General features: G+C 40.0%; 2 protein-coding genes across 9 annotated transcripts in view; both read right to left on the bottom strand.

Moving 5' to 3' along the window:
- The window catches only part of KIDINS220 (kinase D interacting substrate 220), a 59,153-nt gene extending 9,691 nt beyond the window's left edge, over positions 1 to 49,462 (bottom strand). For 2 of the 6 annotated variants that reach the window (XM_052672058.1, XM_052672075.1), the window contains exons 1-26: positions 49,283 to 49,402; positions 45,082 to 45,229; positions 44,022 to 44,120; positions 43,067 to 43,165; positions 41,497 to 41,595; positions 40,450 to 40,551; positions 39,874 to 39,972; positions 37,801 to 37,998; positions 35,509 to 35,607; positions 33,540 to 33,638; positions 32,733 to 32,831; positions 31,673 to 31,850; positions 31,123 to 31,287; positions 30,499 to 30,678; positions 30,000 to 30,165; positions 28,911 to 29,062; positions 26,678 to 26,967; positions 26,172 to 26,312; positions 25,301 to 25,544; positions 25,018 to 25,106; positions 24,363 to 24,507; positions 22,793 to 22,955; positions 8,569 to 8,747; positions 7,267 to 7,493; positions 2,790 to 2,897; positions 1,865 to 1,921 (exon numbers count right to left, since the gene is read on the bottom strand). In XM_052672058.1, coding sequence (XP_052528018.1) covers positions 1,865 to 1,921; positions 2,790 to 2,897; positions 7,267 to 7,493; positions 8,569 to 8,747; positions 22,793 to 22,955; positions 24,363 to 24,507; positions 25,018 to 25,106; positions 25,301 to 25,544; positions 26,172 to 26,312; positions 26,678 to 26,967; positions 28,911 to 29,062; positions 30,000 to 30,165; positions 30,499 to 30,678; positions 31,123 to 31,287; positions 31,673 to 31,850; positions 32,733 to 32,831; positions 33,540 to 33,638; positions 35,509 to 35,607; positions 37,801 to 37,998; positions 39,874 to 39,972; positions 40,450 to 40,551; positions 41,497 to 41,595; positions 43,067 to 43,165; positions 44,022 to 44,120; positions 45,082 to 45,189 — 3,585 coding nt within the window. In that variant the 5' untranslated portion in view covers positions 45,190 to 45,229; positions 49,283 to 49,402. Of the gene's footprint in view, positions 1 to 1,864; positions 1,922 to 2,789; positions 2,898 to 6,268; positions 6,337 to 7,013; positions 7,015 to 7,266; positions 7,494 to 8,568; positions 8,748 to 22,792; positions 22,956 to 24,362; positions 24,508 to 25,017; positions 25,107 to 25,300; positions 25,545 to 26,171; positions 26,313 to 26,677; positions 26,968 to 28,910; positions 29,063 to 29,999; positions 30,166 to 30,498; positions 30,679 to 31,122; positions 31,288 to 31,672; positions 31,851 to 32,732; positions 32,832 to 33,539; positions 33,639 to 35,508; positions 35,608 to 37,800; positions 37,999 to 39,873; positions 39,973 to 40,449; positions 40,552 to 41,496; positions 41,596 to 43,066; positions 43,166 to 44,021; positions 44,121 to 45,081; positions 45,232 to 49,282 lie in introns of all 6 variants that reach the window. The other 4 variants (XM_052672105.1, XM_052672066.1, XM_052672085.1 and 1 more) reach the window with 4 other exon arrangements.
- An 8,719-nt stretch (positions 49,463 to 58,181) lies between these two features.
- Positions 58,182 to 143,971, bottom strand: MBOAT2 (membrane bound O-acyltransferase domain containing 2). 3 transcript variants are annotated; one of them, XM_052674350.1, is made up of 13 exons: positions 143,768 to 143,971; positions 129,493 to 129,638; positions 126,916 to 126,993; positions 87,766 to 87,861; positions 84,610 to 84,665; positions 76,293 to 76,347; positions 75,315 to 75,498; positions 69,761 to 69,953; positions 66,700 to 66,803; positions 66,307 to 66,371; positions 61,426 to 61,558; positions 60,557 to 60,708; positions 58,182 to 60,317 (listed from the first exon to the last, which is right to left on the bottom strand). In XM_052674350.1, exons 1-13 carry the CDS (start codon positions 143,837 to 143,839, stop codon positions 60,095 to 60,097), a joined length of 1,557 nt encoding a protein of 518 aa, XP_052530310.1. In that variant the 5' UTR covers positions 143,840 to 143,971; the 3' UTR covers positions 58,182 to 60,094. The 3 variants fall into 3 exon arrangements, with proteins under 3 accessions (XP_052530310.1, XP_052530325.1, XP_052530320.1); XM_052674365.1 differs by lacking the exons at positions 126,916 to 126,993; positions 129,493 to 129,638; positions 143,768 to 143,971 and adding an exon at positions 122,638 to 122,657; XM_052674360.1 differs by lacking the exons at positions 126,916 to 126,993; positions 129,493 to 129,638; positions 143,768 to 143,971 and adding an exon at positions 97,360 to 97,381.
- Positions 143,972 to 144,179: the final 208 nt, after the last annotated feature.

Genomic DNA, 144,179 nt, shown 5'->3' with positions numbered 1-144,179 from the left:
TTAAAAATAATGATTAACTCTATTTCATACAACAGTAAAATTGCAATGTTTCTGGCTTCTTCACAGATGCCCCTCTTGTTTTTAGTCCTCAAATCAATTACAAGCCTTACTGCTCATTAACCACTCAATGCAGATTGTTTTGCCCTTTTTTTTTTTTTAAAGTATACTTCATTAATTTACACGCACCAGTATGCATATTAAGATATAAGTTAAAACTTTCATTTATATGGTGGTAGTGATCCATCAATTGAGAGCAGCCTAGTAGCTGGATGGAGTTATTGTAACTATAACCTATGGACAATTGCAATGTCTTCAACAACCACAATACTTTCACTGTTCACCTTCACTGAAATTTAATCGAAGACAGCAAAGTAAGTGTTTTTAGAATAGAGTAAACCCTGGTGAGGCAGCCTGCCAGGCACACAGAATGCTACGTATGAAGAACATTGCAAACTACCCAAGAGACGTTCAAAAATTCAAAATTTTACACTGACTATGCAGGGTAAATCTCAGAAAAAGCATATAATCTCATACTCTGTACTACTGAGCTTCACAGAAAGGTAAACTCTGAAAAATGGATATAATGAAATCCTTCATTATCGTTACATCAAAGTTTCTTTTTTATGTTGTAACTCTTATATTTTCTAACCTGCAGACCAGCTGCCCTTGCAATCAGATCCTGTAAATTTTACAAGTATTTTCAATTGTTTGAACCTGCAGCCTATGTGCTTGTGATACACGGTGAGGGTAACAAGCAGAGAACAACCAGCTCCAGGTCTGCTCCTGAACTGCTTCACCCTGAGATGAGTTTCCACTCTTCGCTCCCATGTCCCCTTCTCACACTCACAAATACACACACACTTCTACTGCTTTCTCTTCTCACAATGACAAGCTGCAAAGGACTGGGAGGACAAGATACTGAGATAAGAAATGAAATACAGAGAAGACATCAGCATCTCTGAAATTATACTACAAGAAAAATTTACCTCAAAGTCATCCCTTCACTCAGGGTAGAAGATGACCTGGGAAACAGAACTTGAGGGTAAATTCTCCATTGCATTCCCATAATTGATAAGTTTATGTACAGTTAAATACAGTAGTTCTGGAATCTGTGTGTTTGTAGGCTGTTTCTTTCTTTTTTCCATTGCACAATATCACAGATTTTTTATTTTTGTAATATTTACTGGATAAACAAAAAATAACTGCAGCTTTAATTTTTAAGTGTTGCCAACAGCAACAATAGTAGCAATATTTAAGAAAATGATTATAGCTGTATAAGCTCTTTGGTGGTAGTATATCATGACTTCTCACTGATTCCCAGTTAGAATTAAAACAGATACCCAGAAAGAAGACTGTGCAAATACTGAGACTAAAACAAAGAACAAGTCACAGAAAATATCAGTGCTAGCATTCTGATTCGAGAATTTACCTATGGCCTGTTATTTTATTCCCACAGAACACTGCTTCATACTGCAGTAACTGCAGTGGCTCTATGCCACCAACTACAGAAGTAGAGATCAGGTGAGAGCTGACTAAAGCAGGAAACACAAAAATTACTTTGCTCTAAAATCTAAGTCACAGATGACCACCATTCTTCACTCTGCTTAGCTACAACAATATGCACAACAGCTACTGAGAAAGGCAAGGGAAAAACTACAGGGAAAAAAAAAAGATCTATATCTTATAAGTGAAATATTAGCTCTTAAATTCATTCACAAACTACATTAGTTTTCAGCTACTCTATTTGCCCACCAAAGCCACCGATGCAGTGTTAGTGAACTGCAGTTACGATTAATGCAGACTCATTACTGCTGGAAAAGCAATGAGATGCTAAAATTTCCACACCACATGACTACTCATTTACCATTGAGGGGTCTGTGGGTGAAGAAAGCCCCTCATCAGCATCCTCCTTGATAACATCCTAGCAACAACAAAATATTATGGTTTGGGTAAAATGATCAAGGGCTAAACAAAAAATATGAAGTAAATAATGAATGAGAATGATCTCATAATATACATAACTTGACATAAACGTATTTGCTTTCTGTTAGTGATTAAAGAAAAGATTCAATGTATCAATATCCTAGAATTAAACCACTGACAAGTAAGGCTTTTACTGCCTGTTTTGTGGGGTTTTTTTAAGCTTTCTTTAGTTCTTAACTCCATTTGAACAGCCATCTGTCAGTAAAATAAATATTCTTAATAGAAATCGTATTATTCTATAGGAAGCCAGAAAAGTCTGTTTGTTCTTCCTTTCCAAAGGGTAAATAAAGTTGAACTACGTATACAAAACCAAGCTGTAACTAATGCACGCTTCAGACAAAATGTATTTTGTTTTACTTGAATATTTAGAACATTGCTTTTAAGTTATTTATTTGGCCTTTACAACAGGAAGAGACGTAATTTTATTTTCTCCAGATGTCATAGGATTTGTATTATTATAAAATTCCAATATAAATTTATCACTGGCATTTTCTTTTAACATTGTACTGTATCAATTTACTGCAGTACAGTTGGCACATTCACTGAAATGCTTTCCTGCCAATATTACAGGTTAAACTTCTCCAATCTTGATACCTGCATGTCAGAATGTTTTCAACTCTGAGTAGCTTCTAAAGTTAAAACAAAATACATTTTACATTACATATCAATAACACCTTTGCTTAAACTATTTGTAAAATACAGCTTTTACTTGTCTAATACTGCATCATCATTAACAATTTTCATTTACATTATTCACTATACTTATTGTCTAGGTTAGTATGTGAATTAACCTTCAAAATACTTACTAGGCCATTGCTCTGATCTCTGGACAAACTCGTTTTTAGTGGACGTGAGATGAGATGAGAACTGCCAGGGTAATACCTTGGCATGTAAATACATGGGGCAAAGAATGGCTATGGGAAAAAAAATAAACGTAACAAAAAGAAGGGACAAACAATTACACAAATCAAAATGTAATAACAAAAGAAAACTTATTTCAACAAAACATATTCCGTAGTTCAGTTTAATAAAGTGAAAAGAGCAATTATTAACAGTGTTCTTTACTTCTTGCATTTAGCAGAATTCAATCAAAAGCTCTGGAGCGAGTCCTTCAAAACCCCTCAGCAACTGACCCTCCCTCCCCCCACTGCTCACCCCAAAGCCAGCAGGTGCCTCAACACGGCTTGCAAGAGGATCAGAGTGAGGTGCTCACAGTAGTTACACACTAACAGCTGTTTGGAAAATGTGGTAACGTGTCACATTTCCAATATTTTTCATTCATCTCAGAGCTGCTGAACTCATAAACAGATTTTCAGTAAAATGCAAAATGCTTCACAGCACCCAGAACAGTTGTTCAAAAATAAAAGTGATATTAATAAGTGACTGTTAATATAAGTCATTTCTAAGAGATACAGCGATCTCAAAATCACAAATTACTTCATTTTGAACAAAGTACTCCATATGTTCCAGTTCTTCAAGTGCTAAAATCAGCTGCACAAACACATTTCCTGAAATCCACATGGTACCACTGGCACGCGACTGAAATGTGTGCACGTGTGTACGTTTGAGAAACACAAACCTTACGACTACTAAGGTATTTAAGAAGGGCTTTTCCAATACTGTTAAATCTTGGTTTTGATCTAACTATGAACTTCAATTAGGTTTTGAAGTAAAGACCTTCGTTCCCTTGCAAATTCCCTTTTAAGGCAATGTAATGGAAAACCAACAGTCTTCAGACTTCACAAAAAAGAGAAGTGCAGAACTCTTTACATTCTTAATACTGAGTTCTCTGAAAGCAAAGAAAAAGAGGAAAACCAACCAAAAAGCAAACAATCCAAAACCACACTGGTGTTTTTATACATAACATTTAAAAATTATACTACCCTGCTATGTATCAAACAAAACTTACTACTTGGTTGATGTTTCTGCACATGACAAGACTTTAAGTAGTCCACTGCACCAAATTTAGTGTAGACTAGATGATGGTATAACTCGATGGCCAATGTATGAGGGGAATAAAACTTGTGGAAGTATTCCACTTTGGATTTAGCAATAAGGACAAAAAGAAATCAAAACAAACCAAGAAAGCGTTCTGCATTTGGAAACAGCAGTAAATGGATGGAGAGATGGAAACTTGATTCACGTGTACATCAAACACGATGGCGTATGCAGCAACTCCGAGTACGAAGAAATACATCTGATTCTCTGTCCTTAGCTGCAACAGGCAGCCTTTGCACACACTTTCAGGCTATCACCATATGGTTCACATGCTCTTTCAACGTATGAAGATGCACGGCATGCACTGTTATCAGTACTCAAATTGTGGGAGTCGTTTGTTCTGCGATTTTCAACTTGAGTTGGCCAAATAGGCAGGAGGACCAAAGCCTAGGCTTTGTCTCGTACCTACTGGTTAGTACAGGACAATTCAGAACATTCACTGCCTTGAAGCACAAGCTCTGTGGTATCTCGTGGAAATAAAACTCCTCTCAAAAAGAGTTTATGTTATTTCTCGAATCATTAAATGCTTCCGTTTTCCACTAGCAACTTAAACCACATGGAAAACCCACAAGCATGAGATGCTTAATTATGATACCACGTTCACATGCCTAGCTCTCGCTGCAGACTACCTTCTGAAACAAAGTGAGCACCTGTTTTTCAGTTGCGAGTCATCAAACTACAAAGCAATGAGAAAATTTGTCCAATAAGGCAATTATACCACAATTTGTTCACAATTTCTAATTACGCCTCATGCCCGCTTCAGCTACTCCACTGCTTTCCACCTGTGGAATTAATTCTCCAATATCAAGTTTAAACTCCGCAGTTTCAACTCTCGAAGTATAAAAAGACAGGTATAGTGAAAACGTGAGATCAATATAAATACATACTGGGCATTAACCAGCACAGAGCTGTTCTCCAAGTTCACAGATAGCCTTTAAGTCATAAGCACAGCTCAGGAATCAAAGAATGTGCTGCTACACCGGTGTAAATAAAATCAAATCCTTACATGCCATAATTTCTAGCTCCCACTCAGTTAACTTAGACATGCCTCCTGCTCTGATCTCCTCCATTAGAAACATGAGCTTAACAATGGTTTGTGACAGCAGCGACTTAGGGAAGCTGAACTTGACACCAAGTTGTCACCAGGGAAGCAGACAGGGGAAAACTGTTAGCCTTCTATCACTGTCCAAAATTGAGAGCGAAAGTGCCAAGTTAAAGAGCTGCTGAATTGGACCATAGCACAGCAATGCACAGGGAGAACGGGGCCTTAAACCAAAAATGAAGAGATTACGTGACTGGAAGCTCAAGAGCATAACACAGGAACATCTGAAGAACAAAGCAGAAACACAGAGAACATAAGCGTAGTATTTTCTGAAGACAAGCAACGTGAGCTTTCCACAAGAGCTCAAAGGTTTGTTTTGCTTTGTCTTTTTTTTCCTTAAGAACAAATGATCACCTATAAACAACAGGACAGATCAGAAAAAGGCAGCGTATCCATCCAAGGAACTTAAGAACACTGTGCCATAACATTCAGACATCTCCAGAGCAGCATTTGACCCCGCTGTGCTGTGTCATCCAAAGACCTCCCTCGGATAATTTGTTGTTCAGGAGAGCCTAATCATCCGTCAGTGTTCTTTTATTAAATACTGTTCTTCCAGAAGTGAAAAGTGATTGAAAATGCTTTCAGAAAACCTCTCTACTATCGTAGGGTTCTTGGTATTTATCTCAGTATGCAGTGCTTTATACCTTAGGAAAGCAGTATAAAAGTCCTTAGAGGAAGGCCAAAACAAAAGCACTTGAGTTTTAAAAAGGAAAAAAATCATGTCTGGAAGTCCAGGTATGCACTTAAAAATGAGCAAATGAAATACTTGTAAAGACAGCTCATGATTCACCAATAATTGCTTTTTTTATTGATTATTAGAACCACAAAAAACATCTACGTTTCAAAACTGCAAGTTTACCACATACTTAAAACCTTATCATGTGCAGGAACAGACAAAAAACAGGGCTTCCAATTAAACACTCACTTGAATTAAGTGAGTCAGTATCAGCAGGAAGATTAATAAGATAAGCATTTATCAGTGTTGGGCAAAGAGCACATCATTTCAAGTTATTTTAAACAGAACAGTATATATGCTCAATATAGTGTCAATATAAGAATAATTTTAGAACAGATAAAAGGCTCTGTGCTAAATATACTCTCTTCTGCCTTGGTTAACGAATATTAAGGAATAACTCAATTTTTTTCCCCCAGCTTATTAGATTGAACCTTAACCTACTATCATACCTCACTACTTAAAACTGCATACAGGAGCAATCTATGACTTATATCCGCCTTCCGAATATTTTTTCTCCCTGATAACATTGCAGGAAAAAAAGGAAAAAAGGTTTAAAAAATACTGAATATATCTCTACAAAAATACAAAGTTAGAATTTACTTGTGGAGGGCACTCCAATTTTAAATAACTACAAACTAAATCCCTCTCAGTAGATCAATACTGTGAATGTCGTTATAAAATGCATCTAAAAAGGCACTCTTTAAATGGCTGTCTCACCTAATAAGCCTATTTATACCTTCATAACTTGGAACAATGTTAAAAAAAAACAGTTTATCTTGCATTGTTTAGATTCAATCCCATTATACAGTAAAGCTCTGCAAATTACATGTGAGCCATGTCTAAGACTATGTTTTCTGATGCCCACACATAACTCAAAATTATATGGTTGATGCAATTTATGTTAATTCTTTAAACCAGTGCAGCACTGGTTAAGGATAAAGACCCCAGAATAACTTTAGAAAGAGATAAAAGAGAAGACATGTCTGGATACGTTCTTGTTGGGCAGTTCCTCCAAAGTTGCTGCATTTTTTTTTTTTATTTTATATTTTTAAGTTTCTGTAGTTTACCCCATTTACCAAGGGAAAAAACAAAACAGGACCTTCTCTAATGACTGTAAGCAAGTATGTGAAGTGTGCAGAATTTACCATTTGAAAAGCAGTATGTGTATTTACATGTAAAGTGTGCCTGCAATACCCTACAACTATGCAGCACATCTGTGCATTTGACCTTGTTTGACCTTTCTTCCCTTTTGTAATACTCTAATGCAGTTTACCTCATTTCCCTACAAGACTATATGAGCAAACATTACTGTGAAATGTACTGACTTTTGGACAAAGCTCCATTTGTAAATATTATCCGCATGGGTCTTTTAAACATTTCACAGACGTCACACGCAGTACTACCCAGGTTAAATGAGAAGAATGTGAATTGGTTCTTGATTATTTACCCGATTGTAGAACGGATGCTGGGGTCCTGTCATACCACTATAGTAACTGCTGTGAGGTTGGGGTGATAGAACTCCACTGTTGAAAGGTCCATTGAAAGAGGTTGTAGAAGAGCAGGCTGATGAAGGCTGACTGAACAGAGACGCTGCTCTGGCAGGTGCCTCATGTAAAGGCAATGTGGGATAAGGAAGTCCTCCTATATTCATTTGATCTCTTGCAGCACGAACATCTGAAGAACAAAGGTAAAAGGAGAATGAGATTGAGCCTGAGATACTTGAACAAGTTTTGATTTGTTTGCCCACTGTGTCCAGTTCTGGGCCCGTCAATGCCAAAGATACAGACATACTGGAAAGAGCCCACCAGAGGGCTCAGACAGAAGACCCTCCTGTGAGGAGAGGCTGAGGGAGTTGGGGCTGCTGAGGCTGGAGAACAAGCGGCTCAGAAGCATGTTCAGAAATACCTGGATGGAGGGTGCAGAGAGGATGGAACCAGGCTCTTTTCAGTGGTGCTCAGCAACAGGACAAGAGGCAATGGGCACTTACTAAAACACAAGGGATTCACAACCCACTAAGGATACTATCAGATCAGAAACTCATAAGGATCCCATTTTAAATCTAAAGATCAGGTTTTCTTCAAAGTTTTAGCATCTTTACACAAGGACAAATATTAGGATGCCTTGGCCTTACTCCAGATCAAACAGCAACCTCTGTCATATTAGAGGTCACATCAGTCCACTTCAGCAGTTGTCAGAATTTTTACTGTCAAGCACATACCTGAATCTGAGTTCACTTTTTGAGACTACAAGCTAGTAATAACAACGAACAACAGCTACCCTATTAGGGATTTAAATATCATCCTAACACAGACTAAAAAAAAATGACTGGCATGTACCAACAGCACAGGTGTCTAGCAGGGGATGCATCAGATTGGAGACATTACATTCTGTTTCACTGGCTTCACTTCTAAAGGACCTGATGCCACCTGAAATTGTTAAAAACTACTTGAAGTAAATTTGCATTTCTACAAATAAAATATCACTGTGATACATGTACTGTTTTCTCACAACTGCTAAAGCTATCTTTGAATCAACCATTAACAATATTTTGTCCATTCTGAAGAACTGCTTTAAGACTAGTATGATTTGTCCTGTATAGAAAGCTACAAAGTAGAACTGAACAACTTGCTACTGCAGTCAGGTCAGACGACGTGAAAGTTTGAACTGATGAACAACTCAGGATCCTGTGCAATATGCAAAGCAGCTCTACCTCAATTATCATTTTTTATTCATTTGAAAACATGCTTACCTGCAATGATTTCCCGTAGTTTGGGATCTAAGTTGACAGTACATGGCAAAAATGTTCTTACATCACGTGCTACAAGAACAGGTGTTCGAGAAGATAAAAATACTTCAAAGTTCCGTATATCTCCATCAATTTCAAGCAGTGGTTCAACATCTTTAGTTGTAGGAATATTCTTTGAAATTCTGGAGAGAGAAAAATGGATAAACAAACCATAATAATTAGAGTATGGTTATTCACTGAAATCAGATCAGGAATTTATAGTTCTAACTTCAAATCCAAAGTAACGGCAAGTTAACATGTCAACATTAACCTGAAGTATTCACTCAAATTCTAATACAGAAATTAGAAATTACAGAGTTAAAGTTCCAACTTTCAAACTAATATTTCTTCCAACAGGAACAGTCAGGTTTCTTAATCACTGATCAGAACCCAACCATGTGAGATTTCATGGTAAACAAGCATCTGCTCCCAACTAACTCACCTTCTAAAACAAGATGCCACAAGTACACCAACAGAGAAAAACAAACAAAAAAAAGATCAACAAAACAGTGAGACAAGGTCAACGCCGATGCACTGTGACTACTGGAAGCAATGGTGTCTTTTTGGTTTTTTTCTCTGTATGTGTTTTGTGGTAGGTTTTTCTGTATGCTCTCACATAAAGGAGTTTCATGGAGGAATGAGGAGTACTAAATGTTTGCCTTAATGTAAAAAAAAGAAAACACTTCAAACAAAATCTGGTTGGATCTGAAATATATTTTTAATAGCTAACGAACTACATCTACAATTAGCTGAACTATCTTATTTCACAACTTGTTAGCTTTTAAAAACAATGACTTTCTTTGATCTTTATTTTAGCTCCCCTACTACTTCAGGTACAATGGATTGTTCCAGAAATAACAATGGCAAATTTACACAGAATATTTAGGATTTAGTATTAACAGACATAAAGGAACTGAGGATCAGTGCTAGATACCTGATGTAAGTGCAACTCTTTTACATCAAAAAAGCATTTCAACTGTGTGCAAATCTCTCACTTCGATCTGTTAGTGCTGTCTTGTGCTATACTAAAATTAAGACATTCCTGTTAATTTTACCAAATATTAGAGAAAATAGCTAAATGGATCATGTACCTAACAAATGGCTGCTTCTATACTATGCTTTTATAAGCAGTGTCTTCACATCAAGAGTGAATGGTCAAAAGCTAGAAAAATTTAAGACTAAAGGCACTATCAAAAAACCTGTCCAGTCAGCAAAATCTGCTTATGTCAACTTTGCAAGTCTGGCTATTATGTTAGTTTTATATGAGGCAAGGTGGAAGACCCTATGTGTAAATGTACATGTTTTTAAATGAAATACCATAAATTTAATTAACATACATTTCAGTTATGCATATTTATTTTCAGTATTCCAGACAAGAGTTTAAAACAAGCAAAACAAAGATTAAGTCAGTACCGAAGTCAGGGACCAAGGAGTTAAAGAGTGGCCTATTTCAACACTTGAGTCTACAAAATAAAATGCTGAAAGAGAATGTGACATAGATTTAAATCAAATACACAGCTGATGAATCACATGAAACAAATTAGCTGAATTTTAATGCCAGCTCTACTTAAGTATGAATGTGAACTGTGTTCTGAATATGACCAACAAAGCTTCTGTTCAGAAGCCAGTAGCCCACTGCTGGTGTACAGATTGAAGTCTCTATTCTGACCTCCTGAGCTCAATGCCTTAAACTACGCCTTTGAAAGAAATTTTATACAAATGATAATCTGCTGGCTAAGAGCCACAGGAATGGCATGTGTCTGTACTTCTTAGATTAAAAAAAATATATAAGGTTATATGTAAAGCACTTCAGGAGTTACTTTTTCCAGAATATAAGTACACAGATCTAACAATTAAGCCCTGTGAACACTCTATTCTCATTGTCAGGCTAGATACTACTGAGGGAGAAAAATTGCCCTATCAACCACAAACATCAAAAAAACTGTCAGCATTGCTGAATGTCTGTTTCTGTGAAAAACTACCAATATATATATATAAAAAAAGGGCCTAAAACAGAATATTACATTGACAAAAGCTTAAAAATTCATTCTACTATGCCTCCGATGGCCTTACCACCAGCAGCCATAATTAAGAGCTGCCTTGGATTAAGTTGTATTTCAGTGATGTCCAATAATGATTTCCTCAAGAAAATAGTTAAAATACATACTGATAAATCATTTGAACGTTCCACTCAAAAGACCCCGATTTTGCTACAGATCTTTTCATTTTTGTTCATTTTTACATTTCCACAACTGATTGGGAAATAACCACCGTGGTCCAGCAGCAATGAGTGTTGCCAGCGCAGGCTAAAGGCAGATGCTAAGCCATCAGGCCCTGTGTGGCACAGCATGCTTGCCACCACCTTCTGCAGGAGAGGTCACCACCAGAGGACACGCTCCTTCACCACCAAGGCAGGTGGTGGTCAAAAGGAAGAGGCTTTGCCCATCTCCACCCACGCAGCAGGCTGTGTTGTCCCACACTCCCTGTTCAGTCGGGTCAGGGCCCGGAGGACACCAGCAGGCCCTACATCCATCACCTCTGAGCTGCAGGCCAGCCCTCGCACAGTGCAGCAGAGCAACCTGGGATTAGACCGCCACGAGAAGCATCACTGGTTGCTACTATTGCTTGACTTGAGAACTGCATTCAAGTGCAGGCCTTTGCCTTTGCTTCTTGCCAAAGCTCCATCTATGCACATTGCTGGCCTTGGTCTCAATCCACTGATTTCTTCCTGCCACAATCTGTGGCTACAGAAACTCACGGGGATCAGAGGAATGTTTTCTGGCATGGCCAAAGGCAACGCTCCTCCCATTTGAGTACCACAAGACTGCAGCCCCCGCCTGTGAGGACAAGGCCCTGCCCTGCAGGCACTCACTCCACCCAGCTGCTCCCCAGCAGGCAGACAGCCTTCTCTGCACAGCTCGGAGCTGGAAGGTCATCCCCACTGCCCTTTCCAGGCCTCTTCCCCTGACAGCAAAAGCAAAGACTTTCAACAAGCTCATCTTCAAACACGTTAAACAATCTTCCTCAGCTGCAGCAAGTAACTAGGCAAGTAGGAGTCAATTAACTTACTCCATAAAAAGCAACTGACCTAATTAATTAGAATTATTAAGAAATAATTAGAGCAACAGAAGGCATAAGCAAGAAGGCATGTCATATTTTACTTATAATGTGCCTTTTAAGTTTTTCCTTTCATATAGTTTAAGTCAAAACTTAAAATAGTAACTTAAAATGATGAAATAATTTTCTCTTTCAAAATGATGCAAAACCATTCTTCCTGTAGGTCTTATGCTAAGGAAAAGAAAAACCTTGAAAACGTGGATCATTCTGAAATGCGAGACAAAAAATTCATGCTTAGTAAGCCGGTCATTAAATATCTATTCTCTAATATCTAATAAACTAATACCACCGATTTAATATTTTGAAGTTGTGTATCCTGTTCTTCTTGCACCTGGTCAAAATAGCAATAGTGTCTGCAGGCATAAGGGTGTATTTCTTCCACATTAGATGTTCAAATACAAAACAGTCCACAAAATTTATAGTACTATCAATCTATCAACAACAGCACTTGAAATACTCTTCAAGCTGCAACAGGTAGCTTGGACATTAAAAAGAACATTTGCTCATATACAAACTCGTATAAAGACAGAAATAAAAAGTCATCACGCACAATGATAAAACAGAGGAAATCAATGTTTACTTTAATAAAGACAAAAAAGGAAAGCTATGGTTTGACATCGCTACCTAGAAAGAAACTTATAACCCCCTCGCTGCATATTAAGCAGTACAGAGACTTCACTGAACAGATGCAATAGCTATTTAAAAACTGCTATTACCATAGGTATTCAGGAAAGCTTTCTTTGCAAAACTAACGATTCTAGCCGAGTAATGCCAGATAAAGCACTTCTGAGTCTTCTGGTTTTGACCACTTCAGAAAGAAAAAGCATTTTCTTAGAAGATGGACAGTTACTAAACTTCTAATCTCCCATGCCCAGTATCATGGTCTACCACTGAGTCATATTACAAAGGTCAGATTTTAATTTAACTTTTCAGAATACATCCCATGTCAACATCCTTTTTAATTAAAAAGTGTTAATAGAGTTTAAGATGCCTGGATTCATTTACAACTTTACAGTGCTATTTGAATTAGAGAAGGCAAAAAATAATTTTTTTTGAAGATATTACACAGATAGAAAAGCAGCGAAATGGAGTAGTAAAGAATTTAAGACTGCTCAAAAACTGCTGCTGCAAACAAAAAAAGTAATTGTGTCTTACTAATGAGACGTCCAACAGGATCACTCACACAAGTAAAATAGAAGAATACTGTATTAATCTGTTTTCAGTATTTTAGACCACCAAATGTTATTTACAAAGCTTCTTTAAGGCTTTGTGCAGGGATTCTTTCATTCAATACCTTTACCTGCAGGATTTTAGATTTCCAGCAAACATTTGCAGTTTCTGTAGGATTTGAAATCACAAGGATATGAGCCACTGGTATTGTGTAGCCAAAATAGGCATTTCCAGACCACCACCTTACACCACAGTGGTTTTTCTATTTTTGAATAAATATCCCACCTTTGACAAAAGCATTCATTCAAGTACAAAAAGACATTACCTCCAATTTTATTTCCTAACTTTACTGACTCCCCCCAAAATACAAAGGCCTCAGGAATTGACTCGTGAGTAAAAATATTTCATTTTCAGAAATTTGTGTTTACTGTGTTGCTGAAATTAAGACTTCTGTGTCCTATCCAAAGTTAATATCAACTAGAGGAGTTTTGAGTGACTTGAAATACACAAGTGTTTTGTTTTGTTTTGTTTTTTTTATTGAGATATCAGTAATGCACATTAACTATAACTTCTTATATGCTTATCTAGAACGTAATCCAGAAATGTGACTTACTAGTCTACATTAGCAAGGTAACTAAAAAGAAAGACAAAAAAAAAATACTCAGAACTTCCTTTCTGTAGTGTTCTGATCAGCTTTTGCAGTCCTTTGAGATTCTCTGGATCCAACTCCCCTGCTATAAGCAGGGACACCTTCCACTACACCAGGTTGCTCAAAGCCCCATCCAACCTGGCCTTCAACACCTTCGAGAGGCATCCACATCCTCTCCCGTCAAAGAATTTCTTCCTGTTATCTATTTTAATCTACCCTCATCCAGTTTAAAGCCATTTCCTCTCATCCTGTTTCTATATGCCCTTACAAGAAGTCTCTACCAGCCTTCCTGCAGGCCCCTTTCATATACTGGAAGACCCCTATAAGGCCTCACCAGAACCTTCTCTTCTCGAGGCTGAGAGCCCCAATGTTCTCATCCTGTCCTCGCAGGGCAGGTGCTCCAGCCCTCTGATCATCTTTCTGGCCCTCCTCTGGACCCTCTCTGTAGTTCAACATCAACTGGCATTCTAGCCATTAATACTGGGACATAATTAGTGTAAGAAACCCAACTTTGTGTCCTTCATTGTAAATAAGAGACAATAAAAGGAAATTGAAAAAAAAAAAAAAAAGTACACATTAAGTATTAAGAAGCAACGTCTCACTGTGAGGCCTACAAGAATATTGAATTGCCTTCTTAAAATAAGTGATTGAATTGAATGTGGCCTGGGCAAAAGATTTTTGCAGAGAGCATTCTGACCAGAAGAGATGAATGTGGCACTTTTAATTTCTGTAATCACTAAAAAGCTACACTGCTTAAATTAATACATCAATAGATTTCATACAAGTTGCAAATCCCTCAAAAGTTAATTTCACTCTTCTTATTGAAAGGTATTTAAACAGTGTCAAAACTGGAATTAACATAATAACCTTCCAGAAAAGTTACATTTCAAACAATCTTGCTCATTTTAAATTGCTAGAAATTTGCAGAAAAGTATATAACATGCTTTTTAACAAAATAATTTAATAGGTACTTGTCTAAAACACTGTAATGGAAAAGTAGACAGATAATGCTTATCTTCAGTCTTTATTTTACTCCTTTTCTTCTTACTTATGTATATTAACAAAAAAACCCTCAAATGATTTAGACAAAAGCTTTTAGCTCAACACATAATTGCAACAAAATTACAATAATTGTACCAATTAAAATAATCCTGAATGAACAGTTTGTCATCTTAATGTTCCAATGGTTTACAGAAGGATCTACTTAATTAGCTGAAATTGCTTTCCAATGTTAGTATCAAATGTCATTTGTTAAAAGTTGAACGATTTCGAAAATAATTTAACAAAGCAATTTTACAAAACACCAAGAACCAACATTTTCTTTTCAGCTGAATAAAGCAAGCAGATGTGTCATCAAATTGCTATAAAAATAAATGAGCCTTTATATGGGGAAAAAATAAATTTTACTACTAGTGCTACGGAATACTTTTTTCTGATTTTTTTTTTTAATGAAATCAATTTTTTTAATAAAATAATTTCATATCGTTTGTATCTTAGTGGTATTTTTAGTATGCTGTAAATACTGCTTCTAAATTGAAGCAGTAAACAATGAAGTACAAATATTCAACTGCAGGCATTTTTGTGACTGCCTAGTTTGGTTCACATGGGCTTATCACACAAAAGATTTGAACACCACTTAACTCCAAATCCACAACAATCAAATGTTGTTCCACTTATTACTACATTAATCTTTACCAGCTGAACCTAAAGAAAAAAGGAAAACCAGAGGATGAGTTGTCTGATATTTATATACTTCCGAATACTGAAATATTCCTCCAGTTAGTTAAAGAGAAAAATTTCTATGGTTACTTCCCATAAGTAGTAACTTCTGGGACTTGAAGAAAAAAAAAAAAAACAAAACAAACAAGCAAAATCATACACCCATCCTGAAACTGGAAAGACAGTATCTAGAACTGAACAAGTCAAGAAATACCAATACTTTCCATGATTTATGAATTAGTCAGAGCAGGTGTCTTCTACAAATTACTCCTTAGAACAGTGTAACAGTTACAAATGCATTAACAAAACCTCATAAAAGAACTATAGCTAGTTTATATCCTTCAGTTCTACCCACAAAAAGAATCTGGAATAAAAGCAAGCTACTATGTTATTCTTCAAAGCTTGATTATGTTCTGCTTTGACACGTGGATTTGCCATCAAACACAGCTAGGTACACATAGATACGTGGATGTTAAATTCAGCCAAAGTGAATATTATGTTGTTGTGTTTAAAACAATGGCTACTTACAACTCTGAGGAAAACACAACCATTTTCTCATCCTGGAAGATCTCTTTTTTCTTTTTTTTTTTTTTTTTTTAATCAAAGACTTAAGATTCTTGATTTTCATAGTTTCCTTTAGTTTCTAAGCAGCATGTTTTCAAGGAAATTAAGTAAAGGGTGGAGCTCCTAAGCTGAACAGATGGCTTGTGAGTGTTCCTTCCATCTTGAGCCAAGCTATCATGTTCTAATATTTTGAATGAATGTGTAAGAATAGGCATGTCACAGAAATCCAGGGACCAGCAACAACTTGCCAGTATCCTCACAAAGCTTTCTCAGTACCTCAGTTTGAGCAAAGCTTGGGGAAAAAAAAGTGACAGTTAAGACTGTCCCTCGTGACATCACACATGACAAGCAGAGCAACACCAAAGTAGCCAGGAGGAAATGCTTGAATAGAAGGCTGTGTGACTACCTAAATTCTATGTCATTAAACAAAATGGAAAGTCAATTCTGGGGACAAGGACTCTCTTCTCTCAAGCATTAACAGAGTGAGTCATGGTCTCCTTCAGGACAATCTCCTTAGATACACCAGCTGTATTTCTCATTACGTGTTTCACCACGTAATGGCTAGAATTATATTCAGTTAGATAAGTAACCTAGATCCTAACTGCACAAGAGAGCAGAAAACACCATGTATCTATCAAATTATAGTTACAGGGTAAATACTCTATGCACAGTTGCATCCAGTCATGACCATGAACAAGTTCTTACAGAGCAGTTAACTCCACACACAGAATATCATATAAAACAGTCATCGCCACCTCTCTCTTCCACGTGTTTTTTTTTAATTGAAGTAACCTTAGCTGCTGTGATTTGTGCTGAATCTGATCTTTTCCTCCTTTTGTAAACACATTCAAACCACATTTATTTGTGCACTTTTTTCTTTTTTTTTTTTTAAAGAGCTTCAATTACTGACTCTCAATGATCCTGAATAAACTTCAGGTGCAAGGAAAAACACCACAAGACTCAGTTTAGGCCTCTGCCTACAGGAACTTCGGGGGTAAAAATTTAGACACCCGAAGTTCTTCTAGTGTTTACAAGGTTGCTTAGTCATTTTTCTGAATCCTTCTCTTGAACTCAAGAGGCTAACAAATGCCTGAAGTTCCACTTTCATCTCTGTAAATCTTAACACACAGAACAGACTTCAACCCGTAAAGGCAGTCCAGCTACGAGAGCCATAACAAGCGACAGACTGGTAAAGCCACCATACCTAGAAGAGAACTGGTTAGCTCACAGCTGCAGCGTCTCTCATTGACACCTACAGAGCTCACAGGGACAAAGGCCTACTAGCAAGATTGATTCAAAATCGCTCCAGTGACTTCTAAGAGCAGCTTCCAATAGACAAAGCATTACAGATGCAGCTCCTTCTATGGTATGGATACAAACAAGAAAACACGTTCAGCAGGTTGATCTCATTTAGTGAATAAACTTAATGAAGAAAAGGAATGAGAACATATTGCCCTTGTACAACTGGCTTTAACATCAGTATTTTTAATTGAGAAGGTGTTAATATCTAATCACTGTTTTACTGCCTTAAACATTAGAAAGTATAAGAAAAAAAACCGAAGCAAGATGGTTAAGACTCAGATCCTCAAACTGAAATGCTTAACCAATATCTTTGGGGGAAATACGATTCAAATGTCTCAGTCTTGAGGAAAACCTGAGAATCTGAAACAAAGGAGAAAGCATTCTTTCCAAAGGAAACCAAAATTCTTCACAGCATGAGAAAAAGGAAAAAAAAGATCTGTGCTGATATTCATAGAAAAATTTTGAAGTGAAACTAGGGCTCTTCTCATCCTCTAAGATCTTGTCGACGTTGGTACATCCAATGTGAAATACACTGACTAGAATCTCACAGTGTTCAGAATGTAGATGGCACCACAGATATGTTTAATACAATAATTTCTTTCATCTCTTTGATATAAATCCTAAAGACACAATTTCCTTTTCTGACTGCTGTTGAGCACTGAATGTATTTTTTCATCTGTCAGCAATGAATTTGTGAATGTTCTTTGTAGGTGCAGATCCACAGACCACAACTACATTAGTAGCCTCACAGATGAGATCATTCTCCCCAGTAGGTTAAGACAGACATATCCACAATGACTTGCATCTGCAATTTGCTCGCTGTTACTTCTGCAACCCTCTGTGAAACGGTAGTCCCAATTAAATCTCCATATTGCATCTTTTCCCTCAGTCAGAGAGGGAGTTTCTCATGGGACTCTTACTCCTCCTTTTTGCTTCCCTCTTCTGCTTTCCTCAAGCAATCTTGCCTGCAATTACCCTAAGTTTTAATACATGTGAATGTTCTCAGGATCTTGCTTAAAACTTCTGATACTTCAAGACATTACATCACATTCTTCACATGTTCATTGACTCTGTTGAAAAACTCATACTCTTGAAAAATATCTTCTCTCTTCAAAAGCCACTCTGCTTTTCCCAATATATCCTTTATTTAGATCTGGCACTGATATTCATTCTAGTGTCACGGATATTTTATGTAGTCTTCACAACAGCACATTCCCATTGCTGGCTAGTTTACAAGTGTGAAAAGTATCAGTTGCAAATGTTCAGTTAAAACTTGCTTTAATCTGGCAACTTAATACTGTGGCAACTTCATTTACAGAACGCTCAAGGATTTTGCTCCCCTTCAGGGTTACAAACGTTTGCTTTCTGAAATTTCTACAAGCTATTTTGGCATTACACAGAACTGACATTAGGAAGATTCTACAGTAACACAGAAGAGAACTCAGCACAACATAAATAGAGACAAATACTAAGTGTATGCTACAATAATGAATGCAAAAAGAACATGATAAAATGAATGAAACCAGAGCTGGACAAAAGACACAGTTAATGATCACAGATCAACGTGAACACCAAGGGGAAAGGAGGACACAATAGATGAGAAATCAGAATAGGGAGCTTAACCCTGCAAGGAGAAAGGCTGCATGAAAAACCTGTTGGCAAAAGAACACTTGGAAAGGCAACAGCCAAGCTCTAAAGAGTAAATACTGGTGCTACTAAGTATACCAACCAGAAGGCTGAACAAAGAGATCCATACCAGCAAAGAGAAAAGCTGGCAAATAAGAGGACACAAGAGAGATGAAACGGCATGTTAAAGAAAGCACGAAGATTAAAGACATTTTTTCCAGAATCTGGAGACAAAGAGTGAACAATGCAGACTTACTATGTGTTTTCAAAATTTGACATAATTGAAAAGCATGGGCTTATTTCCATCTACTAAAGAAGGAACTATAACACAGAATGTCTACCTGTTACTAGGAGATAAGCAAACAGCATCAGTTCACAAAGTCTGCCCACAGAGACATTGCAAAGTGATGCTCATTTTCTTTTTTTTTTTTTTTTTTTCTTTTTCTTTTTTAAGAAGATCCTAGGAAAACGTTGCTTGTGCAATATCTGATGTTTTACCATCTCTGAGAAGTATGGGACAGTAAGGACACATTACTCCCAACAGCATGATACTAATTAGTAGTCCTTCACATCAGTCTACATAGTACCTACAGAAAACGCACTAGCAAATTTATTCTCTAGCAATCATTCATGAAAAGAATGTATTAGTTTATCTGGAATCAAAGAGCTATAGGTATATTTACTCAAAAATCAATTTGATATCTTCTCCCCCAGGAACACTGCAGCTCCGGGCTCCTGCACTGCTCTGAGTACTCAGCACTCGCAGGTATTAGCCTGCAATGTGCTGCCAGCAGCCAGCAGAGGCACAGCACTACCCAAGTGAAAGGTACAGGAGGTGACCACTTTAGCTTCACTAAGGAACTGATGAATAGTTCTAGAACAGCTTTCAGTTGTCTTAGTTCAGTGTTGTGTAACTGTAACAGACAGCACTGCGATGTGACAGCAGACGGCTCTCCCTTTACTACATTATCTGCAAACTGCATAGGCAGGCTACTTTATTCTTCCATTTCTTGACGCTCAACTACTTGATTCTTTTCATTTCAGCCATACCTTCTGCATTGCTTATTCTTTGAATCGACACTGAAAAACAAAGCACCTGGTGGAAAAGATCCGTGATGCTGTACCTGAGCGCAGAGCTCCATGAGCCAGGCACAGCACCGCGCGAGCGCCCCCTGCCGGCACCAACTGCTGGCGGGGAACAGCTGGGAGCTGCCTGCCTCCAGAAACAGCCGTGCAGCAGCTGTACAGTGGGTTTGTCACCTCTCGTCATACCCTCAGTGCACAGCTGAAGTACCTGTTGCAACTCTGTGAACTTCAGTTGAGGGCACTGTAAGGGAGACCTAATGCTGGACAGGACTGTGCCATCAAAGCCCTCACATGGGGGGAAGCAACCACCAAGTTGAAAACTCCACATATAAAAAGGAATCTCTGAAACTGCCATCTTCAAAGGAGGTGTCCATCTCTCCTCACGCACTTACAGCTCAGAAACGCATCAAAACCAAAGAAAATGTGCACTGCCACAGTAAGAAAGCATTTTGATGCAAACTATCCAATGCTAGGAAAATTATGTTCTGGTTCCTGTTCTAAAGCACCAGAACATTTTCAAACTCCTTCCAGAATAAAAGCCAGGGAAGAAGTAACAAGCACTCAGTACAGGAGTAGAAGTTATATAAGTACAGAAATCTGGTATCTATTCATGGCACTCCAAATGGGAAAGCTGTTCCACCAACTAGAAAACCTAAGAAAACAGAGATTGAAGTTCTAAAAGAGGAGCTAAATTAAATACTCTATTTTGAATTGATACAGGAGTAGATATTCAAGCCAAATTACTTCAAACAGTTGTAGCTGAAGAGCAGTAATACACTGCTATACGCTGACAGGATTACTTTGAATAAAACAGAAGTTTCAGAGCTTCAGGTAATCCAAGAGGAGAGCTCATAGACCTTTTCATGCTCAGCACATGGCAGGTTTTGTTTGATTTAGCCAAGAGATGGCACAGGGTTCTTCACTGTTGCTTCACATTACAGACCCTTTAAACACCATAAACTTAAAAATAAGTTTATTAATGCCTATATTACGAATCTGCAAGCTACTCAAGTGGCAATACTACTTCCAGATGTGCTTCGCATTGCAAGAGGCAAAATTGCATGGTAGGTTTCATGCATCTTCTCCACGCTGAACTAATAACCCCTGACACTGGCAACCATTCAAGTGTCTGTGCTAACAACTAATAATCCAGAACCAGAATAAGCCTTCCGCATTCAGTCGTGCCTGTTCTTTCCTTCTTAAGTTGGTTTATTACAGATTTCACGTTACACTGGAATCACTAGTAAATGTTTTTGAGAACAATTCAGGTCTCTAATATTCCCTTCAGCTCCTCAGAAACATCAAACAGGTTGGTATTTCTTGAAGACAGCACTGGACTTTGCTCACTCCTAAGTGATTTAGTACTGCTGATGCTAATTAATCAAAGGGTACTAATGAGAACCTCAAACTAACTTCAGGTATATGTTTGTAGCTATTAATGCAAAGACTTCATACAGGCTTTCTAGGAAAATAACATACCTCCTAAGAGATTAATAATATCCCAACATCCTAATGGATGCCTCGCTACAAGAGAACTCAATATGAAGATTAAGATCTCTCAAGCAAGAGAGTTAAGTAAGCATGTGCAAGTCATCAACAGGGTGAAGAAATAAACTGGAATTTGAATTAATGAAAAGGATGTGCTAACATATTTATTTCAGAGTAAGAATCTCCCATGTTTACTCTTTACCAGTACAAATGGGATTGCATGAAACAGACTAAATAATGTGCGATTAAAAAAGTTGTTCCAAAGCTGTCAGCAGAAGCCCAATAACAATTACTTGACAATATCCTCTGCTGTTAAGCAATGAATTACAGAATATCTTAAGCTGGAAGAAAGAAGACAAAGGACCACCCAAAATCTAAATGTACATCCAAAATCCTACATACAAGTGTGTTCTAAGAGCTCTGGCAGCTTGGGGCTGTGCCCACTGCCCTGCAGAGCCTGTTCCATGCCCACCATCCTCTGGTGAAGCACCTATTCCTAATGCTCAGCCTGACCTTCCCTTGATGCAGGTGACAAGGAATGAAAAAAAGCTGAAGAATCTGTATCCATAAAAAAAAGTTTTGCTTAGATACAGTGTCAAAATCTTTCAGAAATAGTAGCACAGACTGCATTTCTTTCTCAGGACACAATCATCCAACAGTTTGGCCCTAATATGGCTTAATTTAAATCTGTTTCATAACTTTAAAAAGAAAGACAGCTGAGGTTTTCCCTCAGTAGCATTAAAGAAAAATGTCTGATATGAGACATTATCTGTACTTCTGCAGATTTTTCTCATACCAACTGGTCTGGAATTGAAAATCTGTTAAAAATAAAGAGACTGCAGTATTTGTCATCTTATTCAATCAGAAAATGACAATTCTACCATCCTACTGCCACCAGGTCGCTTCTCACTATCCACATTTCCTTTCACACAAGCAGTGCAGATCCAGACAGGCACGTTCACTGGAAACACCTCTTGCTCTCAGAAGCAATATGGAGCACTTACAGACAGCAACTTGCATCAGTGACCAAGAAAGAGCTCGCATTCCACCTTCACACTCTAACTTCTGTAAAAAGAATACTACATCCTTGAGCACATCATTAACAGAGCACCAAAACTGCAGAGATCTTTTTGAGTAAAGGCAGTCTGTAGAAACCAGAATCTGCGCTGAAGTCTAACTAGATAAACTTAGCTTGACCACTGTAGAGATGAAAGTTAGATCAAGAAACAAACATACAGTTACCTGTAAAAGAATTCCAGTATACTATTCCTTTGGTTTTAACACAAAGAATACATGGTGCATTAAATAGTGATGAAAGTCATTTTACAAGTAGCCAGAAGTTAACAGAGGAGAGTTAGACCGTAGGAATTCTCAATTACAACTGCGTCGCTGTTTGAAAGCCACAATACCCCAATAATCATTCACAATGATTATTTTAATCATTCAAACTACATACCATCCACCTACCTCTCATAGATGGTTTTTAAAGTCAGTTGATCTGGAACACCTTCAGTCTCTTCAAGATGCAGTATGAGCCACGATGTTCTATATGGCCACTGCTCTGTGAGATTGATCCAACTAGCAAGCCTATCCCAATTGAAGGTGATTTGATTTGCTCTCAATAAGCGACCTAATAAAACAGAAAAAAAGAAACACAGGTGTTTTTATGTTGGCTGGTTTTTCTTTTTTTTTTTCCCCCTTTCCAAAGATACCTTCCTCAACCTCTCCCTTCCCTCTAAAGTAACAGTTATGTATGTCCTTATGTCCCTCATCCTGACCTAAGTACTTTCCGGTATTATAACTTTTAGCTTGGAGCTGAAGTTGATGTTCTCATTCTGTTACAGGTAAACTTCAACAAAATTAAATACAGAAGTTCACAAAACTCATGCTAATGTGGTGAAAGATCTTTTGTGCACTGGGATACAAAACACAGTCAGAAGAAATAACCAGAACTGCCATCTTTATCAGTAAAAGAAGTGAATTTCAAAGCTATGAATAAAAAATGGTTTTCAGTTAATAAGACAAGGTATGAATTACAAATAAAGCTCATTTTAGAAGACAGAAAAAGGATGAGTGAACCAAGTTAATAAGTTTTAGCAACTTTTCCTTCCAGAACTGCATTCCTATTGGTGAGATGACATTTAATGTACAGCTTGAAGGCTCTGCTCTTGGAGTGCTTCATGACATCGTTTATAATCACAAATTATTGCACAAAGTTTTCTTCCAGGGTATCTTCTGCTTGTTTTTACAGTATTTTATTACTACAAATATCTAAGTTTGTGATTTTGTTGTACTTCCACATTTGTACTAAAATTTGCCAACAATAACAACAGTGTGAGGAGATGGTGTACTTAGAATTTTAGCTCTGTTTTCACACATAAATCATCTCTAGATGTAAAGACCAACAGGAAAAATAAGAGAGACTCTTCTATTAATTAGATCAGTGCAAGATTTCTTTACTTAAGCATTAAATGTTACCCTAGAAAGACAGGTCACTAAACATAATACTTTATTGTTAGTATTGCTAGTAGGATAGGAGAGTATCAGTCTTCCTAGCACTCAAATTTCATTAGGCATGCTAAGCTTAGAAATCCTATTTTCAAACTTAACTCAGAACTTGTAATACTCTGATTAATACTGGGACTGTTAAAACACAAGAACAGTGCCCTTTTCCTTCAACACACACTACTATTCACTTAGTTATCTATCTGTACAGCACACTACCATTCATCATTTGGTGAGGTCCCTTAACACATTTCCCATAATAACTGTGATGTCAAGTAGTGTTAAAATATTTTTAATATTTAAGACAACACATCTGATAGATCCACGAATCCCTGAAGTTTTCCAGTTAGTCCTATACAGGTAATACTATTTATTCCACTTGTTTCTGCTGAATAAAGGTTATCCTCTACAGTACTTCCTACTCAAACGTTCAGAACACAAAGCCTGGAACAAGTAAAACAACAGAGTCCTTCCAAAAAAAAAAAAGCTGGCATTTGCCTTCATGCCACAGGAAAACAAGTGCAACGCTTACCTGTCACTGAAACTATGTTCAGTAATCTTCTCATGGTCTGAGGACTGATATCACTGAACCAATCCTCTGTAACCAGAAGCTTGGTCAAATCAAAGGACATCTGGCGAGTAATGGTGCGCTGCATCTGGCGCCTTCGGTAAGTATCCTGATGGTGACACACAAGAGCAGGAAGTACTGATAGGTAACAAAGTAATTTAGGTATTTGAAACTGAAATAATAAATTTTACTTCAATATCAAGTTAAAAACCCTGTGAGTAAATACAACTGTGAGGCTGAAATACCATAAAAATATTTAGCTGAATTTAACTGACTTAGGTACATAACATCTGATGTAACACATAAATAGCATGCTGTATCTTTCAGCATTCATAGAAAGCTTAAACATTCCACCAGTTTCTGAATATAAAAAGCTTTGTGGAAAAGAACACTTCAGTGAACAAGCACAGCTTTTCTTCTTTGATTAAAAAAAAAAAAAAATCAGTCTGCTGATTTAGGAATATAGTTCTCCTATACAGATCATACATTCTAACTTCCAAGGAATAGTTTGACAAGTCTTCAAAGTTGATGCCATTAAATACATGAAAGAAAATGAGAAAAGAATAAGAAAGAAAAACCCTATCACCAGTACTGGACCATTTAGTATAACATCTCTCACCCGCCTATTGAGAGCTGTTTTGCTGCCAAGCTTGGTCATCTCCCCAAGGCTGTTCTGAGAAACTCTTCTGTCAATCTCTTCATGCAATCCTACCAGGTAAAAAAAAAAAACAAACCAAAAACAAAACAACAAAAGGCATTTTCTTTTGTTATTCACTCGTATGCATGTGACTGCATTATAAAATAACATCAATAATCTACAAATTATTTAATTAGCTCGTTCCAGGAAACAGATTTTACCACCGTTTTTGTAACCTCAGCATTATTCTCCTGCATAACTTTACCTGCATTATCTGTGTAAGGAACATCCCCATTGGTTGTCGAAGCTACCATCAGTTTTTTTGCATTACTAAGCCCTCGGCTATTCAGAAAAACAGGCAAATGGACTATATTGCGCATGTAATCATGTCCATTTATGTTTGAGTCACGTAGAACACTGTTGAGATTCTGGTTAATAGCTTTTATAATTATGTGTGGGTCACTCGCAAAAATAGCAATAAATGGGCCTTTTGAAAACAAGACTCGCACCTGTAAGAAAGGAGACAGTAAGCCCAGTATTAAGTGTCAGTCATCTGAACATCTGATTCAACATTTTATACTCTCAGTCATCTGAACATCTGATTCAACATTTTATACTCTGTCCTAGATAGAGAACCAGGGACAGACAAAGATGTCAGTTTCTTCGATATGACATATCTATGGACATACCATCCATACACGACACATTAGCAGAAGCACTTAAAACAGAAGTCATTAGCAAGAAAACATTATGCAGCAATGTCACAGTCCCTGAAATACTTAACCTGTAAGTATTTATCGTCTGAAGTACTTCAGAAACAACCCAAACCTCTTCAAACAATGTAAGTTTGTTTCAAAAAGATCTCAGTTTTCTAATAATTAGCACCCGCTGATTTCAAAACATTCACACTTACAAACATGTGCAGTGCCACTAAGATGCAGTTTTCAACTTCTGAAAGCTGCTCCTCTTAGTGTTACAGCTATGCTTCTGCACACAAACGTTTAAAAATAATAACAGCACAACAGAGACTCTGTATACAGGCTTTCATTCTAAAGAAAATGCAATAAGTGGATGAATCTGAATCATCTTTGGAAGAGAGAATCCAGAGCTCATCTCTGTATAATGATCCAACTCACAGTATCAAGCATTTGCAAAACTTTGTCCTGTTCGCAAGCATCCAATCCATCAATAATTACAACAAGTCTGGTCTGATTCTGAGTGAAGCTGTCAATGGTTTTTGCCATTTTGGCCATCAGCTCAACTTCACATTTCAAAACCTAAGGAAAAAAAAAAAAAAAAAGGAAAAGCAGAGAAGGAAAAGACATTATTATAACACTTAAATCTCAAAAAAATGCACCTGATTTCTTTGACAGATTGTTACTTATCCCAAAAATACTTCAGTAAGTTTACAAAAACAAATGCTTATAAAAACTGGAATCCCTCCCAGAAGTGCAAGAGTCCTAGAAATCTCTCTTCCAAAACATTCATTCTTCCAGTCACACTGAAATATACAGCAGCACAGCATGCTCTGCTTTGAAGTAACAAATTACCCTTAGCCTTGGTTGCTCACCTTCAGAATGTTTAGTAAGTTGGGGAGGGTTGGGTTCACATCTTTTAAAGGCTAATTCACACAAACACTTACCTTCATGAATCCCTCACTTTTCAGCTTGTGAAGCTTGGAGGCAGCATGGTGAAGACGTTTCCTTTGAGAATTCAAAACTGAATCCATCACTTGCCACCACGTGCGACAATTCAAGATAAAGGCCAAACCAACAACACACGTGACTGAGATAAGAATAGCATTCACTGTCATGTTGGTTGGCTCTACATTAAAAATCGCCAGCAGGGCAACCGCAGAAACAACACAAGACAATATGAACAGGAAAATCACAAAGGATGGGAGACAGCATGTTTTCTTCCATTTCTTTTTACCTAGAAAACAAGTATTTGCTGTTACAATGAACATACGATGTCATTACAGGTAAATTCGTAATATATTATCCTGCACACCTCTTACAATAATTTGCACCAAAGGTTAGTGCACTTTTACAATTCAGTTACAAAGTAAAAAAAAAAAAAAAAAAAAAAAAAAAAAATCACCTAAATTTGCTAAAAATCTTGGAAATCATAAAGCAGAGAATTTTTAACCTTCATTTTGTTTCAAGAAATCCATACTGGATTGAAACAACCTTCATTAAGCAGCTTTCACACCAGTAGTATCAGCCCTTTTATGACATCCCTCAGTTAAGTGTATTTCTACAAGTTCTAGGCAAATGGTGAAGTAACTACCTGGTTTTGAACAGAAATCCAATCTTTAGGTAACCCAATAACATTTCCATTGGAGAAATGACTCAAAAATGCAAGCCACAATTTGAGATTGAAGCTCTAGGCTCACCCTTTTCTGCATGCTAACACATACAGAGTACATAAAGAGAAGATGATCACAAGAGCTCAGAGAAGGCTGACTTATCCAGGGTTGATAAGGAAGAGACAAGAGAACACGGCAGTTGTTGGATCAGCAGACCTAGCAATTTAAGAAACAGGCTTTTTGTTTGTTTTAACCAAAACAGCACCTTCTGCCTCTGGGAACTGTATGAGCAGGGAAATTCAACACTTGTCCATGTCAAAGAACAGAATACAGTAATAGTCTAACAGAAAACAATGAAAGAAAAATAAAAATCCGTATTTGAACTTCAATGAAAAAAAGCTATTCTGAAAGAATTTCAGACCATATACTACACTCTAGACCCGGGTTTAAGCTGGAAAGGTCTTTCCCATTACTGACATGAGATGACAGGTTTGTGATGCAGTACAAAGCAACAGAAATGCACAATGACAGGACTGAAGGGCAAGAAGCAAAGAATGACGGCTCAGATAAAGATGTGTAGAAGTGAATATAAGTAGGGATGTAAGACTCCTCTAAATAGAAAGAGACAGGAATGGATTACAGGGGGACTTACAAATCAACAAAGAAATGGCAACTGAATGTGTCTGCAAGTGTAGAGACATAACAGACGTTAAAGATAAGGAAAAGAAAACCATATGGAATGTCTGTGAACATCTAGAGACTTGGAGAGGTTTTGTAAGATCAAATACAGATCAAATACAAATAAAGAGCACAAGAAGGCAGCAGAGCCAAAGAACACAAGACTAAGGTAGGACAGGTGAAGGGGAATGGGCAATTACTGCAGCTTATCACAAGAACCAGCACTAAATCAAACCCTGCTTTCAGTGAAATTACAGCACCATAAAAGCTGAAGTTAAGGAGAGCTTCAACGAAGGAGACAAACTAGAGAATGTCTAACACAGAAATAAGGGAGAAAAAAAAATATCCATGCAACAGTTTGATGAAGAACATACAGTGAATTTATGAAAGAATAACAAAGAGCAAGTTGTGTTTGGCGCACAGGATGTGTCTTCCACCCTGAAGAATATAAAAGAAATATTTCATTTAAGGACAACAGATTCCTGTGAGAGGAATCTGTGAGATTCCTCTGTGTGATACATTCAAGCCTAAATGAGGAGAAACTGAACTCTAAGCAGCAATAAGTTTTCTACAAACTGAAAACTCCCCTTTACCTCACAACATCATACGCTGTTCTGCATATTTTTTTCAGCAATCTGCAGATGGGACAGAAAAAGTTTCTTCCACATGGATCAAGTAAGAATACTTCATTTCATCTTACCATATTTGTTAATAAAATCAAGATAAACAAAGAACACAGAGCATTTTTCTCTCCAAGACAACGAAGAGAATTTCTCCTTCCGCATGATTACAGCAGTTTCTAAAAAGAGCTTCTCCTATGAGGAACAGAACCCCTAATAACGGTGCACTGAAATGGTATAATCAGAAATGCCACTCAGGTAATAAAAACCTTGCGTATCTTCTGTCTTGAAAACTCGAAATAGCCTTGTTGCTAAGAAACCAAATTCTCTTTCACATGCATCAGAGAGGGTAGCAATCATCTCAGCCAATGAAGTTTCTCCACCTACACTGGACAGTCTATTGTAGTCCGTGAACAAAAATCTGAAAGAGAAAAAAAACCATACATGTTAAATACTTTGGAAAGCTTGAAATAGTTTTAAATCACCAAGGCAAAAATCTTCCTGCATATCAGTAGCTGAAAGATTTCTTTTATTTGGTTTTTCCATCCAAGTGGGAAAACATTTAAAATACTTCTTTTCTTAAATCTCTAACATAAAATTACGTACTTATTTGTCCCATTATCAACTTCTTTTTTTGGCCCACTTCCTATTCTAAAACTTATTAAAAAAGATAAAAACGAAGACAGCAATAATGGCAGCTCAGACAGCAGTAAAAAACAAAAATATCTTCACAACCCCAGAGAATAATGTCAACAAGTACTTTTGAAGTCACATTATGACATTTATCAAATATTCATGGCAGATTAAAAAACATACAGAAGAACATCACATAAAAGCACCACTGGGCTAAATTAACAGCTTCTAAACGACAGCAGTATACAAAACCACAAAACACAGTTTAACTTTTGTGGCTTACAATAAGCTACAAGCTTTGAGCAGCTTGATGCTCTACTTGCAAGAAAACAAAAAAGATCTTAAAAAGATATCCTAGCAACAATAATCAGTGAAATAAGCATCAAGCATAACTCCCTGGTATAGCCCACTACTAACTTCTTACTTTCTCTGTCACAAATTAAACAAACAAACAAACAAACAACAACACAACCACACATCACCACCAAAAAGCAGTACCTTCCACTGACATTGGCACAGAGTAGAAACAGTAATTTGACAGAGTAGTTTCTTGATCTTTACACCGTCAAGAATTTACTTGCATCAGCCTTCATGGCTGCTCTCCCAACAGGAATCATAACAGCTTTACACAGGACAATATGCACACACATTAATACACACAGTCTGGAAAGCGCCAGAGCGAATCTGAATTTTTCATTCCAGACTAAGCAAGTGAAATAACCAACCTCACAGGCAAAGCTTTAGTGGTTTGCTCTGGTAACTCTGGTGGGTTGACAAACATGAGTTTCAGAAGCAACTCTAAGTATCCAATGTGCCTTGCCAGTCTTGTACTCAGTACCCAGGCCCAGTTCCAGCTCTCACCTTCTCTTCGACCACCGAAATAAATTACAGCTGGAAGAAGGAAAAAAGTCTGTTTTAGTGGAAATTCACAACTGGAAGGAATCATGAAGTTCACATACAGATAGAGAGTGAAGTTCAATGAATTTCAACAATTATGGCCAGAAATGAGAAAGGTAATAGCAACGTAGTGAAGGTAATATGCATGGTTTTTGTCTGTTTTTAAGAACATCTTCTCACAAAGTACTACACAAGAAAAGGGTCAAAGGAGGTCTTACTTCCCACAAAATCAGGTTTTCCTCTAAAAGCTTGTCTACAAAACAGAAACTAATGCTAAAAATAGATATTTAGCAAAAGCCATCAGAAAATACATAAAAATAGACTTACTAAAGAAAATGTAGAGCACTGCTAATAAGCTGAGTGACACTGCTATTCCAAGCTTTGCATCCACTGTGAAAGCAAGCAATAAACCCAAACCTCCACAGAGCAAAAGTGTGAGAAACACAATCAGCCAGGAGAACTGAAACAGAGGTTCGATCTGTTGCCCAGCAAAAGTCTTCATTTCATCTGAAAAACAAAGACCAGTAAACATGTTAAACCATTCTAGACCAAAAGGCACAGAAATCATTACACAGATCCTCATTTATTGAAGATATTTTTTCCTACACTAACTTCTCCCTAATATTGACCAAAACCAATGGAAACTTAACTCATAATGGTTATATAGTTATAACTCCTCTTCAAAGAGGAGTGCAAGAAGTGTTCATCCACACAATAAAAAGATGAACAACAAGCAGGAAAGAAATGCTGAAAAGCGTTCTGAATACAGAGGAGTTAATGAACACCACACTCAAAAACGAAAAATGCACACTGCTTTTTATTTATGGTGTGGTACACAGATCAGATACAGCACTAGATGAACCAATGGCTGCTGCAAAAGCTATCAACACCAATTTGATGATTTCCATAGGTGTATCTGAACCCACAAGAAAAGGCTACATCAAATTTTACCTTCTAGTTTCTTGAGCAGGAAAGATTTTCCACTTCCCCACTGAGCATATAAGCCCACACAAATAGGTGGCTGCATGGTTGGTTCACTCAGAATATCTGCTAAAGCACTGCTATACAGATCATAACCCAGCATGTCACCATCAGATTCCGTTGGAGACAAATGTCCTGTAAAATAAATACTGTGTTACAGAGCTTTGTTTTAAGAAATCCTATCAGTATGACAATTTTGATACATAAATTTATGACAGGTTTACCTATGTTTGTGTGCATAACCGTCTCATATAAATTATTAGTGTTATTAACACAGCAGTATTGGTGTTACACTCTCGTTGGAACGAACGCTGATCACCTATGTATTATACAATTATCAAAACTATTAGAGCTTACTACAAATTCTCCAACAAAATCACAGCAAAAGAAAGAAAATTCCTATGTAACCAAGACTTCAGTAAAAGCGATTAAGAGAAATGGTGTAGTATGCGATGTCACAGTGCAAAGATTAAAAATAGAAGGTGCGTTTGACCACTTTTAGGCCAATACTTTTACTCACTAGCTCCAAATATCTGTGTTAAAATACTCTTCTGGTGGCTGCAGTCAATGTTGTAAGGTGTTTCCCCTGCTTTGTTGGGTCTATAAAGCAATCTACCGTCTTTCGGATTTCGCAAGAGCAATTCAGCGAGTTTACGGCTTCTTCCACGAATAGCAATATGAAGTGGGGTGTCTCCTTTCTGCAAGTCAGGAAAAACAACTGCTAATACCTAACATGAATTCGTAAGATGAAAAGGCAATGTCACAGAATCAGAGAATCATTTAGGTTGGAAAAGATCTTCAGGATTATCACTTTTGACCACCAACCTGACCTACTAAGTCCCATCACACAGAAAACACGCTCCACACCCCTCCAAACGCATTATGTACTTGCAGTACACCTTAAGGAACTCTTTACAGCGTTAAACCTTACAGTCAGCTTTTTTCCCCCCTTGAAGAAGTATTCTAAAGTTAAAAACAAAACAAAACACAAGTGCAAAGGTAAAGGCCTCATAATGCATTAAGGCATTGTCCTCTTTCAACGTTCATGGAAAGCGCAGTCTCTACTCAGAAAACAAGTGTCTGCTAGCAAATTCAGAGACCTGTATGGAATAGGAGAATTATTTCAATGCCTGCACAGATCTCTCAAAAAAAACTTTAAAGTTTCCTTATTACACCAAATCCAAAATACCTCTTCTGTGCCTGAGATATAAGACTAAGTTCTAAGAGGTGCCAACAGTATCAAATAAATACCCCAGTACTTAAGAGGTTTACCAAAGTAGGTAACACGAGAGGTCAGTAACAAATCGTTGTTATCCACCTTCGGCATTGCTTAGTTTAGTGGCTGATAATCAAAATTGAAAAGTGACTGGCAATTAACATAACCAGATCTATACTCTTTTTTGAGCACATTAATGATCAGTATTTCTCTGTGAAATTCTTATTCCTGACACAGAATCTCCATCCACATGACTGCAATAAAACCTATTTCTGTTTTAGCCTCAGCAGTTCACATTAAAATTTGGTTGCAAAACAAAAATGATTAAATATACTGAGTAAATGAACACATACATATTCTTTACCTTGTCTACAGCAGAGACCTTAGCTCCTTTGTCCAGAAGAAGCTCCACTATTTCAATATTTCTCATTTTGGTTGCCTTGATAAGTGGTGTTTCTCCATCCTGAAAGTAAAAGCAAAGCCCAATTTAAAAACGAAACAAACACACACTAAACCTTCCTTGTATACTCAGTAACAAACAAAAAGCAGCAACAGTGCAACAAATCAAATCCTACAATGTGATAATTTTCTAAATAAATGTTATTTTGCAGGTAACAACCCTTCAGCATGCCTGTGCTCAAAAAAGAATCACTACTAGAGATTGACTGAACAGCAGCAAAAAACCACGTGTGCAGAATGCATTTCTGCTAAGCATCACATAGAGAAAGAGTGGACAGAGATACAATGAAAGATATTTGAGAGGAGAGGCAAATCACTTCTGTATGTAACATTTCCCTATTTTTTTTTTTTTAAATAATATTTTTTTCATTCACTGGATGATGAACTTAACCAAGCTTAGTAATACCAGAAGGCTCTTCTCAGACTTCCCAGTACCAGCTTGCTGCTGGTAGTGTCAGCTGTGCTGAGGTAAAGTATGGGCAGATACTCATAGTTCCAGTTAGCAAGTGATCAAGTGGACATTAACATCACTGAAAAGAAATTGTGTATTTCAGAAAGAAGGAAAAAATAAGTTATTTATTTTAAACAGCACCCAAGATATTCATACTTCATAATACCAAAAATCGTAAGTTTCTGTGATCTTAACATCATCTGGGAATTGAGAGAAGATGTTAAACAAAGCAAATCATGCTCTCAAAACTCTCATGCTTACCTTTGTATACGTTTCAGTATCAGGGTTGCACTGCAAGATGTCCCTCACCATTGTAGCATTTCCTTTCTCAACTGCCCAATATAAAGCAGTTTTATTATCCTAAAAAAAAAAAAAAAAAAAAAAAAAAAGCAGCACTTTAATACTATAGGATTAATTTCAAAACCAATATAAAATGCAATCACTATACTGAAAACAGCACACAAATCAGCAAATTTTAGTATAGTTCAGGGCAAATGGAAATGCTACCAACTCTAATTGATACCAGTGGAACGTGGTGGGGAAATCTGGCTAAAGAATACAAAATCTATTTTAAAAACCAGAAGGGAATATCTTGAGAGCTCTAGCAACCTAAGAGAGCCAATTTGCCCTGAAACAGCTTCCAAAACACGTCTCCAAAAACTATACATGGGTTTTCAGTTGTAACTCAAATACATAGATTTTCTAACAAAATAAAACAACTTTTTTTTCTTCATCTGTTATGTAGTATTTATGTTTCTCTGTTTTTTGTTTGCTTAGGGGTTCTCGTTTTAATGGAGCCTCTAAAAAGGAAAAGTCCAGAAAGATCTTCTTTATGGCATAGCCAATAAAACCAGTGTACTGGTGGACTGGTTGGTTGTTACAACAAAAGAACAACATTCACATTGGAAAGCTGTAAACAGACGTGAAGGTCAACACAAAGCATCAGAATGCAGATCAGCCACACAACACATCACTGAAGCAGGAGGGAAGGTTGACAGCTGCAAATCTCCTTACATTATGTTTTCCTTCCTCTCTCCCCAGTAACACATACTAACCCAGGAAACCTCTGACTGCACCTTTTTGTAGCCTGTAGTGGCAACTGCCCTGCAACTAGTTTCTTTTTGAGGCATATGTGCGTAGAGGCATTTTCAAGAAAGGACTCTAAACACAAACTTGCTTCTAAGCAGCCATTACAGCTCCAACCGTACTTTCATTTGCAGCTCTTCCTCTCTCACTTCTGGGCTTCACAGCAAACTGACTTTAAAGCCCTTCTCACCAGTTAAACAAACCTGCTCACTGAGCTTTCTTTCCTCTTTTCCTGAGGAAGAGGTCACCTCTTCCTGAGCCATGAGCTTCCAACAGGACACCAAGGTGGGGAAGCTGATTCCTTGCTAACATCAGCTGCAAAGCCAGACTCTGGTCTATTGGATGCTCACAGCTAAGCCTTTCACCTGAGCTCCTCTTCATTTGCCAAGCACTAGTTCACAAAACCCTAAAGTCACTTTCTATCTGCTCAGGGTCTCCCCTGAGCTCCCAGTATCCGTGGGGATGGAGCACAAAGAACACGTGAGCTAGGAGGCCAGGCAGAACTCAGCAATGCTTCCAGAACACCACAGAAGAAAGCAAGCTGAACATAAAATAAAAGTGCTGAGCTCAGCTAAGAGAGCTTTTGGAAGAGTACTAACAGAACCCTACACAAAGGACAAAAATGGAAAGGAAGGACAAGCAGAAAATACAGAATCCACTGCCAATAACTGCTTGTTGCAGCAAGGAAGTTTGCTAAAGAGGGAACCAATCAAATACAGGGACGTGACTGGCTTAGCATTACTAATACTACGTTGATATGATACCCCTGTTGGCAGTATAAAAAGTACCAAATATTAGAATATTAAGTGTATTAAAATACTTCACACTATTTTAGATCTGTTTAAACCTTTATTTCATCAGCAGTGCTGGTGGAGTAAGTTCTGTTTACATCCTTTGCATTTCAACCATTATGAACAGCAGCTAAAAGTTTCTGCTTAGCACACCATTACAGTTACATACACTCAGTCTTTAAGACTGCACTGCAACACGACATTTTTACCATTCGACGGGAAGCTGAGCTCCCTATAGAGCAGAATTTGAAAAGCTTTTTAAAGCCCTGTTTTTAGACACATAGTGTAATTGTTTGATATCCAGATTCACAACCTATTTAAGGAGGATGTGACATGTACACTGTTGTACTTACCTGACCTCTGATGTCTATATCAGCATACTTATGGAGCAGGGCCCTGACAATTTCAACATGACCTCCTCTAACAGCCCCAATCAGCACCGTGTCTCCGCTCTGGAAAAATTGTGAAAGAATATTGAAGGTGAATTAACTCTGTTCAGCAAAAAAGGAAAGCCAACATGAAAAATAATGACAGCCTCCAAAGAGACATTGTGCCTGTGCACTTTTTAAAAGAAAGATGAAAAAAAAAAAAAAAAAAAAACCAAATTAAAAAACTGAACAGCCAAAACAAAACTTTCAATCTCTGATTGAAAATAACAGATATACAGCTGTACATATATTTTGTTTTTTGCAAAGAGATTAAGTATAACAGACTCATGGGCAAAACAAACATCCAAGGAATGCATACCCATCTTAAACAACTAAAGCCTGAACTACTAATGGGGAGGAAGAAGATCAGCTGTTCTCTATGTTCATAAGACAACTAAAACTCACGGCAATCACCAAATCATAGAATGGTTTGGGTTGGAAGGGACCTTTAAAATAATCCAGTTCCAACCCCTTGCTATAGGTGAGGACACTTCCCACCAGACCAGGGTGCTCAGAGCCCCATCCAGCCTGGCCTCGAATGCTTCTAGGGGAGGGGACATTCACAACCTCACTGGGCAACCTGTTCCAGTGTCTCACCACCCTCACAGTAAAGAATTTATTCCTAATATCTAGTCTAAATCTCCCTTCTTCCAGTTTAAAACCACTTCCCCTTGCCCCATCACTACCTGCCCTTACACAGAGTTGCTCCCCATAAGTAATAACCTCTTTAAAATCAGACTGGAATGTTGGCTGCCTTCTTTGGACATTCAAAAATGACAAAGGATTTTCAAGATTTCTCTGGAGTGACTGAGTGTGTATGCACAGACTTGACTGCTACCCAGTTTACATTCTGTCATAAGAGAGCAAAGAAGCCAAAGGCTGGTTTCAGCTCTAATTAATTGAAAGAAAAGTTATTTTGCTGTGGTAAATTGAGTTACAAAAGTGTAAAACAGTTACAGTTTTGCTTAAGGCTTCTCACTTTAACACACTTAAGAATCCATCATCATTTCAGAAAGTGAAATCCTGAAATGACTTCTTTAATAATTATTTTATCACAGAACAAGAAAAATAAATGAAAGTACAGCTAAATCACAGACGTGGAAATCAGTTATAAACCTGAGCAGTAACAGGTCCTCTATCAACTGCAGTCATTATGCATCTGGCTGGCAAACAAGAGATTTTCCTTTTTCAAAATCTACTCTACAGTTTGAAACTAGAACTACTTGTTGTCTGACGTATTTTGGAATGCATCTGCACTGTAAGTTGTCATTTATTCCTCCCAAAAGCACAGAAAAATACACAGCTGCAGCATCTTGTTAAAGAAAAGGTGGAAAGGGAGATTCTAAATATATTTTCTTAAACGTTTTAAGTTTTGCCTTGGTATGTAGTCTGGATCAAAGTCTTTGTCCAATGCAGCACTGCAGCTCAGCACAAAATCATCTACTATATGCATAAAGCTGAGACATGAAATATGGGAAAATGCATCCAAAACTCCTTTTAAAATTACACAACAAATACAAGGAAGTTTTTCTCATCCCTCTGCAGCCCTCAAGGAATTCACTTTTGGACTGAAACACAATTTAGGATAATAACACCTTAAAACCATGTCACTACCCTGAAATAAAATCATAATCTTGACAGAGGCACCTAAATTTAGGTATCTAAGCCTCTATTATGCCCTTGGCTGCACTGCTGCCTCTGCCACTTCAGAAAACAATGAACTCAAGGCAGCACTGCAAACAGTCCAAAGCATATCTATGTAAGCAACGGAAAAAAGGCCTGAGTGGCCAGTGTAATTCTCACTCTAGCTGCTCAGAGGTACACAGTGCATCTACACATCACATCTATGTGTCTCAGTGGAAGTCTTCCTCTCGTATATGGAATTTCCCTAATAAAATGTTTTTTAAATGTTAAAGATGAGGGGTGGCATTGAAAGAAATATATTATTATTTCCAGTATCCGTTTACTATTTTAATAGCATGATCATGAATATTAATATACAAAAAAACCACCCCAAAGCTGCACACCAGCACAAAGTTTTTGGAGCTGTTTCATTTTAAAAAGTGATTTTACTTCCCCTCTGTTACGGCAGCCACTTCAAATAGCTGCAGCACTGCAATACACGGAAACACCTCTGGGTGGCAGAAACATTACAAAACGTACCCACACATTTGCACTCCATACACTGGTTTTTAAATGGTAAGAAAGTTTACTCACTCTGTCAGGAATATTCACGTAAGTTCCAGCATCGAGAAGATCCTGCACAATCTCCGTATGCCCTTCCTTTGACGCAATCATCAAAGCTGTATTTCCATCTTTATCAGTTAAGTTCACGTTTGGGTTCCTTTTCAGGATTTCTTTCACCGAGTCGGTGTAGCCACCCTTAACTGCCACAATAAGTGCAGTCATCGAATTCTGTGAACAAACAAATAAAGAGGTTTTGTTCTACAGACAATATAGAACCCATCACTGCATCAGCTTAAATAACAGAAAAATACCCGATGATGCATCTTTGTTAGGGATCCAAATATTTCCTTAGCTTTACATCCTGATGTTCATATACCATGCTTATGCTTTGCACTAAAAAATAAAAAGCTAAAATGGAAAGAGGAAGAAGAAAAGAGATACTAACACTACAACAAGAAAACGTTTTAAATGCAAATGGAAAAGTTCCATTTAATTGAACTTCTGAATATCATAGGCACTGTGCAATCACCTTCCTGCCACATGAGAATTTAGTATTATTACAATCACCAAGGTTGACACAGACCTCCAGGATCATGCAGTCCAACTGTCCACCCATCACCAATATTTCCCACTAAGCCATGTCCCCCAGTACAACATCTAAACGTTCCCTGAACATCTGCTGGGACAGTGACTCCACCACCCCCCTGGGCAGCACATTTTTTTAGCCTTGAAAAAAGATGACTGAGAGGGGAACTGATCCAGGTCTATAAATATCTGAGGTGTGGGGGCCATAGTGGTGAGGCCGGACTCTTTTCAGTGGTGAGTGGAGACAGGACAAGGGGAAATGGACATAAGCTGCAGCATAGGAAGTTCTGCACAAATGTGCACAAGAACTTCTTTACAGTGAGGTGACGGAGCACTGGAACAGGCTGCCCAGGGAGGTGGTGGAGTCTCCTTCTCTGGAGATGTTCAAGACCTGCCTGGATGCCGACCTGTGCGACCTGCTGTAGGGAACCTGCTTTGGCAGGGGGGTTGGATTCGATGATCTCTGGAGGTCCCTTCCAACCCCTACAATTCTGTGATTCTGTGATTTCAGTGCCTGACCACTCTCTTCTGGTGAAAAAGTTTTTCCTAGCATCCAACCTGAATCTCCCCTAGTGCAACCTGAGGCCATTCCCTCTCACCCCATTGCTACTTACACAGTAGAAGAGACCAGTCTCTACCTCTTCACAACCTCCCTTCAGGTAGTCGTAGAGAGCTGTAAGGTCACCCCTGAGCATCCTCTCCTCCAGACTGAACAATCCCTCATAAGCCCTGTGCTCCAGACCCCTCATCAGTTTTGTTGCCCTTCTCTGGACACGTTCCAGGGCCTCAATGTCTTTCTTGCAGTGAGGGGCCCAAAACTGAACACAGCACTCGAGGTGCGGCCTCACCAGTGCTGAGTACAGGGGATGATCACCTCCCTGCTCCTGCTGGCCACATTATTTCTAATGCAGGCCAGGATGCCATTGGTCTTCTCGGCCATCTGGGCACACCACTGCCTCATGTTCAGCTGAATGCTGACCAACTGCCCCAGGTCCATTTCTGCCTCAGTATTCCAGGCACTAGTGTTGCCTGGGGTTGTTGTAGCCAAAGTGCAGGACCCATCACTTGGTCCTGGTTGAAATCCATCTTATTTTATCTACTATCAAGGTGTCAACACCATTCAGAAAGAGTTGGGTTTTCTTGTTTTTTTTTGGTTTTTTTTTTTTTGTTTGTTTGTTTGTTTTTAATACGAACTTCAGAAATAATCATACAAATAACAAAAGCTGTCCTACATAATTTTCCATTCAGTTTTATTTAGTTTGAACCAATATTTTCAATTACTTGTTATTTAAATTGCTAAATAATGAAATCTGCTTTAATTAGAAATAAAACAACACACAACTGAAACTTAAAAAAAGAAACCAGCCAACCCTAACTTCAGAAAAGTTGTAACTGTCACTAGCATTTTCAAAAGGCATGCTGAGTTAAATTTATTTGTATTTGCAAATATCTGAACATAGGTTAATAGCACAGATGTACGTGCCTCCACCTTTCACTGGAAAACAAGCAGTTACTTACAGCTCCTTCTTGATCAACATCAGCTCCCATTTGCAGCAAGTATTTCACACAATCCAAATGGCCTTTCCTAGCTGCCCACACCAATGGGGTGGTTCCATACTGCAAAAGTATTGCAAAACATTTTGTCATATTTAGTATCTCCTACATTTTAGTACTCATCCTATGCTTAAGTCATTTGCTATTACAAAGACAAAACTTCATCATAAAAAATTGATACATGTATCTGAAAAGCCACTAACATTTTTTTTCCTAAAGATTCTAGCAATAAAAGCTATTAGTCTATGCAAAGAACAGAAATACCTTCCACTGAAACAAGTGTTCACAGCCATCCTAGGGAAAAACTTCCAGCATTTATAATGACTTACTCAATTACACTAATTCTAAGCTTATGAGCAAAATATAATGTCAAACATTAAACTACTTGACACGTTTATTTATAGACAGATAGATATTTAAACTACTGCAATCATTTTCAGATACTACAGGCAAAGAACACAATTCATTTTTACATGGTACATTGGTACAAGAAATGTACCAATCCTTAATGAAATGAAATCTCACAAAAACATAACTTACTTTGTCAGAACAGTTCACTTTAGCTCCATGCTGCAGTAAGAGATGGACTATATCTGAGTGGCCCCGTCCTGCTGCCCAAATAATTGGATAAACACTGTATTGCTTGGAAGAAAAAGAATACAGGATGAACCACAAGGATGAATACTGCTTTTAATTTTTCAAACACGTTATTGATGTACTGATCACAGTACTCTGGGAGGTGATGAACTCGCAGGAGAAGGAATACACAGAATAAATCCAATAACATATAATGTTTCCTAGCACACTGTGTAGATGATGGCTAAAAAGAGGCTGCTGTTTTGAAACGATTTTCTAACTCCTTAAACAAGGCTTAAAAATTCACATTCACGTTTGTAATGGAAGAGAAAAATCAAATCAGTTATGCTTTACTCCCTAAGTAATCAACACTGCAGATCAATCGTGCCATGCAAGAAGCTCCATACTCAAAGAAGAATCAGAATGGGACGGGAAGTGGCTACTGGTTTTCCCTTTAGCAGTCATTACTGCATCAGCCACCAACTTGCTTATGTTGTCATTCAAATGTCAAGAAACCACCTGTCAAGATGCATGTGTATGTGTATATATATATCTTTAATAACAATGCTTATAAGTTGAAATAAATTTCAAAATCCTAACTACATAATTCTGTCTCACAATTATGGCACATCACTCTACAATCTAGCTCAATTGGTAACTTACGGAACAATTAAAACAAATTGTTTCTAACCTAGCAGATTAGTTACTCCATTAACTTACACAGATGCAGAAAAATGACAATGGTTAGGCAAGCAAGATTACATACACTATTGATTTCCTCTATTATCTCCTCTCCTACTGATCTGAACCTTACTAAGAGGTACTCATTTAATTACTTTAATTAAAAAAATAGTGGCTGCCATACAAAATCAAAACAATTACTTCCATTAATAAAGTACAATGATTAATATTATACTGTCGAAGATGCTAATCAAGGTAATATTAGGATTCCAGATGTTAAACATCTTGCTGGGGAACAGAAAATAGATGGTTCTTAAGGCAAACACTTACCATGCCAGTGATGTTTGGATTTGCTCCCTTCTCGAGCAGCAGCTTTGCTACTTCAGTACGGCCTTTATACGAAGCCCACATCAGAGCAGTCCATCCTCCCTGGCAAGCACAATTCAAACAGACACTATCACTGAAAAATACTCTCTAGAAACCTAATTGTAGACTGTTACTTAACTTGCCATTCTTCAAGTCTAAAATGTAACAAGGACTGACTCCACAACCTTATAATCCTACTTATGTTACAAATGCATGTGTGCAAACACTGATTTCCCGCTGTGTGCAAAGCCTGGCAGAGTACTGCACCTCAAACATTCCTGATTTTCTGTGAACACATCACTCAAACTTCAATTGCATACAAACCAACGACTGGACAAAAAGAACAAATTACTTTAAAACAAAAGGCCAGAATTCAAATCAATCAACCTGAAGGACTTACTTTTGATTTGTCTAACAGACACCTACGTGTCCTACTCCAAGTAACTACATAATGACTCCCTCCTTCCTGACAGATGCCATGTGTCCTTATAAGGGAGCAGTTAAGAGCAGTTAGCTTTAAACCTTACAGATGCGGTCATTTCAGTTTGTAAACACGGAAACAAAGAGGTTTCATCATCTTAGGCATGTGTTAGGTCAGGTAACCAAAGCTAACTTTAAAGCAATGCCTCTGTTAATTACAAGCACAATTTTTATTACTCTCTGGTAGATATTTTCCAAGGTCAAGGTCCCTCTCAGACTGACACAGGCCTAGAAACACAGTGCTTGCCAAGCAGGCGACATGGCAGCATGCCTCACTCTTCAGAGTGAAATCGCAATTAAGGGAAGCACTTGAAGTCTCTTAGTGGTTTCCCAATTCAAGCAGAACAAAACTAGTTATCTGAGGGGTATCCAGCTTTCACTTCTGTCAAGAGAGACATTTGTAGCTCTACAAACTAGCAACCAAGCACTCTAACCTTCTTCATTAAACATGCAAGCTATTTCTCCAATTCTTCAGGTGACTGGACTTCACTTTTCCACATAAAAAATTCAGCAAAATAAATGAAATCAAGTGCCAGCATACTGAGGACAAGGACTGCTGGATGGGCCATCACAGCTGCACTCATCAAAAGCAGATACAAAGAGGCAGCTTCTGAAAAGGAATCACAGAATGGCCTGGGTTGAAAAGGACCACAATGATCATCCAGTTCCAACCCCCTGCTATATGCAGGGTTGCCAGCCACCAGACCAGGCTGCCCAGAGCCTTGAATGCCTGCAGGGATGGGGCATCCACAACCTCCTTGGGCAACCTGTTCCAGTGCATCACCATCCTCTGTGTGAAAAACTTCCTCCTAACATCTAATCCAAAGGAGTAACATTTTACAAAAATATTAACCAAGGAATGGTAAGAGAGACACACAAGAAAACCACTGTGATAACAGCATTTAAATATTTTCCATTATAGCAGCATTGATACAGTACATAGTAGAAGAATAAGAGATCAATGCTTTTAATAAATGAACATTTCTAACATCCTAAATTGTTCCTGTCACTAAAATACAAAAATCTTTCAGTCTCACAACAGGATAACACATACCAAATCCCTATGCTCCAAATTGACACCATAACTGAGAAGTTCTGCTATGATGGCTTCATGTCCTTCTTTAGCTGCTGAAATTAGAGCTGTCCAGTTATCCTAAAAAAGGAAAAATAACAAGCAATATTCAGTATTACAATACTGGCTTAATACTACAAGATTGTAACAACCACTGCATTGTTTTTCAAGTGTAAATTTGCATGACAGAAAACGCACAACTTCTTTGAAGTTATCTTTTAAGATAACACATAAAAACTTGTAAGTACCCTGACAGTTATAAAACTGGAATTACAGACTGCAAATCATCTCCACCCCTCTCCTATCAGCCTCCACTCCTCAGTTCACTACAGATTAATTTCTTAACACTTTTACAGGAGAAGCAAAACCTAAGAAGTGAATAATGCAAAGTCACCTAGAACTGCTGGCCAGGAGCAGACAGTGACTAGCAGCACAGAAAATGGGGTGGCCCGTTTCCATACAATGAATGCCAGCACCCAAGGAGCTAACGTACAGGGGAGTCTCGACCAGCGCCCTGCCTCTTTTGTCTGTGATTTTGCTACAGGGGGGATCCGACTTCCTTCTGCTGCTACTTCAGGTGGCTGCAGGCCCTCTTTTCTACTTGTCTCTGTTCTGGCTTTCATGTGCAATAATCCTTTAACCTAAATTCTCCCTCAGTATTTTCTGAGAAACACAAAAACCAAACAAAAAACAAGCCTAACAGACCACATCACTAATGCCACAAGAAAAATCACTTGGATATCAACTCAAGACGCAAGATCAAGATGCAATATTGCTCTATTTCACCTGTCCTCTCATTTCAATGACAGCCAACACTATCATTGTAATTCCTTTTTACAGTACCATTTCCCTACAAAAAAAAAAAAAATCAGCAGCAGCGTTCAGCATTCTTCTCCCTCTGTGGTTAGGTACTGCAACACACAGTGCTAATACTTACTGCATCCTCCAAGTTGCAATTAGCTCCTTTCTTGAGAAGCTCCTGGACAATTTCTAAATTGCCTTGCTCAGCAGCCAACATGAGTGGAGTCTGGCCATTCTGCAATTAAAACGACACGTAAAAAGCGATGCATTGAGAAGTGACACAAATTATGCATATATACTAAAAAATAAAAGGCCCCAAACTACTGAAGACTATAAAGTTCAGATCCCAGTTACCAGCTGCCAATGAGAAGCAGTGGAAAGGCTTATTTCTCCAGAGCTCACCCTCAGGCAAGTCACTGCCACCAGGGAGGTCCTGGCACTGACAAGCCTTGCCTTGCCAGCAGTCTTTGCAGACATGCCCCCCTGGGGCTGGCAGGCATTCTGTTCTGTTGTTCTGTTCTTACCCAACTCCTGGGAGAGGGAAGAGAAGGTCCTGGCAAGTTCAAAACTAGAAACAGAATTGCGCTCAATGCTGTTGAATTCCAAAGAAGAGCTAACATTTAAACAAAACTCCTGATATTGATGCATATAAACAGTGTGTCGTTTCCCCAGTGCAAACCTTCCTCATGGGTTTGAAACTGATGCAAACCATACCCATGTCCAGCAATTACCTTCTCCAATGCAAAGATATCAGAAGAAACATTTCTAAGCAATGAGTGGTTAAGCATTAGAATGCTGACTTGAGGGGACGCAGGACTTCCATCCTTAGCACTTCCAGATTTCTCTCTAAGTCCCTGAGCACCTTGATCTAACCATGAAATGAGCTCAACCATGAGGTACACATAACTGCCTCTGTGAACTTAGAAACAATTCCCAGCTGCAGATAGCATCTCCATCCACAAACTAAGCACAGATCTGCATTTTCCAGCTCAGAAGAACACTGAGAAAACAATTACAACTAAGGATGCTGAAGAGCTCGCAGACACTGAACTGTATGCTCAGTCTGTGCAAAGGTAAGCAAACAGCTGAAAACAAAGCTGACATTTTTGTATTTACTAGCGTGGTCTCACTGATTCTACTCATTACTTAATAAAAAAAGCTGAAGTATGAAACAACCTTTTCAAAATCCACCTTACCTCGTTTCTCTCATCTACATCCCTGCATTTCTCCAGCAGTGCTTTCAGAGCAGGAACATTTCCTTCTTCTGCATAGGTCAGCAGACTCTGATTCATCAGACTTGCCATCTTCACACAGTATTTAGAATGCTTCTGTGACAAAGCTTATCTGTATTAAAAAAATAATAAGAAAGCATAAGTAAAGGCCATGAGTTAATTCTGACATTATAAAACAGAAATTGTACACGTCAATACATCAGTAGTCGTGTACAAAGCTCCATTAGTCTCCTAAATAAAATACTTTAGAGATCAAACACTGCATTATAATGAAAAGGCAACTGCATAATTTCTCTAGGTTTCAGCAACAAAAGTTTCTTTATTTTTTAGGTTCTGGCCAAATGGGAACTATGAATGCAACACACAGCAGTCTTTCACACACATAAATGTTTCTGCATACATAACACTGTGGGAATATCTGTACGGCTACAGATATATGCAACATATACACTAGTTGTGTACAGTGCAACCCTTATGGAGATAAGCACAACAACGAGACCACTCAACATTATCAAATAGTGATAATAACCTCAATTACAGTCACACAGGACTTTGAAGAGCACCATTTATCAAGCAAGTTTTCAGCAACTTGATCCAGACATGCCTGCACGTTGTCATCTTCCTACTCAAACACAACACGGCTTCTGTCGATTGACATGCAAGATGGGAGAGTGCTCTTGGTTAAGAGACAGCACTAAGGAACAGAAGACTTGCTGTGAAGCTACATAAACTGTAGGTACAGCAGAACAAAGGGAGAAGAGAGGAGAAGCAGGAATGTAAATCACACCCTTAAACCCAGGCTTCAAATCCAGGCTGCAATCTCAAGATCAAATTCCAAAGCAGATTTAGGCACCTGAGCTCTCCATGCTCCAGACTTCCACGGGCCAAGCAAAATACATGAACCAAAAAACGTCACTCAGACACTATTTAAGACCCAAACCTCAAATCTGTTCCAAAGAAGCCCAGACTTGGCACACAACGCCCAGTTTCCATAGGCACTGCACAAACACACGGCCCCTCCCACAAGAAAAGTCAGAAACCAAAAGGCATGGTGTGCTCAGCACGTACCACGGAGCAGAGGGGGGTAAGCAGCAGCACAGCAGTGGGAGCATGCAATTGGTTTGGTTGTTCTGCTGTCTGAGTTGTGGGTTTTTGTTTTTCGTAGGAGGAAAAGCTAATTGAGAGGCTGCAAACTTAACAAAAGAAAAAAAAACAACACCAAAGCACACCAAAAGTGGAAGACTGAAAGGAAGCAGAGTGATTACAGGGATTCAGTACCTGCACTTGAGTACTTACTGTCATTTTAGCTACAGAAATGCCACAGAAGCAGCTTCCCTCCCAACCCATCTGGACTTCCCAGCCCTGTGCCAATGGCGCGGAGCTTATCAGGTAATCAAGATGCCACTCCATGTTCACATTCACATTCCCTCTATCCTTTGTACACATCCTGACAGAAGCCCACACAACCCAACTCACCGCTCGCTCTCACTCCACTACCCCTGAGCAGCACCCCAGCTCCTTCCTGCAGCCTCAGCTCTCACCCTACTTTCCACATACAGTAAACTGAGGATATGTTTAAAATCACATGCTAAACACAATAGCCACGTCTTACAGAGAAATTACACAATGCATTTGCAAGCAAAGTTCAGTCAGTAAATTCTCAGCTGGTGTGAAAAGGAAAAAAAAGAACTCAGCAGTCCTTCTGCTTCAAAGCAGAGCTCTTTGCTTCATGTTCCTCACTGCTCTAATTCAAAAAGGCAAAGGCAGCCCTGCTGCCTTACAGATAAGTTTCTGCTCCAGCAATGCTGCTGGAACTCCCAGTTATCACGGATGCACAGCTGCTGCCTCACCTCTGGCATGAGCCCTCAGGTGTAACCGAAACCTTTGGCTCACAGCACAACACTCTAAAACACGCACCTGGAGCTGCTTCTGCAAACCCTATGTTAATGTTCCTTGTTTGTACATGAGAAAAGCCATTGGGGTGAGCCATCTCTATGGGTGACACTACCAGTCTTCGTTACGCTTCACTGTCACAAAGCAGGCCCTTCTTAGAACAGGTAACGGTCCATTTTATGAATCAAGAACAATGAAATCCAACATAAACACCTGGATTTCATACCCCATGCGTTTATATGGCACTTCTCAGGCAAGGCTTCTGGAGCTCCTAAGGACTAAGGCCACCGCAGGCTCTAGGAAAGGACTGTGGAGAAGAACAGCAACATCCATTCTAAAAACATAACTGATTTTTATTTTTATTTTTTACTTGCTTCAATAAACATGCCTGAAATCAGGCTGAAGTTTGTGTGTGGTATTTTAACTCACAGCAGCAACTCAGCGCAAGTGGAGCCCAATAAGCAAGGCCCACTTTACTATGTAATAAGATTAATTACTGTTATGGAAATTATGCAGACTGTAGGGGTGCTCAGCAGTAAGACGGGGTTTCTTCCAGTGCTTTAGATTTCTTTTAAATTACCATAAATGCTTTGGATCAAGACTGTGGCCATGGCTAGAAAAATAAGGTCATTCTGTGTTGAAGCACAACACTTCTCTAAGAGCAAGGCTCCTGAAGCATGTGGTCATACAGCAAGAAATGCACACTGCCAACACAAACGTCAACAGCACTTCCTTTTCCAAAAGAGAGAATGAGAACTTAATCCCTGCCAACCCTCAAAGCACCCAATACATAGACAGTCATAAACGTGCTTCATTTAAAGCATTTATTTTGCTTTCAGACACAGAGCAAGTATTTTCACAATCCCAAGCTTCTATCATTTAAATCCAAGAACCTATGTGGAAACTGATACACTTTGATTTCCCCCACTAATGCCAGCCAGTTCTCAGCCAACAAACTTCCTTATTCCTAATCCAACCTTCTGAGCTTGGAATGCTCACAATACCCAGCGATGGCACAGCCCAGTGCTTTTGGACACAGAGAACAAACCAAGAGAGGACAAGATGCATTCAGAGCACAGAGGGTCAGCTGAAGGTAACGTTTGCACAAGGGTTAAGCTGTTTGGGTTTGGATTAACCACCTCTCCCCTCCTGCACTGAAACACACGTTATCACTGCTTTGGGAAGACTGCAAAAATTTGCTGATTTATAGAAACATCGTTACTCTCAACTGCATTATCAATCCTTCACGACACCTTATTACTTAACATGCGTATTTAATAAACATCGGAATAGCTGACAAGCCAGACGTAAAATGACATGAAGCGACTGATATCTTTAAGTACTCCTTCTATTGGGACTGCCAAGATTTCACTTAAATAACATTTCTGAAACAGCTGAAACGAGGTTCTAAAATACCAACTTCTGGCAGCCAGAGGAAGAAAGAAACCTGAAGAAAGCTTCTGTAAACAACCTACACCCCCATCACTTCTCCAGCTCTAGAGAGTTGGAAATATGGTGAAGCTGCAAACAAGCAAACCATCCCAACCAACCCAACCAACACTCCAGGTGCCAAATACCGTAGGGATGAGACTCGTTACTGAACACAATACAGACTGGAGGTTAAATCCCAACGCTGGCAACGGGCTTTACACCTCAGCAGAGAAACTGCTCTGCCTCTAAGGCAGAACGAGAACGCGCTCGGTGCACAGTGAGGTGTTCCAGAAAAAAAACAAACACACACACAAAAAAACTTATCCTGTACAATAGAACGCGCTCGGCCCTCCAAACCACCGCTTCAGGGTTGCCATGCCCGACACGCTGGCCCCGGCAGGGCCCGGAAGGGCCCAGCAGGGAGCAGCGCGGCCGCTCAGGGACAGGGAGGCGGCGGCGGCACGGATCGGCCCGCAGCGGGGCTGCCGCCTGTCAGCGGCGGAGGCCGCAGCTCGGAGGCGGCGGGCGCGCCGTGTTTTGACCAGACGCACGTTTCTCAATCACAGAGTTACTTTAAATAGCCGCTATTGCAGAACAAAGAATAAACATCCATTCCGTGCGCAACACGAGCGTTTTCCCAAGCACCCAGAGCTGACGACAAAGCCGTCCTTTCGCGTTCCATCTCCTCGCTCCCGGGAGGAGTCTAACGGCCACCCCCGAGCCCCGCACGCCGCCCGCTCCCGGCCCCGCCGTGCCCCGCGCCTTTGTTCGGCAGCCGGAGCCCTTCCGGCCTCTCCCGCCTCCCCCCAGCTCTGCCCCGCTCCGTCCCCGCCCCGCTCACCCCGAAGCCGGCAGGGCGCGGCCGTGCGGGGGCTCCCCGACCCAGCGGGCCGTCACAGGGCACCAGGGCGCCGAGCTCCGCTCATCTCCCCTCGGCCGCGGCGGCCATCTTGCCTCTCTCTGACCGCCTCCCTCTGCCTGGCGGTCACGTGAGGGGAGACGGCACCGCCCGCCGCCCTCAGACGAGCCGTGCCCTCCTCCGCGCCCCCAGGCAGAGGGGCTGGTCGAGCCGTGCCGCGCCGTGCCGTGCCGCGCCGCGCCGTGCCGCGCCCTGCCCGTGGACGGGGAGGCGCCGCTAGCGGGCGCCGCTCACGCTGAACGGCCCCGCAGGGGCCGCGCGTTACTAAGCGTTAATAAGCGGTTCTAAACGGATCGTCACGAAGCTCGGAAAAGCCTGCCCGGGAGCCCTGGCGGGCCTGAGTCACCCACCGCACGGCGCCCTGCCGCGGGGAGCGGCCCGAGATGAGCACTGCACCTCCGCGCTCAGCGCCGCAGCCTTCCCTTACAGCCGCTGTGCCCAGCCTCGGGGCTGCGGCTTCCCGCGATGCTTGCAGCGGGTCTCATCACCACGCTACTGACGGCGCTTCAGTCCGTGCTTTCTGCGTGCAACCTGTGTGGTGGCTGTCAAAAGCCGTCCCCAGGACTATCCAAATCCACAGACGTGTTTGGTTACAGGATTCGTTTAGTTCCGTACCGCAGTAATAACAGCTCCCTCGACAGGCATGGACGCGAGCTTAAACTTGGGATGGCAAAAAAACAGAATCACAGAGCAGTTGGGTTGGAAGGAACCTCACAGCCCACCTGCCCGGCCCCTGCCATGGGCTGGCTGCCCCCCTCCACCTCGGGCTGCCCAAGGCCCACACGACCCAGCCTTGAGCAGCTCCAGCGATGGGGCACCCACAGCTCCAGTGAGGTCTCCCCAGAGCCCTCTGCATGCTGAATAAATCCAGCTGCCTCTGCCTTTCTTCATAGTACAGGTGCTCCACAGTGTGATCGTTTTTGTGGCCCTCCTCTGAGCCTCTCTAAAAGCTCTGTGTCGTCCTTGTGCTGGGGTCCCAGACCCGGATGCACTCATGATGCACCATTCAGCCTGGAGAAGAGGAGGCTCAGGGGAGACCTCATTGCTCTCTATAACTTCCTGAAGGGAGGTTGTAGTGAGCTGGGGGTCGGCCTCTTCTCTTGTGTCATTAGTGATAGGACCAGGGGGAATGGCTTCAAGCTACGGCAGGGGAGATTCAGGCTGGACATGAGGAAGTATTACTTTTCAGAAAGGGTGGTCAGGCACTGGAATGGATGCCCAGGGAGGTGGTGGAGTCACCGACCCTGGGGGTGTTCAAGGAAAGGCTGGATGTTGTGTTGAGGGACATGGTTTAGTAGGAGCTATTGGGAATAGGTGAATGGTTGGACTGGGTGATCTTTTAGGTCTTTTCCAACCTTGGTGATTCTATGATTCTATGATTCTATGTTTCTGAGGTTGCCGGTTCCCAAGGGTGAAAGTGTCAACTTCAATCTTCACCACACTGAGATCTTCCATTCCTCTGTGGAAACATAATTGCTAGCCTCCTGCAGAAACATGCACAGTGCCTCCCATATGTCCTAAATACCTTTAACCATAAAGTGACTGCAAGTTCCTCCTGTGACCTCTTAAAGAAGTTCAATTATATTAAGAACTTCTTCATACCCAGATAGAATGAGTACCTTACATGCACAGAAATTGTGAATACAAGAAACAATGAGCAAGCTCTGAAGATCAGAAGCTGTATCTGCTTAGGTGTGCACCAAAAGATACGCTTAGCTGAAAAACAGGGAGCAGTGAAAGGCCTAAAGCACATTCTCCTTTATACAGCAGATGTGAAAAGATCCCAAATCCCTGCAGTTACTGCTGAGCTAGAAAGCATTCACTGCACTGCTTAAATTCATGCCCACGGACCACTGCTCAAGGAGTGGTCCCGATGTTTCAAGAAACTGAGCATCATGATATCTATGGACTTTCAAACAAAATACTGTTTTTCAGAGTATATTAATCTCACTTTATATCATCATAATCTAAATCCTTATTCTTTTACCATAGCTTTTCCACACATAAGTTGTGGAAAATAAAAGTGTTCTATATTCTCACCCCATGACTACAAACAGAAACAGCAGCTCCTGCGTGCGAGGGCCCTGTGTGTCCTGGTGATGGGGAGGCAGGGAAGGCACTGCTGTCTGCACTTCACCTTCTCCCCCCTTCACTCAGCTCACCCAACTCCTGACATGCTCGTGTCTGCTGATCTCAGCTGAGGAACTGCAGAACTCTGTCTCATGCTCTTCCACTCACACCCTACCCTTACATGAGCAACATTTTCCCATTGGTGAATTCACACAGACGATGTAATATGGTTCTATTGAGAGGTTCAAGCTGCAACCTAGAAAAATCTTAAAAAGAGTGCTCTGTTTCCCATTTGAATTTTTGTCTTCATGTTCTAAAACTTATCATATCACTAACAGTAAGAGTGGCCTCTGGGGCTTGGGATTTATGCCATTTGAACACCCCATTAAACAAACACCAAAACAAAACCCCAGCAAAACCTATGGAGAGAGAGAGAAACATGAGAACTCACGACAGATGACTTGAAGGATTCGTAATCCCCCCTCTGACAGACTGCTGCATTCTGCAGTAACGTCATTCATACCATCAAAACCTACTTGAAAAAAAAATTAAGTTCCTTTGCACACCTAGAAGGTATTGGTTTAAATATCTGACAGTATCTCAAACCAGTACCTAACATCAGTTCAATTAACAGCCCAGAAACAAATGAGACTTGGTGAAATAATTTGTTATAGATTTTGACTGTGCTTTAATAATTAATAATCCTATTATTGTACTACTAATAATTACTATAATGCTTGAACTGTTTTATTTCCTTCTTCTAACTTCTTCAACTTAAATTGATCAAAAAACATATTTTTGTCTTCTGACAAAGCATTACGATGGGAAAAGGCTGTTATGAGGTGGACTCTGTGGGCAGAGATGCAGAGACTTAAAGCAGAGACTGGGGGCACAGAAATAAGGTTTGCCATGAAGGCCAACATGTTTCAAACAAGGGGAAATCTGCCATGGAATTATTCCCCAATGAATTAAGTTATTAATTATCAAGCAAATAATTTAGGAATCCCATCGGGAACCTTCTGGGAAAACTGCTTTAAGTACAAGTCATAAGAGCCTTTTGTGCACCTCACACTTGATTCATATTTAAAAGTGTTTCTTATGTCAGCAGAATAACAATACAAATGCAGAGATTCCCTTTTCTGCTGGTTACTGAGTTTGGAAAGATAATGAATAACCCACATGGAGACAATTATTTTGCTGCTAGACACAGCCATCCCAGGAAGAACTGCAACCCCCACCGAGGGTACACGTCTCCACTTCTAATTTAAGTTAGGGTAAAGATATCTTCCCCTAAAACTGCATTACACACTAAAACGTCCTGCTTTGTTATCAGGAAGCTACTTGGGCCAGTTTAAGGTTAACTGTTGGCATAGGATAATATCTGTGTCTCCAGTATGCTCTGAATCAGGACATTTTCTTCAGTATCTTAAGGCATGGAGTCACAGTTTTCCTCTGTAAGAATAATTGGGTGTACCAGTAAATCTCAGCAGTTGTATTTTGTCTTCATCAGCTCAAATGTTTCTCACTAAATGCAGACATAAACCTTTAGTTCATGGTGATGATTTTCACACTTGTGACCCACTCCACTGTGAAGCATAGCTGAGAAGGCAATTTCCATGGCAGTACCTCAGTTCTGGTTGGAATGACAAGTCACGGGAGCTTCTCCAGCTGTATCTGTAGTCTTGTGCTGAAGTGGCGAGTGCTTTTTATCTCCCACAATACAGCTTCCTAAAGGGAAGGTCTGAACACAGCGTTTAAATATCATTAATACAGTGGGGTCTTTCCAGAGAGCACCACACGTGCTCTAAGTGCTGCTCTAAGGTGGGACCACCTGCAGAAACAGATCCTTGTAAAGACCCGTTCAGCAAATTACACTGGCATTTAAAAGTCTGTTCTGAAGCATTAATACCTGATGAAGAGAAGAGGGGGAGTGAGTCTGTATTAGACAGGAAGTCATGGGAGCAGCACTTGTAGCATCCAATATACCTTCTTTTCCATAAATCAATGTTAATCTGCATGGTAAAGAGACTTTAGGTTGAGGAATATGTTTTAAAATATCATCACCCGCCAACAGCAACTTCCATAGCGGAGCCCTCTTAGTGAAGTTTCAAACAGCAAAAGAAGCACACACACATAGGACACATTTAATCCTGCTTCTTTGGAGTCAGCAATTCAATCAACAGCTTGTTCAAAGCACTGGTTGTGATTTGGTAGTTATGAAGCTCCCAGCTGGAAAAAACTGCAGTCGCCGCACAGTGCAGCAGGAAGCTTTGAGATGGAGATTTGCATGTTGTGTGAGGACGTTTCCCAATTAACACGCAGCCGAACTTGGGAAACTATTTCATGTATATATTTGTATGTAAGCCCCATGGGATGAAAGCAGTTTTTAAACAGAATACCCCAAGTAACAATGTAAGCGCGTGTAATGTTTGGTAATCTGTAAAGGAGAAGCTGCTTTAAAACACAGCGTGATACCATTCCTGGCACTAATTAAAAACAGACAGACACCAAAGAACTTGGAAAAACAAGTTCACATTTTTTTGTAACTACAGTTTAATCAGATTTAAAGACACAAATTAGAAAAAAAACATTTATAGGCAAGTTAAAAACACCTTTAAAACATAACAGCATGCCGCTTCTGCAGCACGGCTGAGACAAATTAGAAATATGTAATTATTAAAATATCACAATCACAGTGTAACTAACAGTGGTATTTTAATTTTACCATACACCAACACTTAGTTTATGGATCTGTTGAAAAATAACACTTTTTAAAAAATATATATTTTGGAATAATAAAAATGAAATTCACCGACAATGCATTATATTCTGAATCAGGAAAGGCAAATTTAGGGATACTGTAACTATCCACACTTTTAGGGGTGTCTTCTCACCTTAATACACGGGTATCTGGAGTCATAACTACTGCATTGAGGTAAAACTACTCCCTTGAACGTGTGACCAAGGCAGGAGAGAACGCGGTTCTGTATTTTATATTCTTAAACGGAATAACTTATTACCACATCTTTGAACAATGCTATATTCACTAGTCCTGCACCATTTTTCATTCCATACATTTCAAATGCCCTCTTCTAACTGCTCTAGAACACATCTGAGGTCTGGGATGTCAGAATGACCATCCGGCAGTGCTGTGTCCCTTCTGACACCTGTCACGGTATGACACATCAGAAGATGCTGCAGAGAAACAGTCAATACCACCGGGCAAAAAAGGTACACAGGAAAAATGTGAAGGTAAACATAGAAAAAAAGGCAAAATATACGTAAGCAAATCCTCCTTTTACTTATTGTCACAACATTTGGCTGCATCTTTAATGTGCAGTGTTGCACTATTTGGATTGCAGGTCTCCAGGGGCCACATTTCACTGCTTTTTGTCTCAGATCACATCTCTGCAGGAAGGGGGAACTGCTGAGGAAAGAAGGGAGCTGCTGAGTCTGACTGAAGCCCCGACCACAGCTGGCTGCTCCTGCTGTGTTGTGGGGACACTTAAATGTCAGTGCAGCGTGGGCTGTTTGCCTTGGAACAAAAGGGACTGTTTGAGGCCTATTTAGCCAAAAGGTTCATTAGGAGTAAGGTGCTCAGTCACTATCAGTAGAAAAAGGCCCTCCAGAAGTGGCCCTGCAATTTCCAACTCTGATTTCAGTCCTTTATCGGCAGCCCAATGGTATACAGCAGAACAGCCAAAGTGAAAGCAGCCCTTAACTTTCCACTTGAACTGCAAGCAGTGAATTCTGTTCTCACTTCTAGAAGTAGAAGTTCAGCACTGTGGGAGCAGACCAAGCAGGCCCCAGCAGGTGCACCCAAGCCAAGCTCACGTAACTAGCAGTACGGCCTCAGCTACATCTGTTTATGCACACTCCTGGCAACTACAGCTTGCCAGCTCACGAGGTTTATATGGATAGGCACAGGGATCCAGGCAATCTACAAACATCTAAAACCAAAACCAGGCCAAAAGTCATTGGACACACACATAGCTGACTCACAGAACAGGATGAAGTGGCAAAGCTTGCTTTTGAATATTTGTATAGCTGTGAAGGGAGCAAAGTCCTGTTTTAGATATTATCTAATGGGGTCGAAAATTGTTACAGTTGATAGCTAGATTTTATTAAAAGTATACAAAAAGCTATTCTCAAAATGTTTTTAAGAAATTAAAAAAACAATCATCACTTAATTTTAACCACACCAAGCAGCTGTTTCAACACGTGCAGCTACAACATGGCAGGGTGGCTTTGCAGATGCCAGGATCTGGTGGTGGTTGTTAAGCATCTGGGTTAAGACTGCAACACCCATGGCAGCTCAGGCAGACCCAGCACAGAGCAGCCACAGCTGCGGCTGCCATAAGCTCCCCTGCCAGTTCTGCTCCAATGGGACATGCTTAGCACTGCACAGCCCCCTGTGCTGGCACGTGTTCCATCCTGACCGTGAGCAGGATAGGGGCTGGCACTGTAAATGGGCTGCTCGGGGTCCACCCAGCCCAGCCCTGAGAACCTCCAGGAATGGGGCACCCACAGCTCTCTGGGCAGCTGTTCCAGTGAAACCAACACAGTGAAAGAACTAAGGGCAAAGGGAATGAAAGCCTAAAATTATCATAACCCATCCTTTCTCCACCTTTCAAGGCCGACTTAGAAAGCTGAACAAGTGAAAGTTCACACGTAAGCAACTGTAACACATTTGTATGTGAACGTGAGTATCCATCTGACCTTGTATTTAAAGCAATTGACAATAATTTGTTTCCTGAGAAAAATGCAGACTGCTAAAATTACTTTTGATATGAATTTGACAGGAGGCCAAGTTCTCAGAGGGCTGTTTGCAAAACCAGATCTCAGCCACATCAGAAGTTTTACCACTAACTAAATCAGCGCTATTAAAAAGGGGCACAGCTACCAAGTGTGTGCCAGACAAACACAGTGCTTCTGTTTGTACTACTTATTCCTGTAGGGGGAAGGGAGGAAGTTAAAAAAACGGTACCATTTCTTAATATATGACATACTCTACTGGTAAAACTCATATCACAAGTCAATGGAGAGTACGGAATACACTTAAAATCTCTTTGCAAAGTTGTCTTTGTTGCCCTGTTATTAAGAGCACATTAAAATGAGGACCAGTATTTTTACATGATAATATGTTTTTTACATGAAAGCATGTTTTCAAATGTCACTTGTCTACATGTCACCTTAAGGAATAGCCACAGAAAAATAAGTTTCCTGAAGGGCACTGATGTAGATGTGTAGCTAACAAAGCTTCCCTAATGGAACAGTAGTAGGCACCACTGAAACTATTCTTTAAATATATATAATACATCTCTTTCATTAATACAGAAGCATTAAAGAAAAGTTATGCAAGCAAATAGTTACTGTCAGGATGACTGCATTTAGTAAATAATATTAATTCATTAAGTGTCTGGATGAATTGTTCACAATAGGCAGATATCAGCAAAGCACCATAATATCATGAACGATATGTTATCTTTCCAAAGAGTGCTGATCTGGAACACAGAAAAGACTTTTATCTTTTGGATATACATTAAGTGAAAGAATACTTAAAACCATGTTTCTTTCATGTCTGAAGTGTTTCTAAGCAATTTGCTTTCTACTATTTTTCTCAGAAAGAGTCATATGTAGTAAATCACCTCCACCTTTTCAAAATCATTATTATGAAACCGTGTGGGTAAAACCTGAAAATTATCTAAAGCATCTGGGTTGGCTGCTCTTATCTTTACGACTGAATGAATAAAAAGGATCCAGTGCAACATTTCCATTTGCCGTAGCAAGGCAAAAAACTAGCAAAGTGGAGGGAAAATAACCACAAAAACTCGAGTGCTGCCACTTAAAAGAAAAAAAAAAAAGCAACAAAAAAACCCCCATGGCCCATTCTTGTGACAGCCCTCAAGAGAATTCACGTACATGAAGAGCACATTGGTTATGAGTACTTCTATATTTGACAATGATATTTAAAAACTAAACTCTAGGACACTGCACGTCAAGGGAAATTCTAGGCAGAACAAAATTGTCATTTTCTTATGCTGCTATTATTTACGGAGTTCAAATCGTGAAGAAATAAATGAATTGTGTTGCACACAGACCCCTGTCACGTCCAATTCTGAAACCCATCTTCGCTGTGCGCGACCAGCTAACGCATGAGTGTATTCTCTTAGCTGTTTTAACTTACACCTCTGAACAGAACTGTATCTGTGCATTTGCTCATGTCGAAGTACCAGACTTCACAGCCTAATTCAGCTTATTTTCTGGGGGTTGCTTACAACTGTTTTCATCTTTCTTAATCAAGAACTCAGACGCTTTCATTGCACACAGTGGCACTCGTGCCAAAAGAAGGAAACAGGAGCACCAGAATATTAATGGAAAATGGCACATGAGAAGCACTGGCATCCAAGCCCACTTCCTTTGAGGAGATACGTGGCCTGCACCAACTAGAAGGAGAATTTAAACTCAACAGCAGCAAATACTAAAAGAACCAACCCAAAATCTACTCACCTACAAGACTGCAGTTCCATTTGTTATTTAATGTAAATATCCTTCCAAGAACAGAAAGTGGACAACATTTTTCCTGATTCTATCTCCAGTGAGGATAAATAAGCATGAAGAAATTAGTGTGCCCTTATTTACAAACAATGGAAGAAAAAATGCTGTTTCAAAAACACATCTGATGACAGTGGCTGCCCCATGCAAAGGGGAAGCCTGCTTGAATGACCAACATAAGGATTCAGAAATCTGATTTATTTTTTTTTTAAGATAATACAGCTGTCACTGAAACAACGAACATCCCTGCCTATCTAAGACTCATTTCACATTTGGTTCCACCTTTCCAAGTGTTAATTAGTTAATTAGTTACTTAAATAGTTAGTTATTTAGTGCTAACCTACAAGAAGTATGCTAAGTGCTAACAACAAAAAGTATGTTTTCCTCCTGAAGTTTCAAGCAAGGAGCCAAAGGCCCAGACACAGAATTACGACAGTGAGGTCACAGAGACTTGACTGAGGATTTGGTTTTTGGAGAGTAAACGGGACAAATACTGTGATATTTCTGCACAGCAATTGCCCCAGAGCTGAGAACGACCACCACAGTTTCCCTGGAATGCAACATTGACCCTGGAGTGGGAATACTGACCTCACTGGTGCCAGATGTTTGATCAAAAGTATCAGGATCACAACAGTATGACATATTTGTTTTCACTCGTTCATAGGTTACCCAACGGGCCGTGTGATTTTTCCCCAGCAGTACTTTGTTTTATCTTTAAAGCCCATAGGTGTGGGTAAGCAGTTGTGCTTACTAAAAAAGAAAAAAGATAACACAGAATACAAACAATTACAATGTAGCCCTTTAAAACAGTACTCTAGCAGTGACCATCATCTCAACACACGGTCTGGCGCAGACAGAACCAATGCATCGTTCCCTTAACTTTCTGCCATGATTCAGTCAGTTACACATCCTCACACATTTCTTTCTTTCATTATTTTACCTACAAGTGCCATGTGAAACCTGCATCTAACATTCTAATTTAAAGAAAAATCTTTTCCCCCGGTTCATACACTTCTTTGCATAAAGGGAAATCAATGATCAAGCATACAGATCTTGTTCATTGTGGTGATTTCATATTTGATCGTGAACTAGATCTCAAGTTAATTACTGCTAGCATCATCAACTACTGTATGCCTTAAAACTCAAAATTACTTTTTTTTAAGTACCAAAACCTCTTTTTTGATAAAACAATTATATTCTAGGACAAATATTTCTGGTACTTTAAGGGTAAAAACAAATTTCCATTGAAGTTCTGGTGCTTGCACATTGTCCTCAGCATCCTTTGGCTGCCTTTCCTTCCCCAACTGCAAAGCCCACTCAGCGGTGTTTTTTGTTGCTTTTATGTACTCGAAATTAAAGGAAACCTAACCTAGAGCTGTGAAGCCCTGGAAAAGGAGAAGCTTGAGATGACTCTTTTTTTTAATCTGTTCAGAAGGGCTATGCTTCATTAGATTCTGTCACAGAAACCTAACTATGATTTGGCATCAGTAATGTTTACAGTTCCATAATGTACTGTAATTGTTTGAGATACTTTAAGAAAACCCTCCAAATACTGAGATGCTTATTGCAATTCCCTTTTAGAGAAGAGGTTCAAAAACCTTCCAATGACTCTGCATTTCATATTTTATCTTCTTTATAGCATATAGTATTAAATATTTGAAATACTTTCCACAAAATCAGACTTGAAAATACCGCTTAGAAACAATGTTTCAGTAAATAGAGGGTTTAAGGCAAGTCATTCATTTGGAAAAATCAATTTCCATTCGTTAATCCTAGATTGACACGATTTCATTTCACCCCATCAGTGCCTTGGGATACACAACGTACATTCAGCAGAGGGCACACATATGACCCTATGGACATACGTTGCAAGTCCTGAGTGCCCATTGAAAGAATGGTAATATCTTCATATAAGGCGTGACCCACCGGGACATGGCATGGGAGGGGTTAATCTGTTTTGTTTCCAGTCTTGCTATTGTATGTGATTTTCCTAGGTAATGCATTCTTGTCATACTAAACATCTTTGCAAACAAATACAAACCCCTTTAAAAGGTGCTAAAAATGGGTTTCTGAAAACATACAAAATATATTGATCATAATACTCCTCAATCACTGCTTTAGTGCTTCATATCTGCAGGTTATTTCTTCTTTCTGACTGAAACTATTATTTGTTGTGGAATAACTGTTCTTTTGCAAAAGATTTTCTTCTTCTAGTTTTTTGGACCACGCTGGCTGGATGCTTTCATGCTTTTTATTTCCTTTTTGAGTTCTTTTCAATGGAAATACCAACAACACCAGGATGCTGGCGATATGAAGACAGAAATAGCAGGAGCTGAAAAACAAATAAAACCAATCATTGAAGAAAATGATGAGCAGTCTTTCAGGATGCTTAAGAATACATTGTTGAGACCCACTCAAATACAGTACTTTGTGCCTAAGATATTTGTTTAAAATAAAGAAAAAATAGGGGAAAACGGAAATAAAGTCTTCCCCACAGAATCTAGTGCTGTAACAGAAAATAAATTCATTTCCTTTTAGTTAAAGAAATGGAAACAGGGAGAACGTGCTTACCTGTAAAAGGTGAAAGAGGGTTTCACAGACAGCAGTACAAATGGCACAACTGTGTAACTTATTGCTACTTGCGTTGTCATCCATGTTATAATATCATAACATAGTTTAACAGCAGGAGATTCAACAAAATAGTGTCTGATATTGTTTCTGATCTAAAAAAAACACCCATATAATAGTAAGTTAGATCAGTAATAAATGAATTAGTGCTACTTTACTGCATAGAATTTGTTGTACTTCCACAAAAAACACAAGAAGAACAGAAATGTCTGGACAAACATCTTTGAACCATTCAAAGTACCCATTAACTTCTGAAGAAGTCATTGAAATTCCGTGCCTTTTAGGGCAGCATGTTTAATCCAGCACAGGGATTCTAAGTATTTTAGCCACATTTAAGCAAAACAATGCACAGGCACCCATCTCCCCTAAATCCAGTGCATCTTAAGACTACTTGTCTGAGGGTGGCAGGCATTCTCTTCTATGAAGCCATTCTGTAACCACTCAGTTTTGGAACAAATGAAAACCAGAACGCTCCTGCTGAAAAGATCCTACGTAGTAAACCACTTTCATATGTTCACTACAAAGGTGTATTTCAGGACTAGAGGGGTGCAAAAAAACCAACAGAATACTCCAAATATTAGTTCTAATGACACACTTCAGAACTTTTAATAAAACAATATCAAATGGGACTGATATAAAAAGATTCATTAATTCCTATGCTGGATTCATTATTTGTTATGCTGAATTTGCATGCAAAATCCTGCTGAGAAAACACAACAGCTCCCCGTGAGCTGTCCCTGAACTCTGCTCATGTGATCTCACTTTTCTTTGTCAAAACTACTTATGAGTTAAGATGTTTGGTTGATACTTACAGCTCGTGCTGCCAGCGTCATTAGCACTCCTGTTAAAAATGTTAAGTAATATCCTGGGTAAACCCCATGCCAAATGGCAGAAAGGATGAACGTCTGGATCGTTGGACTGAAGGTGGCTCGCTCGTAGCACACTCTAGCAAATGAAAGACAAATCAAGATAAACAACATGAGACAGATTGTTAACAAACCTTCCCAGCTGTCATTTATACCTTCATACTTTCAGCAGGCTCATCTCTAATGTATTCTTTGCAGTACAATTGCAGATTACTGTTATTTAAAAATAATGCCACTACATTAAGACTTACAGAAAATGGCTAAAGCTGCTCACAGCTGCAGATTTAAACCTTCAGTGCTGTCTATGCTCAGTGCCATCCTTTATGGTGCTTATTTATAGCAAAGTTGCACAGCAGCATCCAAAGACAGTATCAATAAGGGATCTTAAGTCATCTAAAAATGTGTTTGAAAAGCTGGATCAGAAGCCAGAAACTATTAAACTCTTGCAATGAGTCTGATATATATTTTTCATAAAACGAAAGCCACTTATGGGCAAAGGGGAAAAGTAACAACTCCTTCAATTCTGAGTAACAGAGATACTGCAGTTGCACACATGTGTGTAGGGCAGTTTTGAGCATGATGATGAATGACTTGAGGAACGTGAGGATATCAAATAAGGAGAATGCTGAACTCTGCTCTTTAAAAACAGAAACGTTGAATTACTGAGCAAGGACCTACGGTGAGGAGTTCTAGAAGGACGAAGGGAAAAAGGAATCCAAGAAAAGCAGTAGTTGCTAAAAGACAGCATTAAATGACACAGTGACAAACCATCATGATGTGGAACAATGATAGGAAGCATGGTAAGGTCCTGATATGGCTTCATCTAGAGTTCTTTAATGATCTGAAAACCAAAAAGCAATAGAAAATAGAAAACCAAAAAGAAATATGGAAACAGATGCATACTAAAGTGAACTAAGAGTAAACAGCACAAAGCAGGTATGAACAGAAATCAAAGACTAGCAAACAAAAATGAGTTTTAATTAAAAAAGGCCATTGATACCAACATGTAGAAAGGTTTTATAAATACGTAGCAAGTGACAGAAAGAAGAGAATGTAGATCTGTTACTGAAAGGGGAAGACAAGGCTATGATACACAGAGTCAAAACATTTACTACTTATGTAATTACTTTACTACTACTTTCATATATATAAAAGATTTTTGAGACCGAATAACACAGTCAGTGTTAAAGAGTGAAAGGAAAAGAGATGGAATCTGGACAGTGAAATATCAAAAGTGTATTTTGCTACTATAGCTTATTTCAGTCAAACAGATGCAGCAAATTTTACCCTATGAGTTCTTTAGTGTGGCGTACCAGGACAGTCTCCTCCTCTTGCCAAAAGCACTTTGCTAACAAGCATTAGGATAAGAACGTGGACCTAAGAAGGGTGCAGGTGCTTGTGTGCATAATAGACCAGACTGAGGACATTTGTCCAAAATAAGGAAGAAAACAACACTGGCCAGATTAAACAGTAACCAGGAACGTTCCAAAAGGCTTTTGAAACAAGGAAGGTGTCAGCCTAAAAAGAAGTACAAAGCAGCATGACATCTCTGGGGGACAGCTGAGGAGACACCTTGGAATCCAAACTTGGTTTCGCACTGCTGTAAGTCATCACCAGCATCACGACTTCTGCCAAGGCCAAGACAGAGCTGGAACGCATCATCAAGGCTGCAGCCAGCCAGGGGACTGTTAGTGCAGTATGCTGTCCATAGGATGCAACATCTTACCCTATCAGCTGCATGCATGTGAAGATGCTGCGTGCTTCTCTAACTGCCACGTGAGTCAGCAGGTTCACACCAAGCTGAGACCCCTCCTTTCCCAAAAACATTGTGTACAGGCAGGGAGCCACACTTGGAAAAGAGGTGTTTTTTGTAACCCACGTGTCCTTCAGAGTGTGGGTGGGCTGCCTGGAAGTGTGGTCATGCACATGTATTTTTTAAGCTCCTTGAGATTAGTCACAGAATAAATTTGTTCATTAAACCATAACACTATGCACTGGCAAAACATTACTTGCTGTAGTAATGATTTGAATCTTGAATGTGTATTTCATTGCCTGCTGGTTAATTAGGTCTTGTTAGTTTATATCAGTAAACGGCTTCAATCTCTTTTGGTTTAGTTAAACTGCTTTAACTAAGTAGATTTTCCCCTGCAAAGAATTCAGGCGCTTAGGAAAAACTAACTACATAAACAAACCAAATTTCAGCCCTACCAGCACAGGTCAGGAAAAATCATCAGGCCTCATTTTAAGAGAGTTAAATGTAAGCTTGAAAATTCCTCCAAGGTTTTGTCAACAATCCCATTGAAACACTTCATTTAACATTTCTAAAAGCAAACCAAGGAAATAGGGGTGCAGGCTGCGAAAATCTGTTCAAATATGGCTTGTTATATTTAGTAATGATTTCCTCTAGTTGTGGGAAGACGTGTCAGCTATTCAGCAAGGCTCTGCCTCGGCCTGGTTCTATGCTTTCATTACTAGCTTGGGTGGCAGGCTAACAAGACTATTTTTCACTCTGTCTTCCCTTCTCTTTTTTTTTTTGAGTGGGAAGGTGAAATGGAGGAGGCGTGCATTGTTTTCTCAGCAGATAAAGGACTAGAATCCAAAGAGATCTTGGCAGATTTGAATGATGTTCTAAAATCACCAACATGAAGTCCAAAGTCTTAGAATATCTAAGAAAAGTGGAAGACAGAAAACAGTAACTGTCCATGTAATATTACTGAATACAGCTGATCATAAATATGAATCAACAGTGACTATCAGCTGAGCATAAGCAAACAGTAGATCAGTGCTGCAAAAGAAAAGATAGAGGTAATACTGATGAACTAGTAGCAGTGCTATCTAAAGAAAAGAAATGTAATTAATCCATTCAAATCATTCATTCTGCCTATAAAAAAGCCAGAGAAAGACCTTGAAGGTTACAGAAGTACTACATTCACTGTTCTTACAGAGAGGAAACCTGGAAAGAAGCTAGAATAGAGAAACAAAAAGCCCAGAGGTTTTGCAAACAGAATTATGTGTTTCCTTTGGAAAAATAAAAATGAAAATGAATAGGCTGAGCAATTTCCCAGGGAGGAAAACTATAATGAGATATATATACATATGTATTATATAACATATATGTATATATGTTGCTACTGTGTAAATATCACAGATTCACAGAATCACAGAATGGCCAGGGTTGGAAGGGACCTCAAGGATCACGAATCTCCACCCTCCCCACCACATGCAGGGCCACCAACCTCCACATTTAATACCAGACAAGGCTGCCCAGGGCCCCATCATCAAAAATCTACTTTAACATGCATCCTTCTAACCATAATACCTTTGAACTGCTTTATTTTGTGATCCACAATGCTTCTGAAGCATCCTTAAGATGTGCAGATCAGTTAACTGCTTAACAGTTCTACAAAGTTCTTACACACAATCAGGATTTGGAATTCCTAGTTATGATGGTTCCTCTTCCAAAGATATAAAAAGAACCAACGCAGAAACAATGTTTATGTCCAACATTTCTGTATCTCTTAGGAGATAAATACCTAAGTTTTTTACCTTCTTTTAAATGGTAAACAAGTGACATATTCAAAGTGTTTATATGTTTAAATACATGAGTTTCAAAGTGTTTAAATATGTGAGTTTAAATATTACGTTTAAATATGTGAGTTTTTCTATTAAAACGGATGTAGCACTACAACTGACAAAGTACAGGTAATTGTAACACATACTCTGCACCACTATTTATGGTCCTTGTACGCAGACATTAAAACAATCTTTTACTGAAAATGAATGCTTAAGAAAATATTCTACTTTCCTCCCTTTTCCCTGTGGAAGGAATCAGTACGTATTCAGATTATCCTCAAAGATTCTTCTCCAACCTTTCTAAATAAATTCATGCATTAATTCTTCTTGGCGGTTGACACATGCTGATGCCAACTGACTCAGCCAGAATAATCCAATGATATCTCTGTTTGTGTTTTTGTTTGTTTTAATTTTTATTATTAGGTCAGGAAAATATTTAGAGAAGAAATTATGGAAGGCAGAGCACATACTACAATGAAGTCTGATGGAAGCGACACGCTGTTGCCAGTCATCCCACAATAGGAGAGAAAGTCCTCTGAGTGGTCCCAAGATGGGGGGATCTAAATTAAATCAGACTTATAGAAACAGAAATAGAAAAAGACTGCCTATACAGCCATCAGGCAAAGCTTAACAAAACCTGTGTGCTACTCTCAAGAATGCTTTTTTGTTTTTGCTTCTGTTTACCACAAAGAAGTGGTGGAAGCACAATGATTTAGATCACTAGACACTCTGTTTCCCAGACAAGAAAAAATGCATCTAGGGGATATTCATTTGTAAATGTTTTTTTGATAGCACACTGTGGGGTTTGATATTTGCCATGCACCCATTACAGTAGGAGTGCAGAAAGTTCTTGCACAGACTGGATGAAAGTTCTGCATCACTGCGTGGCTAAAAAATTCCCAGCCTACACAGGCTGGCAGCCAAAGCTAAATGCTTTGCCCACTGTTTTCAGCAACACAAACAGCTTTGAATGGCAAGAGGAAATAAAGTAAAAAAAACTCCTCCATATTAATACTTTCAGGTTTCCTATGACCAGCGAAGAAGTCAAGTAGTTTCTATTATTAGCAGACATTTTACACTAAGTGATCTGAATTCAGAGGCTTTAACACAGGCATTATAGGAAGAATGTTCTGTGCAATTGCTAAACAACTGTGCTGTTTTGTAAGGTTTAGCTTTACGTGCTAAATTTTCTTCAAAAACATCTTACTTAAAGGAACTTCAGCACAGAAGAGCTTGCCCTAAAGAAATAGATACCTTTTAAGCCAAAGAGCTGTTTGGATATTCCAGTTATCAAGAAACATCTTGAAGCTTGTGGAAGACTGAAAAAGAAAACCAAAACAATTATGTCAGTAATTGTAAAATGTTACAAAACATTCCTGAATTCTAGCACACGAACTGCACAAAAAACCAATTTTGAAATGAGCTGAATAAAGAATTTACTCAGCAGTTTATAACCACACAATATTTTAGAAATCAGCTGACAAGTAAAAGATATTCTAAGATCCTTCCCTAAGAGTACAAATGTGTCATTTCTGATTTAAAACATATACACCATCTTGATAAACAGAATGTACAGAAAAAGTTAATGTAATTACAATTAAATACCTACGTGGCCATATATTTTATTTGGAACAACAATGAACAAACCTCTATCTGCTGGATTCTCAGATTTGATATTAGATCCCAACGCGTAACTCCATTTTTGTCGTAGCCTCTAAAACCAAATCCTGCTGCATTATTAATTGCATCTGCTGCAATGAGACAGGAAGAAACAAACTGTAAACTGCCTGTATTGTGCATTACACAACAGGTAAGTAGTTCAAAATATGTTACATTTTAAGGCCTATGCGTATTATTTTTAAATGTAGACGATCACTGTATCAGATGCTTGAACAACCAAAGAATCCATGCTTACATAGGCACTTTCAATTAAAAACCTTCTAAAAAAGCAAAAGTATGAATAGTTTCATTATCTCACAGTACAGATATCCTTCTCTCTTACACAGCCCCTTGCCTCAGCTTTGTGCGCTCACCATGGAGCACCTGGCAATACAAATGGCCCTGGGGAAAACAAGGCCCATTCCTCTCACAATTTACCCTTAAGGAATTGAACGCATCATAGTCAAAAGGCTCTCCAGTAGCAGTGCAGTGCAGGTCCTCCAGTGGCAGGACATTAACCCTGTGTGTGAACTCAGATCTCATCTGAAGCACTCTATTCAGATTGTCACCTCTTAACCTACAACTGGCGAGGAATTAGGAATTTGCTCAACTTTTATTACTATGTTGAAGGAATCTGTATTACACATTTACTTATGTATCATTATTATGTATTTTCCTTTCTTCTCAACAGCTTTTTGAAGGTACCAATCTAAAGCACTCAGAAAATAAAAGATCAACCCAAACGCTCTGTTCCTTTCCTGAAGCTGATTCTCCAAACGTTCACAAGTCTGGAACAGGGATTTGTGACTCTTGAATTAATAAAGCGTAATTTACACTTTTTCCCTCATCAGTAACAACTTTAATAACTATCTTTTAAAGCAATAAAATTTGTTGCTATACATCTGATATCACAGAAACACAGAATTCTAGGGGTTGGAAGGGACCTCTGGAGATCATCTACTCCAACCCCCTTCTAAAGCAGGTTCCCTACAGTAGGTGGCTCAGGAAAGCATCCAGGCAGGTTTTGAACAGCTCCAAAGAAAGAGACTTTACAGCCTCTCCGGGCAGCCAGTTCCAGTGCTCCGTCACCCTCGTGTTAAAGTTCTTTCTTGTGTTCATATGGAATTTCCTAAGTTACAGTATGTGCACACTGCCCCTTGTTCTGTCAGTGGGCACAACCAAAAAGATCCTGGCTCCATCCATTGACTCCCGCCCTTTAGATATTCACAGGCATTGATAAGCTCCCCCCTAAGCCTTTGCTTCCCCAGGTCTCTCAGCCTGTCCTCACAAGGGAAACGCTCCAGGCCCCTCATCTTCGTGGCCCGCTGCTGGGCCCTCTCCAGCAGTTCCCTTCTTTCTTGAACTGAGGAGCCCAGCACTGGACGCAGTACTCCAGATGAGGCCTCACCAGGGCAGAGTAGAGGGGGAGGATCACCTCCCTCGACCTGCTGGCCACGCTCTTTTTAATGCACCCCAGGATGCCATTGGCCTTTTTGACCACAAAAGCTCACTGCTGGCTCATGGCCAGCCTTCCGTCCACCAGGACGCAAATGTACTTCTCTGCACATCTCCTTTCCAGCAGGTCAGCCCCTAACCTGTACAGATGCACGCAGTCATATCACTGATGTCAACTTCAAGTATTAGACAATGATTTTAAGCTCTCAGAAACAGCTGAACCACAATCCCTTGCTAGCTAGAGCAGAAAGACTACAGTTACCCATTTTATTAACCAGCATTTAGTATTTATTCTAAATAATTCATTTTACGAACAGATTTCTTCTAAGTGCAAAGAATAGCAATACACAGCTCAAAAGCATAACATCCAGCCTTGCACATTCTGCTCACACTATTAGAAGTCTAGATGAGATAAAATTGAAGGAGAAAGTTGAAAAAAATGAGTTAGCAAGCTGGAAGTACAGAATTGATGTCATTTATTTTTTTCACTACTCTATCAAAAACAAACTAACTCTTCACTTCTAGCAAACATAAGTAGAAATCCATGTGAAGAATGATGGGGGGAAGAGTAGAAAATTATTCATTTTTCAGCTGATTCCTGCTTTTGACAGATGCTGATACTGGTGTTTAAGAGCACAATATTCAAAAATATTTCGTTCTGCAACAAGCTCCAAAATTGCTATATCCAGACATGCTGAAAGCACATCATTCAGTGACCAGAAAGCAGTAAATGAGTCATGCCCCTCTGCCACACTAAGGTTTTCTTTATTGCATTGTTTCCCACAGATGCTTTCTCAAAAAAACTGCACAACAAATAATGTAAAACTGAAGGAGGAAATCAATGAAATCTGTTTTGTGAGACACATCCAGCATGCCAACTTACATACATACAGCATTTTGGTTAGTGTGTGTTGGGTTTGCTTTTTCTTTGTTTGTTCTGTTTTTTAAAGAACGTGATGCAAAAAGCAAAACACTGCTCAAACCGTATCATCTATTCAGTATCTTAGATGAAGGACCACGGGTGTTCTGCCACTTGTCAAATAGAGTTTTTAGTGAACAAAGACTAAAAATGAAGCATCATCAACCCAATTCTGGAAATACCACTGTATCTGTTGCTAACAACACAATTATACATCTGAATTTCAATTTATTCATTTTCTCTTCATGCTTGAATAATAACATCAAGCAAATTACTGATAACTAATACAGAAAGTTTTAAAGCCACTTCTCAGATATGTCTAGAACTCCAAGGATTGCAAATCAGACTAGTTTTAGTACACATTTCAAAAAGCAAAAAAGACATTGTTCATTAAAACAATATCACTCTTCAAAAGCCCTCACGTTTCCCATAGATTTGTTCAGTATTCCGTGATCTCATTTGCCACACTGTCACAACACTGTGCTTAGTGCTGTGGTTGATAGGCTTTGTTTCACAAGAAAGAGACATCATTCAGTATCTTTGACAATGCCTCGTAATATTTACATCTAACAATGTTTTCATGAGGCCTCAAGAGGGCACTGTCTCTTTTTAAAACACAGTTGGTGCAGCATCTCAAACGAAACTCAATACAGAGTAGTTTTTTTCCACACTTACCTAAAGTCCATGCAAAATAATACTTGGGTCTGGCAGCCATGAGAGACAAGTATAGGTAGAAAACCCTTACAGGCCACGATGCTGTAGCTCTGAAGTTCTCATCAATGTTGTATTCCACAGGCAATGTTTTTGTAATAGTCATGTGAAAGAGTAAGGACAGCCCACAGATTAAGAGCTTCTGTGCCACAGCTATCTGCAAAGTTTAAGAGAAGAGACTTTGTAAGCTTCAGGTTTTGTTAGACTTCTGAAAACAAAGGTAAGTTTGAGTTAGTCTTTCCTAAACAGGTGTAAATATATGTGTAAGATTTTCAGTAATATTTACTACCAAGTACTTAAAATATTTGGTAGCATTTTAGAGGTGTTCAAGAAATATCCTTATCTCGATTACAGTGTGAGTACCATTGCTTTTGGCAACTCAGCAAATCGAATTCAACCACAATGAGCCCCTGAGAATCCCTTTCAATAACAGGAAGTTCTTTTGCAACCCCAGTTTTTATCTCATTGTCAAATTACCCAAACAAGTAAGTTGCCAAAACATCGTAACGCAGAGCATGTAACTTTGCACTGGACACGTGCAATTACTGCAGAGATTCCAGAAAGAATGACTAAATGTTAGTTCATTTTTGAAACCTTTGGCATAATACAGATGTTTAGTTGCTGCCCAACTCAATACATCAATTATCTGTGTTCAATTATCGCAATACCTAAGTTCTAAAACAGTAAAATGCTGAAATAATTTATGCATTTACAGCCAACACACCTCAGTTCTATAATGCCTTGTTTGCCAACCTAGAATGATCAAGTGATAAGGAGTCAAATAACATGATCACAGACATGTAAAAAGTACATTCTTCAGCTTGAATCTGGACTCAGATTTCCTCTAAATTCAGTGTAGCTATAACCACCACTCTACAGAGGGCGCTACTTTTAGGACACCAGGATTGCTAAGGTTCTGTTGTAAAATGCACAGAGCAGTAATGCCTGACATGCACTGCTTTGAGTCAGGAGTCTCACCCATGTTCCGAGGGTGCTTACCAGTGTGGGCAAGCTCCTAAAGGAACACCCGAACCAAGCACTTCAAAGAGAAGATTGCAAACTGTCTGTAAATGATCCAACTCTCAAGTTTTCATCGTAAACAAACTCAGTATTTAAATGTAAATATTACAATTTTAATATACAGTTCTATGACACTAAACTCGGCAGGAAAATAATCAATATAGCTATTTTTCTTTGAAGCACTGAACAAAAAGATACTCACAATCCTTTTGCTGCCCATCCTGCTTCCAGTACTTCAAGTCCTACTTCAATCAGCATAGCTACAAATACCTAGCTCCAAAACAGCTGTTCTGCTCCATAGTGCAGCAGTAAGTGCCCAAATGAACACAAGGATTTCTGCAAGGTGCACAGTACCAAGGTCTCACAGACATGACGTGACACACAGTAAGCACTGTTCTCCCTTTTGTCCATTGCCACTGCTTGTCCATCTTTACACACTCTGTATCATCAACCCAAAATGCATTGGTACCTCTCTGCAGGTTTTCAACTAAATCATGGAGGTGAAAGCCCTTCTTTGAAGGAACAGCAGCAGGTTCTCAAGGAAATTCATCTTAAGAAAGAACAGTGAACTCACGTAGACATACCTTTGAAAAATGAACTCTGAGGTTGTCAATCTGTAGTTGCAGAACTTGTATGTACCATAGCAGGATGGTGTTTTTATTTACTTAAGTGATGTATTTCTACTATTTTATATCTATTTATAATTTTTTAGCAGCAACATTAAAGTACAGGAAAAAGGATAATAACATCCAGAAGCAGCATGGCATGTTACTTAATGGCTTTTTTTGTTTGTGTTTTTGTTTTTTAACCAGTACTACTTCAAATATATAATTACAAATCCCAGAACCCCCAACCATGCTTGCTGACACCACTCCCAGGCACAGGGAGGCACACTGAAGTCCTCAGCAAACAACACTGGACGTAATCTTCTACAAGGACTGGGAGCTGCAGGTCCAGGCCTGCTTTAAGCAGCCCTTCGGAAGGACAGTCCAAATAGAGGCTGCACTGCAACAAAGCAGTCCTGCCTTTTCTCCTCACCTTGGCTACACATTTTTGCTCTTTTCCTTCTGAGGGGGGGTCAGATTCGGGAAGCAATTGAAGAGAAATACCAGTCGTTGGGGTATTTGCCTTGTTTTGTTTTTATTTACTTATTTTTGACAAACCAGCTTTGGATGGGATCAACCGCTCAAATCAGATCACTGTGCCATGAAACGCTCACCAGCACTCTGTGACAGGTACACAACTCAGAAGCCACTGCCACAAGTTGATACTTGGGTTGGACTCAACAGATCATTGCATTCTAGCCTGAGGCTTGGCTTGCTTAGAGCACTCAAATTTTGAATAATCTTACACGCAAACAGGAATCCACACCTGACACCACAGTTAGTGCAATTGCCATTTGGTTGTTCTTTGCCAAAGCATAAACAGGGCTCCACACCCACAGGAGGATTGGTCAGTCTCTACAGGATGAAGAAACTAATTCTAAGAAGTCTGAAATTTTGTTTCATTCACCCTCCGAAGTTTTCAGTGCATCAAGTCAAAAAGTAAAACTCACTTATTGTGGAATAACTCAGAAACTACAGTCCAAAGTAATTGTTCTGCTAATGAACTGCAAGAACAGAAGCTGCAGGATAGGTCCCTTTTACCTCATGTGAAGTAGAATACACAATTTATTTTTCATCAAGAAGGAAGAAGAGCCTGGCTCGTTTGGCTCTGATGAACAAAAATTAGGCATACCTGTATGAAAAATATGAAATATGGGTAATATTGTGAAGGGAAAAAAACTTATTTAGGCTAGGAGAATGCCAGGGCAAAAACAAATGTGCATTAATTGGTTGGGAATGCAAGTAGGTTGAAAGCTGGATTCCTGACTAGTGAAAGGAGTTCAGGAACAGCTTTCTAATTGAAGCAATAAACGCTGAGTGCACGTAGATGTATCGCTGCATGGAGAAGTACTGTGCATATGAATACAAACAAGAAATATAAAAGGTGCTTTAGGCCTTATCTGAATATTTTTTTCTTCTTGGCTGATAAAAAATAAGGATTTCAGTATAATACTGAACTACGTTAAAGTGCATCATTTTGTGAAGGATAGCACTTCAGTTAAAAGTTACGTGTAATTAACCCAGAACTTTCTTAATTTATAGGAAGAGTCTATAGAATATGTAAGAAAGCAGATATCTGCTGACAGGCATCTCGTATGTTAAGGGTAGCCATAATAAAAAGAAACTTACAAAGACAGATATTAATTTCTGAGAGTTGACACCACTTTGAGCACCAACAATTGATAGCTTGCAAAAAGGCACAACAGGAGGGACATAAGAAATGAGTTTTAATACGCTGATTCGATTCATTTAACATGCAATGAACACAGCAAAAATACTAAACCAAGTTGGTATCATGCAATCGACACACAGGAGAGGGGAGGAGGCCAGCATGAACTACTTCTGTTATATAAATTATATTTAACAAGAAGCTTATTGTAAACTCAACTGAAGGATTTTTTTTCACTTCGTACATTAACATTTGCCAATCCCCATTGCACTTCATTTTTCTGAGTTACCTAACAATTTACACTGACATTAAAGGTAACGTGAGAATCTAGGCACAAATTTAAGACATTAACATGAAGTTAATGGGATTTAAACGTTCTTCTTCTAGAACAAAACAACGAATTGTTTGATTGATGCAGCAAATGCAGTGAACAAATTATATCATCCACATTTCTCCAAAAGCACAGAATACTCTCTGGTGCTATAAAACACAGCCAGATTTCTCTAATGCCAGTTGGGAGATGAAGTATCAACAGCAGAGTCAACTTCTCTTTTATTTTTTATGTCAAAATCTAACGCAGCATAAATTGCAAAAAACATCAAGCAATTTGAGAGCAATACACTTTAGCAAAAACTGCTTACCTGAAAGAAGAATCTGTTATAGTTTTACATTTGTTTGTATTGACTTTATTTGGGTCACTAGAAAGATTATGCGGTAAAAAGCTATGAAGCCCAACTAGGCAAACAGCAGATGCATGTTCAGAAGTCCTGATACCAGCAGATTGGGTTAGGTCTATTTATCTTACTTCGTAATGTTTTTCTTCAGAAATAGGAGCTTAGTACATAAGATAAAAGATTGTTTAAAAACCAAGAGTTTGCAACCTAGCCCATACGACACACAAGTGCAGGCTATGGACAGACTATGAAGTGCCAGTCTATGCAAGCAAGTCTCATTTGTCCTTCTCCCTTCTTGACGACTTCCTCAACAGCACACTTGCATCAGCTTGCCAACATGCAGAGCAGGTTAAAATATTATCATTCTCCAGCCACTTGTTTATATTTCTGTGGTGCAACTTACAACAACCACATAAGATTGGTAGAACAGAATGTGCAAAATGTCCTCACCCACATTCAAAGAATGGAAGTGGCTGGAGATGACAACTGATTGAGAAGCACTTCAGTGTTCTATTCGCTAGGGGACGGAATCTTCCAGCTATCAGGATGCGATGAGCAGCTGTGGGAACGCCTTCATCTGCTCTAGCAACTGCTAGCAAAGACAAGCAGGAAACAAGTAATTGCTCCTGGAGTCAGTGAAAGCCATTAATGCAAAGTGCTCCAGTTGACTCCGTAATAATTCTGTTTTTAATACGTAATACTAATCATCTTAGACACAAATGTAAAAGATAGACACACTCCTATTTAAGAACATATGAAGAGAGTGGTAATATTCAGTACCCTCAACATTAAACTCTTTGGATTAAATAAGAAAAGGAACAAGCTCTGGGAGCTTTTAATTCAGACCATGCAATCTCTTCAGTAAGGTAGGATCAAATGGATTTTCTTCTGCACGTATGTATTCTCTTTTCCAATAGAAGAACAGAGAGAAAAGCAATACACTGTATGGATGGCTAGCCATGCAGCTATCACTAGTATACTAGTATACTACATTTTACTACATCTTCAGATGAAAGCAAAAAATAACATTGAGCTTCAGCACCTCTCTACACAAATAAAAGCAGGAAAAATTGTTTCCATGAGTGTTTTTCAACTTAATGCATGTGAATGTTTGCTGCTTGCTCCATGCAGAGCAGAAAACATTAGAAAACAATAGAATTTGAGAACTTTCATAAAACTTTGCTGAAATTGTTAAGTCCCATCCACTTTCAAAAGACAAGACATACAGTATGTCTTTACTGCACGCAGCGTACACTTTGAAGAAAACATGCATTAACTGCTTCATCTAAAGATGGCTTTTTACCAGATAAGCTTGTTAGGAAGCACCAATTTCATTTGCTTTTGTCCACAAGATCCAGACTGGAAACCATGGGGAAAACCTAGCTTAAAAAGAAAGTATTTAACTTTCTGAACAGAGAACTGTACTGTTGATGAATGAACTCCAGATACAGCTCAGCAGTTATGCCTGTAAACAAACAGTGCAAACCAAGCTTTTCATGCAATGATTACATCAGCATCAGCACTGCAAGAGTCAGAGTCATACATCTTACATTTGGAGAAGGATCCGTTTGTTCATATTTTGTATCTTCCTTCCCATTTGCTTCAGACTGTTGCAGTTGGTATGATCTGCCTTCAATGAAAGTAATATAGTCTTTGTAAGAGCATAACGGGCCTGCCAGGATACCCATGAAATTACAGTTGTAACTTAAATATTCCAGTAGACTTGGCATGCGTCTGTAATTCAAAGACAAGCAGCTTGTGAGATGGAATGTGTAGTTCCACAGAATTTCCACAGCAGGAGAAGTCATACTGCATGTCATTGCTTACTCTAATTGCAGTAAAACCCAAATGCAGAAAAGCAGTTTGTGCATATTTTGTAATCACAACTTAAAATACTCTAAACATAGCATTGCTTTCCAATCCATACTGAGCATTTTCAGAATGATGTCTTTAACTCTTGTGACTTTGTCCTCGACCTGACGCTGAACCTGGGGAAGAAGGTGGAAGGGTGTTTCCCTGAAGTGCTTGTTCAATTGTTTATGTTTTCCTTTTTCCTCAATAACCAAGTCAGTAAACAAAGGTTTGTGTTAGCTGGCAACAACCTAAACTGAGGAAAATTCCTCAAGTCAAGACTGTTTAGGCCAGGACAACATAATATTAGCAAGTCTCCTGAATAGAGAAAGGAAAACAGGTAAGTTAAATGCTGAAAAACAGAAACAAGTATTCCTTTGCCAACTACTTTATATGTGTACTGAATGTTAACTAGTCTCCTGTCTGGATGTAATTTGCATATGATGCATAGAACTTAGCTTTTACACTGTAGAAAAATATTCCATAGTGATATTTTGCAGAATAGATGCCTGTAATTAAGTTACAAACATAAAATGCATGGATCTGTTTTAGCCAAGTTTGTAAACGCTCAATCCTGAATAGGAGCTGTTGCATTTCTGCACAGCATTAATAAAGCACACAAACCATCAGCTTCTTCCTGCCACCAAAACCAGACTCTCAGATCACTGAAACCCTACCTTACAGCCAAACACCTCTGTGATGGTGTCAAATCTTCATTTTTTCGAAACATACCTAGAAAAGAGCACAGAGAAAAGGAAAAATAAAGAAAAGCTTAAACAACACTTATTAATTAGTACTGGCTTTACTCAGTAGAGCAACCCTCATGCTGCAGTATAATCTTTATGTCCTCAAGTAACTTCAGAAGTATTATGTCACATAATATTTTAGTTGGAATTGGATCAATCATTTCTTACTGTTGACAAAATTACAAACTTACATGTCCTCAGCTATATCCAACAGTGTCCAAACCTGAAACCACATGGATTTCATGATTGCATTAAGAAGGCTTGTAATAAGTGGTGAAAAACACAGTTCCCTTACATTTCTTCAGGTTTCAAAGTCTGCAGGTTTCAGAACCCTTTACTCCCTGTCTGGGAAGTTAAAATCCAATCCCCATTAACACAGCAGTAACCCAGGGTCATACACCTCCGATATGTAATATGAACACAGCCTAATACAGATTTATGCTGCTCAAAGCCCAGTGCAGACCTTTAAAAGGTACCTCCGTGCTGTAAGTAAGGACTATAAACAAGGTCCAGTGAATCAGGCACAACAGGCAAGAGTCCCTGCCCAGAACCCGGAGCCCTGCCAGCAGCCAGGGGCAGGCCAAGGCTACATTCAGCAGCAAGGCTGGATTTATGTTCTTGTAGTACCCAGCACTTTGCTGGCCTACTCCTGAAAAGCAATTTGCAGAATTCATATTGCTGTAGAAGTGAGTAGAACCTTCAACACTTGAAATAATTACAAAATATACAAGTCCAAGGGTGGGGGCACAGAAGAAGCTGAGCTCCTTCCTTCAGGCAGGCCTGGTTTAGAGCAGCCAGCAGCGCCTGCCGAAATGGCTGCTTCAGCTCCTCCTGCAGGTCTGCCTCTAGCTCAGACAGCAGCATGTGCATCCATCTCTGCTGTTCACATCGGCAAGTTTCCTTAGTGACTGCAAGCATTCACTTATTTTATAATACATAACTTCCTAAGGGAAATTAAGCTTATGGAATCCCTCTTCAATTACATTCCTTCCTAGCGGTTCCTAAACCCAAAAGCCAGTCTCCATCCCAGTTTAATGAAAGTGTAGAGGTAACACAGATATTACAACACACTGTAAAAATAAGTGATTATACGGACTATATAGAAGGAAAGATCCTCCTTCACTCACAGAAAGATTGCCTTCAAAGCTTGCCCCTTGATGCCATTAAATCCATGGAAAGGAGCCCTTTTGATCTACATTTACATTTACATTGATCTACATTTACATTTGATCTAAGCATAAGGAAAGTTTCAAATGGAGTCTGTTTTCTAGTTAGATATCTAAATCAGTCAAGTTTGAGACACACACAAAGAAAAAAAAAAGGGGAGGGGGAGGGGGAAGATGAGGAAGTGATATCAAACCTCACTCAATTCTATGACTCTTGGAAATGCTTCTTATCTGAAGGGAAGATAGCCTGTTGTCTTCATTTGATTCTAGGAACTATGACATACAGATACTTAGGTCTTAAAAACTGCATTTGTCTTTCAAGCTGAGATGGATACAGCAAATGGGTATCTCCTACAACCTGAAGAATACCTTCTTCATTCCTCATCTTCACAGCCGAAAGTCAACCTCCTTCAGTCAGACCCAAGGAAAGAAACTGAAGGACAAAGCATGGCCCATGACTTCAGGCATTTTCTCTTCCCCTCCATTACACTGTCCTATCTTCTCAGTACTACAGCCCAAGTTTTAGCTACAGTTAAAAGTGTTTTAAAAATAGTGGGAGAAGCTTTTTGAAAAGTACTTTAACCTTTAAGGCCACAACATAACAGGTCTCAGGTACTAAATCCTGATAGATAGCTTTTTCCTTGAGTCAGGAGGAAGCAGTGACCAAGTGTGTCCAAATTAACTTGAACAAGGAGGGACTAAAGACGGGTGATCAGCCTAATAAAAGATTTCACGCCACTGATGTGTTCCAAAATAAGGGAAAAAACTCAAATAGAAGAATCTAATCAGTGAAATATGACCTGTGCTTTTGGAGAGCTAGAGGTTAAGGAGTTGGCATATTTAAAATAGGTTCAAGTATGTCCATATACGTATGTGTGGAGTTGCTTTCCCCCTACATAATGTGGCAGGCAATACGCCTGTCTCAAGCATGCAGTGTACAAGGAAGCCTCCATGATTTTTTCTCTCCAACCACCAGCCTCTCAGAGGTCGGTGCCTTTCCCCTAATGCTTTTTCACATCTTCTCAGTGCCTGTGTCACACTCTTGCAAGCTTTCAGAAAGGCACTGCAGACTTCTTTTAATTGATAGAAAATACACATGGAAAAGGGGAAAAGATGCTTTTAAAACCTCTTCAGGGAGAGGACTTTGAAGAATCATCAAGTCCAACCTTATCTAAACTAAGATAAACGCGTTCAGTGCTTTTGAGGCAGTGTATTTGCCCATGGGGACAGAGGCCCCAGATCACAGCTGTTCCCTACCTGCTACACACTGGAGATAAAGACACCTCATTTCATCAGTATGCCACTGTAGGGAATTTATGAATTTTTCTAACTTTCCTCTAGGGATGATGAGAAATGTTTTCTCCTGTTCTAAAGCAGCATACTTCTGCAATGGTTGCATCTTCTAGTTGCTACCAAATCACACAGTGGGGATTAGAGAAAATGGGTTTTATCGAACATTTGTGAGAGAAGTGAAATTATCTGGCCTTTCAGCAGCTACAACTCAGTTTTCTCATCTGTAAAGAAATAAGCCTGCGTTCCTTCTGTGCACAAGAATTTTGTAAATCGCTGCTAACAAAAATTATCTCCATTGATCTAGATCATGAGGAAGTTGCATCTGTTCATTCCTCTTCAGGAGATCAAACCATAAAGGTAAATCACCATCTTTGGGTATATACCAATATCCTTCCCCACAGTTTTTATTAAAGGCTGTTATGGTACTATCAGGCTTTCTCACTACAACAGCACTGTATTTACCATTATATCTTGGTATTAACCCAGCTTAGTAGTTAATCTGCTTGAGTCTACCCACTTTTACATTTGCATGAAAAACTGGCTATTAAGTGACTCATTTATAATGCTTAAATAAATATGATATTAACTAAGAATACTTAAGCATGAAGATCGTATCACAAGCCCTGTTGAAACCACAGCAAGATTTGAGGTTCAGAAGTGGATCACCTGAGTTTAAATGCACTCTGTTAATGAAATACGTGAAGGCCTGAAGAAGACACAGACTTTCCATAACAGTTTTAGTTGTTACCAGCACGCTGGCAGCAAATAGACACGGGTATCAGCTAAGTAAAATTGCAGAGAAATTACAAAAAAAAAGCAAAAAAAAATCAGAAATTTTGACATAATCAAACATGGGCCCCAAACAATACAAGTCTTAGGAGCTGAGAAATACAATGTAATTCCATAAAACTTTAATGGCATGTAGAGTAATTAAAGTGATTCGGTAGCAGCTACAATAGCTATGCTGTCACTGACACAAGAGGGAGCACTTTAAAAAAGGGTGTACAAAATATAGACCAAGAGGCAACTGACAGAGAGAAGCTCTAAGACTCCTGAAGAAAGCATTGCAATTAAAATTAACCAATCAAAACAACAACAACAAATAAAGAAACACCACACCACCACAGCATTCCTGCTGAATATGGGAAGTGTTTGCCTTTGAGAAAAGGAGAAGGCAAAGCATCAAGTTAACTGAAAATCAAGATGGAATGTTTGCATCAATCTAAGCATGAAGCATTCCTCAATACTTTTGTAGCATTATGTTATCTGAGCACAGCTAATAAAGCCAGCACTGCTATCAGAATAGCAGGTACTGCAATTTGGATGGGATTGCTCATTAGATGTGAATGAACATGAAATTTGCCTTTTTTTCTTTCAAATTACTTTGCTTAATAACCACCCCAAGTGTGTGGTGCACTGCTTTGACGGTAAGAAGGTGATAGCAAAAGATAATTAAGACCACTGCAACTAACATAGTAACATGTAAGTTTCTCCAGTATTACTTTTCTTCTTCCTTATCTCTTTTTCCTGTGTGTTTCATCCACTCATTAAGATATCATCTCCTGAGGGACTACATGGAACAAAGAATATACTTCCACAATTTTGGGAGGAAAATAAACTTTAATAGCCAATTTGCAAATCTATAACACTCTACAGTAGTACAAAAGCAATATGAGGAGAAACAGCATCAAACAATCCTCCTGTTGTCCTCATATGCAGCTGCTGGAGCAAAATAAATGTGGGAGACCCAAAACACTGCTGTAAGACTAGCACATAACTATATCTCTTGATGCATGATTGAAAAAGAAAAGGCAGAGCTTAAAAAAATTCAAATAAAATAAAACAGAAATACCTTATCAGCTGCATATTCAGTGTACTCTATCTCCTTTTAGCTCTCACAGTAAATGCAGTGCTGCTTAACAGATCAGTATCAATGTCTGCTCTATTGCTTTTAAAAATGGAGGGCGCCAGATCCATCAGGACATAATACAGAAAAGCAAGCTGTGTTCCTGAAACAGTGCACTTAAGCATCAGCAACTACAGAGTTGAAAACCAAGGCATGAGTGATAGCAGAAGGGTGTCTAAAGGAACAGCAAAGTTTATTTTCTGGTGGTCAGAAAGCACGTGAGAAATAAGCCTCCAGGAGCCAAGAAGCTGACAGAAGAGCATTATGCTTCTGGTTTCTTACCTGTGTCCAGCCAGTTTTCTGGACAAATGCAACACAGCAATATGGAGGAAATTTGGAAGAATTACATCTGCCTTACTACACAACTGTTACATATAAGAAGTGACTGTTTATGGCTTTTGTTTTTTTAATCTTCAATTTAGTTTGAGTTAGAGAAATGAGGTTGAAGAAGCCATGAACATGTTTGCCCATTTAAATAGCAAATATCCAGCCTAATATTCCCAGATTTTGGTGACCGAATCTCTTGGTGCTTTAAAAATAAGTATGTTATGAGCTCCAGAACTTCCTTGGGTTATGAATGTGAACAATTGAAGAGACTCTTTATTTAAGACTCATTAAGCACTGGCATTAAAAACAAGCTGTCAAAGCATATACAGGTTAGTGAGATTAGATGTTGATACGGGTCCTTCCTTCCTGTAAAGATCTCCCAGCTCCTGCAGAATTGCAGTAAAATGAGTGATACTCATCTGCAGCTATGTGGGTTGTGAGCAAAAGAGGGGGAGCTCCATGTGTGTGATGGCATCCTCCAGCCCAAGCTGGTCTGTCATTGTTAGGCTGGGACTGAGACTGAGTCCTGCTGCACCCTGGCTCCTCTGAGGAGGAGTTCGGAAAGCAAGGGGGTCCACTCAGAACCTCATGACTCAACAAAAAGGGCTTCTGGATGATTTCCTTTGATCCTGTCCTCTATGCAGAGAATAACCAAGTGTACCTTGCCATCAAAGCTTGTTAAACAGCTATCTTACTTATCATTAAACTTTGTTAAACCAACTTCTATCAAAAAAATATATTGTTGCCATCTCAAAATAGAAGAGTTAAGCAGTGACTGTATCTTTCTCCTTTGATCAACTTTTTGCATCCTGTAATTGCAAAAACTTCTCTATTTAACAGCATCTGCTAGCTGGAAATTTCTCATGCCAGTAGAATTCTTCATTTTTAGCTTTCTGAAACTAACTGCAGCCAATCAGCCTATTTCTGGAATAGCTGCAGTGCACCTTTCCTTCTCCAAAACATGCCAGTTTTAAATTCGATGAAGAGGTACTTCATTCAGAAAAGTTCCTTTTTTTATCCCTTTAACTCTGTCAGCAGCCTAACATTACACAAATAAATCTAAATCTTGCCAGAAAGAATGAATATGGACAAAAGCAGTCTCTGAACTCTTCTCTCTGAACAAAAACTTCTCTGCCTTTAAAATATGTGTGATAGTCAGCAAGAAATACAAATATAACATACTATTTAATTTTGTTAGTGTTCATTTAAGTAGCAAGAACATGTAAGAAGACAAGAATTACCAAGGGCTTATCTTTAAAACACAAAAGGCACAGACTAAATTTATGTAGGTGTAAATTTCTGACCCATGCAACCTTCTGAAAAGCTAGCATTACAGATCAAACCCAAATTGTTCCTATGAAACTTGCATACAATTTTCCTCTTGTAAAAGTCCACAATAAATGCACAGAATTGTAACTTCCAGAACTATTTATTTACAGAAGTGCTGGTGTTCAACTTGGGATCAAGGATATTCACTAAGAGCAGACAGAGTCTTTATTATGCAGTGTGAGTGCCCTTACACCCAATTCTTTCCAGGATCTTCAAATGTAATACTGAAACCAGCTGAGCACAGTGAGCAGGCTGCCAGGAAAAGATCAAGTGCAGGAGACTTGCCTTTACCACAAAACCAACCTAACCACAGCTACAGCCCCGACATTTACTAAGATCTTCCAATGCAGCAACGTCTGATTTTTTATTTTCATTACTTTTCCTTAGATATACTGGTAAAAATCAAGGAGAGGGCAAAAAAAAAAACCCAAAAAGTAATTGGTGATGAATTTAGCCAAGCTGTGGCTAAAGGCTCAGATTGCCATTAATTAATCTGTACAGTGATTTTCAACATTACCTCCTCGTTAAGCCGTACGTCTCTTAAAATATTTTCCAGTGGAAGCAAGGATCTTTGTATAGTGAACAAAAGCCCATTGGCAGCAGGCTTCTTTTCATTGTTTTCTCTTGACAGATCCCTTGCAGGCTGTGCATGCTTAAAAATCATTGATTTAATACAACCTCAGTCTCCCTTGTACATGTTTTTTAATCATCTCCTGAGATAAGACTCAAAGATGCTCCTGAATTTACACTGGTCTCATCATGCTGCCACTGTGCTCTTAGCTGTGATCATCCAACTCAAGAACTCTGATAACTGCAAATGCAACCAGAGAGAGAGCTTTCCACTGTATTCCCACAAGCTGACAGAGATTCTAAAGGATCTCTGATGTGGAATCAGTAGGGAAAAAAATTTCATGATAGATACACAGAATTCAACTTATCTCAAACAAATTCAGACTTCAAATAATCTGAACTTTCTAGTAAAATACAGGTGGTATGTGTTAATTTAAGGACACCTCAGAACAGAAAGGACATTGAGGTGCTGAAGCAGGTCCAAAGAAGAGCAACAAGGCTTGGGAAGGGCTTGGAGAATATGGTCTGCAAGGAGAGACTGAAGGAACGGGGGCTGATAAACTGGGGAAAAGGAGGCTGAGGGGAAACCTTATTGATCTCTCCCAGTATCTGAAAGGTGCTTACAGCGAGAGTGGGGCTGGTCTCTTCTCACTGGTGACAGGTGACAGGACAAGGTGTAATGGCCATAAGTTGTGCCAGGGGAAGTTTAGATTGGATATCAGGAAACACTTCTTTACAGAAAGGGTTGTTAAGCACTGGAATAGGCTCCCCAGGGAGGTGGTTGAATCACCATCCCTGGATGTGTTTTAAAACCATTTGGATGTGGTGCTCAGGGACATGATTTAGCAGAGGGTTGTGAGAGGTAGGGTAGTACGGTTAGGTCATGGTTGGACTTGATGATCTTTAAGGTCTTTTCCAACCTGAGCAATTCTATGATTCTATGATTCTAAGTAGGTAAAAAAATCTTGTGCAGTTCATAGTTAAAGAACAAAGCTGACTAAATGAAACATTTGTTTCAAGACCATCAGAAACACTCCCATGCTTGTCCTATAACTCAACTCCACTACTTGTGCAGGTATCTGGAAATCTGGAATAGCTCATTCCTTTAGCAAAATAATAGGAGGAAGCATTTACTTTTGATAATAGAATTATTACTGCTTCAGAATAAGCTGTTTCCTCTAACCTGGGCACTCTGTACTCTGATTATAGCTTGCAAAACTAATACTTGCAAATATGTTTTCTCTGAAGTTTGACATCAGCTTTTCCACCATTTTAGACAACAGCTAGACATATCTAGCATTGCTCATTAATTTTCATTCATTCAAGTATTCATACAAGAAGTGCTTTCCAGGCTTTTCATATCTGTGAACGTTACAGCCTGCAGGCTTCTCTAGGCTTACCAGAATTCAAACAATTAACAACAGCATTAAAGCCTGTACACACATAGAATTTATGTTGTTTAAAGCAACAGGTGCTCAGCAACTGAGATAACAGTGTACTGCTACCACCAATCTCTCAACAACAGTGACCTCTGAGTTTTGAAATTATTTGGCTAATGCTCAGAATCTACAGCCCAGCACAAGAATGTCAGTTGGATTTAGGAAAAAAAAAAAGGAAAAAAAAAAGGAAAATTTAAGACAGCTTAAAGAAGTCTTACCATCATGAATCTCAAATGCCAAACTAGTGATCTTCTGTGTAATTATCATCATTGGACTGTTACAAGAAAGGAAGAAAGAACAGTTTAGAAAAAAAATCAGATTTTCTTTGACATATAAACATCAAGGAAAATGTTACACAAATAGCCAGGTTAATTACTCTCTAGTGGAAGACTTCCTATACAAGGTATGTTTTCCGAGCTCAAAACATGACACCATTTTCAAGCTATGAAAATAATTTACTCCTTAGATACTGTATTTGATAAACCATGCCTTTTATTGCTGCAGAAGGTCCCACAAACACAGCCAGTGCTCCACATTTACTTTCTAATAGCACTGTTTATTTTCTTTTCTCTTAGTGGGAAGAGTAAGGGAAAAAGGGCAGCATGAACAACTATATGCATTATGAATTACAGCAGCAGTAAACAAAGGACAATAAGAATACCAAAGTTGAGCAGCAGCATTACTTATTTAGATACTCAGAGCATTTTTCACTATTTCTACTAACAGCTGGACCTATGCTTAATTTTTCCATCTACAATTATTATGTGCTTCAAGTAAACATAAGTGTTAAAACTAAAACCTAGCACAATTATGCTGACTCCAATGGAATTCAGTTCATATTGAATTTCCTACATTTTATTGGATCATAAACTGTCCAAGAGATTCTTGACTGGGTATGTAACTCAGCTTTAACTGCTCTGGAAAACAGAAAAGTTCACTAAGAAATGGTACCATCTCCACTGTACCTAAGTTTCCAACTGCACTTCTAACCCCTAACAGGGGTAGGGAAGACTACATAAAACGAGCATGACCAGAATTCAACCAGAAACCAGTTCTTAAATATATTTTATTTGCTTAGTAGTACGTGAGCTGGAAACGCAATAACAAAAACAGAGAAAAATGATCACCCTGTAGCCATCAAGTCCTCCTCTACTGACAAGTCTTATCCCAGATGGTTCAGCCTGCCAAATGATATTTTTTACGTTTCAAGTTATTTCAAAGCACAATGTATTTTCAGTTCTCAAATGCAATCAGGGAAAAACTAACCCCCTGTATTGCCAGCGTCCCCAAAAATCCTGTTATCAAGGCTTGAGTGACAGGGGAGGATCAACAAGGGAAAAAATAAATGAGAACAGACATTGTGGAATATTCTCTCTAGTCTCTTTTCAGCATCTGAGCTGAAGAGTCGCCTGGTGCTGTCACAGATCTCCAGCTGATTCTGAACAAAACAGGTTTTCCTTCTGTAAATGGATATGTGAATGGATGGAGCCCAGGAGAAGCTCAGACAGACCTTACAATAATTCTAGCTGACACATGTCATTGTTATCATAGCAGCTATTGATATTTTTTCTTTCTAAAATGGCTCTTCCAGTACCTTCAGAGATGTGACTGAGGAGCAACAGTCTAGAGACTAAAAGAGGAAGAGCCCTTTCTGGAACAGTGTGGCAGAATATCAGTTTTCATTTCCCTTGTAGCTACTGGCAGAAGGGCAAGCAAGCTGTGGAAGGCTTGCAGGAAGCTGGGGTCTGTTAGTACTGAAGCCAGAATCACAATGGCACCTCCAACACGAGGTCAGATTTCATTGGCAGATTGTCTGGGCTTGGACACTTCAGATGGGCAAGATGGGTTACGAGAAATATCTAAATTCATTCAAAGCTCTTTCAAGGCTAACCTCTGTATGAAGCTGTGCCAGCTTCTTTGGTACCAAGAAAGAACTGCTGGTGCTGGGATTCACCAGCTGGTTAGGGCATTTTTGTTAATTTTGAGTTCAACCTCTTTCTCTGCAAATAGGGAAAACTGACGGAAAATAGCCTCTTTCAGTTCAAATTGCAGCATGCAGTTCTCCTGTTTTGGAAACAAGTCCTGTCTCAGGTCTCAAGGGAGCAGATGCAGTTTATGCTGGAGATTTAACACAATATGCATACACCAAGCTTGCAGGCATGAAAGGGTCGTTTGAACAGAGCAGCTCTATCCAGAGCACAGCCTTCGTGAAGCTCTGGACACGTTTAGACCTGGCAGAAATCGGAGCTAACATCAAAGACAGCTGCTATCAGAGCAATACAGTCACATTTGAAGAACGGTGTGCTCAGGCTACTATTAATAGTTTTAGGTCAATAACAGGCAAATACAATTACATTGCTTCCCATGTGAGCCCAGAGCTTTGGTTGATGCAAGGCTGTACCGTTTGGTCCTTAAGTGATCTGTAAAGGACAGCATTTGAATCATGATTCCACTCTTAATGGTGAAATTCAGTTCAGCATCTGTAAATCTAGCTTTGTGCATCTGTATGCATATATCTTTGTTACAATCTCTCATTATAGTCAGCAGAAATCTAGACAAGACAGTCAGGGGCAAGTGATCCAGTTCACATCAAGGTAGACACTCAGTGGAGGGTCAGCTGAAGTTCCCTCCAGGCTCTGCTGTCTGCACTGGTTAGATCTCCTCTGATGAGAACAGGAAGGATGAACTTAACTGTGAAAGCTACAGGCTTCAGCCTACCAGGTAGTTTTGGGGCTCTTACCAATGAAGACTGAGAAGTGACAAGGCAAACACAACTCTGCTACACAGTACAGTAATACTGAACTACAAACACCAATGCCATTCCCACTATTCCTGAGAAGTATTTAATGCTTCTGCTGTTGCTGTTTTTAAACAGACTTGCACACACACCTCTTTTTTTTTTTCCTAAAATGCTCCTTTAGATCAAAGGCCTACCAGGAGCAAACAGTCATAGGAAATGATGTGCTTCGTTTCTGTCTGTAGTACTGACAAGAATCACCAATATTTTTCATTTTTGCCTCACCTTTTTTATTATATTTTGCTCACATATGGCTCCAACCAAATATAGATTAAGCTCCTCATATAAAAAGAGAACATAAACAGGCATAGTTTTCTAGTTCTAAGGGTGCCTCTTTCCTTGGCCTTTCCTTTCTGGAACACAGAATAAAACTCACAAGAGAGAAAAGCTAAAAGCTAAATCCCTTAAAACATTCAGATTTAACTCATAGCATGGCATCAGGTTACAGACATACACAAGTATGTAAGGCACAATTCAGCTTTCATCACATTGCCGTGGGTGGGAAAGGAAAAAATAAACAACAAAGATGCAGCATCACACAGGAAGATAAGATGGAGAGATTTTTTTTTGTCCTTACCCAGAAAAATCAGCAGAATACTGTCCATAATCAAAGATATAGACTCTAGTAATTTGGCACACAGTGAGGTATCCCAAAGCAAAAACAAAGCAATACCTGACAGGGTAAAAAACAAAAAGCATTTTAATTAAAAACGTTTCTCCACTGAGTCAGCAATTTTTAATTAGATTTTAATTCTCAGTAATTTCAAGTGAGTATTTCACAATTTGCACGTGTCAGTACCCCTCCATTCTGACTTCTTCTGTAAGTTTTATTCTACAGAACCATGAAGATTTTTTTCCAAGCATACAGTACTAAATTACAACTGCTATCACCATTATCTTATTTACTGACATGAATGAGACTTGGCATTTGTAATGCAAATGCTGCTGTGAAGAACAGAAGTTCTGTAAAATGAATCTATTATTTTTAGTTCAAAGTGAATTTTTGACTGTACCAGTATGCGAATTTGGCAAATTAAGCAAATTATACATTGATCATCTCCATTGATTGTTCTCCTGTACATTATACCACAGACACTGGAAAAGAATATTAATTTTCAGATATACCCATTAAAACACATCTGATTGAAAAGGGAACCGTATGATTTTACGCCTCCTGTTAAAGCTGATCCTTGCAAGTATAAAAAATACACACAAAGGCAACTTTTGTAAGTATTAAAAATTTGATTTCACATATCATTTTAAGGGCAGGGTCTTTTTCCTCCTATTAGTAAGAGGTATAATGCTGACTATTTCCACACAGATCACGAAGCATTCACAATAATGAAATCAAGCACACCAGTCTGATGTTCAGTCCCTACAGCAGACTATGCTGTACAATCAAAATCCAATTAAACTGAAAATTTTCTTGTATCACATGGAAAATGAGAGCTAGGACTGTATGAAGGTGACACAGTGAGGGGCACTCCAGGAGGAGTCTGGGACACGCTTTTCCTTTCTTTCTCAAACTAATATTTTAGCACAAGTGTTTACATAATGAAATCTGAAGTCTTAGAAACTATTCTTCAAGCTGAAAGTGATACCTGTTTTTGCCATAAAGAGCACTTGCAGGTTCACCTTTAAGAACTGCTTTAGATTTAAACTACACAATATTTTAAGATGTCCAGCTTTCAGGACAGAGAACCATTTCCAATCTCACATGCCGTGCATCAGAAGCGGTGTAAATCCACGTTTGCTTGCTTGTTTAAAGCTTTAGGTTGCCTGCTTTAGCAATAAATAGCATTTTTCTGTTTTCATCCATTTTAATAATCCAGAAAATATCAAATTGAGTGGCTGAATGGCACAAAAATGTGCATAATAGAAAAGAAACAAAATTAAGCAACAATTGATTCTTTATACTATTGAACTATTTCAGCAAGGAAAAAAGTTGACACAGTTAAGAAGTGGACCACAGATATCAGGAGCATTATACACTGCACAACAAGTTAGAAAGTAACTTCTTGAGATATTGTAAGAAAAGCTGCTTCCTCTACATGACAGAAATTGCACAGGTTTCACATGAGTGATGACTGGTCTGCTCAGATGTAACTCCCAGCCATTTCATTAGCTAAAATTCAACATGATTTTCAGTGTTACCAGCCTTTTTTTTTCTTTTTTTTTTTTTTTCTTTTTTTAAGATTTCCTGACTAAATAATCCCCAACAAAAATAACAGAATGTTTTGGGTTGGAACCCACCCAAAGATACTACACAAAATAAATAAATATAAATAAAACAAGAACAATTTAAATATTGTTGTTTTCTCTAAGAAAATCTCATTTTCTCCTCAATGGCAACATGATATATTTACTAACAGCAGTCTATTCACTGTATATTGCCTAAAACAAACAGAATTTCACACATGACACCAACTGCAGCTTTCCTACCTCACAGGGCCCACCACAGCAGCAGGGCTCACCACGTAGGTCAAGGAACCATGCCATACATGGTCCTATGATTCTGTGGGACATCAATGGGTTGGGCACATCCCATCAGACAAACAAAAACAGTCACCAGTATCTACCTCAGAATGTTTTACCTTGTAACACTTCTACACTACGTTCTTAACAAAACATGCAGACTTTCTTTTGCAGAAAAGCTGCAGTTGAAAAATTACTAAATCTTCATAATTCCACATCTCTAACCCCAGGTGTTTCACAAAATATGCCCAGAAGTGGGCTGACAATATCTGTAGCGAAAACAAATGGTTTAAACCAAGTTGCAGTCAGAGAATCATAGAAGGCTTGAGTTGGAGGAGACTCACAGCCCACCCGCCCAACCCCTGCCATGGGCTGGCTGCCCCCCACCACCTCAGGCTGCCCAGGGCCCACCCAACCTGGCTTTGAGCAGCTGCAGGGATGGGGCACCCACAGCTCTCTGGGCAGCTGTGCCAGGGCCTCACCCCCTCTGAGTGAGGGTGCTGAGGCAGACTGAGGCAATGATGCTACTCGTTTATGGAATACTAAAACATACAAGACAGTGTTACGGTTACTTACGGTTGGCTATGGTATTGCTTAAATGCCTTGCAACTTCAATTACTAACTAACCTTCTACAATAAAATGAACTGTCTTGGCAAACAACTGAAGAGCAGTGGGTATTGTATACTTGAATTTCAGTAATGCTTTGGACATTGCCCCCCATTAAGATTCTCACAGAGAAGCTGTTGACGTATGTGCTGGAAGAGCAGACAGTGAGGTGGATGGAAAACTGGCTGAATGGTTGCACCCAGAGTGGTGGTCAGTGATGCAAAGTCTGGCTGGAGGCCAGCAGCGAAGGAAATGGATCCATACTGACCCAAGGGTCTTTATTGGGTCCGGTCCTGTTCAACAACTTCATAACTAACCTGGGTGATGTGGCAGCACCCTCAGCATGTCTGCTGATGGCACAAAACAGGAGAAATAACTGATAGGTCAGGGAGTCGTGCTGCCATCCAGAGAGACCTGGTCAGGCTTCTTAGATTTGTTTCTTTTTTTGTTTCAGCACTGCAAGTTTGCACATGCTCAAGAGTAAAGGTCTTCAGTAATAGCTTAAAGGTCAGTACACACGCAAAGATACAAAATTTGATGCTTCATTAAATGAAACCTACTGTTTCAAAATCGTATTTGCCTTATGAGCAAGTGAGAGATACAATCTGACATTGCCAAGGCAGAGCTGGTTGTTGATGTTCAAGGATTATCACAAGCTGCCATGTGGCAGGCCATTGAGTCCAGGTGAATAACAAAACAACACTTTCCAATACTTTCCAAAGACATAGCAACGGCCAAGTGCCACCTGAAGTGATTTGAAAGAAAACTAGGGTGGTTTCTGGACTGAAATATAGATGTTTTTACTGCTAGCAATGATAATAAAATAAATGACATGAAACATATGGCAAGGCTTGGAAAACAAGTGACCAAAGTAAATATAATCGATTCCCTAAAAGGTTATTACACAGATAAAAATTAAAATCAGCATCAGTTCACTGTAGAGAACCACAGCAGTATGACAGATCAGGCAGTGCTTCCAAAAGCACTAGATAGATATCCCCTAAAAATAGCCAACAAAACAAAAGCAAAGAGAAACACTCTAAAATCCACAGAACTGTTGCTTTTGCTTTACTTATGCATTTTGAAAACACCTCCAGTCTTATAATGTATAATTTGCTGTTATTTTATAATGGGATTTTAGCTAAATATTAACTTCAGAGTATTTCTAAAATATTTTATGTTTATCTTATCACTGAAGAACTAAATATTTGCAGGTACTAAATCTAGAAGATTCTTGCTTCCTAAAAATAACAGAATCTGGTCATTATTATAATAGAACAAATTAAACAGAATTATGAACATTTAATTTTTTTAAAGGAAAAAATAAGGAAAAAAATCCATAATAATAAGTGATTTACCTGGTGTCCCTAAATTGGGAAAGGGGACAGCAATGACACTCCCCTTTCTCCTGCCTCCCAGAAAGAAGGATACAGAAGTTACCATTATATACAGCTTTAAATGGAAATCCAAATTTATGCCCAGGATTTACAAGAAGTCTGTTATGTTACACAAACATAACCACGTTGTTATAACCATTCACAGTTGGTCTGCATAGAAAAACAAAAATCATAAGCTGTGATCAAAGCCCAGGCGTATGTTCTCTAAGCACCCATGAAGGCTTAGAACTATGAAGGACATCTGCCTATAGTGAACCTGGTTAACAAATACAGGTGTAAATCTTCCAGCAGTCCACAAATTCTGCTCACTCCAGAGCCTTGTGGCTACAAGCGCCTGGGCTTCTCCCCTCTTTTTCTCTGGATCTTCATCTGATTCATTTTCAAGTTTTTCTAAATATAACAGGCAAGGTAAGGTTGATAAGATGGATAAAACAAAGTGATACAACTCAAAAGAAAAGCAAATGAGGTATCAGGGATATTTTAGCCCCACTGAATGAAAACACCTGAAATCCAGCCATGTCAGCCAGGGTTGTCAGGCAGCTCAGTCACTATTAATTATAGAAAGAAGCATCAAAGCCATGTGTTGAGGAACAGTATGCACATGTGATCATCTCAGAACAACAAAACCCAAACCTATTGCAGCTTTTATTTTAAGAAGAAACAAGTATTTACAAGTATTTAATCGTTTTGACAACGCATCAGACAACACCCCGCAGTGGATGGGACAGACATCCTTCCTATCATCTCTAAAGGTGAAAATGCCAATCCTTACAAAAACGACAGCGGGAGCACAAATGGCTCCTTGCCTTGAGGAGAATCACAGACATCTATCAGACCCAGCACCTGCTATGCCCACCGATTCCCTAAACAAAACCAAACCTAGCTTTATTTAGCTGCTGACCAAAGTGTCACCCAGCTGACTACCTGAAATAGATGTTAGCCACCACTGCCAACATGGCAGGATTTCTTCAAAAAAAACCTCCCCATAGACCTGAAAAACAAGTAAAGCTTTGCAGAACTCAACCATGTGAAGTTGTACCTGACTACCACAGCATTAATTACAGGCTGTATGTGAATGCAGTGTTACCCAGGGCTGAATTTTCTCCTCTGGTACAAAAGCTGGTGGTTTTCAAAAAGCCGCGTTAATCTTCCACCTATCCCTGCTGTTAGGTGAAAAACGGTCTGACTGCAGAATTACAGAAGTCACTCCCTTTGCTCAAGAGCTGCTACAAGCAAGTTGCAATATGGTTAGTATTACAAGTTACAATATGTTCAGTAAGGCAAACTGACCTGTAATTCATGTTGTATGGTATATAATTAATCAGCACAAAGGCATTCATTTAGAATTTGTTTAGAACTAATTCACAGGATCTTTGTCAAAAAGACCTTTCTTCATCTATCAACAGACGCAAACGAGCCAGGCATGTCTGGAAGATACTGCAATAATGAAGTAGCGGAAAGCAGAACAGATTGTCTGAAACATTTAACTTCAGCTTTAAAGCTAAAAACCCAACAAAAGCAACAACAAAAAAACACCAACAGCCCCCTGTCACACTAGAAAACAGGTTATAAACAAACAAGACTAAACATACCACTAGGAAGCAGGGCTTTTCTTGTATCAAGCTGCCATTTTATGTTTTAATTCACTACTATTTTGAACTCTGAAAGCACAAAAAAAATTAGTAAAATAATCAAAGTTGCTTTGTTGTTTTTAATTTTTTACATAGGTTCTAACATTTCATGTTAAATATAATTTATTCTATATATTATCATGTGTTTTACTACACATAGAAAACAGCAAACAAGCTCTCTGTCCAAGTGGTACTCTGCAGAAGATGCTGACCAAGAGGATTTCTATTCTAATTTTGCTAAAAATTAAATGCAGAGTTCTCTCTTATTAGCAAATACATTGTTCTACAACACTTCCTGTCTTATCTACTGCTGTCGTTGTTAATATTAATCAAAAAAAAATTTTTTAATGTGCATATATGCACATGAGTCTACCTATAGGTGAGTGTGTCTATATATAGATATAAGAAGCCAAAAACCATCCTACATGTCCGTATTTATGCATATATATATGCACATACATACAGGCTTCTTTTACATCAAAAGGAATTTCCTTTGGTTTCCTAACGACTCCATGAAATTCAATGTATACACTTTGCATTGCTAAACTAAATAGGCTTCCAAAGCATCGTTTCTGCCAATGCAGAATACCTCCTAAAGCTCAGCCCTTTACAGTCCCTCCTCTTGATCATCCCCCCAAGCACAGCACAGCCAACAAAATAATACTTCTCACCATCACTGCTTGTCTAGTTCAGTGCAAGGTGATCTAATTTTGTTTTTACAGGCAAACCCTTTTAATCCAGTCTTAAATTCATTCCACATGATAACCTTACTATTCTGCCCACCACATCATCACCAACAAAGAAAGAGCTAAAGGTCTCATCCAAGCAGCAGGGCTGTTAAGCTCTAAGTCTCCATCCAGGTCAATGTTCCTCCCCAGAAGTGGCTGAAGGAAGGTGCTCACACAAGCACACAGAGTCTGCTTCCCAAAGTTCTGAGGCTCAAACCATCAGCACCTTAAAGGCCTGGAATCAAATACTACCGAATACACATATTTAATGTATCTGTATTAATATTTACACATATTTAATAGCCTTCTTTGTTTTTTTCTTCTCAAGACATCCCCCTGTCTTTATCACCCTCACTCTCTTCACCAATTCCACGTTTTCAGCATAACTACATAAAAATTAGCACACAAACAAAAAGAAGTTGCTAAAGCTTCAGCAGCTTTGTGTTGTGCCTCCACAGCAAGATCCCTGTGACCCTCAAAGACTTTGGTTTGCTGGCTAAAAAACAGCAGTAACATCCACAGATTAATTCCAGAGCTCTGTACACGCCGACCAGTCACAGTCCCAGACTAACAACACACATCAGCTGATTGTATTTGCATAACCAGGGGCAGGAGTTGCATTTTTGTTTGATTTTACACTTCTGAGGGACTCATCTTCTAAATAAAATATTTGGTCGAGTACCTAACATACCTATCTCTATTTGCACAAAATCCAGCAAAAATAGGAGCAGTGACCTTGGCAAAGCCACCCTTTGGGAGCTGTCGTAACTCTTTTGTTATTTTAGGCTCTTCCCATGCAGTGGAAGGACAACAGCATAGTACGTTACGTTGCTAGTAGAAAGTTAAGTAAACCAATCAGCACAAAGCACTTTTTCACTATAAAGGTTTAACTTTCAGTCAAGCCCCACTCCTTCCAATACACAAGGAGAAAACATAGACTTGAAACGTGTAGCTGCAGTTTCAAAAGGCAGATATGACCCCAGTGTCATATGCCCACATTCCAGCCTTCTGCTGAAAGCTGCTGCCGAGGTTGGCTCGTTCCATTTGCTTCCACCAATGTGAAAACCACTAAGAAATAAATTCTCACCACTAGGGTCATAAGAGAGTAGTTATTAGATGTAGCTATATTAACTGCATTAACTCCAGCAAATATAATTAGTTTTCATTGCTCACACAGCAAAAGCCCACTTCATGCACTCACAACATAAAACATGTTTGTGAAACTTGAAAGGGAAAAACATCAAGCGAAAAGGTCCAAAGTGACAAAGCTAAACCTCTAATTCTGTAACCATCCACTCCAAGCCAATACAAATACCGATTAGATTTAGCTTTGACTGTGTAACATTGCACAGGGTAAGCTAGCCTGCCCCAACATGCTGTTGTTACATCCACAAAATATTCCTTATTTACACAATTCCTGATCAAACCGTACACCACTGGTGTACATCCGCTTTGAACACTGATCACATAACCAGCCAGAGCCTTCAGAAAGTCACAGTCCTATCCACATACCAAGAAACTACTCTCTAGAATGTAATATCAATCCTTGTGACTCATGCACTAGTCAGCCTTCTCAGTACTTCAAAACGTGCTGGAAAAAAAACCTACAAAAAAATGAACAAAACTGCCTATGAGCCCAAGGCCACAGAAGGAAGAGCTCTTATCACCATGCTTCATTGATGAGCAACCAGGCCAAACCATCCTTCTTCAACTTCACTTGAAGTTTTGGGGTCTGATGGCCACACACGAGCTGACAACTCAATTATTTGAAAGGGTAGATAACTGCAGGACAAGGGGAAATGGTTTTAAGTTGAGGGAGGGAAGATTTAGGTTGAATGTCATGGGAAGTTCTCTACTATGAGAGTAGTGAGGTACTGGAACAGGCTGCCCAGAGAGGTTGTGGATGCCCCATCCCTAGAGATGCTCAAGGCCAGGTTGGATGGGGCCCTGGGCAGCCTGGTCTGGTATTAAATGGGGAGGTTGGTGACCCTACATGTTGCCGGGGGGTTGGAGATTCATGATGCTTGAGGTTCCTTCCAACCCTGGTCATTCTGTGATTCTGTGACACATGGGTGCAGCAACGCTCCTACACAAGGCATGGCATAAGGGCTGGGCAGTCTCCAAAGCCATTTGCTTGGCCTTGCTGCCACAAAGGCGAGTTGGCTGGCTTGGCTGTGCTGCAAGGAGCACAGAGCTGACAGCCCCAGTGCAGGCCGTGCATCAGGCCCTCCTCTGTGGGCTGATCAGTGCCTGTAAGGGATTTGTCCAGACGGAGAGAAAGGTATCCAGGCCCACTGGCTTCCTGAGCAAGGACAGGCACAGAAAGCTATGGAAAACAAGGCTTTGTTAGCTCTGCTGAACCCAGAAGCATTTGGAATTTCTGGGATAGCTAGTTTTGTTTACTGCAGATTTGCTGTAGATGTTCCAGCTTGCCTCAAGTATTTTGATGTTTTGCTAGATAGTGGCAATTTAGTGGCTTGGTAAATCTCAAACCAAGCTAAATTAAACAATCACTCCATTTATAGCTACAGGCCATATTTCAAATGTGCCATTGATGATAAATACAGCCACAGACATCCTTGTCAAAAATGCATACTGAAATTTTGGTATTATTCACACGCTCTCAAATGTTATTTTCTCTGACTTTCTGACCTCTCCTCCTGCTCTCTCCAGATCTGGAATGCTCCAGGCTCTTGCACAAAGGAAAAGCATCACCCACAAGTGAAGTGTGTGGCGAGAGCCTTCACTGCTTCACCGGGATGGAGGAGACACGTTGTTCACTTCACTCTTCTGCACGTCTCCAAGGGAACATGGAACTTGGAAGGATGGGAATAGTAATAAACCTGTTTTATCAGACTCAGAGCTGAGAGATGGAGTCAGACCTATCCAAAATCCCCTATTAAACTGAGATGATCCAGGAGAGGTCATTCAAGTTCTCTCTCATCTGAAAAAACACAGTGTGTACTGTCATGTCATACCAACCCGTATTTCTGCAATTGCTTGAAGTATAACAGTAAACAATGCAGATAAGAGCACCAAGTTTGACCTTTACATTTTATAAAAAGCTGCTAACAGTTTGTTGCAGTTAAAAACAAGCATGAAGCAGAAAGCCTAACAACTAACGTAACACAAGACATGTAAAGGCAAAGCTCCCTGACCTTGGAATCTCCCTTACAAGACACAGGTGAAGGAAGGAGATCCTTCACATATCTTCTCACAAAGATGAGCAGTCATAGCTCACAAATAAAACAGCTGCTCAATTCCAAACACTCCTAATTCTGGTGCTGGGAATTTCCATCTGTTCACCCATTTTTCTACGCAGTATTTGCTTACCTATCTGATATTCCAGTATCACAGCATGCCAGTGATTTAATCCTTCCCCCCTCTCCCATGTGATACATAAGTAACATTCTCAAACATCAGGGATGTATCCAGTGCCTTTATTTCTGCACATCAGCAGAAACCTATGGATGGAAAACAGTCTCCTTTTAGGAAAGGGGCAGTCACATAAGTTCTGCAGAATATTTTTAAAGGAATACAGATGTTTTTCATAACACAGACAAAAATTGGTAAGAATACTATTTTAAAATGCAGTTCTACTATCCATAATGCCTTAACACCTGTAAACCAGAACTGCCAAACCCAAAACATTTTGTAAGGCTACATAATTTTGTTTCAGCAGATCATTAAGTTTGATGCAAGAACTTGGAGCAAATGCAACAGAACAAGTTCTCTGCTGGCAAAACCCACGAGGTCAATCATTAAACCCGTTACCGCTGTAATCTCAGTACTTGGCATGTATCACCTTGGATAAAGATAAGAGCGAGCCGTCGTTTTCATTCACCCACTCACCACTCCCCTCCAGCTTCCCACCCCTTTCAGACCCCATCCACACCCCTAAGTGTCGCAGCTGCCGTCCTTCCTGGCCGCAGAGCAGGGCAGATTCCCAGCTGTCTCATTCCCCCGGGCTGTGCTGCTGCCCCCACCTCCCTGCCTCCGGATACGAGCACCTGAGACAGAGGGCAACACAACACCACTGGGAGCGAGGGGAAGCTTTGCTCAGCCGTGAGGTGATGCCAGCTGGGATCTGTTCTCAGACAGCCAGGAGACATTCTGCACTCACATTAAGGATGGCAGCAGCTGTGAAGCACAGGGGATGCGATTTGCTGAGAAGGTGGTTGTACAGCCAGAAGCAGCGCATGAGGCAGCTTGCAGCTTAATAAACAACCTACATCCTGCAAGGTGGAATTCGCAAAAGGAAAGGCCGCAGAAGTCACATTTTGTTACAGCAACTGAATATTTGAGCAATTCGAGTACCACAGGGAAGCCAGCAGTTCATGACAATAAACCAACGTATCCAGAACACAGCTGAATTTTCTTTCCAACTGTGTATCAAAACAAAATGCCTTTTGTAGAAGTACTCACCAGAGGGGATGGCGGCACTGTTTCTCACCTGAAGTCTCATTTCTTCAGGAAGGAAGGACACAGCCTTTGGTGTCACCCAGCTCCCCTTGTACCTGCAAGACCCACAGCTGATCTGACCCACACCACATCCACAGCTCTCCTCCTCTCTAGCGAGCAGTTTGCACCATCTTGTGATCATGCACACATCTCAAATAATGCAGCATTAGGAATCAGTTGCTCTGAAAAACTCTCATTTACCAAAAATAAGGCCTAATAGAAATACCTGCATTGCTCCGGCGCTTTAACGCACCCTCAGCTCATCCCTTTGGATGATCTGCTTCACTTCAGTCTGCTTTTCTCACACCTCAGACCCCCAGGGCTAAGTTAAATCACCACAATCACACAACGGTTTCATCTTTTACAGCCTTTAATTAATGCATGGCAACATATATAAAGCATTCACATGATGCATCAGCTTTGCCACTGTCACAGTGCTTGTCACGTGCTCCAGCATAATCATATTTAGAGATCAAAATCATCTATCTGTCTCCTACTCCCAGCCTGGAGAAAACCTGTCGCTAACTCCATTTTCTTTGCAAATGGTGCAGCCTAACACAGGTTACTCCTGAGAACAAGACCGGCAATTTCCATTTTCGTGCAGATTTCTTTTCTCCCACATGAAACATTATCAGCCATTTCCAAGACTGCATCCAAGCTATGCACAGAAACAGGAGACGCAATGGAAATGGCATGGCACGAAACCAAGCCTCAGCAGTAGTGAGACTTACATGTAAAGATTACTTGTGACATACAGTAGTCCTACTGTACACTAATAAGGAAATATTTCAGAATCAGTGTCTGTAGACTGTGGCATGCAAGTATAGAAGGAACCCATTATGAAAAAGCCCTGCATTTATTGCATTGATTTTGGAACATTTTTCTCTCTTCCAGCTCCCAACGGGAAACTGAAAACTGAAGATTAATTACTCAGTGATGGTCAAAGTCATGGCACGATCACTCGTGGAATCACCCAGATGTTAACCCCTGACAAACAAAAATTCTTCAAAGCGACATTTATAATCTCCAAGTTAGAAAGTAACTGTATTTTCATAACGTATCTGTTATTATGTATACTGCATATATTTGCTGCTACATAAAATGCATATTTAGTTTCACTTGGTTACTGCCATGACCCTGTCTCCATACCGCTTGAACTTTGCCATATTTTCAGCCTAAACTCACTGCTAAACTGCTGTTCTCTGCTTTGTCATCTCCCAGTTCTTCAGTAAAGATGAGCTTCTAACGTGCTTCCAAATTTCCCCCCCTGCATGTCTGGAGATACCAAATTATCTCACAATTCAGTAAAATAGTAAATAAAAATTAGTTACTGCTTATTCCAGCCAATAGAGTCATATGACCTGTCCCTAGGAACATGCTGAACTAAGTCAAATAGCAGAAGCCAATAGCAGAAAATGTAACAGCAATATATGCTAGTGGAAGAGGCTCCGTTCCCATATAAATACAGTGTTAGTGTGAATGCAAGGAGAATAAGGAACATCAGGTTGTTCACCAATTGTCCTTTGAGATATGAAATCAAAAGCACAAATCCTTCACCCATGTGTCACCTATACTAGTGCCATTCGCCTATTGCTCCTAACGAAGATATTCCATTACATTCCTGAATTATCCTATTTCCTAAAACCTCTTAACAATTTCTTTCCCTCAGCACTCACTAAGTGAGCTAACAATTTCTTTCCTACTCACTAACTAGCTGGGAAAATTCTTCCTACTATGAGTTTGCTCTGTTTTGGACAAGGAATGATACGTCCAAACACAAAGAGCCGTTCTTCAGTAGAGATCAGTTATTTTTCTCAACACAAACATGGCATCCAAGCAAATGAACTTCTCACTCCCAAATCCTTTGCAATGCTGGTTTATCAGTGACAACATCTGCTGCTGCTAGCAAGACCGCCAGCAGGCTGCAGGTACCTACAAGGGAGGTATCTCACTATCTTTTGCCAGCTTCAAGCTTCCTTTTTTGCAGTTGTTAAATTTTCATTTTAAAAATCCCTTCATTTACAGGTAACAAAAGAGCCACAAAACTCTAAAAATAAATTAATGCATTTTTAATCTGAACTGCAGGAACCAGACTGAGAAGAAAGTTTGATTTTTATTTTTCAAGACCGGTGCCAGTCTGAATTATGAAAGGGAAAACGTTGCTGTATTTAGACTATTAAAAGACATATTATTACTTAAAAGTTGCTGAACTTAGAGCCACAGACAAAAAGTAGTATGCATAAAATCATTTATACCTATTTATTCAAGCAGGAAATATACACTGTATCGGCATAGAAGCAATTTAGATAGTTCATAGCTCACTCAGCAGAAAGGCAGAACTAATAAGGGACAGAATGCAACTTGAGCAGCCTGGAAAGCCCATCACAGCCTGATTGTAAGACCGAACAGGTGACTTAAACCAAGATCCACAAATATAAGTGTTCCTATTTGTGAAGTTCTTTTTTGGCATTCAAATTCCCAGTGTATAAATCCACAGAAGCTTGGGATTTGGGAGCTAAATTTACAGAGCTATTTCAGTCCCTCTGACTGCCCCATCCATTAAACATGAATAGAAACACTTACCTAGCTCACAAGAGCATTCTGTGAGCAACAGCGTCAAAGATTACAATTTGCTGACCTGTTTTTGTATCATATGAATGCTCAAACACTAAACTTAGCCACTCTACAAAACTAATTCTATCAGAAAACAGCATCATGGAGCCATGTTCAAATTGCGTTCACTCTAATTGAAATCACTCGTTTTCAAATGGAATGAAATTCAGATCTCTTCCAAGCATGTTAGGCTCCACACTGTAACCCTTCAGCCTAAAAATAGACTGATTGTCAGCCAGAAATTCCGTATGCATCCAGAATCTCCTACACTGTGCTTGCCACGAATGTCAAGACTTTGAAAAATCGCATATGTTGCAACAGTAAAGACAAACTAATCTGCAACACAAGCACACAATGTGCTACCTCTGATTATTCATTGTTGCAAAGCCTCGCAGCGTCACTGCTGTTCAGCTTCCTTCTGTGATTTCATTGGAAACCAAATCTGAGCAAAGGTTTCGGCTAAATGTGCGTGCCATGCTTTACACGCCTTAAAAACCAGCTCAACGCATCTGGGCTTTGTGACATTCATTAGTGACTCAGATTGAGGGAAAGTGGACCACGTCTTGTCAGAGAAGAGAATTTCATACTGGTCTGGCCTCTAAGATCCACAGAAGCCATTGCTTCTTTCTCCCACAAGCTGTTTCAACCAGCCAAACTCTATTCAAGTGAAATGGAAAGCAGTGTTTATGCTTCTATGTTTACCTCAGTTATTCATCAGTTCTAATGTTGTTTTCAAGAGGGAAATAACTTACAGTCTGCACTTTATATCCTCTCATTGCTTCACCTGGCATCCATATCCCTCCACTGAAGGATAAAATTTAATTATTATTCGCCAGGATTTTTATTTATTATACTTATTTCCTAGTACACTTGGAATCCTCCTTCCACAATGGTTTATAACGTTCCTGCTACTAGTAGTCTCTCTTCACTCATCTTTATTTGCTAGAACAGTTGAGAAAGTGCTCTGTAAAGACAGTGCAAGCTGAAAATATATTATACGTAGGTCTTTTTGTCATTTAGAAGAGAAAACTTAAATGGCATTAGCTGGGAAAAATGTCAAGATAGAATGCTTTTCAAACTTCTCCTAGCTGTTAGGGGACAAGTACTGTTTGCTGTGATGCTGTTTCACATACTGAATCATACCGAAGCAAAAATGAACTAGAAAGCAGCAAGAGGAAGAAAAATGTTGGTGGCAGTCTTGCAAGAAGAGCACAGAATTAGCAACAAGCAAACAGACTGCAGCACTCACATTTTGCTTAGGTGAGTTCAGCTGAACACCAGAACTCATACTTGCTCTGGAGATACGAAGACAGACAAGGAGTGAAAAAGGAAAAAACAAAACAAAACCAACTGCCAGACTTTGTCATGAGCAAAAGCACTCTACTTCAAGCTGCCTAAGATATAGCATCAGCTGTAAACTACAAGAAGGAGCTTCTCTTGTCACAATTTATAATGAATTAATTAATAGCAAAAGCATCTGCAGTTGTAAGCTTGTAAGTTGGTTTATAGAAGCATTCCCAGTCTATCCGAAGGCTCTGCCATGCTTGTTGAGTCAGACATCTCTACTCTAAACAAAAGCACGTAAGCTGGCCTCCAGCTAGCAAATTAACACCAGCGACTGGCAAAAACCAGCAGTGATCCCTTCAGTTATTTCTACCTTTCCAGCAAAGGCCCTGTAAGGGTACCATGAACATATTGGCACACCCAAGCTCACTATGGCCATGAGATACAGATGTGCTACACGTCTGTAATGGCTTTTCTGCTGCAAATTACTTCAGTAATGAAGCCCATGAATGTATGGTGCAGAAAAAAGAAAAAAGTGAGAACACATTTGCCTTACGAGATGTGTGACTTGCAAGAAAAGAATAAAGGACAAAGATTTTATTCATGAGGAATAGTTATTCATCATGGCCCAAATTATCCTGGGCTCCTGCAAAGACTGCAAGACCACATTTAGTGAACAAGCTTCAGAGTAGCAGAGCCACTAAGAAGCCCACAGCTTCTCACTTTGTTAGCCTGAGGCACACTTTATGAAATGACAGTGACATGCATTAACTGCAATTAATTTTAATTCAAGGTGGGCAACAATACACTGGGCAGCTTTTGGTTCTCGAGGTCCATCTTCACCTTTCACAGATCTGCTAACTTGCTGATTATCAGCTTGAAGGGGAGCAGCATAAGAGGGAGATGGTTATCCAGCACCAACAGGAACTGGAGCAGCCTGCTCCACACCCCATAGCTGACCCTGCTGCAAGCAGGAAGCTGGATCAGAGACAATCAGCTTCCTTCCACCTGCATTAGGTAAGCATTCAGAGGCTCAAGTTAATTGCTAATTTTCTAAGACAAAACATGGTAAAGAAAACCAGTATTTTTTTTCCTAATCAAGTTTGCCATCTATTAATTAAGCAGCTGAATTCTGAGCATAAAATAGTTGGGCCTCATAGCCTTTTTGTTCCAAAACAAGTTAATTTTCCTCCAATTAAAATTATTCCTAACGCTTTAGGAGAAGAGATCACCAAAGCACACAGGATGAGGCAGGCCTTACAGAAAAAAGTCATGCTGTAGGAATCAGTACAGCAACACAACTGAGATGTTGTCATATTGGATAAATGCACCAACAGTGATCTTTTTGCACATACTTTTGTCTGTCCGGTACCTACACTATCAGCATATAGTAAATTACAAAACATTACTGTATTTATAGAAAAGTATAAAAAGCTCTGAGTTGAATATTTAAATACATGTGTAAGCATAAACACGTAACTTCTATGCAAATTTGTAAATTCTCAAACATAGGTTCAAACAAGAGATTCCATTGCACTGTAAGCATTGCAGTTAAAGCTCGGGTTTCTCTCAATGCTATTTACTCCTGAAGACATACTTGCAAGCTATGGATGCCCATATCAATGAGAGCAGATGCATCATCTCCATTTTCAGTATAGATAGCAGAGATTGTGGAAAATTTCACATCTTTATTAAAAATATTGAAAATCCGTAAGGATGCTCTGAGAGAAATGCCTAGAGAAACTGTACGAGAGCAAATGATATATAAAGAGTCAAAAAGATCAATTCCCTCACTTTACAAACAGATGCTCCACCACTCACCATGATTTGCTGTGGGAAAACATCATTAAAAAAATATCTCCACATGTGCATGCCCCAAACCACTTAGTCTAAGAAGGACAGGAGTTAAACAAAGAACCCAGAGTTGGCCACAGCTTTAAATGATGTGTCTGGATCCCTTCCCCACAGGAAGCTTTCCAGAAGTTTGAAGCTAAACAAAAAACAACCCTTCCCCAAGCACTGCTAGAACAAAAACCAGAACCCGAAGTTTTACAGAGAAAAAAAAAATCTCAGAGCAACTGGGGCAGGCAGAACAAAGAGCTCATCTCTCCCTCTGTTCATTGTGTCCTTGGCAGAGCAGCCCATGCTCCCAGCCAGCTCCACTGCTGTGAATGATGGCAGCCTCTGCTCCCTTACCCCGGTCTGTGGGAAGCTCTCTGCTTCCATCTGAGCCCTGGCTGCCCATTGCTGGCTCCATAGAAGCCCCTCAGCTGCCCCTTGCCCCACTGCAGCAGCATCTCATTGCCCCTATGCCCAAGGAAGCTCTCAAAAGGATAAAAGGATTCCCCCTCCTTACAAAAGATTCACCTGTTGTTGCCATAAAAGGAAGTACTAACCTGCAAAAAATGCGTCATAATGTTTGTTCACTGTAATTTATTTTGCTATTTTAGACAATTTTTGTTTTACATGAGGGATAAACCCAATGGTTCATTTAATTCAGTAATTCTTATCAGCACCAAGTAAACCAGAAGCTGTTTGGAGAACCACAAGGTAGAAAATGGCTGATCACAACACAAATATTGTGATCAAAGTGAAAGAAGATAAGGTCCATTAGGAAACCTTTTAAAAGGCAAAAATGGGCATATTAAGAAATAATGGCAGGAACAAAGCAACAAAATGTTCAGATTAGAATCAGTAAGTGCCATTACAGGAATCAGCCTTTCAGAGAAGACATTTTCTGACTCAACAAACGTGCTGCAAAAGCATCAAGTCTTGATTCTGAAAAACATTCAACTAAAAAAAGTGTTTGGTGTTAATAATTGTGGGAAATATATCTATGCTGTATCTGAAACCAGGTAGCTAGAACTTCCTCTCCCTTATAAAAGTTCAGCCTGTGATCACGAAGATCTTCCAGCTGGAAGCCATTTTAGATTTCGATGCTTAGTGGTCCACTATGTACTAAGATGAAAGTAAACCCTTACACCTTTTAGAAGTGAAATTTTAACAACAATTCAATTTTATATTATTTGTGAAAGAAAAACTGCCAAGCTGACTCTCCTATCCTGCTCATACACATCTCTATATGTAGCTCAAACTAGATATATAATTTATATTAAAGTGCTTACTACTTGAAAGTAACAAAAATAGCTGTTTTTAGAAGCAAGTCCCCCTACTGGACTGGGCAGAACTACTTCCATTTTCCCAGAAGCAATAAGAAGATCAAATCCAACTTCCCATCTCATATCCCCTTCCAGTCTCTCCCCACTGCCCTACAATAGAAAAGCAATTTCTCGATAAACAACTTTAGGCAGCTTCTGATCTTATGCCCCTTTTAATTAACTCTCTTTTCAAGATAAACTCAAATATACTCAGATTCTTATCTGAGTTTTCTGTGCCTTTTGTTTGTTTTGTTTTTGAACTCTGAATACTCAACAGTTCTGCAGTATCTTTGTGAGATAAAGCGTTCAAATCCTGACACAGAGCTGTGTAGGATAGCAGCTCCCCTGTCCGTGTAGGAACAGTGTAACATCTTCTGTTGCTATTCTCTGCTTCATACCTCATGCTTCCTGTAGATTATTTTATGAGGTTTCTCTTAGCTGTCTTCCATGACATACATGTCTCACTTCTAATTCCAAGGTAACTGTTTTATGAAGACTTGAGCAATCAACTACAATGCCTGCCTTTCCCATGTTGAACTAAGCCTGTCATTTTTCTCCATTTCCTGACTTCTAGTAGTTTGAAAGATCAAACTCTTCTTTTGTCTCAACAAAACACTTATCTGCAATTATCTGCTGCATCAGGCAGAGAATACTGCCAGCAGATTGAGAGGAACGATCCCTCTCTGTGTGATTCTCTTCTACTCAGCACCAGCGAGCATTAAGTCCAGGAAAGGGCCACCACGACCATGAAGGGACTGCAGCAGCCGTCCTTGTGGGGAGGCTGAGGGAGCTGGGACTGGTCAGCCTGGAGAAGGAAAGGCTCAGAGGGGATCCATCAACATTTACTAATACCAGAGGGGATGGTGCAGAGAGAACAGAGCCAGGCTCTGCCAGTGGTGCCAGGACAAGAGGCACAGGGCACAAACTGGCACACAAGAAGTTGCCACTGAGCACTAGAAGCACTTCTGTGCTGCGTGGGCAACAGGGCCCTGACACAGGGTACCCAAAATCTGTGGGGTTACTTCCTTGGAGATCTCCAATAGCCCTGATGTGGTACTGGGCACCGCTCGGGGTGTCCCTGCTGGAACAGGGCTGGGTCGAATGGATCCCTGCCAACTTCAACCAGTCTATAATTCTGATTTTCAGTGTGTGATCTTAGATTATTGGTACCTTTAATTATGAATTGTAGAGTTGCTAAACTTTTATGCAGGTTCTTTATTTCTACTAGCTGCCTTTAGTAGAAATACTCAATCCACAGCAGTGCTATGCCTCTAACAGGCAAACACTTGATGCTTTTCACAAGGAATTGTTTTGATCAATTGCTCCTTCTACCCACAAGCAGAAAACCATCAAAAGAATAAAAATCAAATAACCAGTAAGCCACAAAGGCACTGCTGCCAATTGCAGAAAAAGAAATAAAGAATCAAAAATAAGGTTCAAAGACTATGCTGACCACCTCTTTCTGTGACAGCAGCAGGGCCCGAGCGAACGGCATGGAGCTGCCAGGGATGGGCAGCTGGGGGTGAGGGACAGGCTGTGCACCAGAGGGCGGTGGGCATGGAACGTGTGAAGCCTTCCCAACTGGGAAGTTCCATATTTCTAGGGAACTGGAAAAAAGAGGCAGAGGATGCTGATTTGATCTTTAGAAGTAGGGAAGGGACCTCAGAAAATCACAGACCCATAAACTCAGTGTCAAATACTCGTGAGGGATTTTTTTTCCCCATTCTGTATCTCTAAATATCCAGAACGTAATACACATTACACAGTTTAAACCTTGTCCAGAACGCCAAAACAGAACGTCCAGAACATCAAAATAGCCTATTTAATGACTTGGTCAGACAGCTGTGACTAAAAGACATGCTGCACCACTGCGAATACCCAAAGCTGATGACTGCCATGAACAAACCATCCCAAGCAGCCCAGCCAGTGTGAGATGCTACTGTGTACCCATAGGCAGATTGCATAAAAAAATGTTTTGGTGATATGACATCAAGTCAGAAGGATGTATAAGATACGCATTTGAGTCAGGACAGAATCAAAACAACTGGTATCATTTATTAAGCATTTCTTTAACTGTAAGTAAACTGGTTAAACGTGCAGGTACCCAATCAGTAATACAAACTGCAAATACTTTCTTAGTTGGATCAGGAAAAAATTACCTTGAAAGAAAATGAAGGCAGGCTTAAAAGCATCAGATGGAGTGGAATTAAGTTGTGTGCAAAGTGCAATTTTGGCTGTAAATAATCAACCATACAAATCTGTAATGGAAACCAACTATTAAGGAGCATTACAGCAGAAAAGGATCTGTAGAAAGTCACAGCACCACAAAACAGACAGAAAAGCCTTTTATCCTGCTTAGCATTTTAAATGCCTCAACCTGTTTTTGCAAAGCACATCACCAAATGGCACAGAACAAGAAGTCCAAAAGCAACTACACAAGAGTGGAAAGAGGTCTGGAAAACACCATCTCATGAAAGATTTAAATAGTTCAGTCCTTACTGGAATGAAAGGAGACAACATGAACAAGACTGCTGCAGAAAAGCAAAGGAATAAATCCCCCAATGATGATAAAAGAGTTTAAGCTATGGAAAATTTACGTTAGATTTATGCTAATTTCTAGGACAACATAACCAAACTATCAGTGAGCACCTATATGAATTGACTAACAAAACATGTGAAAACTGTTTTTTGTCTCATCCAGAACCAGAAGTCTAAAGACCCTTCCAGCCTCCTCTTCCATGATTCTATTATCAGATTTGGTTTCCCGAAGAAAATAAACATTGGTAGAAATGAGAGTAAAGGAATCTGTCTAAAACAGATCCCGTGTGTACAAGAAAATATGCTTCCGTTTGAAGTGTTTATAATTTCAAGTCTGTTAGGAGCTGAGATGCAATGAAGAAAAAAAACAGCTGGGAAGGCAGTGCAGATGCTTATGATCTGAGAAGACAAACCCAAGAACAGAATGAGACACACCCACGGTAGCTGTTTTTGTGTCGTAACATTTAGTACTACTCAGATCTCTTCTAAACAATTTCTAGCCCTGCCAAACAAGGTTGTGTGTGCTACAGAGTTTTCACATTTTGTACAGCCATGTATTTCTTTCTGAACACACACTCCACACAATAAATGCCTGATTAAGAAGTTCAGCTGCGCTTTTAGGGTGGGCAGTCATACTTCTTATCTACTGATCAACACAAGCCAGTATTCTTGAGGCAGAATGAGGTTTCAGCATCAGAAATTTCAGAAACATTTGGCAAGAGGGAGATAAACCAACACCTTTTTTCCTCTTTTTCCTCTTTCCTCCTCCTTTTTAGAGATTGTTCAAATATTTGGCATACGGTATTTCTTTGCAGCAAGCCAGGCAGTATGAGATGCAAAAATAAAATAAAAACCATATAGAAAAACTAAGCTGAGTTGTAGCTCTCACATACTCTTTTTTCTTCCCCCCCCCCACCTCCCTCCCTACATTATGTACCCCACATGTTTTTCTTCTGGAAAAGCCATATGGAACATTTCCTATTAAAAAGCAGGTTTACTCCAGGAACAGATGTAAAGAAATTGAGGAATTAAATAATGAAATTTTATGTTACATCAAAACCTTTGCTCCTCCTTCTCCTTAAGCAAAGATCTTGGACTCTGCAGCAGAATTGCACCCACACATTGATTCTCAGAAGATATGTCCTCCTCAGCATAACAAACAAAAAAAAGCAGCAGCAGGCAGAGAAGCATGAAGGATGATGAAGGCTTCTTCCTTCTGAATGGCACTTCCAGTAGTGTCAATCCACTGACGTAAGTCTTACTGTTTTCTCCTTTTCAGAAACTAGGAAGACAACAGTGTAAGAAAAACAGAATTTTGTTTCCAGTATTCCTAGTGCAGAGTCCTCACAATCTTCCTCAGCTGCCATGGGGAATAAAAATCAAAACCAAAGTAACTCATAGCAAAGAATGCTTCTAATTTAAGAAAACAAACTAAGTTGGAAGTATTCAATGTATTCAGCTCTGCAAAATCCTTCAATGTCCAATTAAAATTTTATTAGTGAGAAACCATTAAGAATCAATCACTTCGTATAAGTCTAAGATCATTTAAAAGGAAGTTTACTATTTGCTTTATTTAAATGGTGGCCTCCACACTACTAGTTGGACTTTCTCCACGTTTTATTTTAGACAGCTTTGTGTCCCATATGTATTTCTGCAGTGCATAACAACAGGGCTTCTGGGTCATCACGGAAGTCCATAAATGCTCCTGCTATCTAGAAATGACTCATTTGGATCCAGAGCTGTGATTATGTACTCCATGGAAACTAGATTTCATAGTACTTACCTACTTCAAGTAGCAGGGGGATCTGAAGTTTCATAAATTATATATCTTTCATTACTGGAGCCAAATTATCTCCAAATAGCCGATGACATTTAAAGGTTAAAGCTCCTAGTCTCCTTTTAGAAATTAAGTCACCTTCCCCATGGTTTCACAGGAAAGCACAATGCAAAGGAAAAAAAACACCAAACCATTTCTAGGAAAAGTAACTACCAAATTAAAACGCGAGCTAACAAAGTCAGAAGACCTGTCAACTCTCCTCTGTTTCACATTTTCTTTCTTCTCAGCTTTTGCTCAGCTAGTGTGTCAGATCATCATAAAGGGAGAGAAAACATACAAGGGTTCTTATGTATATTTAACAAATACACACTAGCAAGTAGAATCATTTCAGAATTCTCTTTCAAAAGAATCCTAAAGGAAATGAGAGATTTTGGCACATGTTCTGACACCATTATCTACTTGGGAGAGTAATAAATCCTTTGGGACAGGAGCATTAGGACTCAATGAACCTTACAGATGAACCTTACAGACCCCTTCCAATTCAGGATATTTTGTGATATTCCGTGGAAACTTTTGGAAGTAAATTGCTCTCTTATTAATACAGTTCCACATTCACCAACACAAAAGCCATGAAAAGACATGCAATAACTTGTTCCCTGGTTGAAGCCAGAAAAGACTTCCTCTGCTCAAACTCAGCTTACAGGTTGACCTGCAGAAAATATTTATAGCAGACATGAATACCAGAAAGCTCTGGAACGCTAAGTACGTGACAGGAAGATAAATAACATTGTTCAAATTCAAGAAAAATGAACATGCCACCCATAAACTGAAGAACATGGAAAGGCAGGGCAGTTTGCAGACGAGAGGTCAAGGCACTACAGTGTTCTACATCACGACAGGACAGGAGGCTGTTGGGTGGAAGGAAAACAGCAAGGAGTTCCATGAATTCAGAGAGATACAACTGTTCAGTAAAAGTTGAAGATCCATCCAATAAAAGGGAGAAGGTGTGTGCAGGAGAATAGTGAAGTTCAGTTTGCAGGACAAAGCCAGCCAACAACAGGTGGGTGAAGGATCTGAAAGTGTCACAGATTTAGGTCTGTAAGTGCTCTCTTCCCTTAAGATCCAATTTTCAAAGCATACACTGGAAATTATCTTGAAGAAATCTGAATTTATGCCCAAGTTGACTGAACCAATTGACCAATTTCTAATGCACAAGCACAGCATTAGCTTTCAGTAAGAAACAGGGGGGAAAAAAAAACAAAAAAAAGATAAAGTCTATTGTACATTTCTATTTCTGAGAAAGAGAATGAGAAATGGGTTGAATGATGGAAGAGCAACTAACCCTACTAATATTAAAATGAGCACACGATCACAGGAAATCTGCAAATGTCTTAAAGTGCCACTCGTATTAAAAAATGAAAAAGGAAAACCAGTCACGCAATGATATTAATCAATGTGGCCAGACATAAACAGACAGAAAAAGAGCTGCAGCTAAACAGGTTAATACAAACACAAGCTAGGATTGTTTCAAGGCTAATGGTCTTAGATACATTAATAAACTTAAGAGAAAAACATCCAGGTGTTTGTTAGCTAAAAAAATTCCTTATATGTTGAAGTTGCCCTAAGACAGTAATGTGCCCTTGCTGCTACTAGTAATGGCTAATGGTATCCCTAGCTGCATCAGGTTAGGTATCACCAGCATTCAAGGGAGGCGATCTTTCCCCTCTACTCAGCAGTGATGAGGCCACATCTGCAGTGCTGGGTCTGATTCTGGCTTCCCAGAAGAGGAACTTTGACATATTGGAGAGAGTCCAGTGAAGGGCAATGATGATGATGAAGGGACTGAAGCAGTTCACCTGGAACAGCTCAGCCCAGAAAAGAGAAGGCTCAGGGGGATCCCATCAGTATCTATACATATCTTAAGGTAAGGTGCAAAGAAGACGAAGCCAGGCTCTCAACGGTGGTGCCCAGCACCAGGACAAGAGGCAGTGAGTACAAACTGGAACACAAAAGGTTACCTCTGAACACCAGAATGCACTTTTATACCATGAGGGACACGGAACTCTGGAACAGGTTGCCAAGAAGGTCTGTAGTCTCCTTGGATATTTCCAAAAGCCACCCCGACATGGTGCTGGGAACACTGCTCTGGGTATCATATAATCATAGAATGGCCTGGGTTGAAAAGGACCACAATGATCATCCAGTTTCAATCCTCCTTTGGACCCACTCCAAGAGCTCCACGTCCTTCCTGTACTGGGGGCCCCAGACCTGGAAACAATACTGCACATGGGGCCTCACAAGAGCCGAGTAGAGGGGGACAATCACCTCCCTCTCCCTTCTGGCCACCCTTTTGTTAATGCAGCCCAGAACACAGTTGGCCTTCTGGGCTGCAAGCACACACTGCTGGCTCATGTCCAGTTTCTCATCCACCAGAACCCCCAGGTCCTCTGCAGGGCTGCTCTCAAGGAGCTCTTCCCCTCCAAGTTTGCTCTTCAAGTTTGTATAAATACCTGGGATTGCCCCGATCCAGGTGCAGCACCTTGTACTCAGCCTTGTTGAACCTCATTAGGTTTTCATGGGCCCACTTCTCCAGCCTGTCCAGGTCCCTCTGGATGGCTTCCCTTTCCTCCGATGTATCGACTGCACCACTCATCTTGGTGTCATCCACAAACTTGCTAAGGGTGCACTCAATGCCATCACCTAAAGATGTTGAAGAGCACCGGTCCCAAGACCAACCCCTGGAGGACACCACTTGTGACTGGCCTCCACTCTGACAGAACATTGATCACAACCCTTTAGCTGTGACCAGCCCACCAAACAGCCAATCTTTCCAATCCATACCTCTCCAATTTAGAGACAATGTATGTGTCAGTCCTTGAACTCCAAGCCCCAGATTTTGCTATTAGAAAATAAGATGCTGGCAAAGCAAAGTCAACCTGTTGCTACAGGGCAAGGCTCACTATTAAATCCTTAATGAGAGTTGTCTGTCTTATGGTGACGTTATCATCCATTTTCTGCCTCTGCCTGCTCTGTGCTCTTGGCATCTCAAACATCTAGCAACTATTGTCCATCTGACAGGAATTCCAAGCTGGAACCCTTTGGGCTTCTAAGAGATGAAGCACTTTGGATTTCTCTGGGAAAACTAAACAATGCTTCCCCTTGCAAAAATTTCCTCGTGACAGCGAATCCTTAACTGACCGTATTGATAGTTCAAGGATGGTCTGCTGAAGTCAACCAATGTCAAAACCTGAGTACTCAAAGATAAGAGACGAACAGGTCAGAATAACAATAAATACACAAAGTCCAGAATTCACGTACTTATTATTCTGTTTGGGTCGTTTGGTCTTCTCTTACTGCACTCTATTTCTACTCAATTGCCAAATCAACCATGAGCTGCAAGAATAATCCATTAATTGTTACCTACTACAATTTTTTATCATCTCTGCACACATGGACACTAACACTGCAAGAATTTTCCTTTCTTGCAATGAAAGGAAAGTAACCTACATAGGTTGATCAGGCATCTGCTCAGTGACTTCATCAAATACCATTTTAAACATATGTCATCATTGTTAATGTCCTGTGACTTAGAAACTGAAGTAATGCAATCAAGAATCAACCAGACAGACTGCCAGTATTCCTGTGTGTTTGTGCACAGCAAATGAGAAAGAACAATTAAAACAAACTATTTGCTGTTGGCTCACATGTTCACTCTGAGGATGAGAAACAGAAAGAAAATCAAATGTGATTATAAAACACTGGAGAAATATGCTATGGATAATCAGATAGAGGCCAGAAGAATACACTTCCTCTCTTAATAAATGAGGGAGAACTGGATCCAGACATGGAGAAGGCTGAAGTACGCAAGTTCTCTGCCTCAGGATTCACTGGCATTCAGGCTTCCCATGCCTCTCACATTCCTGAACCTCTGGGTGGGGTGTTGGAAGAGCAGAATCTCTCTACTGTAGGCAAATGGCCTAATCAGACTGAATAAGTACAACTTTTGGGGGCTGGACAACATGCAACAGCTGCCAAGTCATTCTCTGCCATGTTTGAGAAGGTATCTGTAGAGACTGGGAGAAGAACTGGCTGAGAACAGCCCTATAGAGAAAGACTTGGGCATCCTGGCGGACAAAAAACTTGACATGATCCAGCAATGCATATAAACTGCTAAAATACATTGGTTTTACCACTTACAGTAGGAAGATGATCACCTACCAAAAGAACTGGATGAGGACAGCATCCCAATCTATGCGCGTGTTCTAAATGGTTTTGTAGTTCTTAAACCTCAAAAGGATGATAATTTTTAAGAGCATAAATCATTTCATAGTCTTGAGGTATTGCACATCCACATTGCAAAGTAACCTTAGTAAGGTGTTTGAAAAATACACCACATAATTATACGCTGTGTTAGCAGAGCTTTGCTGTTCAAAGTAAACTCAATCTGTTTCTAAGTGCCTTAGGCTCCTTTATTTAGATCTTTCTACTGTTTAGAGAGATCATCTCACATACACTAATTGCTCAAACAAAAGTGTGGAAAAGTGCCAGAGAAACTAACCAGCTGCAAAAGCCACACAGTCCATATCTAAGCAACATCAGAATAAAGCTTTATTTCAACCCACTTTTCAGAAGCCACCTGTAAACCATGGTTTGCTTTCAAACCCTTTTAAAAGAGTTAGAAACCCTTAGGTATTTCAGTACGCAAATATCTTACCTGGATGTGGATTAAAAATTTGTTTTATGCAAATATCTGATAAAAATCTGTTTTTCTGCTCTCCAGTAACCAGGAACAACAAGAAAGCCTCTGGTTTCTGACTGGAGGTCTGACAAGCAGCTCAGTAGCAAGGCTTTTCCATTCTTCTGCAAAGCTCCCACAATTTCATCCATATCACACTACATTCATGTAGACAAATTCACATTTTTGTTCCGATATAAACTGGCAATAAGTTGCTGTAGAGACAATTCTTCAGAAACCACAAACATATTGATTGTGAATTTCCAAGGCAAACTTTCTAGTTAAACTACTGCAGTCATGAACTAAAGAAAAACAACTACCTCAAGACAATTTTACATGAATATCCTATGCGTAAAGAATATACTACATATATTATATATAACATAATATAATACTATCAATAACATTTACTGATCGAATTTCCAGAGCAGCATGAACACACAGAAAGAACTAGGATCCTTCTTTTTCTTTCTTTACTGTTGGACACACTGCGAGCACTGCTGGTCAGTGAGAAAAAACCATCAACAAAGAAGTTCATTTTCTTGATGCATCAAAATACATTTACTCTACAAGATACACAGAAGTCAGCTCAAACTCATAACTTCAACAAAGTCAAGTGCAGAGTGCTGCACTTGGATCGGGGCAATCCCAGGTATTTATACAAACTTGGGAAAGAGCTCCTTGAGAGCTGCCCTGCGGAGAAGGACTTGGGGGTCTGGGTAGATGAGAAACTGGACATGAGCCAGCAGTGTGCACTGGCAGCCCAGAAGGCCAACTGTGTTCTGGGCTGCATTAACAAAGGGGTGGCCAGCAGGGAGAGGGAGGTGAAACATTGTGGTCCTTTTCAACCCAGGTCATTCTGTGATTATAAGAAATACAGGAGAATCTTACTGGTACTCGATACTCACACCATCTCATTCACACCTCACATTTCATAGACTGCGAGTTGCCTTGAAGCTAAAAGCTCTTCACACAAGCAATAATTAAAAAAAAAAAAAAACAACCAAAAACAAAAACATAAATGAGGACTCAATATCAAAGCCAGAAGACAGTAATTCAACATAACATACATGAAGTGTGGCATCAGATATGGATACCATGGTGGAAGGAAGGAGAAGGGAACTCCTGATAAACTGATAAGTCCTAGACTTACTACAGACTTTCCAAAATAGTGGACTTAAACATGACAGGCACTCCCAGAAAGGACAGAATGCCAAGAAAAAGACAGTCAGCTCATGGCTGTTGTTTAAAATTATGCATTACGTGTATGCATCGTGCATTTCCATGTGAGACAATCTATTAATAAATTACATTATTCACTCTAAGTAATCATGCACTGAAATACCCAGTCTCCTTTCACAAGCCTACTGACTTCACAGTTCCTGTTGTGCCTGTGATTAGTAATGACTGCAAACTACTTAGCACTTGTCTATATTAAGTATTTCACATTTCATCTCCAGCACTGAAGATGAACACTGTGCTATATTGTTCAAGGTACACGCATCTTTTTACAAGACACTGATATAGAGAAAAACTGCTTTAGTACCACAGCCAAAAATTGACAGGAAGCAGGATGTGGAGAGCTCCATTACACTTTCTCACAGGTGAGAGTTTAGATAGGAATCAGACAGTCATTTACAACTTATGTATTTTACAACTTGTCTTTGGAAGTTGCATTTTATTGATTAAACAGCAATTTGAAATCCACTGTCAGAACTGTAAGCATCCTACATAAGAACTATGCCGATCTATTTGCAAGGAAACACAACTTCTTTGCATATTACCCCATTAAGATCTCAAGACAATTCAACCACACTGAAGCCAGCATGAGTAAATCCCTTACATACCCTTTCATGGCATAGAAGAAATTTCTTGTTGAATACTGAAAACACATTTGTCTTCTAATACAACTGAAAATGATTTGAAAATTGAAACAAACTTGAAATATCAAATATTCCCTCTGATATTTCTAAGTTATCCAGCCTGGATTCTACTTGTTTCTATATTTTGTCGGTGAAGTCATTGTTTTGAGTTTCTCCCCCATTCTCTTTTTTTTATCTTTATTCCCCTCAAAAAGGAAGACGAGAAAACAGATTATTACTTGTGCCCTAACATGGTCTCCTTGTACCAAAATAATTATCTCAGTTACTTGCTTCATTTCAATTGAAAGGGCCCCACCATGCTTCAGCTGACAATATTAAATCTGTGCAACTTCAAGGAAAGTTGACCATGCTCGGCACCCATGTGGTGAAGGGAAATTAAGGAATAAAAATAAAGCTTGTGTAGTTAGTCTAGATCAGATAAAGAAATTATTCTGCATGAAGTCATCTCAAATAAATGTTAAGCTATAACAGACATTGAAGCAAGACACCAAAAGGAAATGGCTGGCATGCTTATGACAACAATCCAGGATCATGTGCATATTAAGGAAGGTTTCAGTTTCATAGAACAGCTTGCTCTAGTTGTTCCTGTTTTGAGCATGGGGGCTAGACTAGAAAATGCTTCCAGCCTCAGCTATGCTATGATTTTAGTCTCATCTGACCTCCAATAAAGACATTTAACCTTTTTAATGACACTGGATTTTAAAATGAAGATGTTTGTAATTTGTAAATACCAGTCCTTTTTATTTACGTCCAGCTTCCCTTAAAGGAAATTTGTTATTTGAATAATACGCATCTGTATCAAAATGGGCCAACTTCCTCCACTTCCTCAATCATCTTTTTGCTCCAAATCAGGCACTTCATACACCACCACTTCCAATTCTGCATTCAAAATGGACTTGCATAATTTACAGTCAACAATGCCATTGAGGACAATGAAATGGTTGTTTGCTGAGCTTGTCATCATTACTCAAGTGCAATTTGCCCCAAAGAAAAGACAATTCAAAGAATGAAATATTTAAAAAGCATGCTGAAATGAAATAAATGACTGTAACATGAAGAATACTTGCATATAATCCCTCTCTATCATACCCACAACTGGTTCAATTCAGTTGATGTCATACAACCAGAATTTTTAATCAACTCCTATTAGCTGCAGTCTTTGCCAGAAGCTGAAGATGAGCACAGCTTTCACTGAACTTTTCTAGGTACAATTTATTCTGCCACTTCATTTTGTAGGGAGCCCAATTTATTTGACATCAATAGTTTGTTGAGGTAATAAACCATGCAGCAGTGATACCATGACTCAGAGCTCATTTGCTAGCAGTCAATTTGCTTGGCAGCATGACAGGCAGAGTAATGTGCCTTGAAGAAGTATTTATATAAATGCAACAACTTTCAAGGATTATCAAACAAATACGCTGCCCAGAAAACATGACTTCACTCTTGCTATCAATTTTCTTTTGCTTGATTAATTGATTGAGCTCACCCTCACTTTGGGTATGAAGTTTAAAAAAATATATCTATGCAAGCCAGAAAGCAATAACTGTTCAGTCCCAGCAGATTCCTAATGCACCTTGCCACTTTGCATTACTACTTCCTTCCAAGATTGTCCTCTCTGCTTATAGAAATCAAGTACATTGAGTGAAAAAAAATATATGTGTTCATCAATTCAGTTTAAGGAAACAAAAGGGCTCTTTCAATTAAACCTCAATGCTCAATCCAAAGCTACTTCTCAAAATCAAAGTCCAGAATTTTTTTTTTGCCCAAGTTTTTGTCAAGTGTGATGATGGAGGTTTTATATATCAGCAATATCATCATCATGCCTGTTCTGAGAACTCCTTTACTTGAAGGACATCAGCAACCAAAGTCAGAAATTAATAAGAAGGTGGGAAAATGTAAAATGTGCTACTTCAGACATTTCTCCCTGGAAGGACAAAGTACATAACTAGAATTTGTTGCAGTTGCTTTGGAACTTTAGAACATCTCTTTAATTTCGGTGAAATTGAAGGCCTGAATGCAATACAGGCAAACACTACACTACAAACTTGAGAAATAGTGCATTTTTGTTCTGTTGTTCAGCAACAAATGCCACACCAAGGTTTGCAAAGCTTCAGACTATGATTTTTTGTCTTTCCTTCTTCCTCCCTATGTACACATATCAGGGAAGAATAAATAAATGTGTTTCATTGTTTAAAAATAATTCAAAATTTACGAACATTTTAAAAGGTAACAAAATCCCAGTTCCAATCTTCACTCCATCTGTAATTACAAAAATATCATCAGTAAAGGCCTTTCCATTCAAACATTTCAGCTTTAAGAAGGATGTTAAATCAAGCTGTTACTCCTTTATTGTTTTAAGTCACTCATTAAGTCTTATCAAAACACCGCCAGGAGAGTTACAGGAAATTATTGAAGTGGATGAACTTGCAGGAGCTATTTAAAACAAATGCTTTCAAAAGAGCTTCACAAGGATTCCTAGGAAATTCCATCACAGCTATTCGCTTCGACAAGTGTGCGCTTTTCGAGCCACTGAAGGCAGCCATCTATTTACACAGCTATTTTTGGAATGGCCAGATCTTCAGCATACAGGGAATTGCTGCCTGTTGTTTTTCATTCGCACTCCTCAGAATACAGAATTTTGATCTGCAGGTAGGCAGCAGAATAGAGGAGACACAAGAAATTACAAAGATCAATAAAATCAATCAAAACCACTACAGAAACAAACAGAACTTAGGAGTACTAGTAGCCACAGTTTTCAAGCTCCACAAAAGTAAACAGGGATAGTGGGGTTTTTTTGTTGTTGTTGTTACTTTCTTAGGCTTTTGCTGTTGTTGTTTGATTCCGTTCTGTTTGCTTTTAAATTTGTGATACGTTAGCTTTTAGGTTTTAGTTATTTTGATGAGTAATTTGGGGTTGAAAAGAACATGCAGGAGGCAGCTAGTACACTTCAAAGAGCAATAGGATATGCCCCATCCTCATCCTTAGCCCACACATTAACCAAGGTAGAGCCAGAAGGATACAGGAATACTGTGCAGAGCTCTTGAGCATGGCTAACACATTCACACAGGACATGCAATATAACCACATAAAGATGCATTCAGCACTTAAGGACAAAGATTTCTCAAAGGTGTTAGAACTGACAAAAATGTGACACCTATTTCAAATAATAACTTTCAGCTACCTGCAACAGTTCCATTTTAACCATTTTACCTTTCGAGCATGTACAGAGTTAAGCTACACTGCTGCAGAAGTAAACACTAGTTTCTTCTCTGCAAACAAATTAATCTGGCATTGTACAAGCAGTCTCAAAGACTCCATACAATTAGGAAGGCAATCAAGCAGCTAGACCATATATTTTGCTATTCAGAAACACATGCCTCACCTCTCAGTTAGCATGCTTCTGCATACAAGCATTTTAGTACTTCTGACTGCAAACAAGAGATCCCAGCTAAAGGAAAACAGGAATCTTGCATTCAGTGCCATTAACTCATTTTCTGTAATATTTTTTAAAAACCACCCTACATTTTATCTCCTCTCTGGGCAGCAGTGCCAGGGCCTCACTGCCCTCTGAGCGAAAAATGCCATTCTCACACCTAGCCTAAATCCCCCCTCTCTTAGTTTAAAGCCTATCACTATCAGACCACGTAAAAAGTCACACACCGCCCTCCCCCTCCTGCTTGTGAGCTCCCTTCAAGTACTGCAAGTCCATTCCTTAAGATTTGCATTACCCATGGCATTGCTCATGCTTAGACAGTTGCATATAATGGCCACTGATCTTCTCTTACAGAGCATAATCCCTTCTCTTTGGGAAAAGACATGTCACTTCTGAACAGAAAAACTGATTATTATTTGCTCTTAACTATTAATGTATGCTCCCAAATACAGTCATTCACTGGGCTTGGTAGTTATTCCTAATAGGCAAAAATGAAATTGCTATGTGTGTTGTAGGAGTTGATACTTTTTAGGATATATCTGATTCTCTTCGACAAAAAATGACTTTTAAATTGCTTTTAAATAAAATATGCATTTTGTAATTATGGAATATTAACAGGTTGGGTTTTTTGTTTGTTTGTTTGCTTGGGTTTTTTTTGTTTGTTTTGCCTTTACCATACATCTAATAAGGCACCTTGGTATTTAAGGCCACAGAAGCTGGAGATGGAATCTCCTCTCATCTTCAGTTTATCCTTGGCTGGATGATAAGAACACACTTCTGATTTTTCAGCTCTCAACTGGTTTATATATTTCAAATAAATTTACCTTACTTGCACTGACTGTGGGAACAGATACATAGGACTTTTTTGTGTATGCAGAACAATTTGCGACTGCTAATCTCTTGGAAAGAGATCTCTTGGAAAGAGTCCAGCAGAGGGCCATGAAGATGGTGAAGGGCCTGGAGCATCTCTCCTATGAGGAAAGGCTGAGTGAACTGGGTCTGTTCAGCCTTGAGAAAAGATGACTGAGAGGGGACCTGATCCAGGTCTATAAATATCTGAGGTGTGGGGGGCAGAATGGTGAGGCCGGACTCTTTTCAGTGGTGAGTGGAGACAGGACAAGGGGAAACGGCCGGAAACTGCAGCATAGGAAGTTCTGCACAAATGTGCACAAGAACTTCTTTACAGTGAGGTGACGGAGCACTGGAACAGGCTGCCCAGGGAGGTGGTGGAGTCTCCTTCTCTGGAGATGTTCAAGACCTGCCTGGATGCCTACCTGTGCGACCTGCTGTAGGGAACCTGCTTTGGCAGGGGGTTGGACTCTATGATCTCTGGAGGTCCCTTCCAACCCCTACAATTCTGTGATTCTGTAATACTTCAAATTCAGAGTCAGGTATTCTCCACACTACGGCCGCTGCCCTGTGGGAGCCACCCATGTAGCAGACATCTCTATTCAAATCCCACGAATAAATTACAAATTTGTAACTGAGAAGTGATGCCTGACAGCTTACTTACAGTTCTCTGGACGTCCTTGTGTCTTCTAAGAAATGTAATTAGACTGGCAGGCTTCCAACCCTAGCTTTGCTAAAAATTATCGCTAGAATGTGATGGCATTTCTTTACAGTTATTAGATATTGTTATTTCAGTCTGTAGATTTGATGACTAATTTTAGAGGCTGCATCAGATCCTCTTTTGGAGATAAAAAAATTTCTTCTTTATCCATATCACATATGTTCTTCATAGACTCTACAGCACTTGTGATCAAATCAAAAGGAGACAGGAACAAAGAGCCCTACATTTGTCTTGATTAAGGGCCTTTGGAAGAGACGAAAGCTCAAAAAGAAATAAAAACAGCTCAAAATCCACTTTCAAAAAAATCACTTAAGCTTATGAATTCTCTTATTTCTGAAGATACAAGAAAGACACTTACAATAAATCTTCCCCCTCGCTCACAGGATGAGTGTGAGAGCAATTTACCCGATCCATTTTGTATTTCACTGAAACCATCACTTTTAAAAATAGGTAGCAGTTTTGACAGCAATTTAAGTTGCAGGGTAACCTTAAGTCCAATGTGTCTATCAGCTAATCATGACATGCAGCAGAATTTGTCAGTCAGGTGTTTAATGAAATGCCTCAATTAACATGATGAGCAAATTAATTTAGATGAACATTTTGTTGAAGTAGATTAAAAAATAAACTCTTTATGTGAGAAACCTTTGAAAAGGCCCTCCTTGCTTTTCTCCATCGTAGCTTCCACATTAAGAAGCTGAATTTCTGCAAGTCCTTAACATTAAGCTTACTTGCTTGCCTTCTCTGGTGATTATGGACTGTATTGGCAATCCCTTCAACACACTGTTTAGAAATTGAATCTTTAGCAAAATATTAGGAGTTCAAAATGCTAGCAGCAACTACTTGATCAATTTCTACATGGTATTTGGCAGACACTTCACCTACGAAGTCAGATGAAATCTAGGATGAAACCTAGGAAGAGAAGCCACCACAGCCTCATTAACTGATCAAAGGAGAAAGATATTAAATCTTCAAAAAAAGTCATCCAAAGAGAAAGTATTACACCTAATTGTGATAGGAAACGAAGGTATTTCATAAAAGATGCAAGAAATACTCCATGTAATAATCAGTAAGGTGCCTAAAACCTACAGACTTGACAAAATTATGAGAATCTATCAAAAAAATCAACTCTATGAGCTCTCCAAGCTCATTAAATACTTACCTCTAATAGTTATCCCAGCTTTCTTAGTCCTTCAAGAGCTTTCTTTTTACAACTTCAATATGCCAGAAAATAGCTAAGTGATTTTTTCCCCCCCCTAAATCCAGAAATAACCTCATTAGTTACTGTAGTTCAATTCTGGACTTCTGGAACAATAAAACAATCATCCTATAACCTAAAGTGTAAGGCAGAACATATTAGATACCAATAGCACACCTATTGCTTGGTAACACTAGACACCAATAGCATGCCTTTGCGTGGCTTAACGTTAGTGGATTTATGAGGTTCAAAAGAGCTGGTTTTAAATGAGCAGATTTACTTTCTACACTGTCACAGCTGGAACTTGAGCCTTATCAGTGAGGTCACTGAGAAAACTACTGACTTCAGTGAAGCAACTGCAAGCCCTGTCATTGACTTTCCTTTCCACACAGGCAGAGGGACATTATTTACCAACCATAAAATGAACAATTATGTCAAAAGAGAATGTTGCCTGGAAGCCTTAAAAAGCTTGTCAGTAAGTCACCTGTGCACAATTTGCTTACATAGCTACTAGCCAACAGTAGCCAACTGCTCCAAGGAAAAACTCTCTGGTATTTGGAGATCTGTCTTGTAAGGAAAGCAGCAGTTAAACAAACAAAAAGCACACAGAAGGATAAGGAGGATTTCTAAGAAAAAAAAAAATATTAGCACCACATCAGTTATCAAATACAAATGTACTGCAGTTGAGAACTTGTTAAACATCTTTCATTTTTACCACCAAGCCAGAAAAGCACCACACATATATAACCTCAAATTCACAGAATCACAGAATTGTAGGGGTTGGAAGGGACCTCCAGAGATCATCGAGTCCAACCCCCCTGCCAAAGCAGGTTCCCTTTTCCTGAAAATTCTTTTCAGGAAACTCTGTTCACCACTCCATTTTTTACTTAAACACCATCATTGAAATAAGACTTATGCATTAAAGTTAATTTTAGTTAATTCACATCTCAGATAACCGGTCTTCCAGTAATTAACTTTTCCCTGAAAGTTGTAAAATACAAAGATAAGATTTGCTTTCTTCTTGGCATGTCCAATTTTTTCTTTTTGCATGGAGTTTTTCTTCCACATCTCTCCCTCTCCCATTATTGAAGTGAGGCTTTCATCTTTAACACAACATGCATTGCCAAGACTAACATTTAAAAGCAATAGCTGCAGAGAGTTCAGATACCTTAGGAAGACCGCAAAGGTAGAAACTTGGCAGAACAGCAGGACTTCAAGGAACCAAAGGAAGTACATGAGGAAAATGAGAGAGGTCTGGAAGACTGTCAGCACCAGACCTGAAAGTTCGTTCTACAAAACATAGAAGTTCATCAAAACTTGCTCCTTGGTAAGGATGTCAGTATGCCCAATATATAGCAGCTGCGCTGGTAAGTAGTCTAAATTTGTCAAAACACATTTTAGAGAGGCTGGAGAGAATGAGGTACTGTTACAAAGAATGACATCCCAATTCATAAACTCATCTGTAGGATGACAGGCAGGAGAAGAGCAAAATCAACTTCAGTGAATGAATTTGGATGCAAGTTGGATATAGCCCTGGCACAGGTTGCCCAGAAGCTGTAGGGTCTCCTTCTTGGAGATTTCCAACAGTTGCCAGGATGTGGTGCTGGGCACCCTGCTCGAGCAAGAGCTGTGCTACATGGATCCAGAGGTTCCTGCCCACCTGAGCCACGCTGTGATTATCACAGAAGAATAGTTTGCATAATATGCAAGTGTTTTTTCAATCCAAAATCACTTGAATCCATATTTCCATCCTATGTAAGTACTTGGTGTTCTGTGGTATCTGAGTTTAACCAGCATATGAACAGCGCAGGTAACTTCTTAAATGGGGCTGCCAGGCAGTGGGCTCTTCTACTACCGATGAAGTGGAACACAAAACAATGCAGGCATACAGAAGTACTCTGAAGAGGTGTATATATACATACCTACCAGTAGGACATGGGCAGGGCCACACCACCTGGCCTCAGGGCTGGAGAACCAGGGTGCCATGTGAAAAGTACTGTATTCACAGCAGAACATCAGGACTACAGGGTGTAATCCTTCTGTAAAAGGTACTGACATATAGAGACACCGAGAGACTCTACTCCTCCAGGGGTACTGTGAGAACTGAAAGAGATGATCTTATACAGTCTTTTTTGTCGCCTCTTAGGAACGGCTCTTGGAGCTTCCCAGACAGCATCCAAGCATTACCCTCGTGTTGACTGGGGGAGGCCAAAACTGCCCCAAACAGGTACTGTCCGCAGTCCGACACTCATGCTTGCTTCCTGGCCCTGCTCTTATTTATTCAGCAGTATGAACCTCAATATGGTTTTTGAATACAGGAAGCTACAGCAGTATTATTCTGCTGCTGCCAGAGAATAGCTAGCAGCAGAACTACTGTGCTTCCAGGCTGCCAGATGCTTAGATTTTCTATTCATACTGCTGTATCAGCAAAAATGACCAAAAAGGAGCAACTATGAATTGACTTACAAAAACTACTAGACACCAGACTAACTCTATTCAGGTTGAGTTTCAACAACCATCTTTAAAGACATTCTAATGCTCTCACCAGCCTTATACTACTAGTGCATTTTCTAAACTTACTGTTCATTGCAGCCTTCATGCCATACTCCATAGCTATGCAGCACAAGCTTTCATTTGAACCCAAGTCCTTAAAAAGCATTAAAATACAGCTAGTAAAATAAACTCGTGGAATAGTTACTTGAAATAAAACAACTGCTTTACTAATAAGGCTTGTTTTTCTAGTCAACTTTGAAGAATGAGTGTTTGTTACATTTGTTATTTTTTTTTCCTTCATTGAAAGAGCAGCTTTCTAGTTTCATCCAATGGCATCCTAATTCATACCATGATACAGCAACATAAGCCCAGCAGTCAAATCTGAGTTTTACCTTCTCAGGTGAGGAGCAACCGTGCTAAGAGAACACACACGGTTGCACATAGCGCAGCAGTCATTTCAGCAGATAAAGCCTCAGACTTGCACCAGCTAAAATGAGCCAGAAGAACCCAGAGCTTGTCAGTTCCCACACTCCAACACAGGAACATGAAATGCGTGCGTTCCCACCTGCCTCACTGCCAGTGAAGTAAATAACCACGAGATTTCTTTTCACGAGAAGTCTGCAGAATCTGTTATGATGAAGACCCAGATATACCTATGCAGTGCCTCCTCTTTGCATTTCCAAACAGAAATCAAGATGAACCTGTTGTTTCAAAACAACTTCTTACCAAAGCAACCTCCCAATTAGGGAGCAAACTGCCCATCCAACCAACCAAAGTTCTCACCTCCATAGTTGTTTGATTAGGTCAGCCATTGCAGGCAATCCTGAAAACAAGAGCCTAACACGGTTCCCAACCAGGGACAGAATAAAATTCTGTTCAGTAACAGTATAACAGAGCAGAGCGTTATAACAAACACCATCATGAAGGTCACCCTGGCTTCCTGTGTAAAGCAGTTCTCCTTCTTGATTCTTTTACCAGCATCTTTCCTGACAGCTTCATTCACATCAGGAACCTGTTCAAGCACAGATTTGCTGTTCTGAGCGTTTATGCAGGAATTAACAGTGCGGGAACCTGACTTGGTCCTGATCTCTGGCCTAGTGGAATATTAAAACATATGCATACAGTAATAAGAGACATGTGTTTCCTGGTTTCAAGAATAATTTAAAAAAGAAAAACAAGCTATGTTCTGCATGGCTTCAGATACTGCTAATCTAATCGTGTGCTCAAGCAAACCTCAAATCATGCCCTACATATTTAATTTTATGATGGTATTTTTGTCTAAGACAGCAGTTGCTCTGTGCTTTTTCTACAAAAGAAAGAGCATGGCAAACAGTACCATAATATATATCTCACAGACTGACATATCTCCTCAGACAGACGTCTTCCTTCTACTAGCAACAGATGTTATCAAAATACATTTCTATCATTATCTTATTTTTTTGAGAAACCTAACATTACTTAATAATGGCAAAAAAAAACAAAAACAGAATGCTGAAAATATTGTTATCCCCAGTCTCAGTGGGGATATTGCCAATTATAACAAGCTTCAGACATTCAAAAAGGAGGCAAAAATACCCGATAAACCATTTTCTCTGCTGGAAAAAAACCCTCACAGTTAGCAGAAATCAAATACTGAAAGATCTGGGCATTCCACTACAACTAAAAGCAGCACAAATGCACAGCTAGAAGGAAGCACAACAGTAGCATTCTTTAATTTTTCTACTATTATGCTTTAGAATAAAAACTTACTTGTGCATGTTTTCCACTCCTATAATGATCATGAGATAGTAGGAAATTCCACTTTGTATAACAAAATGTAAGGCATACCTAGGAGGAAAAAAAAAAAATAATCACTCAAGGCATTTTCATTAATGACAATCAACTACATTATTTATTTACTTAACGTTAATTTGAGGAGGCTTCTCTAGTTCTAACTCCATCACTTCTTACCAAAAACTTAGAATGCATTCTATTAGGTTTGCAGCAGCCCTCTCTGCTCCCAATAGCTTCCCCCTTTAGCACAGCACAGACAGTAATAATGAGCAAAGACTACAGAGTTAACTAGAATTCTCCATCTAGTAAACAAGAATATAAAGTGTTGATAATCTTAATTATCAGGCCTTACAATACTTTCATCCAGCATTATTTCATGAGTAAATAAAATGAATGTTTTGTGGCTTAGTTCCCATATATCTGCCCCTTCACTTATCTGCAACAACAGATCTCAGATAAGGCCAACCATATTTCAGCAAGCACAATATCAGTATGAGGGAAGATTTTCTTTTCCCAGGCAGTAAGTATAGCAGATGTGCCCAGCCAGCTTCCTTGCCCCACGTGGTTAATAGCTAACTAGGGATGGGGAACAGCATTTCGTCCTTAATCAAACTTGATTCACACCTTCAGCTTGGTGCTCAGTAACATTTACGCGCACTCAAGAGATACATTGATCTAGTTTGGGATTTTCCCCTATGAAAAGCAGCCTCAAAGTAGCTCCTGTTCTGTTCTCCTGATCTGCTTTTTTTTTTTTCCCAGCTTGTCAGCAACTGCATAATTTCACTCCTCATTCATTCATTATGTGATACCTTAAAAGCTACTGAGCAAGGGACCTGCGAGAAGACTAAACACGATGATCTCATAGAAACAAATTCACTTGGATACTGATTGACCTTGAAAAATAACTTCCAATGGAAGATCCAATCAGTACTTGCTGCCATGCTCCACTAATAGCTACCCTTGTTTAAGTTATGGCTAACTAAAATTCAAATGCCCATTTATCATGTACAAATGCCCATTAAAAACATATTCACTTTTTCTCTTCCGATCAACCACATATAAGCAACACCACATAACAAAGACATGAAAACATCACGTCAGGAAGGTTGCTTTTTAAACAGATGGAGGGATACATTGCAATAAAGCCTGAAGAAGCTCAGATTGACATGGATAGTGTGTCAAGATTACAGTCTCTGAAAATATATTTCTTTCAGTACAAATCTCATTAACAGCAGCAATTTTTTAATTTTTTTTTTTTAATATGACATCAATCATATGAGATGCATCTAAATACTGTACAGAACAGTGAGTTTTAGTTATAAACAAGAGGTATTCGAGGTCTTCCGTGCTGTTGGTTTGGTTACACTTGTCATTACAACTACACTTAATGATTTCTGCTTCCAAAGCAATGCAGACACAAAATGTGCTTCTGAAGCTTACACAGCTCTCACCAAAACCACACACATCTGCTGTATCATTCTCCTTGCTTGCAGCTAGGACCTCAAGTCTTTGACAGCAGATTGCTCAAAGCAAAATACCAGGGCCAAAAGTTGAATAAATGCATGGGAGTTAGTTACATATATAAGTAAATTGCATGTGTAAATCCAAAGAGTAAAAGTTTGATGTTTCCTAAATTTAGAAATAATACTATCAAATAATGTTGGACAGCCTCCATAAGGTGTCAAAGTAGAGATAAATCTGTGGCTTAGAATCCAAGATTTATTTATACACGCTGTGCACAGACACACAATGTGCACGTGCTGTATGCATCTTCCCATCTGCACCCACACTCCAGCTTGAGGAAGGGATTAATTCCTTACAATCAGTGTAAATCTAAGCCCCCTATATACTCAAAATTGAAAAAGCAGTTTGCTTGCAGTGCACTGAACTGAACTGGCTCTTAATTCAGCTTGGGAAGATGAGAGCCATTTCAATTTTTGAAGAAGAAAAAAGAAAAAACTCTCAACTAAATGCATTCCCTTTATTAGCCATACTATCATTCTGTCCTGGTATGCTCTGCGAAGATCAAGATGTGAAAGCAGCAATCAGAGAAAATTTAAGTTTTTAAACAAAACTCCTCCTATAAAACAAAAAGAAATATACATGAATGTACCCCAAACCCTCAAACCAAGAACAACTCCTTTTCAGGGGCTTGATACTACTTGGGAACATCATCAGCTCTGCAGTGTACTCTTCCTGTAACAAGTCAGATGATATTCAATACTCAGAAGAGGACCTGGAGAGTTAGTGCATGCAGATAATGTTGAGGAGAAATGCTCTCACCACATCTGCAGTGTCCCAAGAGAAGACCTTCCAAGCACATTTAAGCTGCACCTGCTCCTTCCTCCCAAAACTACAAGAGAGTGTTAGCTACCAGCTCACAAATGGAAGCTCTTTCAAAACTTCTGCACTTCAGAAAATTTAAGGCACTCGCTGTACATTTGCAGCAGCTAAAAAACACAGGTAACGTTCTTCACACGAAAGCATTGCTTTCTGCAAACAAGGCATGAAAAATTAATGAATCCTTTAGAAGTGAAATTAAGTGCAACTTACCATCCAAAACAAAAAAGTGCAAGATAAAGGCCCAAGAGGGTTGCAACAACATGTCTTATAAATGGGCTAGTTTTGCTTGAATGAAGGTATGTTCGAAACCAAATAGCCGCAAGCAAGGCAAACAGTTGGCACACTACGAAGTTGACCTGCATAAAAAAGAAAAAGAACAATTCTCACACTTGTGTATTAAAACTGGCTGACAAACTATAAACAGTTTGCAACTGGCAGAACTTTGGGCTCTCCCACAGCTCTTCTCACAGCACGTCACCTTCAGAGCTCCACCAAGCACAAAGCAGGGCTCCCACCAGCAACCACATAGAAAGGATACTTCAAAGCTATAGAGGCAATCTGGGCACATATCAAACAAGTTTTGTACACCAAACCACTCTTCTCTCACAGGCACATTTACACTTCTCAGTAATGTGAAGATGTGGGTTTGGTTGTTTTTTAAACTTAATTACTGGAGTGGAACTTGGGACAACCTGCAACCACAACCTACAGAACTCATCTTCTCAACCATCCGTAGGTTTCCCATTTGCAAGGAATAATTCCCCTTCTACTGTACTACTCCAAACCCTTCTGCACCAGCGAGTTACACAAGCATTAAGTGCTAACAGGGAAAGCAGCTGTGGGCACAGTGCTGCTCTTCTTAACAGAGCAGGTTCCCTAAACTCAACTGTCACTTATGCTTGGCCATCCATTTGCTTACTCCCACATTTACATTATGCTTTTAGCAGTAACTGAAGAATCCTAAATGAATGAGGGGATATTCTTCCAGGGCATAACTTGACCTGTTTTTTCTCCATTATACACACTGATGCAAATGAAAAAGAAGATTTATAAGTCAGGACGAGTTTCTGGGTTCTGTGGAAAAGTTCCATACAAAACAGTTGGATTTAATGAGCCACTGAAAGAAACAAACTGATCAAATATACAGAGGGGAAGAAAAATAAAGAAGCCCAAGTAATTAACTATGTTCTGATGGAAATGGCATTATGTGCACTGTATCTGTTTGTGACCCCAAGAACTCACACCCCAGGCAGACTGGGATGGGAAGTGAGAGAAGAGGTTACCTCTGAAAGCAAGGTGGCAAGGACTGGGAGAGAAAAGGCAACGAGGTCTGGTTGCCATGGCAAGGGGAGAAATGTAAATCTCCAACCTGTACCACTGTTTCTGCAGGAGTGGACAAGCTAAACAGCAGACCCTGAGCTTTACAACTCAGGATAAACTTGTAGGTTTAGGGACACGGAATAATCCCAACTGACACAAAAATGTACAGAAATCTAAGGATGTCAGGTTACAGTCTTTGAAATTCACAAACAAATGACCTAAGCAACGCAAGCCTGTTCTGAAATCCTTGCTCACAAGTGACTCCACAGTTAGCAGGGAGTGCTTTTAAACTGCTCTTCCCAAAAATGCACAGATGGACGCGCACTGGGATGCACAAAAGACACCACCACAATATTCACACGGCACCTCGGGGCCATCTCCTAACCCTACCCATCCATCCCTAATATCTGCCTCACAAGGCACAGAAATATGGCTTAGAAAGCACTGATGGTTTTTACAGCCTTGTATTATACCAGGTGCCCCCAAAGCTTTAAATACATATATACAAAAGCAAAATATACACAAGTTAAGAGTTGAAAACCGTGCATCTCCCATTTAGTCTTTACATATACCTCCTCCTGGTAATGCTCCTCTGTTCTCCCCAGCTGCATTTCTGCTTCATTCTGCACATGGACAGTTGCCCAGTTTTTGCCTGTATCCTCCAAGCCATTAAATACTTACCATCTGCATCTACACCAAATACAAAACCTTACATTTCCCCACAGGCATGTTTATGCAGATCTGACCACAGCATGGGAAGAATATACAAGATAATGAAAGTCCAAAGTGTAAACTAAATGCCCACTAATTTCAGCTGCCTAATTTCCAATAGATAGTGCCTGGCTTTTCAGTCAGTACTTTCAACAGAACTTCAATTGGAGCTGTGCTTTGAAAATACAGCTTCAGCTGCTCTTATGAATATTCAGCATTCCTATAAATAAGGCCCAAAGCAGCTCAGAACACCAGCAAAACCTGAAGTCATCACGATGACATTTTCATTACGTTATTTCTCTAGATCACTAGAACTCTGTGGCAGATACAGATGTGAAAAACAGCAAAGCAGGAGGACTCGTATTCTGAATGAGGAAAGGAGATCACATGAAGAGAAGTTGTGACCATTGCTGGGTTGTATCACAGTCAGACAATCCTCACCTGATGCTCCTCCTGATGTTTAAACATATACTATTGCAGGCTAACCATTCACTTCATAGACACTTAGAATATCTGATTGCTTACGTTTTAAAAAGAAACAAAACACGGCATTTCTACGACAAACTCGATGCTCACCTGTTTGCAATTACCAGTTATTGCTTCAGCCCAAAGCACAGATTCCTGCCACTCCAGCTATCAAAAGTATCAACTCATTTCACATGGAAATAAGATTAACCCCCTGCTGGTCCTATAGGAAGTAAAGAGAGACTCTAGGCTTCCAAAGCCCATCCTGCTCACCTCCAATTCCAGCATCTATACCACGCTGCAGGGCAGGCAGGCGGGCTGCTGAAAGCTGCCTCCCAAGCATCCTCACTTAAAGATGCTTTGGCATGCATGATACAGCAGCGTCCACACAGATCAGATACATACATATTGTAATTTAACCTGAACTGAACCAGAAGATACATTCCAAAGGAAATGGGACATCTAGCCTGTAGACTAGACCTCAGCAGCAGAATTTCCTAAAACCATCACAGCATCAGTGATGGGTCTTCATTAGCAACAACATCCTACAGATACACTCCTATTGCACCACAGGACTTGATGCAAACAAAGCAAAATTCAACATTCAGCCTTTTCTCAATCACCATCTTCACTTGGCCTCAGCTAGCAAGAGCTCTGCCCTGAGCTGCACGACCATCTCAGACATACAGCTTGCCTTGAAATACAGCATGAAAGTGAACTCTCTTGCCAGAAGGCAAATGAAACAGTCACTCAGAGGGCAGGGCTGGATATCATCACTGTGCAAGCTTACACAGAAAACACGTGCACAGCCAAGCAGCTATTCAGCTGGCAAATATCACGTACGGTAACCTCAACATCTGGGAGTGATAGACTTGGGTACCTCCTGAAAGCTTACATCAAACCCTTACAACATTCTGAGTACGGGCAGAATACAACTTTTAAACACCTCATGAATTGGTTAGACTGGAACAGAACGCCCGCAAGGAACAAAGACAACACCATGAAGGCAGCATGATTAATTCCACAAACCCAACTCTAGTTGTCTCCCTTCAGTCATAAAAGCCACTCTTACAAGCAGCTCAGGTTTTATGGAGGAATAAAAAGTTGGATCCATTAGAAGCTAAAGTCTTAGGGGTAAAAAAAATATATATATATACCTGATCCAATGTGTGGAACAGGAAGTTTCACCCCAAGGCGTTGTAATTCAGTGTATCTATGAAAGAAAAATAGAGTTTTTGACCTCCTCATGTTACAGACCATATAAGCTGAGCTTATAGGGACTGTAACCCCTATACTCCCCATATAACTTTCCATTACTGCTGCTGTGTGCACATGGAAGAACTGAAAAAACCAACGACTTACAATGATGGCACAAATGATCAGCAATGATCATCCAGTAACTACTGACATAGATGCCTATCAAATCCCTCTTAGAAATATTAAGGTGTTTCAAAACTCGCTACACGTATCCTTGCAACTTTCAAGTTCAATCTGCTGTTTTGGTGCAAGAGCAGTGGTACAGCACAGCTTCCCTGCACCTTTTGTGCCAAACATGACAGTGCCACATGAGTACAAACCAGTTTCCATGCTTGGGCTATTTGAACTCAGCTGTTCTAGTAAACTCATTGAGCTGTAAAACGCATTAATCTACATGTCAAATTTCCCACTTGCATGCACTGTGCAAATGTCAATAGAAAGTCTGTAACAAAACTTCTTTAAAAAACATTGATTCTAGATTTTTAGATGTTTAAATACAATTTGTGAGCTGCATTTGTAAAAACACTCTGTTTCTCAAGAAAAGCATTTGAGGAATCTATTCCTTATATAAGGAAAAGAAGAACAAGGTTACAGACTGCTCAGGATTTTCAGTTTCAGAGTTTTAGCAACAACAATTTGAACTGCTACAAACGGCCCATCTTTGACATAGGCAGCATCTAAAAAGTATTAATGGTTTATTAGAAGTTCACATTAGAATGAAATACAGGAGACCATTTCTCTCAAACTCGTTTTTAATACACTGCTGTGCAATTTTTATGCACCGATTAAGATTTTAACGACAGTAACACCTAGAAGTCCCATATTGCCCATTCCATACTGCTCTTCATGCCACTTAAGTCACAGCCATTTCTCTTTCCCCAAAGCCATCGGCTGAAGACTTGAAAACATCTACACATGTTCCCCAAAAGCTCCTTTCAACACAGGAGAGCTGATGCGTCCCTACGGCACCCAAAGCACAGACAGCTCTCCTGTCCAATTTCTAACCTCCATCCAGCAGAAAAAGAACAATCACGATGCTCCTGTAATTGCCTATTGCCAAACCACTAAGAAACCAAAAGTGACAACTATTATTATATGAAAGCAACAATCAATTTCTCCATCAAAAAAATAATCCCATGGCAAGAATGAAAATCAAAGCGTCCAGTAATTTACTTCAATTCTTTGGGAAAGGTCTGAAAGAATCCCAGAGGTCATCGATATCGGATGAAGCTGAAGGATACTTGAGCGTTCCATTCAGAGAACATCACAAACTGACAGGGCGTTCCTCTTTCAATTCAAAGGCCATAAACCTTATGGTGATGCTTTCAAGTCCATTTTTGGTTCAAAGAATACCAATCACCTTCCGTGACAAAGATTCAATTCATCAGCACTCCTGCCATCTCAACCTCATCCCATGAGGAATATGAGGAAAAGTACGTGAAGCAGCAGCAATTATTTTAGGTGGTACCAGTGTGGGAGATGTTAACTTTGTGTTCTTCGTAACAAAGACTGTGCTGCTCTGTTTGTAGACTACCAATGTCAGCCATTTTCAGACCACACTTCCAAGCACAATTCCTCTAAGAGCAGCCACTTGCTCTAAGACTGTGCTCTACACACTGTTAGCCAACTTCTATAATACTGGCAAAAGCTTGCCACCATTATACTTCATCTGTTTATGAACTTTAGGAAGCAGCTTTAAGCACTTAGATTCTGAATGCTGTCTTCCCAAGCTGACTGAAGCCCAAAACAAAGATAGACATGACTAATGTTAACACTATCTCTATTTCCTGTACCAGCTTTAAATTTTAACTTGTATTTCTTAATCACGTTGGAGAACAACATATGCATTTTACACTGAAAACAACCAGTGCTCATTCAAGGGTGGAAAGAAGGCAACTGAACAATATTCTTCCTGCTCAGCTCATAAGGGTGTAGCATTATCTGATAATAGGCACTGAGCTTTGAACATCTACGTGTACACAGCAGTAGCCAAAATCTAAGAAGCAAGTTTGCTCCAAAGGTGGAAACTGTGCTAAAGCCTAGGTATTTTTGGTGGTGGTCTCATTTCCCTCTCCCCATATCATCCCTATATGAATGACAGCCTAAGATGCTGCTTCTGCTGAGCAAAACTTGGTTTGGCCAGTTAAAGATTGCAGAACTCAGTCTAAAAAGGCGCAAGTGTTTACAGCATCAAAACAACAGTCCAGGATTCTGTTGACAAACAAAGACCCATTCAGCTACTGAGCTATCCAAAATGTGGCTTTTTATCACACATGCATGCACAACATTATTAACCTTGATCTCTGCTCTGCCTCTGGAGTATAAGCAACACACAAGATAGTCAGATGTGCATCTGAATGGCAAACTTTTATTTACAAAGGCTGTTCCAAAAGTAATACTTTATTATGTTGGCCCACAACATCAGAAGTAGACATCAGTGGTATAGCAGTAGAGGTTGAACCTTCCCATCAACATTCCATTACTCATCGCTGTGACAGATGGCAGCAGAGAGGCACTCTGACACAATGGTGTCTGATATGGAAGTGTCTATAAAGCAAAGGTGTGTCATTGAATGCCTCCATACAGAAAAAAATGGCACCCATTGGCATTTGTGAATGCTTATGGAGATCAAACAGTGGATGTGAGCACACTGAGGGGTAGGTGGTGCATTTCAGCAGTGGTGACAAGCTCCATTCTGGATGGCCATGCAGATTTTATGAACACAACATGCAGGTTCTTGTTCATCACTGGCAAAAATGCAGAGCCGATGGTGGTGGCTATGATGAAAAATAATGCTTTGTAGCTGAGAACTTCTTCTGTCAAGTAATGTTAGTGCTCTCTTTAGGTTCCATGGAAATAAATACAAGGTATTAGTTTTAGAGCAACCTATATAATACTTCGAGTAATAATTATCTAGAGCATACACTGAGTTTTGTTGTAACTCACTTTTCTAGCCCTTTGAAAAAACAACCAACATATTTGGGAGTATTCTTCCCAGTTATAACCATAAACATGTACTCTCAACCTCTGCTCTACTATTATACTCTGGTATACGAGAAATGGAAACTGAAATCCCACTTCAACAGTAACCCTTGTTTATAAAGCTTGCAGAAATCCAGGAACAGCAGCAGTCCCTTTACTCAGCAAGTAAAACAAACATTCTCCACCCATCACTAAAACATTAAGGTCAGCTCCTTTGCAGAAGGAAAAAGGGAAAAAGGACAGGATCTCACTGGTTTCTCCATCATTTCTATTTGCAGGAAGTCAGAGGCCTGGAGCATCACTCCCATGAAGAAAGGTTGAGAGAGTTGGACTTGTTCAGCCTGAGAAGAGAAGGCTTCATGGAGACCCCAGTGCAGCCTTCCAGCACTTGAAGGGAACCTCTTATAAACAGGAAGGGGACTGGCATTTTACACACGCAGACAGTGACAGGACGAAGGGAGAAGTTTTAAACTAAAAGAGAGGAGAGTTAGATTAGAAGTTTGGAGGAAATTCTTTAGTCAGAGGGCAGTGAGGCCCTGGCACAGCTGCTCCTTGTTAAATGATAGACAGGAGGAAGTAAAAAAAAATCAAGAGTATCACCCCAGCAGAAGGCAGGTCAGAAAGAATAGCAATTACCTATAGAGGAAGCACTACCAGTACAGAAGATACCAACTGCAGTTACGCAACCTAACAGGCTGCAAAACACGAGCACCTTCTTCAGCTCAGGCCACTTGAATGAGACATAAATAGAAACACCCAAACCCCACGTACTGCAGTAACATTGCACTGCTACAGCCAGCCCGAAGCAGCATCTTCCGCTTTGGATATCTTATTCCAGGATAGAAGGCAGAGGTATGGCTCCTTTGCAAAGATGGCTTGGCTGTTGAAAATATCATTACAATGATCATTTAAAAGAAGGAGATAAATAGAAATAGCCCAGCTGCTCTATTTGCAACAGGGAATGCAAAATACAAAAAACAATGCCTGATGTTGACATGTACTTCTTCACCTTGGAAAGTAGCATCAAGTGAAATATTCATAGTGAAGAACTGCACCAGCACACCCCTTAAAAGTGGCACTGGAAAGATGCATGCATTAGGCAAACAGGATTCCACCTGGCTGTGTGAAGTCTTCCTATCTTCCAAAAGAAAATGAAACCCCACAGCCTGAACTCCCTTTGGAAAACAAGAAAAAAGCAGGGGAACCTTTACTCATGAGAAGTGCACAAGTCAAAATAAGCAGCTTGATAAAGACATAGAATCCTAAGTGTTGGAAAAGGCCAAAGATCATCTAGTCCAACTGTGAACTCACAGTCACCATGCTTACTAAATCTCATCCCTAACTGTTCCTAAACATGTCATAATTAAGGCTGCAGCACAGATCTTCATCAGGCCAAAAAAGATAAACAGGTGTTAAAAAGAAGCAAGTATTGAGGCTGGTGAATTACATGTGAGCATTTTCCAGAGCTCTTTGAAAGCAGCACTGTGCCCACCACAGCCCTCCGAGGAAGAAGAGCTGTATAGCTGCAGTACAGCTGATTTACAACAGCAGCTCTTCAAAAACAAACAAAGCAGCACAGTAGCAGCTATTCATTCCACAAAACAAGTTACTCTTGTCATCCTTAGCGTGCCTTAACGCTTTTTCTTTATTAACCTGTTCTCTGGGCACTTAAGCATTTCTTCTCAGCATCCTAGGACATGGTGCTTTTGCAGCACTTCCTGAACGGCACCCTGGATGCAGGAGTGACTCGTGCACCAGCAGCTTTCTTTCTTACAGCAGCTAAATGAATTGCCTAAGGATGAGGAAAAAAATCGGGCAAAGCAAAGCAGTAACTCCAGACTGCTCAGGTAAAGCATGTTCATTTCAGCTGCTCGCTGGAGAAATCCTGGGCTGTAATTGTCTTTCAGGTTTCCCATTACTTCACAAAAACCTGGAGAAATCCCTACTATGAAAGCGATCGAGGCTGTATCAAAGGGAAAATCCACCATCTCCTCCGCATGAATTAAAAAAATCTAAGTAGCTGTTTCTTTCATGTCTCCGCAACAGTGTTCATAAACCTGAAATAAACAGAGACATCCTCGTTTTTTGCACTAAGTCTTCCCTGCACTTAAGAGACAATTCATCTTTCCCAGCACTGCAATCAGCGTCTGCTGCCTTCTCTCCATTTCTGTCAGCTCCCACTCCTTCCTTCAAGGCAGTCACTGTCTCCTGCCAATTTTTTTTTCTTTTCCTCTTCTCCCAGCAATTTCATCCTTCTCTACACATCTCACACAGTGCAACTCCAACCAGCATCACCCACAGCACAGTGTGCAGATGTTGCCTCAAACACTGGATTCCAGGAAAAGCGCAACTGCAAAGAGACCAGAGCTATTTGATGGCATATTCCTGAACTTTCCTTTAAAAGAGTGGAAGAGAAGAAAGCAGAGTGCCTGCCACTCTTGCACTAGGAAATGTGAAATATCTGAAACATCCATTTAAAGGGAATGGCACACAGAATGCAGAGCACAGCACCTCTTGCTGCTTCTGATCACTCATTGCCTCCATCCATTGCCAGTGGAAATCACACCACCACCCACCCTTCATTTTTCTGACTGCTAGCAGCAGATATGGGAAGCACAGGGCAAAGGAGGGGCACAAAGCCCTCGTCCGACCACTCCCTTACTTCAACGTTTGCATTTCACACACCCATCAGTACCACTTTTACTCACTTCTATTACTCATACATTTCCTGGGTTACATCAGCGAAAGTCACTAACAGAAAAAAGCTTGGATGCTCTTTACCACTTTCCATTTTTTAATCATAGACTCAATAAGGTTGGAAAAGACCACTAAGATCATCTAGCTCAACCCCAACCCATCCCCACCGTGCCCACTGACCACATCCCTCAGTGCCACATCTCCATGGTTCATGAACGTCTCCATGGACGGTGACTCCACCACCTCCCTGGGCAGCCTGTGCCACTGACTGACCACTATTTTGGAGAAGAAATATTTCCTAAGATCCAACTAGAACCTCCCTTGAATATATATAGTCAAATAATTCTAAGACAAGACTAGGCATCTATGTTCTGGACATTTACACAAACATTTTAATTTCTCCTCTATATTTAAACAAAAAGGCTTTCATTAGATTCAAGCATTTCAGTCCTCAGGAGGCTGTGTCAGGTTGCCTGGGCAGAAAACAAGGCAGACTACAGCACTGCTAATGCCCAAAACTTCCCAGAATACCATAGAGCTATGAGATGTGTCCAGATGCTTCCTGCAGGCAACCAGGCTGCTAAGCAAAATAACTTCCATGCCTGGTCTTCTACCCAAACTCCAGCAGGAGCTCATCTCCAAAGCATCCAAAGTCAAAATCACGGGATCACAGGGATCATGAATCTCCAACCCCCCAATCTCCACATTTAATACCAGACCAGGCTGCCCAGGGCCCCATCCAATCTGGCCTTGAACACCTCCAGAGATGGGGCATCCACAACCTCTCTGGGCAGCCTGTTCCAGTACCTCACTACTCTCATAGTGAAAAACTTACCCCTGACATCCAACCTAAATCTTCCCTCCCTCAACTTAAAACCATTTTCCCTTGTCCTGCTCTTATCTACCCTTTCAAGAATTGATTCCCCTTCTGTTTGTAGGCTCCCTTTAGGTACTGAAATGCTGCAAAACATCACAGTTGCATTTTTCCAGTTACATGCATTTAAGAAATGCACAATTCATAGGAACACCCAAGGGAAAAATAATCCTGCCTACCCTTCTTGAAGGCAACCAGGAGAAATATGAGGCTCAACATACATCAATGTTCACTGCTTTTTGCAGAGCTGGCTGCATTCAAGGCATGCTGAAGTAGCTCAGGTACTTTGCACCAGGACACGTGTGCTGCAAGCAATGCAGAGGTGTAGCAGCCTTGCTCACAGTCACTAAGGTATGAAGTTTATAAGGTTCATTGAGATCTTTATGGCTATTCTTTAAAAAGGTCAATTTCAATTCTGGGACTCCTGAAGAAAATGCTATCTGGTCTACATAAATGAGCACATTACTCAAATAAAAGCTAAAATTACTGTCAGGGGAACAGAAAAAAAAAAAAACAACAAGAGATGAGTAGAAATAAGTAGTGAGGAAATTTGGTGACGTCTGCTAAAAAACACTGCAGCTCTGCTGATCTTATCTGGAAGGTGATGGCTGCAGCTAGCAGATCCAGTTCTCCAGCCCATGCCCCACAATCTCCACATCAATCTCTCAGACAAGTGCCAACAGCTGATGCTCACATACCGGCATCACCCAGCTCCCATTCCTGCTGCCCAGCGACTCCCCTGTAACTGCTGTCTGTTTCTATGGCAAATCAACTGCGGGAATATTTCAACTAATTTTTGCCGATTTTCTGATTCAAATTTTGCTCCCTCTGGTGGAAGCAGTGAAAGAGCAAAGACTCTGAGCCAAGCTTTGCTCTCCTAGGACCACCCTCAGCTCACAACTGACTTAGATCTCTCAGATATAAAGATAGGTGAGCTGGCACACCAAGAGACAAGGGATTGTCATCAGCAAGACCAAGCTAGAAATGGACTGCAGCCCAGCACGCTGCCTGCCAAGGCTTCCCCTTGCAGGAAGAAGCAAGCAGCAGGGACACCAGCATGACAGGAGCATAGATGGGAAAACTAGAAGCCTAGGTGAGAGACAAGGCTGTAACACAACACTGAGAGCTGCAACCTCGATGCATTATGCAACAAAACCTTCAGCAGCCAAGCCTTCCTGGTAATTATTGTTGCACTTCTCCAGCTGCAAGGGGAGGGAATGACATAACTTCTCCTATTCCCTCTCTTGTCAAACAAGACAGAGGGAGAATCGTGGGCAATTACATGCATTCACTCTTCATTAACTTTAGGGACCCAAGACACAGAGCTGTCAACAGGATGCTTCCCCTGCTGAGCAGGAAACCTGGCTGCTCCAAGAAGTGAGAAGATAGAGGTTTTTACCCCACGGAGTGCATTTATTTTTCCTATAACTATATACAAAAAGAGGTCTGCATGTTGGACTTTCCAAATCTACAGAGACAGACTCAGGTTGCTGATCACACCAGCCATCTTCCCCAGCATCTTAAGACCGAAAGCAACAAAGGGATTGAATGAAGGCAGAAGCAGCAGCCCATCACAAAACACATTCGGTTTTCAAAGCAAGCATTTCACTTCACTTCGTACAAGAGCAGGGAAGAGCCAAAGGACGAGTTAACACAGCGGCCAATGATCGCATAACACCTTGTGCAGGGTAGTTACAGAAGAGGAACAACAAGCTTCCTTCCCAGTAGCCAACTGGTGGTTCACTACCAAGAGGAAAGCTCATGAAGAGCAAATCATTAAAGAAGCAGAGCTCTCCTCGTGCAACCCAGAGAAGGAGGTTCAGGTTGGATATCAGGAAAAGGTTCCTCACCAGGGATGGTCAAGCACTGAACAGGCTCCCCAGAGCAGCGTGCACAGCCCCAGTGCTCTCAGACATACAGTCTGATTTTTGGATAGCCCTGTGTGGTGCCAGGAGATGGACACACTGATCCTTCCCATTTGGGATATTCTATGGCCTCACAAGCATGGCCAGTGGCTCTGGCAGAGCTGCCATCCTCCATGTTCCAGGCTGGTACCAGCTAGCACGCTGGGGGCTGCACTGGGTCATCTCCAGAGGCCCCTGCCAACCCCTACGATTCTGTAACACACTGTTTCAAACAGATCTGTGCCTCTCATTCTACCAGAAGCAGTCCATCTGCTTTCTTGCACTCAAACCACACATAAATTTTCATCCAATTATCCAACAAATCAGGTCAAAATTAGAGATATCAGCTTCACCTGTAATTGAAATTTCTACTTACATTCTGTGCCACCAGGCAAGTTTCTTTCATCTGTTTGCCCACCCAGCCAGCAGAGCAGCACAGCCACACGCTGCCTGGACTCAGCCTCCCAGTTACACACCTTCGCCTCCAGTAAGATCGTAGAGCAGGATCGTTACAGAGAGTAATTGCTTAATTGTAAACCACAATAGTTTAGATAAAAATATTAGCATCTACTTGTGGTAAAAACCAAAATAGAGAAGTAGATAAATAAAGCTTAATCTTGTTTATCCACTGGTTCTAACCACTGGCACAGCATATCATTCTGAGTGCCTGCTTCATGGCAGGACCCATCACAGCAGGACTTTGAGTTAGATGGCAGAAACAATGCACTGATCAGGAGCTCTTCATTCATTCCTTTTCCCCAAGCACAGCTCTGTTTCCATACCCAGTGCACATATAGTGTCACTGAGTGCCACACACAACCTCTGGGTGCATTTCCTTTTTCTGCCCTCACGCTCGCCACCACCTTTGCCTCCCTGACACAGAACACATTCCCTGTTCTGTGTTACACAGTTACTATTGAGACAGGCTCTCCAACTGACAGTCTACAAAGCCCTAACCCACAGCGTTGCTTTTTGTTGCTCTTTTTTGAATCAGTTAAAGGCACGTTCTTAGTGCAAAATAATTTTGTAACTCTTCATGCCCCACGTAACTCTTCATGACCCCATTAGTCAAAGCTCTCCCTACCCAGCAGGGCTGATACTGCAGCCCACTGATATAGAAAAAACACATATACACATTTGTTAATGCTTTTCATAAAAGTAATATTCTAAACCCTATGTTTAGCCACCCACCATTGTAATAACCCCCAAGAACTCACAGAGCTCAAGCAGAGTTATTTGCAAAAACACCCTTACAGGAGCATCTGTTGCAACATACTCAAAACAGGTAAGATCTCCAGGCTTTGATAAGAAGTAACCTCATTACCACCAGAATGCCATATCAAAAGCTCTTGAATTAAAACTAAAACACTAAGTTTAAGACTTCAGTTACAAGTAGCTGATAAGCTGATAAGAGGACAGCGGTAACACGCCATAAAAAGGTAATCACCTCTTACTCCACCCCCTATTTCCCAGTGAAGCCATGGCAGCAGCACACAGCACGGAGCCACAGAGCCATACCCACAGGAGGCAGTGCCAGCAGCGCTCAGCATCCACCCCATCACAGCCAGCTCCACTGAAACCTGCCCGCTTCCAGCAGCTTTTTGGAAGGTATTTCCATGCACCTGTGGTTACCTCACCTACATCTCAGACACACGGAAGAAAGAGAAACAGAGAAGAGCAGGTAGCTCAGAAGTCGATGGACGCGCTCCTTCCTCTGGGTTTCATTTCAAATCACTTTCCTACCCGCGAGGTGTGCGCCGTGAAGCCCAGGCACCAGCATCCCTTCACGGGACGGCAGACTGCTTCTCTCATCCCGTTGCATTCATTCACGCACTAACAGAAGCATTTTCTTCCTTTAAGCACTCCCGCTGCCATAAGATGCACAGAACTCACTCGGAAGTTACCGACACACCTACAGGCACACAAACATCCCGCGGACGGAGGAGGCCGACCCCGCTCCCCCGACGGCCACTCGCCAAGCTGTCCCGTCCCGTTCGGCACCGCCCGGCCGCCGACACCGCGCACACAGCTCGGGGCCGGCGCCGCCGCGCATCCCCGCTGCGGGACCCCAAGCTCGGCCGCAGGCGGCGGAGCGGCCCCGGGGGCGATGCCCGCGATTCGGCCGCGGCCTCAGCGCGCACCCGGCGGGGCGAGGACGGCGGCGGGCCGCACCTGCTCTCAGCGCGAGGCGGGCGGTCCCGCGGCGCCGGGGGAACGAGGCGGCCCCGCGCTTCGCGTGCCCCCGGCGGGACGGGCGGCGTCACGGCAGCCTCACCTGGTCGACGGGCAGGCGCACGGCGTTGCTGAGGGGCTGCAGCAGCGTGGAGCCCGTGGTGCTGGTGGCCATGGCGTCTCACCCGCGCCGGGAGAGCGGGCGGCGGAGCCGGAGGAATCGCTCCTTGCCGGGCGCCCGAGGCGGTGGCGGCGGCGGCAACAACGGCGGCGCGAAGAGCCCCAGCCCCGCACGGCGCCGTGACAACAAGGGGCCGGCGCGACCCTGCCGCCGACTGACGGCGCCAGCGGCCAATGGGAGCGCGGCGCGAGCGCGGAGTGACGGGAGGGCTCGCCCAATCCCCGCCCCTCGCCGGGCCGGCGCGGGGTGCGGGAGGGGGAAGATGGAGCTCGGAGGGGCGGCGCCGGTGCGGGGCGGCGCGGGGACGGGTCGGCCTCGTCCGGGCCGCCCGTCG

Source organism: Tympanuchus pallidicinctus, unplaced genomic scaffold, assembly GCF_026119805.1.
Source record: "Tympanuchus pallidicinctus isolate F22 unplaced genomic scaffold, pur_lepc_1.0 scaffold1, whole genome shotgun sequence".
Taxonomy (NCBI): domain Eukaryota; kingdom Metazoa; phylum Chordata; class Aves; order Galliformes; family Phasianidae; genus Tympanuchus; species Tympanuchus pallidicinctus.
This window is presented reverse-complemented; position numbering and strand designations above follow the sequence as displayed.

Coding starts and splice junctions, on each gene's coding strand:
- MBOAT2 (XM_052674350.1), bottom strand. CDS start 143,839: ATGGCCACCAGCACCACGGGCTCCACGCTGCTGCAGCCCCTCAGCAAC. Junction 69,954..75,314: donor AAACGGATCCTTCTCCAAAT/GTAAGATGTATG, acceptor TAAACTTTGCAG/ATAGCTGTGGCACAGAAGCT. Junction 66,804..69,760: donor TTATTTTGCATGGACTTTAG/GTAAGTGTGGAA, acceptor GTCTCATTGCAG/CAGATGCAATTAATAATGCA.